We start from the raw sequence: 144,179 nt of genomic DNA on the forward strand, positions 1-144,179 counted from the left end.
AGCAACAGTGTACTGCCTTATTGTTTTATTATCCATTTCTGCCAGTGTTGGGAAGCTTAAAGGTTTAAAAAATCAGTGTAGTTGGAAGGAAGGCAGTTTTAATTTTAACATCTGTTTTAATAAATGGGTAAAATTATTTCTGATTGTGACCATGTGCTATGCACCAGGGAGTTGAGCAGGGTGCAGGATTCTTTCTGGACCTCAAAAAGAAAAGCTTGACAGCAAGCAGAAAATCAGTATTGGGTTAACAATAAGATGGAAATAGGAAGAAAAAGACAGCTAGTGAGTAAATCATGTGCCATTAAGTTGCTGAACCCTACAATTGCACAACATCAGACAGAATCTGAATGAATTTCCATGGCAAACTGAAAAAATCCCATCCATGAAGAAGTTTTCTATCCTGTGTTGTGAAGTCTTTAATCTTACATAACAAACCAAATAAGGCATCTTCTGACAGGTGGGAATGCTGTCACTTGCATGCTACCCACTACAGCATAGCACAGACCAGTATCAGGCATACTAGCATGTTCCTTTACAGTAATGCTCTCATGGAGTTAAACAGCAGTTACTAATGATATCATATGGGCTTCTAAAGGTGTCCAATAGAGCAGACATAACTTACCCAAAGTCACAAAGTTCTCAAATACAGTGTCTTCTGCAAGGTTCTCAATACACCATAGATCATAGAATAATCACATGCTTGTCTTTTATGAGTCTCAAAATTGGTTATATGAGGACTTCCTCCATAATTTTCCCATTTTCTGAAATGAGACTGACCCACCTGCAGTTCTGTGGATCCTCCTTCCTGTGGCTGACACATTTGTCACTTTCTAGACTTGGGAGTCCTCTGCCATTTACATAACCTTTCAGTGATGACATAAAGCCACCTTGCAATGACATTGGCCTTTTTCTTCACCAGTTTTGGATGTAACCCTTTCACCTGGTAGACTAGTGTATGTTCAATTTACATAAGTCATCAATCCTCTTTTCTCATGAATAGCTCTCTTGTCCCTCAAACTTTGTGACTAGGTAGAAGACTTGGGAGGTCTGCAAGCAGACTTTGCTAGTAAAGACCAGGGCAAAGCAGGCACTAATAACCTCCAACTTTTCGGCTTCCTTTGTCTTTAGATTACTTGCTCTATCCAGCAATAGGATATTTTCCTTGGTCTTCCTGCTGCTGCTGATATACTTGTTGAAGCTTTCGTTGTTATACGTAACATACCTTTCCAGTTTTGGCTTTGTTGTGGTTTAAGCCCAGGCTGTAAATTAGAACCACGCAGTCTACTTCCTCCCCCCCCCCCCCCCCTTTCTTCCCTCTGCTCCTGGAGGGACAGGGAGGAGAATCGAAAGAATGCAATTCCCACAAGTTGAGATAAGAACAGTTTAGTAACTAAGGTATAACACAAATCACTACTGCTACCACCAATAATAATAATGATAAAGGAAATAACAAGGGAAGAGAATGCAACACTTCACCGACCAATAACTCACCCCCACCCCACCGTGATCCAGCCCTTCTGGGAACTCTCCGTTCTACATCCTGGGCATGACGTGCTGTGGTATGGAATACCTCTTTGGCTAGTTTGGGTCAAGTGTCCTGTCCCTGCTTCCTCCCACCTTCTCCTCCTCCCTGGCAGAGCATGAGACTCACAAAGTCCTTGGTCACGGTAAACATTCTGACCAGCAACTGAAAACATCGGTTTTATCAGTATTATCCCCAGGCCGAAAGTCAAAACACAGCGCTGCACCAGCTACTAAGAAGTAAAAAAAAATGACTGCTGCTGCTAAACCAGGACAGGCTTCAGCTGAGTTTTGGTGGTAATTTCATCTTACATATTTGAGGTTACATTTTAGCTCATTCTTGATAATCTGTCACTGCTACACACCCATGTGCGTTAGTTTTGAGGTTTGGTACAGGGAGGACTTACCTGTTTAGCCAAGCCAACCTTCTACTATGCATCATAGACCAGGGTGAATTGTTCTTGCTCTTAGAATAACTTGTCTTCAAATACTAACCAATTCTCTTGGGGTTCTTTATTTTTTAGAACTGGCATGCATGGGATCTTGATTGCCAATTCTCTGAACAGGCAGAAATCCACCCTTATAAGCCCAGGGGTCTTTGTTTAGGGCTTTAGATTACTCGCTCTCTTTACTTGAAGATCTTAAACATTGTGGGATCTCAAACCATCTTGTCTCATGCTAATTGCAACCAAGGCTTCACCTCCTCTATTTGTCTATTATAAATTAATAAAGATGTTTAATGGGATTACACCAAGCATTGACTTCTGGGATACATCACTACTTACTGGCTTCCAACTGAACTTTATGTCACTGACTACGACTTTTTGGGCCTGGACTGGTCAATTTTATTGCTTATAGATGGTTCTGCTGACTTTTTTTTTGGTTTTGTGTCAACTGCGGAGGAAGAATCTTAGAAAAGTTAAATTTCACAATAGGTATAAAGTTGTCTATATTTTGGTTAGCATCTGTATGTATTTATTTTCTTATTCTTCACCAAAATCAATGTCAACTTTTTGTTTATTATTCATATTTAATTTGACTTACTGTGCTTCTAGCAGTGTGCAAATTATCTGTAAATTTTCCAAATATTTATTGTCAGAACTTAGCCATATATCTTTAACAAGCAACACTTTAGGTTGCTAGAACTTATTCAGAATCAATGTGTAAAATTTATTTTCTACTGGAAAAACAGCCTTAATGTTTCACTTCCTTTTTCCATTGAAACTGCATGTGTCAACTGCATATACTGTCAATTGTGTAGACACATGGGTAACTTCTTTAACTGAAAAAATATGCATTTATACATGGACTGTTTAAAGTAAAATCAAGTTTGTGCAATTTTAAATCAACACTAGCTTTAAACTGTATTTTAGGAAATTTCTTGGGTAAAGTATAAAAACTTTGTATTTATGTGTTTTTGCAAGTAGTAAATGGGCATTCATGCCCATTGGAATCCTTTCCTGCCACCAGGGGGGGTTTCTATATCTCTAAACATATAGTTTACCCTGACCTTAGACATTAAATGTTCCCTCTCAGTTCCTACATGAAAACTTACCAGCTTATAAAATTTGTTTACTTGCCCTTAAGGCCCCTCTTTAATATCCATACCTGCTAATATGGCTAGGAAAAAAACAAACCTCACAACAGGTATTTGGCTAAGGTTCTGTGGACTAAAGGAACAAAATCATAGCTGCACATAATGAATAAATCATATACATACCGCAAAATTTTTTTAAATTCCTAAGAATTCAAAGCTTTCAGCAATTTTTTAAAAATATTTGTACATTAGTATGGAGATACCATTTTATCAAGTGAGTAGACATTAATGTTGTCAACATGTATTTTCACAGTATCACAGTATCACAGTATGTTAGAGATTGGAAGGGACCTCAAAAGATCATCTAGTCCAATCCCCCTGGCAGAGCAGGAACACCTAGATAAGGTTACATAGGAATGTGTCCAGGCGGGTTTTGAATGTCTTCAGAGAAGGAGACTCCACAACCTCCCTGGGCAGCCTGTTCCAGTGTTCCGTCACCCTCACTGAGAAGAAGTTTCTTCTCAAGTTTAAGTGGAACCTCTTGTGTTCCAGTTTGTACCCATTACCCCTTGTCCTATCATTGTTTGCCACTGAGAAGAGCCTGGCTCCATCCTCATGACACTCCCCCTTTATATATTTATATACACTAATAAGGTCACCCCTCAATCTCCTCGTCTCCAAACTATAGAGACCCAGCTCCCTCAGCCTTTCCTCATAAGGGAGATGCTCCACTCCCTTAATCATCTTAGTTGCCCTGCGCTGGACTCGCTCCAGCAGGTCCCTGTCCTTCTTGAACTGAGGGGCCCAGAACTGGACACAATATTCCAGATGCGGTCTCACCAGGGCAGAGTAGAGGGGAAGGAGGACCTCTCTCGACCTACTACCCACCCCCCTTCTAATACACCCCAGGATGCCATTGGCCTTCTTGGCCACAAAGGCACAGTGTTGGCTCATGGTCATCCTGCCATCCACTAGGACTCCCAGGTCCCTCTCCCCTACACTACTCTCTAACAGGTTGCTCCCCAACCTATACTGGAACCTGGGGTTGTTCCTGCCCAGATGCAGGACTCTACACTTCCCCTTGTTATATTTCATCAAGTTTCTCCCTGCTCAACTCTCCAGCCTGTCCAGGTCACGCTGCATGGCAGCACAGCCTTCTGGCGTGTCAGCCACCCCTCCCAGCTTAGTGTCATCAGCAAACTTGCTGACAGTACACTCAATTCCCTCATCTAAATCATTGATGAATATATTAAATAATACTGGTCCCAATACTGACCCTTGAGGCACCCCACTAGATACAGGCCTCCAACTAGACTCCGCCCCATAGACTACAACTCTCTGGCTTCTCTCCTTCAGCCAGCTCGCGGTCCACCTCACCACCTGATCATCCAGACCACACTTCCTCAATTTAGCTATGAGGATGCTGTGGGAGACTGTGTCAAATGCTTTGCTGAAGTCAAGGTAGACCACATCCACCGCTCTGCCATTATCCATTCACCGTGTTATTTCCTCATAAAAGGCTATGAGGTTGGTCAAGCATGACTTCCCCTTAGTGAAGCCATGTTGACTGCCCCTCATAACCCTCTTATCCTTGACATGACTTAAGATGGCATCAAGGATAAGGTGTTCCATCACTTTCCCAGGGATGGAAGTGAGGCTGACCGGTCTATAGTTACCCGGGTCCTCCTTCTTGCCCTTTTTGAAGACTGGAGTGACATTTGCTTTCCTCCAGTCCTCAGGCACCTCTCCCGTTTCCCAAGACTTGGTAAAGATGATGGAGAGTGGTCTAGCAATGACTTCCGCCAGTTCCCTCAGCACCCGCGGGTACATCCCATCTGGACCCATGGATTTATGGATGTCCGAATTGCTCAGCTGGTCTCTAACCCATTCCTCATCGACTAAGGCAAACTGCTCTGTTGACCTGACTTCATCTGAGGTCTCAAGGATACAGGGCTCTTCAGGACTGCCTCCGGCAGAGTAGACAGAGGCAAAGAAGGCATTCAATAACTCTGCCATCTCTGTATCTTCTGTCACCAGGGCACCCATCCCGTTCACCAGTGGGCCTACCTTGCCTCTGGTGTTAGTTTTATCAGCCATGTATTTGAGAAAGCTCTTTCTGCTGTCCTTGACCCCTCTCGCCAGATTTAATTCTAAGGAGGCCTTAGCCATCCTAGCTGCCTTCCTACATCCTCTAGCAGCAGCCTTATATTCCTCCCAAGTGGCCAGCCCCTCCTTCCATGACCTGCAAACTCTCCTCTTCCACTTGAGCATACCCAGCAGTTCCTTATTTAGCCACGCAGGTCTCCTGGCCCTCTTCCTTGACTTCCTACGTGTCAGGATGCTCTGATCTTGAGCTCGGAATAAGCAATCCTTGAATGCCAACCAACTGTCTTGGGCCCCTTTACCTTCAAGCAGCCTTGCCCATGGGATTTCCCCTAGCAATTGCTTGAAAAGGCCAAAGTTTGCCCTGCTAAAGTCCAGGGTTGCAATTCTACTTGCTATTCTACTGGTCCTACCACACAAAATCCTGAATTCCACCATCTCGTGGTTGCTGCAACCAAGGCAGCCCTCAACCTTTACTGCTTCTACCAGACCCTCCTTGTTAGTGAGGATGAGATCCATCAGCGCTCCTCTCCTGGTTGGCTCATCCACCATTTGCATGAGGAAGTTATCATCCATACACTGGGGGAACCTCCTGGACTGTGGCTGGGTTGCTGGGTAGTTCTTCCAGCAAACATCAGGGAAGTTAAAATCCCCCACGACAACCACGGCCTGTGACTGTGAGGCCGCTCTCAGCTGCCTGTAGAAGGCCTCGTCAACTTCCTCACCCTGATCTGGTGGCCTGTAACAGACACCCACAACAGTATCGCCCCTGCCAGCCTGCCCCTTAATTCTCACCCACAGACTCTCAACTCTCTCGTCCTCTGTCCCTGGACAGAACTCAGTACATTGCAGCTGCTCTCGCACATAAAGAGCAACCCCACCACCCCGCCTGGCCTGTCTTTCCTGAAAAGGACATAGCCCTCCATGAGTATATTCCAGTCATGTGAGCTGTCCCACCACGTCTCTGTAATTGCCACCAGATCATAACCTCCTGACTTAACACAGGTCTCTAACTCCTCCTGCTTATTTCCCATGCTGCACGCATTGGTGTACAGGCATTTCAAGGAGGGAGCTGAGCTCACCGATTGCACCCTAGGATTATAGGAGGCCTCCCAATTTTCATCGATTCTAGAGTGCTGCCCCACTGAGGCAAGCCCAGTTACAACCCCATCCCCCTTCGAATCTAGTTTAAAGCTCTCCAAATGAGCCCTGCTAATTAATGCCCCAGCATCCTTTTGCCTCAGTGAGATAAACCTTTCCCACGTGCCATCATCCGGACTGGAGCCTTATAAAACCAGCCATTATCAAAGAATCCAAAGCCCTGCCTGCAGCACCAGTCTTGTAGCCAATTGTTTACGGACTGAATTTTCCCATTCAGTCCCACATCATCACCGGAAGATGGAAGAAGTGAGGAGAAGATCACTTGAGCCCCAGACTCTTTCACCATCCGCCCCAAGGCCCTGTAGTCTTTCTTCATCCCCCTCAGACTGCGGGAAGCAGCTTCCCCCCCACCTGTCTGGAAGACCAGCAGCGGGTAGTAGTCTGTCGGGTGCACCAGGTTGGGGAGCGCCCTGGTGATATCCCTGATCCAGGCTCCAGGCAGACTACACACTTCCCTATGATGAGGGTCAACTCTGCATATCGGGCCCTCTGTTCCTCTCAGAAGGGAATCGCCTACGACAATGACCTTTCTTTCTTTCTTATCAGAGGCAGTCTTGAGGTGCGAAGTCGACCGCCTTTTCCTATGTGACCTTGTAGTCTGGCCTTGCATCACATCCTGACTTACCTCTCCATCAAGATCCAGGGCCTCAAACCTATTACAGAGGGGCACCTGGGGAAGCAGGGCAGGAAGGGAGGAGGGTTGCTCACGACTCCAAACTGGAACTTGCTTCCAGCCCTCGTCATCTTTTTGGTCCCTTACCTCTGCGCGACAGCTACAGGGCAGGGGCTGTCTCGGGCCATCCCCCTCTGTCTGAGAGGGCAGGGGGTCCATCCCCTTTTGGGGGGTATCTCCCTGGAACCGTTCTGGCTGGCACGCCAGGGAGTTACTCCACCAGTCGATCTCCCTTTCACACTCCCTGATGGTCCTCAGCGTCTTGACCTCCTCCTTAAGTTCTGCCACCAAGCTAAGCAGATCTTCTACCTGCTCACACCTCACACAGGTGGAATGCTGGCCTCCCTCTCTCAGCAGCAGCAGGCTCTGGCACTCCCTGCAGCCAGAGACCTGAACAGCCACGGTTTGGGACAGGATCTCTGTCTGAGTTGCTGCAGTCTCCTTACTGCAAGCTCTCCTTCTGGAGGCAACCATATTGGTCAGCAGTCTGGGACACCAGCAACAGGGTTCGCAACACGACCTGCTTGTTCCTCCCTGTGCCTGGTGGCGAGGACACGCCTGGACACGTCGCTGCCCTCTCAGAGGCTCTTTCAAGGCAAGGGGCAGGGGTGCGGTCGCCATTACCGCGGGAATGCCCCCTGCCACGTCAGCAGCTCTCTCCCAAGGGCTGCTGGGGCTTCGGAGATCGGGAGATGTCAGTAATTGTGATGTCTCTGCGCTATCCCCTCTGATTTTCCTAATCTCTTCTGAACCTCGTGGCATCTGAAGCGTGTCGGCTCCGGCTCTAGCTGGGCTAGCTCCAATCAGCTGACTGACTCAGTTTTATTTTTTCAGTTTTATAATTTTAAGTTACATTTAAAAACAGAGTAAAAAATTTCAATATTAAATCCATTCAGGAACAAATTGAACATTACAATTAAGAAATGCTAATTCAAACTTGATAGTTATTAGATGTCCCTTTTTATAGGCAAAGGTTTTTTGAAAAAAAAAAAATCAAACTCAAAACCCAAACCCAAACAACAAACCACCAAACAACAAAAAACCCAGCTTAACTTATCACAGTTACTGCATTAGATTTCAAGTAGTATCACTGTTTCAAAATATTTAGTTACAAGACTGAAAAACATTACATAATTTTTCCTCAGACTAGACAAACTGAAAAGCTGGAAATAAGAAAAATATTTAAGAGCATTTAAGTAAAATCTAATGATTTAATGACATATAAAAGGGCAAGAATCACATTTAAAACATTAAAAATTAGAGGGGGAATTTTTTTAAATTAATTTACTTTTAAAAATAATATTCATTCAATACTAACAACTCTTGCAAAAATTGTCAATATTCATCAACTTAATCACACACTTTAAAATGATAGCTGAAAAAGCTAAGTGATGTGTCTTAACATACTTAATTTTTGCATACTTTTGAGATGCACTTAAATAAAAATATTGAATAACATTATTAAACATTACCTGAAAGTCTCTTATTTCTTTATCAAAGACAAAGTCTGTAATTTAAACCTTATACTGAAGAAAAGAACCTGACTTATTTATTCTTCAGAAAAAAATGTGACCTCATCTACTTAAAAAGAGACAGCATCTTCTGAAATATCCTTGGGAACACGTACAGCAGTTATTTCATCTTGCAAGAACATTGTTCTTAGGCTTTGGTCTTGCAAGCCAGTGGGGGGCTAGTGATATGAAGAAACCCTGGCAGGATCATCTTCAAACCACTTTTGTAATTCTGTTACAAACTTAACGTTAAAGAGTGATGTGATTTTACAGAGAACAGTGGAAAATTGAGTACCACACTTCTAAACAGCTGAAGGCTGACTGCCAGCAAAAACTGTGATGAGAAGTGTTTAACAGACTCAGTGGTTAGGCAACATTTGCTAAACTGTGCTTGCTTCCTCCAGTGTTGCATTTCAGTATTCATAAAGTGATGATGCAGAAGTGGCTGTGGGGGAGATTAAAAAAATACGGAAAAAAACACAGTGAAGTCTAACAACACAAAATGTAAGAGGTTTTCTGTACTTCCTTGTACAAGAAGCAGACATTTAAATTTATACATACCTATTCTTGTGCTGTAATCATTATTGTGCTGAAAAACTATTAGCAAATTAGCTAAATATTTCAGGTGTGAAACCTGGTAACATTATCTAATAATAAAATATTATATTTACAGATAAAACATTAAATCTTTTTCTTTTTTTTTTTAGTAATATTTATCTGTATATGGAATTAACACAAGAACCATAATGCAGTACTGACTGAACTAATTTAACCAGGGAAAGACAAAATAATCTACTAATGCATTTTCATGTTACACTAGGTGTGAAGGTATTATATTACTTTATTATATAGTACAGTCATACATTACTAATTAGGTACTTAAACAAAAATTGTAATACCTTGCTTTCAGTATTTTCCTATAGAGTTCACAAGCTTCTGAGTCTTTTAACCTCTTCCCAGTCATTGACTAATGATAGTCAAACAGCTATGATGTCCTTCAATTTATTCAAGTGGGTAGACAGTAAGTAATCATTGCCCCACAGGGTGTCATGAGTAATTTTGCTATTAGAGAACTCTGCAGTAGAGTTGAATAGTAAGAAGAAAGTAGAATGATAAGACAATAATGTCAGGTTTTAAAAACAGATCTACTTTGTAATGTTTTTAAACTACTGCACTTACTTATTTTCATAAAATACTTGATTTCTTTTGAGTTTCTTTTATTTTCATCCCCAGTCATATTGAGACAGCTCCACCATACTCCCTTCGTCCCTGGTCCCCCCTATTTTGAAGCAGTATCCTGTTCTATGAAGGAGTATGGTGTTCAACATGCCTGAACTGGAATCTAAAAGGATGGGAAGAGTGTCTAGATTGTTTGGACTAGATTTGCAGAGAGTTAAGCAACTCGTGATGGAAACACACAGCATCCAGCACACATGGTATCTGACTCTCTGTGCTTACACAGTAAGGAGGGTGAAGCGAAGCAAATCAAACTCCTGAAGACGGGATCTTCTATTTACGGTAGATCTATGTGTTATTTTGACAGTAGAGGAAAGTGGGGTCTAGACGTACAAAGCAAAGTGTGTCTGCATATAAAGTTGGCAGTAAGTCTGTGAAATTATATTCTGTCTCTCAGTAGGGCTTGTTATCGTAAGCTTAGAGTTGCACCAGCAGCAGTAATATTGTGCTGATGTACCCTGAAGCTCCAAGGTAGCAAACTCCTGTCCATTTAGAATTCATAGCATGGATGGCCTCCTGAGGATGTCTCCAAAGTAATTGTCAGAATATCTCAGGCTGTTTTGCTTGATTTCTCTTCAGATATTATTAAAAAGGAGAAAGCTGACTTGTGTTCTCATGTGAAAAATACACTGCTTTTTATAAAACTATATTATTGCTAAACAGATAGAGTTTTAGATATAGCAATCAGAGCTATTTCAAAGAGTAAAAGATAACAGAATAATAAGCAAAAACAATGAAATGAAAACAGGAAGGGAAAGGGAACAGCTCCTGTTAGATTTGCTTTGGTAACCTAAAATACATTTTGTTAACTCATTTTTCATATTAATTCAAAGTACTTGAGCTAGCTAGTTTTGTTTAAGGCAAATATTAGTATATCTGGAAAACATAAGATCTCAATTCTGGAGCAAAGCAAACAAAATGAGGAAGTTATTAAATGAAAGACAAAACCTTGTATATATTTTGTCAGCACAGTTTTTGTATGGTATGGATATCTTTGCAAAACATTCTTAAATATTGGCTCATTTAGCTACTGTATTGGATGGCAGGTGCTTTCCCTGGGATACTCTTGACATTAATTTTCTGTAAATTTTTTATGGCCCGGTTGGTTTATATGTTTATTCAAGGCTAAATGGTAACTATAATACTTTATGTAGAGAAGGAAAGCTGTATTCTTACCCTTTGTACGTTGACATAAAATACAGGGTTTATTTTATGTGTAAAGAATAACAGAATGCCTTTGGTTTTTTTCTTTCTTTCATCTGTACTTCTAAATGTTTTTCTGTTTGTGCTTTCTTCGTAGCATGACATCAGCGAGCATTTTTTTCTCTTTCGTTGTTTCATCTCACAAGATACAAACCAATCGATGAATTCTGTTGGAGTTCTTAGTAAAAATAAATGCAGGTGTTGCTTATAACTCCCTTTAATAACATGTTTTCTAAAATACCAGCATACTAATTCATCAACAGAATATTTATGCAGTTTTTAAAATTAAAATGATAGAATTCAAAAGACATACAGAACTTGTTAGAGAAATAAATTATTTTAGCAATGCCACAAGGTAATAATAGTTTATCTGTAGCAAAAATACAATGAATATAGTCATATATGCTCGAGCTGGTCCATGAAATATAACAAGGGGAAGTGTAGAGTCCTGCATCTGGGCAGGAACAACCCCAGGTTCCAGTATAGGTTGAGGAACGACCTGTTAGAGAGTAGTGTAGGGGAGAGGGACCAGGGGGTCCTAGTGGACGGCAGGATGACCATGAGCCAACACTGTGCCCTTGTGGCCAAGAAGGCCAATGGCATCCTGGGGTGTATTAGAAGGGGGGTGGGTAGTAGGTCGAGAGAGGTCCTCCTTCCCCTCTACTCTGCCCTGGTGAGACCGCATCTGGAATATTGTGTCCAGTTCTGGGCCCCTCAGTTCAAGAAGGACAGGGACCTGCTGGAGCGAGTCCAGCGCAGGGCAACTAAGATGATTAAGGGAGTGGAGCATCTCCCTTATGAGGAAAGGCTGAGGGAGCTGGGTCTCTATAGTTTGGAGACGAGGAGACTGAGGGGTGACCTTATTAGTGTATATAAATATATAAAGAGGGAGTGTCATGAGGATGGAGCCAGGCTCTTCTCAGTGGCAAACAATGATAGGACAAGGGGTAATGGGTACAAACTGGAACACAAGAGGTTCCACTTAAACTTGAGAAGAAACTTCTTCTCAGTGAGGGTGATGGAACACTGGAACAGGCTGCCCAGGGGAGTTGTGGAGTCTCCTTCTCTGGAGACATTCAAAACCCGCCTGGACACATTCCTGTGTAACCTTATCTAGGTGTTCCTGCTCTGGCAGGGGGATTGAAGTAGATGATCTTTTGAGGTCCCTTCCAATCTCTAGCATACTGTGATACTGTGTGATACTGTCAATATAGTAAGTTGTTCAGGTTTGCTTTTTGTTTTTCTTTTTTTTTTTTTTTTGAATATATTGGAAACATTGCAATCTATTTATATTATTTAAATATTTATATTCCTGTTAGGTTTCTTTGAAAGGTTTAAATATTGTAGTTGGTGTCCTAAAAATATCATAAACATCTCTCAGAGGTCAGCATGTCGTGCTTATTCTTTTTTGTATACCAAAGGCCTGTGTATGTGTTCACTTAGGGGACATATCTCTTTTTTTTTCCACCCATATACCAGTGGGTTTTTTGAAGCATGGATATTCTATTTATGATCAAAAGATCAACTAGGAATATCAAGTGAACATGTGAGAAGTTTCCACATTAGAAACTAGGGCAAAAAGTCAACAGTGTTAAAAATGTTTTAGGAAAGGTAAAAAATCTGCTATTAATTTATTTATTGGTTTATAACAAGAGTATTATCTCCCAAAGCCTTCTTAAGTGTGGAGAGTAGACTCAGTAGAACATACTCAGTAGTGCTCTTTTGCTATGGAATGCACATGATCTTTAGTTAATTTGCTAATTTATACAAATTCGTGTTCAGTTGGTTTTGGAGTTTTTTTTTAATGTTGCTCCATGCATTTTCCCAAAGAAGATGGGGATGTTGAATGTATGATAGGCTTGTTTTTCTAACATTCAGCAAGCATTATATTTCCATATTAGTTGATGCTAGGCTGTGAAGAATGCCATGCTAATCATATCATTGCATAACTGAAAATATTTCATTTTTAACGTTAAAAATATATTTCTAACTTCTATCATTCTTTTTAATCACATGAAGAAGGAAGACTTGTGTCTTACCAAGCATAACAAATGAGTCTTGTCATAAGATTGAGTACACTCAAAACAAGGCAAGACTGAACAGAGCTAGGTTAAGGCCTAGCCTGAAAGCAAGAGGATAAGGAAAATGAGATTAAATAAGCATGGATGATTGTTTTAAAGTGTCAGATTTCTGTTAAAAAAAAAATTGCTATAACCCAATCTATGTAGAAACTTAAAATATCTTAAAACCTTAGGTTAAAAAAAACCTTAACAATTCCCTTGTTGAAATTAAATTTGTATTGAAATTATTAAACCCAATCTATGTAGAAACTTAAAATATCTTAAAACCTTAAGTTAAAAAAAACCTTAACAATTCCCTTGTTGAAATTAAATTTGTATTGAAATTATTAAACCAGGTCAAATTAAATTTCTCCCATTCCCCAATACTCTCAGTTAAATGTAACACATTGATTTAATTCCTGTAGCAAAATGTTATGAAATGTAACTGCTTTGTTAAGTAATTCATGTCTCAGAGTGGGAAATCCTACTTTTGGTGTGGGTAATATACCACCTATTTATAAGAATTATAATACTGATAAAAACCTCATAAGATTAGAAGGACTGATAAACAGAATGTCATTTACTTAAAGTCCATATTAAAAATAACAGATCTTTGATTCCTAGATCCTGCTGCATTTGTATTCGTGCTACTATTATGTCTTTCTTTCAAAGAAAATTAAAAAATCTTGGAGGTATAGATTCAAGCTGAATGTCCTGAAACTCTGAAATCCATGCCTAAAATAACCAGAAATTTCTTTCAATTTATTATGTTTACACTCTTCTTTAAGATTTATCATCATGAAAAATCCCAGTGCTTGTTTCCAGCCATATTTATACATCAAGTCTGAATAACATCCTTTTGTCCGTATAAAGCTGTGATTGTAGACAGCATGTTCTGTGATATTCTTGAACTGTGTTTTATCCAACCATGAGCTTAGCCTTGGTTGAACACAATCATTCTTGCTGACATGGACCTGGGCCAGGGTGCCTCAGACGCTAATCAAATTTGTCCAATTTAGTCGAAGTGATTTGATTCAACTAGCAGTTGTTACCTTTCTGTTCTTTCCCTTGACAGGCAGATTTAGAGCCATATAAAATACACAGCCTGAAAGCCAAGGCATTGCTGACCTAGACTATGCTGGATTGCCCTGCGAAAGCCCTACCAAACCAAAAAAATTAACATTTCATTGTCAAATGGTCAGCTCCGGGAGAACTTGAAAGAACAAACTTTAAATTTGCATGGTCTTTTCAACACTTCATAATAATATATCCACCTTAAATGCATACAAATTTCTTCTTTGGAAATGCTGACCAAAAGCCAATCAACAGAACATGTGTCGGACATATTTTAAAAATGAATTTCAAAGCAGATACAGTTAAAATACAGCAATCAAAAATTAAAATGTACCATATCATAGAATAATGTAATCAAAGAATATCAGGTTGGAAGGGACCTCAAAGATCATCTGGTCCAACCTTTATTGCCAAAAGTGCAGTCTAAACAAGATGGTCCAGAACCCATTCCAGACAAATCTTAAAAGTGGAGGAATTCACCACTTCATTGGGGAGTGATTTTAATAGCTGATCTCATTGTGAAAAATTTTCCTCATGTGTCTAACCAGAATCTCTCAGGATTAACTTGTAGCCATTATCCCTGGTCTTTTCCATGTGACTCCTTGTAAAAAGAGTCTTTGTCTTCTTTGTAGTCACCCTTTAAATACTGGCACATGTTGATAAGGCCTTCTTTTCTCTAGGCTAAGCAAACCCAGTTCTCTCAGCGTTTTCTTATATGGCAGGCTTCCCACTCCTCGTGGCAATTCTCTGGACTCTATCCAGCCATCCACAACTTTCTTGTAGAGCAGGGACCAAAGCTGAATATAGTATTCCAGGTGTGGCCAGACAAGCACTGAGTATAGGCAGATGATGACTTCTTTCTAGTCCCAAAATAATAATAATTAATGAGCTGTTCTTTAACTATCTTATAGTTTTGTTGGCTGATGAAGACATCTATAAATCAACTGCCAAAAAAACTGGCAAATGGAGCTTTGATTCAACAATGGCTATGGGATATGTACCAGACTTGGTCTGGTGATCAGAAGGATGCTACTAACTAAACACTTTGGAAGCTCCTTGGACTTCAAACAAAAGCAAAAGCAAATGAGAAAGCATGAAAGATAAAAAAGGTCTCTGCAAACATTTAGATTACCTGTAGCTGAGTTTAAAAAAAAAAAAAGCTGCCTGAAATTAAACAAAATTTTCAGATTATCTGACAGGTTAAAAAAAAAAAAAAAAAGCTAGTGGAGTGGTATCTTAATGAATGAGTGCAAATGGATGTACTAATGAAAATTACTAAAGAGTAATTGTAGGAGATTAAACAGGTCTTAAAGAAAACAAAACTGTTTTAATACAAACAAAAACTCACACCTCTGCTGCCTCACCTCCTAAAAAAGTGTGTCCAGCCTCAGATGAGGAAGACTTTTTTAGTTGATTCACAGGATTTATCTATTTAAGAGAGAAGCAGCTGTTTAACATTGGGATGCACTGGCTTCCTCTGTCCTTACATGGAGCTCCTTTCTAATTTCTTCTTTCCATTCTCACTTAAAAAAATGTGCAGCAGGTTTAAAAAAAATGTATTCACATGTCAAATACTACTTAATGTGTGTTCTACTTCTGAAAAAAACCCCAAACCCAGCAAACTAAAAACCTATAAAGCTTGTCTATTCCTTCTCTCGAAAGGGGGAATAGACTCTTGAAAATATTATACATTTAATGCAAATGTAATACTGTCTTTGTCTTGCAGGAAGTGTAAGTTAACCTCACATGAAACAGGCTTAAGACTTATTAAAACATCCTTTCAATTAAAACATTATTATGATCCTTTTTAAAAGGGGTCACCCCTAATAAGTTATCAGTTATTTTAATGTAATGATGCTTACCATCTCTTCTTGTAGGCTAGCTGGAAGGAGACCTTCAAGAGCAATAAGCTGCATTTATTGTCATTGGTGCTAAACATAGGACTTTTGCAGCACTGTGAGTATGACAAGCTTTTGGTATAGCTTCTTATTTATTCAGGCCAATGTTATATGAAATCCAGAAGAAAAGATTCAGTGTGTGCTGCTAGTCTCATAGAGGCAAACTGTGTTAGTTTTGTTTTGTTTTATTCATTGCTCCAAATGTTAAAATGCATAGGAGATTCCACTGTGAGGAAAAATTAGAAGAATGTTAGCAACTGATAATAGAAAAGACATGTATAAACCTAAATATTCTGCTAATTTAAACTTACTTCCCAATAGCTTTAGCATACTATCAGAAAACTACTGAAGTCTGTAGATGTCTGTAGTACCGACACACAAAATACATGATGCAAAGAAAAGCCAAACAAAACAAACGTGAAGATGCCCTATTAATTTTTTATTTGCTGATTTTCAAGAAAATGAAAACTGCACAAAGAAGAGCAGCTTAAGGTTTTCAAACATATAGTTGTGTGAAACTTCACTGACACTGGTAAAATTGTCAGAATTGATAGAGCAAGACTTCTCTTAAAGCATTTCCCATGAGCGTTTTTTTTCTGTGAAAGGTTCAGTGAATACAGAGGCACAACTGTTTTCAAGGGCTATGGACAGTTCTTACAATCTCTCTGTAAAAGATCTTGACACATTCTATGCTACAATACCTGAAGTTCAGAACCAAAATTAGTGTAAAATAAGAAGAATAGGAAAGTTAGGATTATTAACATCTAACACTATGATCTAATTTGTTGTTGTATGTGAAAACCATTGTGTAATCAGATAATTTTACTGACTGGACTTGAAAATATAGTGAAAGACTTGGACTTTTTGAGTCTTCTGATACTGGTACTGGTGAAGATTTATGTCATTAATGCTTCTCTGTTGCTGTAAATTAGTACTTTCTTTGAAGTAAAAAACCCCAAAGCTGCAAAACCTTAGAATATTACATACTAGGAGAAAAGGATTCATTCTATACAATTAATAGTTCTAGAAATGTACTGTATCCAAACTATACTGCTTGATGAGTTTAAAATATTTCCAGCAATATATGATAAGGGATCTTAGGATAGAGACAATGTGACTTTTAAACTTTAACTTTTTGCGAAAATCACTGTAGTAAAGTGTTTGATCCTCAGTTATATAACATTAACTCTGATTCATTTGAATGACAAATGTCTAATTCTAGGATTATTCACAGGAAAAAAGAATCTAATTTTGATCTAAACTTATTGTTCATTAAATCCACGGAATTAGCTCTGTGGAGAGTGAAATAAGACTCAGTTAAGTGTCACAGACTCATTTTTATATTAAATAGTCTCAAATTAATCACAAATGCATCATAATCAAGATCACAATGTTATGGGAAAAAAGCAAGTATTGTCAGTGAAAGTAGTTTTCAGCTTTGTTTTAATTGTCTTTATTGGACTATTTAATTCTCTTTGTACTTGAAGAATTGGATGCTATCCTGTAAATTGTTACAAAACCACATTGATGTTAGTTAAATCACTCAAGGCGTTTTTAATTATATAGTTTTCACTTCCTTCTTTGTTTGTTAGTTAGGCTTTAATTTAGAATTTGATTTATGGAAGTGATGAGGAAACAAGCTCTAACCTTCCTCACAAATTCTGCATGTACTGCAAGTGGAAATTGGCAGAGCTGGTATCTGAAGTCCATTGATTACAGCTGTAACTTTTTAGCATTTGTTTAATTCAATGTTGTCAAATCTTCCATTTTTAAAAGATATCACTTTGTAATGTGTACTGGTTTTAATGATATGTTAGAAAAATTTCTAAGCATCCCCCCTGCAACAATCAGCACTCCCCCACTCTACCTCCTCACAAAAAACCTGAGCGCTCTTTATTTTGTTAGGTTTTGCTTGTTTTCTTCTTTCTCTACTGATCTACATTATATTGTATTCAGCCTAGAGCACAAAAGCACATTAAATCTGTATGCTTTCTTAATTATAATCTTGCCTGGAAACAGAAAAAAGTTCACTATCTACTTCTGAATAGTAAATGTAAGAAGCTTGCCAGAAAAAGATATTGAAAGTTTTTCATGGGATTTTTGTGGGTTTTAAGGGGTTTTTTTTAATTGTTTTTATTTGCTTAAAAGACATAAAAAGTCATGTCAAGATAATAATCCTGCATAATTTATGAGAAAAAGTGCAGGACACTTTTTTGTGTGTATGCATAAACAAATAGTTGGTTCAATCTACCAAAACAACTGTATTCCCATTCATCAGAGGTGGCACAATGGACATACATTCAGCCTTACTCTCTAGCATAGCTCTGGTGATCATGATTTTAAGTACGGACATCTCTCATTGATGTAGCTGTGCTGATAGAAACAGCTTATGTAAAGGTAGTTAATGTACAGAGGTTGTATGAAAAGTGATCTGGGGGGCATGAGACAAACTTTTTTGCTTATAAACCACAAAACCTCTTAATTGAACAAGTTACAGGATGGGCGAATTCTCAGAATCAACAGTCCTGTTCAAACAAAATAAACCAAAAGGATCACAAAGGAAAAAGTAGTTTAGATGAACAAAGGCTGCATGTTTATGTGTTTTTCTGTTTTGCTTTATGAAGGCAACACTACAGGAAAGGCTTCACATTTTGAATTCATCCTTTTTTCTCCTTGGCTGGTAAGCCCTTGCTGACACAAGAATAATTATGAAATCTGATTTAACACCTCAGGCTGTCCATACATAGGATTTCTTACATAGTCAGCATAGCAACAGCAGGATTTCTACTTAGCTAGTGGCAATTTTACAGAATTTCTCTTAATTATTTTTTTTAATATCAAAATTTGCTTTTGCAGTTTGCAGTCTCCAGTTTACCTACTAGATAACCATCTTTTTCTTGGTAAAGGAAGTGCCCATGTGGGAATTTTGCAAACCCAATAAACAAAATCAATCCTCAAGCCACCTAGGCTGTTATTTAGAATGCTCTGTGCTTTAACACACAGTCAGAGAACTTAGAGAAATGGACAGTTCTGAAGCATTTGATCCATCTTTGTTTTGTTTTTATAGTTGTGGCTGCTTCTTTCCCGCTCTTCTCTTTTCCTGATACTAGATATTGGGGAGGGGAGGGGGCAACTTTTGTTGATATGCTACAGCTTACATTACTCATATCATGCTTATGAAGAATCTAGAGTTTCATGATATATAAGCAATCTCAGGCAAAGCATCACGTAGGGCAATATGTATCTATCATAGTCCATGAAAAGGGGGCACATGTTAGTGTACATTCAGAGTGCTACAGCACATTGTCATCTCCCTCAACCTTTTTTGCAACAGAGAAATATTTGGCTTCCACTGTTATGGGATGACTGCAACCAATCATTCTCCTTTCCCCTGCACTGCTTGTGACAGGGGAAGGAGGCAGAACAGGGAATGAAGAAACAAGACCGAGCCTGGGATGAAGTTGTGGGTGGGGAAAAGGTGTTGGAGTTTTTGTCTTTTTTTCTCACCATTCTACTCTGGTTTTAATTGGCCATAAATTAAACTTTTTTTCCCCAACATGAGTCTGTCTTGCCTATGATGGTAATTGGGAAGTGATCTCCCTGTGTTTATCTTGACCCATTTGATTTTCCATCTTACTTTTTTTCTCTGTACTGTTGAGGTGGGGAGTGAGAGAGGAGATGGGTGGGTGTCTGGAAGCAGATTCAACCCACCACCAGTACTTTTATATACTGCAAAGCAGTTACCACCTCTAATGTTTACACTGTCCCAGTCCCTTAGTTGTCCTGTTGGGAAATACTTAATTCCCTGTCTACCTGCATATTTAATTGTCTTTCCAAAGTAAATGCAAATACATGAAGTGGATTATGTGTACCTATAACTCCCCCCAGAAGTGCAGATAAAAATGATAAATTGTAAACAGAGGTGGCAATCCTAAGGGCACCTGGCATGGCTATAATCTGCTAAATAGACATAGGCACTTAGATCCATATTTTTATTAATTTTTTATGTTTTTATTTACCTAAACTAGAAAGATCTGTTTCTCTTCACTATTGTGATGTTTAATCTCAAAAAGCAGAACAACATAGAACTACTCTTTCTCATTACAGAGGTGATGGAAGGAATAGCTGCAAGAATGAAACCTTTTTTTTTTATAGGAAGAAGCCTTTGTTCATGTCTTTTCTAGTACAGAATTTTCAAGCATAAAATGAAATTAGAAGAAGGCAGGTTCAGAAAAAAAAAACCCAACACTGAAAGGTGATCCATCACATAAAGAGTGAGGCTATGAAACAGGTTGCAGTATTATTGTTAGCTTACCAGCCTGTAATATACCATAGGGTACTGTGAATTTAAAAATTTGCATATATTCGGAAATCTACTGGTAAATTAACAAAAGAAAACTCTCTCAGGAAAGAGATGCAAGCTGTCCTGGGTTCAGTAGCAGTAGTCAGTTTTTCTCCTTCTTAGTAGCTTTTGCAGCACTGTGTTTTTGACTTTCGGCCTGAGAACAGAGCTGATAACACCGATGTTTAGACTGACCAAGGACTTTGTGAGTCTCATGCTCTGCCAGGGAGGAGGAGAAGGTGGGAGGAAGCAGGGACAGGACACCTGACCCAAACCAGCCAAAGAGGTATTCTATACCATAGCACGTCATGCCCAGGATGTAGAACTGAGAGTGCCCGGAAGGGCTAGAATGCTGCAGGGTGGGGGTGAGGTACCGGTTGGTGAGCGGTTGTATTCTCTTCCTTGTTATTTCCTTTATCATTATTACTATTAGTGGTAGCAGTAGTGATTTGTGTTATACCTTAGTTACTGGACTGTTCTTATATCAACCCGTGGGAGCTGCATTCTTTTGATTCTCCTCCCCGTCCCTCCAGGAGCGGAGGGAAGAAAGGTGGGGGGGGAAGTGGACTTCATGGTTCTGATTTATGGCCTGGGCTTAAACCACGACACAAGCATACAACCTCTGAATTGGAAAATATCTGAACTGCAACCTATTAGGGACTGGAAAGCATTCAGGGAAAAAATCCAGCATGATTTCTTTGTTATTCTCTAGTTGCCAAAGCATTTTTCAAAGGTAACTGCCAGGCAATGGATAAGCGTAGTCAACTAAGCAGATCTTTGTTCTGATGTAAGTTAGCTCCTCTTATGTTTCTCTCCTTATTATACCACAGAAAATAGAATCATACAGTAGTAAATATTGGAAAGGATCTTAAGATCACCTAGTTCCAACTTCCCTACCATGGGCAGGGACACCTCACATTAAACCATGTCATCCAAGGCTCTCTCCAACCTGCCCTTGAACACCGCCAGGGATGGACCGTTCACAACTTCCTTAGGCAACCCATTTTAGTACCTCACCACCCTTACAGTTAAAGGAACTTCTTCCTTATATCTAATCTAAACTTCCTTTGATTTAAGTTTGAACACATTACCCCTCGTCCTGTCACTACAGTCCCTGATGAATAGTCCCTCCCCAGCATTCTCATAGGCCCCCTTCAGATACTGGAAGACTGCTAGGAGGTCTCCACACAGCCTTCTCTTCTCCAGGCTGAACAGCCAACTTTCTCAGCCTGTCTTCATACGGGAAGTGCTCCAGTCCCCTGATTGTCCTCATGGTCCTCCTCTGGACTTGTTTCAATAATTCCATGTCCTTTTTATGTTGAGGACACCAGAACTGTACACAATACTCCAAGTGAGGTCTCACAAGAGTGGAGTAGAGGGGCAGGACAGAATCATAGAATAGTTAGGGTTGGAAAGGACCTTAAGATCATCTAGTTCCAACCCCTCTGCCATGGGCAGGGACACCTTCCACTAAACCATGTCACCCAATGCTCTGTCCAACCTGGCCTTGAACACCGCCAGGAGTGGAGCATTCACAGCTTCTCTTGGCAACTTCCCTGATCACAACTTCCCTGACTCTTCCGAAGGATCATCTCCTTCGACCTGCTGGTCATGTTTCTTTTGATGCAGCCCAGGATACGGTTGGCTTTCTAGGCTGCGAGCACACACTGAAGCTGGCTCATGTACATTTTCTCATCGACCAACACCCCCAAGTCCTTATCCACAGGGCTGCTCTGAATCTCTGCCCAACCTGTAGCTGTGCCTGGGATTGCCTCAACCAAGGTGCAGGATCTTGCACATGGCATGGTTAAACTTCATCAGGTTGGCATCAGCCCACCTCACAAGCATGTCAAGGTCCCTCTGGATGGCATCCTTTCCCTCCAACACACCAAACAAACCACAAAGTTTGGTGTCATCGGCAAACTTGCTGAGGGCACACTCAATCCCACTCTCCATGTCACCGACAAAGATGTTGAACAAGACCGGTCTCAACATCAATCCCTGAAGGACACCTTCATGAAATTTTTTTTCACATTGTCCTGGGTTCAGCAGTAGCAGTCTTTTTTTCTCTTTCTTAGTAGCTGGTGCAGCACTGTGGTTTTGACTTTCGGCCTGGGAACAGCGCTGATAACACAGATGTTTTTAGTTACTGCTCAAATGTTTAGTCTGACCAAGGACTTTCTGATCCTCATGCTCTGCCAGGAAGGAGGGGAAGCCAAGAGGAAGCAAAGACAGGACACCTGACCCAAACTAGCCAAAGAGGTATTCCATACCACAGCATGACATGCCCAGGATGCAACTGAGAGTTATCCGGAAGAGCTGGTTCACTGCTGGATGGGGGTGAGGTATCAGTCAACGGGTCGTGAGGTGTTGTATTCTCTTCCCTTGTTATTTCCTTTATCATTATTATTATTGGCGGTAGCAGTAGTGATTTGTGTTATACTTCAGTTACTAAACTGTTCTTATCTCAACTTGTGGGAGTTACATTCTTTCAGTTCTCCTCCCCATCCCTCCGGAAGCGGGGGGAAGAAGGGGGGGAGTGAGTGAACGAGCTGAGTGCCTGGGTTTAAACCATGACACACAGTAATAAAATAATAATATGGACATTGCTGCACAAATGAACATAAATAGATATGAGTTCAAAACCAGATGCTTTCATAACCACGTTAACATGATGTGCTGCACATTTCAGTGGGATCAAACTGAAAGTCACAAAGTACTCTACCGACAAATACTTTAGCCTCTAAGAGGAAAATGTGTTTGGTTTTGTTTTTCTGTCCTTCATCCTGTTTCTTAATGTAAAAAATTAAATATTCCATCTAAAGCTGATAATTTTTTGAAATGAAAAGAGATTCCTTCCAAGAACACGAACTATGTGGTGATTGGGAAATGATTCTTCAGTTATTTCACATGATCTGCTTGCTGCTCATGTGTGCTGTGTATGTAATGTGCATATGCATGTAAGTTTATGTGTATTTGTATATGTAGAAGAGGGAGTGTACCCTCAGCTTATATATTATTCTCTACTTTTTTCTTTAAGTAGTTCTCTTTTTCTGTCATCTTATTTAATGCTTTCACATCTACAAAAACAACTGATTATTCTTGATTATAACTGATCAAAAATCATATCTCAATGAGGCTGATTAAATATTACATTCAGATGTAGTTATATTGCTTTGTCTAATGCATGAACAGTTGTAATTGACAACTTATGTTGTAATTATGCTCTTTCTAGTGCTTTTTTCAGATAGTTGAGAGAGTGTTAATGACTATTGTTGAAGACGGGTTGGGGAGGATATGATTTATTTCCTCCTTCCTAATGATTTGATATTCTTTTACACATAAGGAATTGTGTAATAGATAATAAGAATGTCCATCTCATATTGTTTACTAATTTTTATTGTGTTGGGGGCTTTTTTGTATGTGTTTTTTTTTGTGTTGTTTTTTTTTTTCTTCCTATAGTTGCAGGAAAACATTGTGATTGCTTGCTTAAATGTATTCTGAATAATTACTTTTCATTTGTATGCTCTTGCAATTTTGTATTTGTATCTTAATCTCAAATAATTTCCATTTATCTATGGTTGCAAAAAATTTCTTTTAAATACTCCTTTCATTAACCATCAAAGCCTACATTTTAAACCATCCATCTTTCAATCCTGTCATCACAAAAATCAATATAAATTTAGCCTTAACTCTTGTTTCTTATATAGTTAAACTGTAGACAGCAACTTTGTGCCATTAGCACATTGAATTGGAATAAGTCTTCATAATAATGAAAAAAGGAAAGGTGAGATTTAGCCGTACTATATGCACACATAAGGTTGAGTAAACTTGTGACTTTGAAATTGCTCATAAAGACTGAAAGAGGAGTTGAATTTTCAACAAATATGAGTGTGATATTAAAAGAAACCTGAAAAATGTGAAGAAAGGTTAGATTAAAATAGGTAATTATGTCAGTAAAATTATTTATATTGTTATTGTCAGGAAACAGAGACAGTTAAAAAATGCACAGCAAGCATATTTCAAAATGAAAGCCATGTCTCAGGTTTCTAATTGTCATATTGATGCACAGTGACATAATTTCCTCTAATGAAAGATACAGCTTTCATTATAGTATGGTTGTGTTTTTTTTTTTAATTTTGTTCCTGACTATATCGAACCAGCAATTTAAAAAATAAAACCCAAACATCTTTATAGCTTTTCCAATGCTGTGCAGTATTGTTGTGTTCTGGTACTATTCAATTAATAATAATGGATGAAGATAGTTCTTCAGAATTTTGAAATAATTTCTTTTTTCTTAGAACATATCCAGATAATTTTTTAATCTTATGCTTTACAAAATGGACATCATAGCAGTATACATCTTAGGAAGTAAGTTTTGGGATCTTGCTTTGTTTAATCAGCTCCAACTTTTAACATTAGCAGTAAAATATTGTAGTTCATGTCATGGTTCAGAACTTGCTGGAGTGGGTACCTTACTAAAAGGAGTAGCTTACATCAAGCTTGCAGTCAGAGAAGTATGGATTCAGAGACATAGAAAAATACAATGCAACAATAAAACAACCTACCTCACCACGATGTACCAAAGTACAGGCAGCCTAAGTTTTTCCAAACTGTAGTTATCACACCCATAACAATTTGAAGAAAAAAGAAAATTAAGGTGATTGTATGGAAGCCTTGTGGATACATGAGCAGAGCTTTGAGAAATAATGGTGAATGTGGCAGTTATCTTCAGAGAGGGGGAAGGGAAATGCAAAAAAGAAAGGTTCTGAAGAGCTGTCATGGCTTCAGCCGTGACAGTTATTTTTCTTCTGCCTAGTAGCTGGAGCATGAAATATTGGTATTTTTGCTTCCTAAGAGAAACAAGTAAAACAAAATAGTAAAAAGAGGAAGAAGGCTTAGGAGCTACTTTAGATGCTTCCAACTTTAACTTTCTTTCAGGTCACATGGTATCTGTAGCCTTCTGTGACACCTGATTTTTTAAAACTGGGGTTGCTCTGTGCAAACTATCTGTGAAAACCTTTGTCTTCACTTTGTCTTTAGCTCTGAGTGTAAGACCATGAACAATGACCTGACAATTTCTGAAGACACAGTGTTTGCACAGACTCAATCTATATGCTGAGGATCTTTTCTAACATCACCAGAAATGATCTGTCACTTAGAACCAGGACTTCCTCTCATTACACTCAACTTCAGTGGGAGCAAAACTCTTCAGATTCTGAGGTCAGAATCACCCTTCAGGGTCTGGAGTTCATCTTCTTTAACTTTAGAATTAAAATATTCCTATAAATACCTAGTTAATATTCTACAAGACAAATTTTAATATGACTGATTAATGCCATTGTTCTAATATGTGGGAATTATAAAAGCTGTTCCCTGAATTATTAAAAAAGCTTTGCTCTGAATTGAAATTTAATCTGGCAGTATACCTCGCCTGCTTGAGTAGTGATCCATTTGACATCGTCTCTTTCAGTTTGTGTACACTTATGCAAATGAGATGATTATATAAAATGATTCACCTCTCTAGAAAGATGTCATGGTTTAAGCCCAGCTGGTAACTCAGAGCCACACAGCTGTCATCGTTCATTATCCCCTTCCCCCACCCCCTCTGGGTGGGACGGAGAAGAGGATCAAAAGAATGTAAAACCCACAGGTTGAGATAAGAACAGTCCGGTAACTAAACTATAATATAATAATTATTATTATTAATAATAATAATGAAAATAACAAAGGGAGAGAATATAAAACTAAAAAGGGAAGGGGAAAAAAGACAGCAATAAACACAAGTGATACACAATCCAATTGCTCACCACTAGACTGATACCCAGCTGGACCTGAGCAGCGATCTGGCCCATCTGGGTAATTTCCCCCAGTTTACATGAAGGGCTGTGGTAAGGAATACCACTTTGGCTACTTTGAGTCAGGTGTCCTGTCTCTGCTTCCTCCTGGCTTCTTGTGCCCCTCTTCACTGGCAGAACATGAGAGGCTGAAAAGTCTTTGATCAGGGTAATCGCTACTTAGCAACAGCTAAAACGTTGGTGTGTTACCAGCCTTGTTCTCAGACTAGGCTACTAGGTACTAGGAAGTAGGAAAATAACTGTTACAGCTGAACCCAGGACAAAAGATAATGCTGAGTTTCAACTCAAAATTATATTTACTCTCTGCATTTTCTTTCAAGACTTTTAAATAGTAGTAAATAATTTACTGTTACTCTGAAAAACAGAACGATCTGTAAGAGTTTAAAGTTTTACTGTCTATACTCTGTTTTATATTCTGTATATAAGAAACAATCTGAAAATCTTAAACAAAATCTGCTTTAGTGCTTGGCTTTAGGTGGTATACACAGAAACATTAGTGTCTCCTAAATTTCAGATTTGGCTCTGAAGAATAAGTGATTCTGACCTTTTAAAGTTACTTTGCAGGCTGCCAAAAATATCAGTGTGCTGTGTCACATTGTATTGATCACATCTTGTTCTGAGTTATATACTTCCTGGTACCTAAGAAAGAGAAAAAAAAAAAAAAAATCCTACAAGGTGTTTCAAGACAGCTCAAGGTGTTTTGGTCCTAAAAGAGAGTAGGTATGATCTATTATTTTTGTTTGGGTTTTTTTGTTTTTGTTTTTTTTTTTTGATTTTTTTTTACTTACACCCTTACAGTTAAAGGAACTTCTTCCTTATATCTAATCTAAATTTCCTTTGTTTAAGTTTGAACCCGTTACTCCTTGTCCTGTCACTACAGTCCCTGATGAAGAATCCCTCCCCAGCATTCTCATAGGCCCCCTTCAGATACTGGAAGGCTGCTAGGAGGTCTCCATGCAGCCTTCTCTTCTCCAGGATGAACAGCCCCAACTTTCTCAGCCTATCTTCATGTGGGAGGTGCTCCATTCCCCTGATCATCCTCGTGGCCCTCCTCTGGACTTGTTCCAACAGTTCCATGTCCTTTTTATGTTGAGGATACCAGAACTGCACACAATACTCCAAGTGAGATCACACAAGAGCAGAGTAGAGGGGCAGGATCACCTCCTTTGACCTGCTGGTCGCGCTCCTTTTGATGCAGCACAGGATACGGTTGGCTTTCTGGGCTGCGAGCGCACCCTGCCAGCTCATGTTCATTTTCTCATTGACCAACACCCCCAAGTCCTTCTCCGCAGGGCTGCTCTGAATCTCTTCTCTGCCCAACCTGTAGCTCTGCCTGGGATTGCTCCGACCCAGGTGCAGGACCTTGCACTTGGCATGGTTAAAACATGAATTCTTATAACATCTGGGTGTCCTGGTTTAGCAGTAGTAGTCATTTTTTCTCCGTCTTAGTAGCTGGTGCAGCACTGCGTTTTTGACTGTTGGCCTGGGAATAATGCTGATAAAACCGATGTTTTCAGTTGCTGGTCGGAATGTTTACTCTGACCAAGGACTTTGTGAGCCTCATGCTCTGCCAGGGAGGAGGGGAAGCCGGAAGGAAACAGGGACAGGACACCTGACCCAAACTAGCCAAAGAGGTATTCCATACCACAGCACATCATGCCCAGAACTGAGAGTCCCTGGAAGGGCTAGTTCACTGCTGGGTGGAGATGAGTTATCAGTTAGTGATGTGTTGTATTCTCTTCCCTTGTTATTTCTCTTATCATTATTATTATTGGTGGTAGCAGCAATGATTTGTGTTATACCTTAGTTACTAAACTGTTCTTATCTCAACCCGTGGGAATTGCATTCTTTCGATACTCCTCCCCGTCCCTCCAGGAGCGGGGAGAAAAAAGGGTGTGGGGGGAAGTAGACTGTGTGGTTCTAATTTACGGCCTGGGCTTAAACCACGACACTGGGTTTAGCTCATTTGCAAAAGTACAAGTAATAGGGATGTCTTAGAATACCAAAAGGAATATAAAATATTAATTACTGCAATCAAGAATGTCTTACACACTGCACTGACAAAAATGCAATGTTCAGTAAATTTTATGCAGGTTATATATATAAACTTTGGAAAGGCATTCATAAATTATACATTACATGAGATGGTCTTCCTCTTGAATCAGATATGTTGCTCTTGAATCAGTTATATTTCTTATTGAAATATATGTTCTATCAGACCATATATGACATGCACCATCTGCTGAAACCTGCAAATAAGATTTCATATTGAGATAGATATTGTGTATCAAGTAGCAAACCAAATAATTTCTTATCTTATTAGAAATATCACCTGTTGAAACAGATTTTTCAGGTTTTTTGATATAGACATATTGGCTATTCTATATATGTTTTCTATGAAATTAGATGCATTGCTTATTGAAAAAGATGGATTTGTTTTTTCAATAAATATATTGTCTTTTTAAAACAGAAAAAAAATGCACTATATTTCTATCCAAATATGTTGTCTAGTTTTAACAACTTGCCTCCTGCAAAAGAATGTCTCTATGAACGCGCTTTTAGACCACCTACTGAATGTATCATAAAACAGCAGAGAGATCAGCAGGACATTCATTGTATAACATAGTTTTCTGCCCAGCACCTACAGTTACAGTCTCAAAAAATCACTTACTAGGGATAAATAGAGCTCACATTCTATCCATTTCAAAGCACATGACTTCACTTACCTCAATAACGTTGATATATGTGGTTTTGGTACTGATAGAAATGAAATTAAAAAAAAAAATAAGGGTCAAATTTTCACATAACAATAAACTGGGAGTAGTTTCTTCGGAGTTAGTGCGTTTGCTCTATATGAAAACAAATAAATGGTCAAATTCTGTCCTTAAGCATCAAAATGAATTAAAAAAATGTCACCCTAAATGCTGACTACTTTATGTGGTAGCAAAACCTTATTAGCTCCATGAAACATAGTTAAAAAAAAAGGTTTTTACTAGGCATGCTGGACAAGTATGGTCCTAAGTTGTCCTTCAGAGGTCTGTGATAAACGTTTCTGGATGTGTAGTATTGAAACCATAGATGAACAGCTGGAGTAGTTATGATTAGCATTTCTTCATTTAAAGACTACCACTTCTCCTTATTTAATGACTTTTCCTGTTAGCGTTTTCACTTACTAGTGTTGCTGTGAATTTCATAGCTTTCCAAAGTATACTCTCTGCACTAACCCTGTTGTTCACTTATTCCTCACACCTCAGCTGGAAAAGAGAATAGGAGCAACAGGAATGAGCAAGCTTGTGGATAAAGACGGGGACATTGCTTACCAGTTACTGTAGTGGACAAATATAATTTTTCCAGAATTAAAATAGTACCTTTATACTGCCTGTGCTGAGAAACTAGTCTTAAGATGAGATTTGTTAATAATCTGTACTTTTCCATACTGAATACAGAAAATGACTGGCTATTTTGGCTAACATCTATTAGGATAGTGTCTCAGAATTAGAGTACGTTCATAAATACAGTTCAAAATATTAGGCACTGTAAACTACTAATAACTTCTTAAAGTTTAGTTCAGAAGAATATCCTTAAATATATTTTGAATACAAGAAAAATATTTCTGTATGCCTACACTTATTCATGCAGGAAAGTAGTTTAGTCTGCTTCCCTAGAAAGAAGTGACCCATACAGGTCACAAGGGAAAAACCTTTTTCCTTTTCCCCTGTCTGTCCTTTTGAGATTCTATTACTCTTTTTCTATACATATAGAACTACGTAGTTTTATATATATTTATATATATATATATATATAAAATAATATATATATATTTCTGGTATCTCCTAATTGTGTTTTAAAAATGAATATATGTGGTACTACTTTAAATTACTAAACTATTATTCTAGTGACATTTTATCTGGTTTCTTTTTATTTTTATGCAGCTGTCCTATATTTGTTTGATTCTTCATCCTGTCTTTCTCATGTATTTCCTGGCATGTATCTGCTCTATCCTTCTTTCATTTACAGAATCATAATTGGAGCTTAAGTATGTTATGGAGACCTCATAGCAGCCTTCCAGTGTCTGAAGGGGGCCTACAAGGATGCTGGGCATGGACTATTCATCAGGGACTGTAGTGACAGGACAAGGGGTAACGGGTTCAAACTTAAACAGGGGAAGTTCAGATTGGATCTAAGGAAGAAATTCTTTACTGAGAGAGTGGTGAGGCACTGGAATGGGTTGCCCAGGGAGGTTGTGAATGCTCCATCCTTGGCGGTGTTCAAGGCCAGGTTGGATGAGGCCTTGGGTGGCATGATTTAGTGTGAGGTGTCCCTGCCCATGGCAGGGGGGTTGGAACTAGATGATCTTAAGGTCCTTTCCAACCCTAATTATTCTGTGATTCTATGATTCTATATCTTTCTAGTCTTGGTCTATTTTTAAACCAGTCTATACAAAAACTTATGCTCAAATGTCTGGATATAAATACCGTACCAGGGACTTCAGCTTCTGTGTATTTTTGTTTTAACTCTATTGAGCTTTTGAAGAAAAACAACAGCTTATTTAGCATGTATTCCAGTTATGAGTCTAAACACTTCTGGTGTATTATCTGACTCCAGCCTGTAGTACAAATTTCACCGACATCAAATACAACTGTATGTGTGGATTGAAATAGATAAAAGTCTTCTTTAGGATAAATTATCAATCTGAACTTTATGTTGAAGTTAATTCCTTTTCTAACACCAACTATATTGGATTTAAGAAATTTTGTTCAAGTTTTGCAAGAAGTGATGATAACAAGGCCTAGTCATTTAGGTAAGATGAGTGCATCCATTAACTTACCAGAAGCTGAGCTATGTGGGTTCCCTTAGAGAATTACCAGCAAGTTGCAGAATTATGAATAAGAGAATGTATTTGAAATTGGTTTTGGTCTAGAATGTATATAAAATAATAACTAAAATACAGCATACCTACACATAATCTAAAATGGCAACTACTTTATTGCCTGTTTGTGGTTGAGCATCCTTAAGAGATTTACACCTTTAATACTCTCCAATAGCATACAGCAGTCATCTACAACAATAAGAAATGTCAAGAGCTACTCTATCTACATAGAATACCGAGGAAATCAAATGAAAAAAGAAAAATGCATAAAATATTTTTTAATATTCTGTATGAACAGGCACTTGACTTCTGGAGGAATAAAAAAAAATAAAATAAGCATAAAAGAAGTACATAGATTTTTCAAGCTACATTCTGCTACTCACATTTTTTATTATTTGTGTTACACTGATAAGTCAGACTATTGAGTCCCTGATGGGAAGGTGTCAGCAAGATGGAGCTAAACTCTCTCTTCTCAGTGATGTTCAGTGGCATGACAAGAGGCAATGGGCCCAAACTGAAACATAGAAAATTCCACTTAAACATAAAATTACTTTTTCGCTGTAGGGGTGGTCAAACACTGGAACGGGTTTCCCACTGAGGGTGTAGAGTCTACATCTATGGAGATATTCAAAACCCAAATAGACTTGGCCCTCAACAGCCTGTTCTAGCTGACCCTTCTTTTAGCAGGGGATTTGAACTACATGAGTTCCTTCTATTCTGTGAATCTACCTCATAGAAAAAAAAAAAAAAAAAAAAAGAAAAGATGAAAAAGAAGAAAAAAAGAAAGGAAAATAAAGCATAGAACCATTACCTCACTTCAAAGTTTAACTCTATCCTAACTTCAAGGCAATGAATTAATCCGTTGCTATATCCATGACTGAAATTTAGGTACATGGTTTTGACAGAGATTTAGTTCTGAGATCTTCAAATAGGTATTTGAAATTAAGTAGGTATTATACACCATATCTCATCTTTGTTCAGGACATTCAGACTGTTGTCTTTTGAAATATAAATTACATATTTCATATATAATTTCCTTGAGAGCCTAATGTGTTTCGCTCATGTTTTCTGTAAGCCTTTACAGAAGATATTAACTAAAAAAATTGTTGAAAATTGTTTGTTTTCTGATAAATTGTTTTAACATAATAAGCATAACAAGCTACTCCTTCGACTACATGAGCTAGATTAACAATTGCATTCTTCATCAGTATGTCCTTAAGTATTTTTATCAATAGTGCAGACTAAACATTACTCAATAACTAGCAAAACATTTCAACCTTCAGTAAATTATATTTTTCTGAATAAAAAATGTTGAAATAGGAGATACACTAAATGGTTCTGAAATAACTGTGTCTATGGTGAAGATTCAGAAAATTTGTGTTGCTAAGCATTCAGTCATTCATATACTTTTTCAATGTTTTTTTCTGGAAAGAATAAGGACACTGCTTCTATTTGCTGGAAAGCAGCTTGACATTATTTTCTCTTTATGTTTAGTGTATAATTGTTGTTGAATTTTCCCTACATTCTGTAAGTGTTAATCCTTTTTTATATTTAAGAATAAGTTTACCACTTTAAAGTCCAGGAGATTAGTTTTAGGATACTCAGATTACGAGAGATACAAACATGTAGAATTTTTTTGGGGAAAAAAAAAATAAAGAACCTATAGTTAAATATGAAAGAAAACCCATAATCAATATATATGATTTTATTTCTGGTTTTGTTTCTTGTTGTTTTCTTATTGGTAGCAAATAGAAAATGATATAAAAATAAAACAATCCTACTAAAATTAGGATGGTAAATATAACTCAACAAGATATGAGTTAAAATTTATAACATATTTTTTTTAATCTAATTCAGCTGTAAGTTTTCAATGATCTCTGAATATGTGATGATTCAGTCTGTTATGTCTGGTCTGTGACACAAATCTTCACAAAAAATACACCCTTCCATTAGCAGTTTTCTTGCTGGGAAGAAGCATTTTGGAGCACCATTCCGGTCAGTCTACAATTATGCCTCTCATGCTTTTCAGATCTCTCACTCAAACTTTGCAGTAAACTGAATAAGTGAAGTAAAAAATCTGCACACTGAAACACCTTTGCTCCCACCCCACCTCTAAAGACAAAAGAGATGAACAGACTGGCCCATCATCTGTTTCAGTAAGAACAACAAAATTAGGCAACAAATCTCATTTGCGGATAATTTTCTGACATTGGAGCAACAGAATTCTTCCTTTCATTGATACAGATACATTAATTTTGACATAAATAAGTCATGTAAGACTACTTCTATAAAAACAAATAAACTAATGTGCTATTCATACTACTAAAACACCTTTCAAATCAGAACAGTATAAAAAAAAAGAGTAAGAGAGTGTACAAGAGACTGAATCAGTGGTTAATTTTTCTGTCATTTAACAAAAATTTATTAATTATTTATTTTAACAAATAAAGTATGATATAAAGCATGTTTTTAAGAAGAAAGAAAAATTAAAAAAATCATACGTTTCACTGATAATCTACACAAATTATGGAACATTAATATGGTTTTATTCTCAGTTTTGCATAAGAGTATCAACTTCTTAGAACTAAGGATATTTAGAAAAAAGGAAAAAAACCAGTTTTACCACTAACTGTCTGTTTATAAAGACCCATTGGATACTGGGGAATTGATGCTCAGTTGGTCAGTAGCTAAGTACCAATTCATATAGTGGATAATTTGGTAATGCTGTATTACAAAAGCAAGGTTAGTCTGGTTTTATCTTTCTAATTAAATCAGAAGTGAGCAGCTTTCTTTTTTCCTTCCCTGGGCTTTCTTCTACCAAGCTGAAATATTCACATGTAAAAGAGGAGACAATAAACTGCAGTAAACTGAGAAGGCAAAAGTGATGATAACTGTGCAACTTTTCTTGAATATAATGTTTCCACTTCTTTTTTTTCTCCAGTACTCTGGCTAGAGGGAAACAACACATAAAGAATATGAAAGCATAACCCTTTGCTGAACTGAGCCTCCAGAGTTCAAAAGAAAAATGCATTTGATATAAAATAGTCATGCTGATGACACTAGAATTTTCTATATTCATTTAGGTTAGAGTGCTTTCCTCCTAAGGCAACAGACCGTTTGTACTACCACTTTTCAAACATCCGGAATCATTTGTACATTCTCGATTAGTGATACATATTAGGGTTTCTTTTATTCTTTGTACTTAAATTGCATTTTGCCTAGGGCGGTCATTTAAGATAAGAGTTCATTAAACTATGCTGTTCTATTTCATTTTTTAAGAAGAGAACACAAAAAAGTTCTATGCTGAAAGTGAAAGACTTTGATACGTAATTTATTTTGACAACTATGCTGTTACAGCAGCAAGGTAAAGAAAACCAAAACAGGAGATACACAGAAATTTTTTCCTTTTGTAATACAACAGAAAGGAAAAATATGAACATATTTTCTTCTATAATTCATCAAAACAATTAGTATAATGCTAGGCTATATAATTTTCTATATTTATTTAATTCCACTGAATCATCTTTCAATTCCAACTATTTTAAAATAATAAGTCAAAATATATGTCTTAAAAGCTTAAGAGGGTGAAAGTAACTTATAAAATTTCAAATTATAAAATTTCTTAAATTTTAGCAGAACTGATGTGCAGTGCAAGCAACCTATTCACAGAAAAGAAACATATGAAATGGTTCTGAAAGACAGAAATATTTTGTTTGTGAAGCAAGCTGGCTTTTATTTTTAAAATGTTAAATCTCTTAGAGCTCATATAATTTGATTCCTCATGATCTGAACAACCATTGTGAGCTTATACCACACTGGAATATAGAATTAATTGCCAGCATTCAAAAGCCTCAGTGCTAAATTCTTTTTGAGAATTCAGGAATAGGAATTCATGTGGTCTGAAATCAATTTTGACTCTTTAATATTATGAGGATTTAAAATATTTTTTTTTTTAGTTGCTTTGCTTAAAATCTCTAACCTGGTACACTGGTAGACAATTTGATGGACAGGGAACAATCCTATTTCAGGTAGGACATTGGATCAGACGACTTCCAGAGATTTTTTCCAAACAACATTGCTGGGATTCTATGAAGTGAAGAAAACCAAAACTAAAACAAATATAAAAGAAGTGCCATGGATGGACAACTTCAGCGTAAACAAAAACAAAGGAGGCCCTTCCTACATAGCCCTCTTTCACCCCCCAGCTCTTGGCCCAAAATTAATTCCAGGAATAAATTCTAAAAGTCATTCACAATGATAAGAATGTAGCCGTCTAGATATTATTTTGGCCATTACTGGTAAAAGTCCACAGGCCTTGTACTGACCTGACAGTGCAGGAAGTCTGGGCTTGTTTGGGCTTTTCTTATTCTGAGATGGGTTTACATTATTTGAACAGCTGGCCATGGCGAAGTGACCTGTGAGGTCAGCTTTTTAAGCATCTGATCTTTAAATCTCTAATATTTCTTTTGAATCCACAAAACATGATGGAGAAAATTAAGTTGCAGCAATATCTACTGTGTATCTGTGCTGAGCTTTAGGCATTGATATTTCAGACACTGTTTGTCTCTTCTGTACTGGCAGTTACAGAATGCACAGAGGAGTAGCACTGTCATTAAAATTATTAACTTCTGTAAAACCCAAAAAGATCAGCTTTTGACTTTAATAAGTTTCACTTCTTCCTGGCTATTTGACACCACTCACTGCATCCCTTAGCACTGCTTTTGCTTACTAGGTTAATCATTACAAAGGTAAGAAAAAGATTGTTATAATTACAATTGCTACTCCTTTTCCTATTTACTAAGGATCTTGTTTTCTCTTTGTTCACCTATGGGTCAATGACTTTAGACAGGAAACATGAGGTTTCAGTTCAAACTCATGTGACAAAACTGTTAATTTGAAAGAGCAGAGAGTCTCAAAATAAGCTCAGCACAAGCAGGTGGCAAAAAGTGACTACGTAGTCTGTCCATCTGGCTGTAAATAAAAAGTGAACTTTGTAACAGCATTTATAACTGATTTAGATCCAAGTGGGGTACCCTTGTACTGCATTAGGTAATAACTAACAATTTTAAATATATACATAAACAAGAGTTGTAACTAGTGAATTTAAAAACACGCAGCTTGTGTTTCTTCCTCCAAGCATAGCACCATAATTTCAAAGATAAAATTATAGAGTACTTCAAGCATGAAACAAGTGAACTAACATCAAGAAATAAAATTTTCCATTCAGCTACCACTGTGAATAAAGTGATTGAATATGTTTTGATGTGAGACACAAAATTACAAGACTGAAAACTCTTGCACAGTCTACAGGTAGTTTCTATCTATAGCAAAAGGGAGGATTGTCAGAAATACTGAGTAAAATGCAGCTGAGAAAGTTCATTGAACACATTACTCAAATACAGTTATGGTGCACTAAAATCAAAGAATGGTTAGACACCTAAACAAGCTTACAGATCTAATAGGAGCTTCCATCACATTTATCTGCTGTTGGAAGATGCTTTTCTTACCAAAACATTTATCATAATTTAGGAATTCAAACATAGAAAAGATACTCTGCCCATTTTAGGATTTTCAGTAAGTAAAGGATAAAAACTTGAGAAAGTGTATTGAGGTACATTCAGGTAGTACATATTTAGTGGCAAGAAACTTTATACATGCTTCTACAATAACTATCAACATACAGCTTGAGCTGTAGTCATTAGTAAGTGCTGGCAGCTAAGAAAGTGCCAATGAACATGAGATGTTGGACCTCTCTGTAAACTCATTGTCTCTTTCAAAGCTCTATTAATGACTTGTCTGATTAGTTCAGCAAAGTTTGATTCCAACCCCATCATCTTTCATATCTCTTTGAAAGACTGTCACCCTGAAATTGCAACATGTCTTTGCTTCACTCTTACTTAAATAATTTATCATTACATCAAAACCACAATTTAAAACTCTAAAGAAACAGAAGATAATGGTCAATATACTTGGGGGGGTAATGGCGAAAGGGTGGAAGGGAAAGCCTCTATTGAGAAGCTTTAACTGCAGATCTGTTTCATAAAAAGAAACACTTTTTACTAAAATTGAATTGGCGTGTAATGGAGACATAAAAAGGAAAATTGGCACTTTTTAATTCTCTCCTTATTCATTCCAAAAAGATGAGCATTGAAGCACTACGTTCAAATCTCAGTGCCAGAAGATAACTTTGCTTTGAACAGTGAAGAAAGAGGAGTTTTCTAAATTATCCAGCAATGACTGGCTGAAATATGAATTCTAGACTATCTTGTTTCATCCTGTTAAGAGGATAGAAAGCATAGCATGAATTAGAAAAGACCTCCACAGTCTGAATAGCTGTAAATTATGTGCTTATAATTATGAACTTATGCTGTAATTGTGAACTTATATGAATATTGGTCTTCAAGGAAATCTTTCTTATTAGTGCAATTAATGTAATTATATAAAGGAAATTTTAAAGAAAATTTTTTTATGTTTTGTCAAAAAAAAAATCAGTGAAACCCATCTAATCAGAAGCAAAAACAAAATTGTAATAAGCAAAACATAAAAATAAACCTTTTTCTTATCAGTTAGAATTCACTGACATTTCTGTGTCACTTTAAAAACTGATTCTGTACTACAAAAGCTTAGGCCTTGATAAATTTAAACACATTAAAAACAGTTCTTCTAAGGATTACTCAATTGGTAATGTCTGAAACGCATTAGAAATTTTATCAGAACTTATAAGAAAAATGTTCCTACAGTCTTCTTAATCAGGCGACTGTGAAGCACCTAACACCAAAGACCACAGTGGAGCACCCGCACTTGTTGCTATTCCACAGCCTCCAATCTTTGCCCTTAGGCACACCACCATTTCCCCAGTCTGCTAGTACATGCAATTAAACTGTTGATTTGTTTGGCTAGTTTGTACAAGTTCAGTGTCTCTAAGAAGCTTTATTTCCTCAGGAACATAAAAATCAAATGTTTGAAGTGTGTCAGTCAGAAGTCCAACTGACTGTGTCAGTCTATGGGGCACTTTGAGATTCATTGACAGCGTTCACTGTGGTAGCTTTAGCCATAGGAATAAAGAGGAATTATTGCCCTGCTTTTCTGCAGGCCTTTCCTTTGTTTCTTACTATGGATCCCTCATAGGCTAAGACGAGTTGACTTCAAAAGCACTTTATGTTAAATTTATGGAGATAAGTGTGATATCAAATACTTAATGAAATTAAACATACTGTTAATAGCTTGTTTTTAAAAACAAAAGATTTATGCATACAGCATCTCTGTATGCTCTGCTAAATGCTCTGTCAAGCACCAGCAAACCCTTTGTTTAAAGAAGGAACTCCTTGACAGAAGTACCACCAAGAGGTGAACGAGCTGACTGGCAGCAAAACTAAGCACTACCTGGGGGAAAGATAATTCCAGCACGGGAAGATCGTGACCACTGACTCATTGACCACTGACTCAAGAAACACCCTGACCCAAAGAGGGAGTTGATGGACTCGAGACGCGCAGACTAATTAACATAAGAAGAGATTGTTGCTTAACAAATAGGAAACTAAGTAATGAAAGAGTTATGTAACTTGTAACCAATAAAAGTCGGTGCCTTTGTCTCAGAAAATGTAGAAACAGTGTCAGTTTTGACAGTCACAGAATTAGGCAATTGTGGGTTACGCCTTAGATTCCTACTTTGTGCAAACTAGAATAAAAGAATAGAAATACCTGATATGTAAATTGGCACAGCACACCAGGTAACAAGCCTGCATAAAGGGCAACAGGGTTTTTTTGACAATCTTTTAACTTTTTTAAATACATGTCTTGATATACTCTGATAAAAAAAAAAATGTGATTTTATTATTTAATAAAAATTCATTCTTTATTCCACACATACAGAGACAAAAATGACAAATTCTCAGAAATGGAGAAAAAAAAATAATAGAGTGTTTTTTCCAGAAAAGAAAAGAACCCCACAACTGTCCAATATTTTCTTTGCCACTCCCACCTTACTTAAATACTTATATCTAGGCACCATAATGAAGACAGTTTAACCCTAAAAGGCAATTAAACCTAAGTTTTAAACCTAAAATGTTTAGTGGTGAACCTCACAGTGTTAGTTTAACAGCTTGATTCGATGATCATAAGGGTCTTTTCCAACCTAAATGATACTATGAGCCTGTAATGCTGAACGTCACCTCCTTTCTCCTTCTTCTCCCAGGTTTATTGCTGAGCACAATTCCACACGGTATGGAATATCCCTTTTGTCAGTTTGGGTCAGCTGTCCTGCCTATGTTCCCTCCCAGCTTCTTCTGCACCCCCAGCCTACTCACTGGCAGGGCAGTGTGGGAAGCAGAAAAGACCTTGAGACTCTGTAAGCACTGCTCAGCAACAGCTGAAACAATCTTCTGTTACCAAGAGTATTTTCAGCACAAATAAAAAAAAATAACCCCATACAAGCTACTATGAAGAATTTTAGCTCTATAACAGCCAGATTTATTAAGATGACAAAAAGCGCAAATATTTCATGTGTGTACCATATATCTCAGGTTTTTTTACTAAATACATTTCAGTCAGCTAACATTCCATGTAAGTAAATTCCAATATTTTTTTGAAAATGATCTGAGAAGCAATGGCTTTCAGTTGTTCTATTAATAATAAGAAAAGCTGAATATAGGCTAGTGGAAAACCTTATTACAAACATCAGGCATGGCATCTCACAGTAAATTGCATAAAATATTATTTATTAATATCAATATTGTAATATTAATCTCTCTTTTCATTTGTGTGGAAGTAATAATTAAAAATTTTGTACACCCCTCTCCCCTTCCCAAAATTAAAGAAAATATTTTCTATACAAAGATAAAATCCCTCAGATTGGCAGTGTTTGCAACATTTTGAAAAATAGCAAATCAAAACTGACAGAGCTAATGCAAAGAAAGGAGGTCAGTGTGGGCTATGAAATTTCTTTTTTGCTGATTTGTGCAGATGCAAACATCAGTCTGTAATGATGCATTATGACACAAAATAACAGGCAATGCGAAAGATGTAGGGGGCAAATGTTGGGCTAGAAATCATCCTGCAGCATTACCAAATGATTCAAAGCCATTTACTGACTTTCTTTTTTTTTTGCTAGGGTAAGCATGAATCATCTTAAAAGCTCAATTGCCAGTGTCATTGAACATGGAAATTATAAAATAATATTTATTAGCACTGGTAATAATCCTGAGGTAAATAAGAAACTAATAGGTAAAAGTGCTGCAAAAAGAAGCAGAATTACTTTCATGAGTATGCTAGATTGTTGAGTAAGAATTTAAAATAACTAGTCTCCAAAGCCAAAAACAACTTTGTTTTAATAGATTTTTAGTCATTGTAGTCAGGAATTAAAATTTTTAAAAGAATTTTCAATAGAAATTTGGCCACAGTTAGAATTATGAATTAGGTGTATATGTTCCTGAAAGCCCTCCCTTGTGTGCTTTATAATGATGTATTACAAGACTGTGAAAGAGACTTATATGAAAGGATTTTCCTAGTAGAATAGTTTTTTTTTTTTTTTCTCAAGACTTGGAAATGATAGTGAAGGACATTTGTTTGCAGTTTTTCAGAGTAGCAGAAAATACTGGGCTACATCATTGCTGAACAACAGATAGCAGTGACATTGTTGCACTATGTAGATATAGGAACTATGTAGATCGGCTGCTGTGATAGTATGAGAATCAGGTTAGTTCCCTACATATATACAGTGCACAAAAACTTTCCTCTTTAGTCCTCTATGGAAGTGAGTCCAAACTCCCCAAATACGTTTTTTCTCTGGTATTCACTTAGACAGATGGAATTATCTTGGAGGAAAGTATACATGAAAATGACATTAGAAAGATTTTAAAGGTAGAAAGAGGGGCTGTTGATGGCATTTCACTGAGTTACAGAGTTATCCTGTGGGCTCCTAAGGTGATGAAAAAGCCCTATCTTAAATTCAAAGTTGCTGAGGAAAAACAAAAAAAAAACAAACAAAAAATGAATGCCTGTTAAGGAAATTAAAATCAAAGGCTCAATCCAAATTTTACATCAGTTCTAGAATGTATATTAATGTACATCAGTTCTGGAAAGCATGACATCCGGACGTATTACTGTTGAAAATCATAATTAGTTATTAAAAATATTTTTGTACTTTGACACATTTTCCCAAGAAAGAAGCCTTAACAGAAGCTTTAGTACTTCATAAGTTTAGCAGAATTTATAAAGTAAATATTCTTAAATCATTGAACATCCCCCCCCAGTTTTTTATCACTTCAAATTAGTATCATAGCCATCAAGAACAAAAATTATATTTTATTTTCAATTAAATTTTATAGAAAATTACTTGGAACTACCAAGAAATTAATTATTATCAAGTTAGATAATTTTGCAGGATCATGGAATGATGATTATCAGAAAATGGTTGAGGTAGGAAGGGACCTCTGAAGATTATATAGTACAAACCTCAGCTCAAAGGAGTGTCAGCTAGCAGCATAAGCTTATGAGGACCAAGTCGCTTTGCTTTTTTAATGTTTCTACAGATGAAGACTCCACAGCTCCAGGAAACCTCTGTCACTGTTTGAGCACACTTACACTGCAAAGTTCTTTTTTTTTACATTTAATTTACTCCTTACTCTCAGGTATCTGTACACATTGATATGATTCCACCTTTTCCTTCTCTAGGCTAAACAGGATAATCACAGAATCACAGAATCACTGACTCATAGGATGGTTTGGTTTGGAAGGGACCTTAAAGATCATCTAGTTCCAAGCCTCCTGCTAGAGGCAGGGACACTTTCCACTAGTCCAGGTTGCTCAAAGCCCAGTCCAGCCTGGCCTTAAACACTACCAAGGGTAGAGCACCCACAACTTCTCTGGGCAACATATTCCAGTGTCTCACCATTCTCATAGCAAAGACATTTTTCCCATTAATCCCATTTCTTCATATGGTATTATTCCTCTTGAGATCCTTCTACTGAATTTCTCCAATCTAATTACTAATTACTAAAAGGCATTTTAAAGTGGTGAAGTCTCAAATGAAAGCAGCTAAATTAGTACATACTGCAGTAACTTGCAATCAATTATATTCCCAAAGGTTATAATTATTGTTATATTTTTTTGTGAATTCATGATCCTTACAGATCCTCATCAATGTCTGCATTATAGTTGATATAAATGCTCTGATTCCACACCCCTTCTTTTATTTGTTTTGATTTGGGTTGTGATAAGGGAGCAAGACTGAAGTGAAAGCTCTCTGGAAGTCAAACTTCTTTCAGAATAGAGTAACCTTGAGGAATTTCTTCAGGTACAGATTTCTTATTAATCTGTCATCAGTTTAGGGTGGGTTTTTTTTTTTTAGGTAGTAAAAAAAAAATAAAAAAAGCCTAAAGCCTTATTTATTTAATGAGTCCTAAGACTGTATTAACATAATGCAAACACCTTAGAAAGTATTGTCTTTTTTCTAAGAGATTGACATTTATTAAATTGCTTATCATTCAACTGATTATAGTATTTTGTGGCAGAAGTAAAAAAGAAATTAAAGAAATATGCTGTGTAAAGTTAGAAAGAAATAAGAGTGATAGAGAAGTCTTTGTTTAGGTGACAGTAGGAATTAATCACAATGAAGAATATATTAGAACAAGCACCACATAAAATATATAATACATAATTATCAGTTCCAGAGATACAGTAATAAAGGCAACCTATATAGTCAGATCCTCGTCTACTTTAAATGAGATAAATGTAGAAATTTTACTGATTTGGAACAGATGCAAAAAATCGATTTCCCTGATATTCCCTGATATAGTAACTGATATTCATCAGTTAGAATTTTATTCTAATTTTTATTTCAAGAGCCCACTTTTAATGAAGGCAAGAGATCAATTTAGTAATCCTGAATTTGAAGAATAGAGAGACAAGAGACAATAACTTATGCCTGGAATTTTCGTGCTTCTCCAGGTACAGGTTACAGCAATAAAGGATACCTTTAGTGTAAATAAACCAAAGTAATTGTGATATCACTAGCAATTTAACAGAGAAAAAAGGCAATAATTAAAAGCCTGTCATCTAACCTTTATATCTGCATTGATTATCTACTGAAAACACTACAAAGTACTTGGGAAAAGCAGGGAGTAAGCCTGTTTTCTTCCTGGTTTCCCTGTTTTTTTATTCATGAAAGAGGTTCACTGAGAGTCAAGATTTCAGATACTATATTCAGCAACAGACATGACTCCATCACTACTACTGTTCACACTTCGAACTTATATGTAACATGCACTTTCAGTTTTTTTAGTAATGGTTTTGCACAGACAAAAACATATTTTGCATGTAAAAAAAGCCCAATAAATTAATTAATAAAAATGTAAAAAATTAATTAATATTTTATAATTAAATTCTAATACATCACTCATTTGTGAAAATATACATATATAAGATTATTAAATTCCTACACTTATTTGCCTACAGAGCATCAAGGTTCTAATTTCGCCATTCCTGAGCTGCATATAATGAATGGACTATAGAAACAGTCAGTGTAACGATAAATGGATTCTAAGCAGGCCCATGGAGAGAATACAATTCATAAAGCAAATGCATTTGTAAGCTTCAATTCTGATGCTTACAAGCACTTGGGGTATGCTAACATATTAAAGAACCCATTTGCCTGTAGCCATTTAAATTCTAACATATAGTAATCTACATGTTGATTATAAAATTCAAATATAACAATTTTTTTTTGCAAGATATTATAATAAAGTTACAATATCAAATATCTTAAAATTTATGGAATATTATTATGCAGTGTTATAACCCTATAAAAAATAAGTAGGCAGCATCTCTTTTATAGATATAATAGTGAATCTTTATTGCAGTATCGTTAGCCCAAAATACCTAAATTCAGTTTTACTACCAAAGTTTGGAAATAGTCTAAAACAATTATACTTTTTGGATACATGGTATTGAAATTGTCTCTGACTTCCTGTAGCTATTCTCTTCTAATTTACAATTAAAATGCAAAATGCTGAAAACACGACTAATAAATACTGTATTTGATAGTTTTCCAGCTGTTGATGTTTAGTTAAGCTGTTATTGTTTCCATTGTTTTTTTGTGGTTGAAATTTTGACTCACCTACTGGTACTATGAAGTGACCCATCCAAATGGTTGGAGTATTTAAACTCTGTATCTTAAAAATATGGGTCTAGAATCTTCTTACTCTGTCTTTGTTTGAATTATCTTTTTTAATGAAAGTCTCCCTCTTTAAGAATACAAAGGCACAAATCTGCCATCTCAACAGGATTTTTCTCCTTTTTAGAACTGTCCATCATATAAATATATAGATAGGTAGATATGTACATATATATACACACATATATAGAAGATTTTAAAGATATGCAGAAGGAGATGATTTTTTTTTTTGAATGGTAACTGTATCATAACAAAATGTGTATTATGCAAGAAGATGGAGATACAGTCATGACAACAGCTATATTTAAAAAACTAGAGGCTATATGAAATAGTACGAGGACTATATTAAATATTACAGACAAGGAATAAATATTAGTAGGGATTAGTTAGATATGGTACAAGTTGTACAGAATGAATTGTTTCAAATTTTCCTATGAAAAAAGATAGATGAAATTATTTGTTCATTTGTCAGAGATAGCTTTTTTTTTCTAAAAAACTTCTTTAAAATTAATGTCTTAAAATCTTGGATTTGTAAAAATAGATATTTCCTGCAGTAATGAGTGAAGCATGATATCCTGAATCTCATTTGCAGTGAGATTCTTTGGGTCTATGGACTCAGGGAAGATTCTATTTTAGATTTTATCACAGCTTCATATTTGCAAAGTGAAGGTTAAGAAACTCTCAGGTTCATGAATTGCAGTTTTCAGTGTTGGAGATAATAGCTTCATATATTCTTAAATGTTCTTAGGACTTTTATAAATATGCAAATGGAACATAATTTCTTCAAATAAAAAAAAAAGAAAATCTTGCTTGCAGTTAGTACTAACAACAGAAAATAAAGATACTGTCTCAACACAGATGTTGTAGAGCAGAACTCCTACTTGATGTTGTATAACTTGCTTTTTATTTGCATACTTTTTTTCATCATTTTTGTAAAAACCGTATTACTAAAACGTTTAATTTTACAAGATCAAATAAAATGCTAAATAACATCATCTCAAAATTAATTTTATTCAAATGTTCTTAGAAGTATTCAGAACCATGAGACCAATAAATACATTTACCTACAAAAAATAACCAAAATTTTTATCATAGTTGTGCATCTGTAATCCATATTTTTAGGATATGGTTGTATTTCATCTTGTCTCTCTCACTACAGCAGTGATGTTAATGCATCCTTATTGCCTAAATTCCATGGTAATTTTGAGGATTTGTAATATCCATTAAAAATCCATAAAACTAAGATTATAAAGACTAAAAATTAAAGATTAAAATTTTCAGGGTGCTGGTGTTTGTATAAGTTTCTTATCACTTTGTCTTTCCATGTTCGGAGTATTGGCTTTTATTCTGATAATATGTTGTATTGGGTTTGCACGGCAAGGTTTTGGCAGTCGAGGGCTACAGAGGTGACTTCTGTGAGAAGCTGCTAGAAGCTCCCTCAAATGTCCAATACAGGCAATGCCAGCAGGCTCCAAGACAGACGCACATCTGGCAAAGGCTAAGCCCATCAGCAAGAGTGGTAGCACCTCTGAGATAACATATTTAAGGGGGAAAACTGCCACACAACAGCAGCTGGAAGAGAGGAGTGAGAGAAACAACTCTGCAGACATCAAGATCAGTGAAGGAGGGCTAGGAGGCTCCCCAGCTGTTGGAGTGGAGATTCCCCTTCAGCCCATGGTGAAGACCATGGTGAGGCAGGGGTCCTATTGGAGCCCGTGGAGGTCCATGGTGGAGGCAGAAACCCACCTGCAGACCATGGAGGATCTCACACCAGAGTAGAGGGTTGCTGTGATCCTGTAGGAAGCCCATGTTTGAGGGAGTATTCTGGCAGGATCTGTGGATCTCTGGAGAGACAGGAGCTCACACTGAAAAAGTTTTGTTGGCAGGACTTGTGACCACATAGGTGTCTGTCTGTTCCTGAAAGACTGAACCCCATGGAAAGGACTCACACTGGAGCAGTTCATGAAGAACTGAGGCTATGGATAGGAGCCACAATGGAGAAGTTTGTAGGTGACTGTATCTCATGGGACTGACCCCACACTAGAGCAAAGGAAGAGCGCGAAGAGTAAGGAGTGTCAGAGACAGCTTGATGAACTGACTACAACCACCACTCCCAATCCCCCTGAGCATCTTGGGAGGACGCTGGAGAGAAATCAGCAGTGAAGTTGAGGCTGGGAAAAAGGAGTGGATAGGTGGAGATGTTTTAATATTTGGGTTTATTTCGGAGATGTTTTAATATTTGGGTTTATTTCTCATTGCACTACTCTGGTTTGACTGGTAATAAATGAAATTCATTTCCATAAGTCGAGTCTGTTTTGACCATGACGGTAATTGGCGAGTGTCATGGTTTAAGCCCAGCCGGCAACCCAGAACCACTCAGCCACTCACTTCCCCCCTTCCTTCCCCCTCTTCCAGAGGGATGGGGAGGAGAACTGAAAGAATGTAACTCCCACGGGCTGAGATAAGAGCAGCCCAGTAACTAAGATATAACACAAACCACTACTGCTACCACCAATAATAATAATGATAAGGGAAATAACAAGGGAAAAGAACATAACCGCTCAACACCCACCGAGAAATACCCAGCCCTACCCAAGCAGTGATCAAGCCCTTCCGGGTAACTACCCCTGGTTTATATAGTGGGCATGATGTGCTGTGGTATGGAATATCTCTTTGGCTAGTTTGGGTCAGGTGTCCTGTCTCTGCTTCCTCCCGGCTTCTCCTCCTCCCTGGCAGAGCATAACACTCACAAAGTCCTTGGTCAGAGTAAACATGACTTAGCAACAACTGAAAACATTGGTGTTATCAGCATTGTTCCCAGGCTGAAAGTGAAAACCACCGCATTGTAGCAGCTACTAAGAAGGAGAAAAATGACTGCTACTGCTGAACCCAGGACAGTGAGGCATCTCTCCCTGTCCTTATCTCATCCCAAAAGCCTTATATTTGGGTGATATGGTTTAATGGCAGGTGTCCCTGCCCATGGCAGGGGTGTTGGAACTAGATGATCTTAAGGTACTTTCCAACCCTAACTATTCTATGATTCTATGATTCTATATTTTCTCTCCCCTGTCCAGCTGAGGAGGAGGGCTGATGGAGAAGCTTGGTTGGACATCTAATGTCCAGCCAAGGTCAACCTAACACATATGCATGTGCACATGCATAATTAGAAGATAAATGGTCCATCCGAAGTTTGCTTATTGGTTTGCATTATGATTTCTTTGGGGTTTTTGTCCGGGTTTTTTGTTTTCCTTTTCCCTTCATAGCACATCTGTATTCACTGTATACGTTACCATCTGTAAGAAAGCATTACATGACACTGGTCAAAGACTGCTTCAGTTTCCAAATTTACCTGTGCCTAGAAGCAACTTTCTGTTAGAAACAATTAGCTGTTTCTCAGTTAGGTTCTTTCTTTCCTTACAAACCTAGTAGCTATGCAAATGGAGGAAATAAAGACTGTAGTGACAAAACTGACATATCATCTTATTATTACAGATCTCAATCATTCAAACCAGAAAATAATAGTTAGTGGCAGATAGCCTCACTAAGCAAATAGATTTTAAGGTCTAAACCAGTATATGCTGTTGGTTTTCTATAAAGACTATGAGTAAAATCTGTTAATTTCAATTTGCAAGACATATTAGTGCTGCACAATGTTTGTTGTTTTCAGAAATAGCAGAACTATAGAAAACCTGTATTTTTTAGGTCTTCTACTTGCAAAAAAACAAAGCCCCACAAGAAAAAAAAATAAAACCACTTCTTGAACTTTATACCATATTTATGTTCTAAAACTGTTTGCTGAGTTATTTTGCAATTTGCTTTTGGAATCAATTACATTTTATATTTGTTCCTTTGGGATAGAAAAGCAGGCACAAATGTTCCCACTGGACAGCTGAAATACTTCAGTTTTGCATAGTTCAATAACTGAGGTCAACAGTGAAGAGACCTAGTCTTGGACTGGGTTTGACAACTTAATACCAGCTTGAAGATTCCTGAACACTTTAGGTCCACTGGATTTGAATTGCTGCATGTGGCATTCTGATTAATGGGAAAAGAAAATAATTTTCTGTTCTGTGTTCTGTATAAAAAAGATTCTGAAGTACATGCTGCTGTAGGGAAATTCTGTCTCAGATTAACTTTTAAGTCGTTCACTGCTCAAAAACTGTCAATGACTGCTTAGTGCCTTTTTTTTACAAAGCAAAGTCATAGCTAAATTTTTGTAATTCTCTGTCACAGACAATGTTGGTAGGTCTTCCGAAGCAAAAAATACATAGTATCTTGCTGCAAAAAGGTAGTAAAGATGATAAAAGTTAGTAGAAAAATCAGTAGGTATATACAGGTAGAGAAAAATACAGGTAGAAAATCATTCAGGTAGAGAAAACTCAGTAGCTAGCAACAAGAAAGCACTTTCTAAAAATTGGTACATTTTAACTGGTACTATAAATAATAAATTCAATATGTTGGGATGGAATAGAAAGATTTTGCTAAATGTGTATTTTTTTCTTTATTCAGCCTTCCAAACTCATTTTACCATTTTGCTCTTTACATGCTATCCCATAACTGTATTTGAGCTCTATGTGAGTATGTGGTAAGCCAAATAATTGTAATAATTGCAATTTTTTTAATCAAATAAAACCTGTTTTCTATAGCTGTGTTCATTTCCAGGAATAGCTTGTTATTTTCAAGTGGCACTAATGATTATGTTGATACACTTTTCTCCTGCCATTATTGCTATGCTGAAAGTTAACAACAGAATCATCTTGCAGAAAGGTACTGCCCATAATTAAAGCTTTTCATCAAGAACAAATGAATGAAAAGGAATTTTTAAAAGATGTTATTTTGCTGGGTGGAGTGGATGTTGCTGTTGGTTTGAGTTGTTTGGGCTTTTGTTTTGGGATAACTGTAAAATGAAAAAGTTCTGCTCAAATATGTACTCAGATGTCAGTCTTCAGATTCAAAATCTCACCTAATGTGCAGACTGTTATGTGGAGGAATGCTTTGATTGTACTTTTGTGGCTAAGAATGGAAATTAGAAGTGGTGATTCCAAAGGAAAAAAAAAAAAAATTAAGATGGATAAAAATACCAAGCCATGCCCACAACAAACATAACGAAAGAGAGCTGTAGTTAAAAGCAGTAAGGAGGGAAGTTTCTTATGCTACTTGATTTTTGGTGCATTGAAATGGTAGAAACTCCAGAGTTTCAGAATTTCTGTATGGCAATCAAAATTTCTAATAGAAAAATATTCAGTATTATTTCCTTCCTCTGAGAACTTAGATCTACAAATTGTCAGACTACCTTTTAGTCATAGAACAGTTTCTCAGACCTTGTGGATTTACACTCAAAGCTTTAGACAGATATGCCTGTGTTCCAATAGTGCATTGTGGTTTTGTCTTTCAGTCTACAATCTAGATTGATCTCAAATTTATAAACCGTTCTTGTGCTTGCCTCGTTCTAAGCGTGTTTCTGTAGAACACATCATTAATTCATTCACTAGCTCCTGATGAAAAACAAATGATCAGAAATTATTGGTACTGAGCTGCTTTCTCCTTTGCTGTTGACTCAGTGTTACTTAGTATTTACAGTGCACACTGGACCACATCCATGAAACCTTATGTTTCCTCAGTCCATTCGTGGAAATTTCTCTTGAATGCTGTTAGTATTACAGACCTGTTATTGAAAGAGTTGAGCCAACATTTAAATTATTTAAATTTTATTATGCTGTCATACATGAGCATGTGAAAAAGCACAAATAAGAGAGTAAAATTTGTTTAAAGGTGACTGGATAGTCTAAGGATTCTTCTCAAATCAAAAAACAGCATAATTGGAAGTGTGTAAATGAAAATAAGTTTCAAAAAGTATGACTCAATATGGAATTAACAAGTGAAAAATCAATATTAAATGTACCAGTTTGCTCACTAATGGTTTAAAATTGACTTCTTAATTTCTATTTAATCAGCTAATATTTTATACAGTACAGTACAGTGACCTTTGTTGCTCCTGTGTGTTATCAACATTTTTCTGTTTTCTGCATTGTTAGAGTTGTTGCTTGTTTCCTTGAAGATGACTTAGGCAAAAAAAGAAGGAAAATGGATTTGTAAAAATACATTAAAAAAAAAAAAAAAGAAATATAATTTCTATGGTCTTTGACATTGGTGGTCTTCTTTGATCATAATAAAGTCTTGCTGCTTAACCTTTCAGAGATTTATGAGATTTATGGATCTCTAGGACCAGTGCAGATATTACATGACATGTGACATATTGGAAAAATATTTGGTGACGTACTAGAAAACCAAAACGCACTAGAAGACATATGCAATTAACTTAAATGTGTTAGGAAGTACTACTAAACCCCATGTAACTATTTACATGTGTAAATCCATTACATACTGTTAACATTTTCATGCTGTAATTTGTATAACATTGTTATTCTAAAATGTTTAGTTGGTTTTTGCTGGTTTTTTTCAATAATAAAAAGAACAAAGAAGCCATAAAACAACTCCAAAGAGGTGTTTGTCTTAGTCCAATTCTTTTGTTTAAATTGAAAAGCACACATGCATGATACTTGTTATCAAAACTTAATAGCTTACAAAAGAACCTACCTCAACATGACTATTAAAACACTGTTTATAAAATAAAATGTTTCTGTTTGGTTATGTGATTAAAGACTTGTTTACAGAAATAAAATTAAAAAAAAAAAAAAAAAGTCACAGTCCTCCAAATGCACAAAAGAACACTAGCAGGTGATAGAAACCAAAAAACCTAATAAGTGCAATTGGAGCGTCATCTTGGAGCCATGAGATCCATGAGATAGAATTGAGTTCTACAGGGTGAATCAAGGGGACCAGCTCTCACTATCTCTTTTCAGACTGAGGGGGTTCACTGCCTGGCAATGTGGGACTTCTTATGAGATGCAAGAGAAGAGTTTCTTTGGATTTCACAAGAGTTATTATGGGATGCTGTCCTGGGTTCAGCAACAGCAGTCAGTTTTTCTCCTTCTTAGTAGCTGGTGCAGCGCTGTGTTTTGACTTTTGGCCTGAGGACAGTACTGATAAAAACCAATCTTTTCAGTTGCTGGTCAGAATGTTTACCGTGACCAAGGACTTTGTGAGTCTCATGCTCTGCCAGGGAGGAGGGGAAGTCAGGAGGAAGCAGAGACAGGACACCTGACCCAAACTAGCCAGAGGTATTCCATACCACAGCACGTCATGCCCAGGATGTAGAACGGAGAGTTCCCAGAAGGGCTGGATCACAGTGGGGTGGGGGTGAGTTATTGGTCGGTGAGGTGTTGCATTCTCTTCCCTTGTTTTTCCTTTATCATTATTATTATTGGTGGTAGCAGTAGTGGTTTGTGTTATACCTTAGTTACTAAACTGTTCTTATCTCAACCCGTGGGAGTTGCATTCTTTCGATTCTCCTCCCCATCCCTTCAGGAGTGGGGGGAAGAAAGGGTGTAGGGGGGAAGTAGACTGTGTGGTTCTAATTTACAGCCTGAACTTAAACCATGACAGATGCTTAGAGGATGAATCAGAGGTGGGGAAAAGAAGGGATCAAAGTGGTTTGAGGAGGAACACACATGGTGAAACAGATGGATAAGAAGACAAAAGGGACTGGGTTGTATGCAAATGTTGCTGTTCAGAATGGTTCCCTGGCCATGCCTGTACCTTTCATGACAGCCTGTGCTCCATTATTAACTGTTTTCTTCGATGAGAGGATCTCATTTCTGTATGCGCATGGATGTATAGAGGTCTGAGTGCCAGCGAAAGGAGTCAGACCATAGATGAGAGGACCTGCATGTCTGTGGTGCCAGAGACCAGAGTACATGCATAATGTATAGGCAGGATAGTGTATAATCAATAGCAAAAATCAAGCTGTGTAGCTGGCAAGTAAGATAAGAGGCTTAGGAGCCATTGTATTGAAGTGGCTATAAATCTGAGCTGGATACTAGAGACAACAGTCTAGGAATTTCCTATCAGAATAGCCAAGAGGTCCAAATCAGACCACTGATCTGCTTGCATATGTATGTCTTTGTACTTGATGCATCTGCAGATGATAAGGTGCATCTATGGAAAACATCTTTTTATACCTGAAAGTTTATGCATGCTATACAGAGAAATTGAAAGAATATGATTCTGCATTTGCTGTCAGTCTCCAGCTGTGAAATAGAAGTTTTTCTAGTATTAGAAATGGAAAGCTGAATTCTATGTGTATGTATGGCCAAAAAGTACAGTTTTTTAAATAATTTATAATATTCGAAGGTATATAACTCAGGAAGCTAAGGTGGCTCTTTGAGAGAATATTCTTTCTTCACTCCTTTTTTAACCAAATAAAGGCAAAAGCCAGACCTCAGGCTGGCCATAGCTGGTCACCCACAGCCTTGGCTAAACTGGATGTCTAACTGTTAGACTGCTGAAGTGGATCATAAAATAATAGAATCATCGAATAGTTAGGATTGGAAAGGGCCTTAAGTCTCTGACCACACCACCCAAGTCTTGGAAGGCGAATGCAAGGACTGTGAGAATGAGGACCCTAGGCCCACTGTAGGAGAGGATCTGGTTAGAGACCATCTTAAAAACCTAAATGTACACAAGTCCATGGGACCTGGTGAAATCCATCCGCGGGTCCTGAAGGAGCTGGCAAATGAAGTTGCTAAGCCACTGGCCATCGTATTTGAAAAATCATGGCAGTCAGGTGAAGTTCCCGACGACTGGAAAAAGGGAAATATAACCCCCATTTTCAAGAAGGGGAAAATGGATGACCCGGGGAATTACAGACCAATCAGTCTCACCTCTGTGCCTGGCAAACTCTTCGAGCAGATTCTCCTGGAAGGCACGCTAAGGCACATGAAAAACAAGGAGGTGGTTGGTAACAGCCAGCATGGCTTCACTAAGGGGAAATCCTGCCTGACCAATTTGGTGGCCTTCTATGCTGGAGCTACAGAACTGGTGGACAGGGGCAGAGCAGTTGACGTCACCTACCTGGACCTGTGCATAGAGTTCGACACTGTCCCACATGACATCCTTGTCTCTAAATTGGAGAGACGTCAATTTGATGGGTGGACAGCTTGGTGGATAAAGAACTGGCTGGATGGCCGCACGCAAAGAGTTGTGGTCAATGGCTCAATGTCTGGCTGGAGACCGGTAACGAGTGGTGTCCCTCAGGGATCGGTGTTGGGACCGGTCTTGTTCACCATCTTTGTCGGTGACATGGAGAGTGGGATTGAGTGCGCCCTCAGCAAGTTTGCCAATGACACCTGTCCTGGGTTCAGCAATAGCAGCCAGTTTTTCTCCTTCTTAGTAGCTGTTGCAGCACTGTGTTTTGACTTTTGGCTTGGGAACAAAGCTGATAACACCGATGTTTAGACTGACCAAGGACTTTGTGAGTCTCATGCTCTGCCAGGGAAGAGGAGAAGCCGGGAGGAAGCAGGGACAGGACACCTGACCCAAACTAGCCAAAGAGGTATCCCATACCACAGCACGTCATGCTGGGGGATGTAACTGGGAGTTACCCGGAAGGGCACGTCCTTTTTTCTGTCGGGCTCTCTTTTCCGGCGGGCGGTATCGTATTCTCTTCCCTTGTTATTTCTCTTATCATTATTATTATTGGTGGCAGCAGTAGTGATTTGTGTTATACCTTAGTTACTGGACTGTTTTTATCTCAACTCGTGGGAGTTACATTCTTTCGATTCTCCTCCCCATCCCTCTGGGGGGGTGGGGGGGGAAGTAGACTGCGTGGTTCTGATTTACAGCCTGGGCTTAAACCATGACAGTTCTTTTTGGTGCCCAACATGGGGCACGAAGGGTTGAGATAACGACGGATCTGACCGGAGCATGTCTAATCGTATTTGTGATAAGCATTCAGTGTTTTGGATTAATAGTCACTTGTCACAATGCTGATTTATTGGCTCTCAAAGTTGTTGGTTTTGATCACACAGTCTCAATATGCCGTAGCTTACTTAGAGCCAGTATTTGCTGTGTTAGTGTTTTTCAAGTGTGGGGCTTGGGCTAAGGTTATTGTCTCATTGTATTTTATGGTAATGACTTGTAATACGATAGAAAAATTGATCATGAAACTGATCTGGCTTATGTTCCCAGTGTGGTCACCACCTTTATACTTTGGGAAGTATATAATACAAGTGCTTAGCAATTACACATCTTTTTTCTCCTTCCTGGGTGGTCAACCTATGAAGGAGACATTCTCCTACCCTCCCAGTGCCCCTCCCAGACCGTTTACAGCATCTTTTGAGAGTTTTGAAGTTTTTGAATGGCCTTTTAATATTGTTGAGACCTGTTTGCTGATTGTGATGGGGATCACCCTGCTGGCACGCATACAGAGTGTGTTTTGTCCACAACCATTACGTCTGATCTCAAGAGTTAAGCAGAGTCGGGTTTGGGTCTTGTCTGGGGTTAGATGACAATATAGGGGGACCCAGAGATTTCCCCCGAGGCTGGACAGCCATGAGTGGCAGGGTGTGTGGGATGGTATGGGCAAGTATCTAGGTCAGTGAGCCCCCTCCAGTGCTTTGGAATTTCACCACCGAACAAGTGCAAAATCCAGAAGAATTAGTAAAACACTTAAATGAGGTGTGTTGTCATCCTGGTCATACCAGAGAGGGACAAATCATGTCAACGTGCTGGGGCTTGGCCTATGGTTACAGGGCCTTGTTCAACACTATCCAGCACCTTCAAAAGGAAAAAAATGTCCCTGGATCTGAGGGCGAAGCAACAGACAGCGCAGCTACTCAAGTTCCAAGCACAGCAGCTACACCACCCAAGCGACAAGTACTGTTGCTACTCAAACCACAGTGATAATGACTGCAGCTAAACCAGAGGACCAATTCGTACCAATATCGATTGCCCCTGTACGCAAGAGAAAAAGCAAAAAAGAGGCAAGAAGGGTGAAGCAAGATGAAGAAACAATGTATTCATCACCCGGGCCACCATCTGATCAGGAGTCATCATCACATGACGAAGAAGAAGAAGAGGTGACTTCTCGACCTCGGACCTCAACTGGGCTACGGAATATGCGAAAAGATTTTACCCCTCAACCAGGGGAGCACATCATCACCTGGTTGCTCCGATGCTGGGACAATGGGGCCGATGGTCACGAATTAGGAGGTGCGGAAGCCAATCAGCTGGGATCACTTGCTAGAGAAGGGAGAATTGACAAAGCAATTGAAAGAGAGAAAAAGTCTCTCAGTCTTTGGAGGCGGCTCTTGGCAGCTGTGAAAGAAAGGTTTCCATACAAGGACGATGTTATGAGTCATTCGGCCAAGTGGACTACTTTAGACAAAGGCATCCAGTCTCTGAGGGAATCAGCCATCTTAGAGATGATCTATCACATCAAACCGAATAACGGAGATATACCCATAGACCCAGATGAAGTCGAATGTACACGACCCATGTGGCAAAAACTTACACAGAATGCACCCTCATCATATGCCCATTCATTGGCAACAGTAACCTAGAATGACATAGTACCACCAACAGTGGATGAAATGTTTCATAAACTCCGAGAGTTCGAAGACAATTTCACCGCTTCCATCATCTCAGCTGTGGAAAAACTGTCCCAGGATGTCAAACTACTGAGGGACAATCTATCTGATTTATCCAGCTCCTCACATGTACCAACACACGTCTCAGCTGTTAACAAAAGACATCCTATTGTTCGAGACAGAAGATATAGAAGGCAAACACCACGGGCCACCCTATGGTTTTACCTGTGGGATCACAGAGAAGACATGATGAAGTGGGATGGAAAACCTACTTCAGCTTTGGAGGAACGGGTGCGTGAATTGAAAATAGGAACAAGGGTCAAGACTAATCATCCCATGAGAGCTGCGGCTTCAGTCTCTGGTGAGCAGGTTCCCAGATGGAGCCGAAGAGCTGATTTTACTCCTGTGATAACGAAGAATAATCCCTTTCAACATGACTTAGGTGTCCAACGTTGTGATGACTGTTAGAGGGGCCCTGCCTCCAGCCAGGTGGAGGTAGAGGACAATCGGATTTACTGGACTGAGTGGGTCAGATGGCCTGGCACATCAGTCCCACAGAAGTATAAAGCTCTAGTAGATACCGGTGCACAGTGTACCCTGATGCCATCAAGCTTTCAAGGGGTGGAACCCATCTATATCTCTGGAGTGACAGGAGGATGCCAAGAGTTGACTGTACTGGAGGCTGAGATCAGCCTGACTGGGAGGAAATGGCAAAAGCACCCCATTGTGACTGGTCCAGAGGCTCCATGCATCCTCGGCATAGATTACCTCAGGAGAGGGTACTTCAAAGACCCAAAAGGGTACCGATGGGCTTTTGGTATTGCTGCTTTGGAGACTGAGGAAATTGAGCAGCTGTCCACCTTGCCTGGTCTCTCAGAGGATCCTTCTGTTGTGGGGTTGCTGAAGGTCGAAGAACAACAAGTGCCAATCGCAACCACAACAGTGCACCGGCGGCAGTATCGCACCAACCGAGACTCCCTGATTCCCATCCATAAGCTGATCTGTAGACTGGAGAGTCAGGGAGTCATCAGCAGGACCCGCTCACCCTTTAATAGCCCCATATGGCCAGTGCAAAAGTCTAACGGAGAGTGGAGACTAACAGTAGACTACCGTGGCCTGAATGAAGTCACAGCACCATTGAGTGCTGCCGTACCGGACATGCTAAAACTTCAGTATGAACTGGAGTCAAAGGCAGCCAAGTGGTATGCCACGATTGATATTGCCAATGCATTCTTCTCAATTCCTTTGGCAGCAGAATGCAGGCCACTGTTTGCTTTTACTTGGAGGGGCGTCCAGTACACTTGGAACCGACTGCCCCAGGGGTGGAAACACAGCCCTACCATCTGCCATGGACTGATCCAGACTGCACTGGAACAGGGGCAAGCTCCCGAACACCTGCAATACATTGATGACATTATTGTGTGGGGTGATACAGCGGAAGAAGTCTTTGAGAAAGAGAGGGAAATAATCCCAATCCTGCTGAAAGCCGATTTTGCCATAAAACGGAGTAAGGTCAAGGGACCTGAACAGGAGACTCAATTTTTTGGGAATAAAATGGCAAGATGGACATCGCCAGATCCCTACAGATGTGATCAACAAAATAACAGCAATGTCTCCACCAACTAATAAGAAAGAAACACAAGCTTTCTTGGGTGCTGTGGGGTTCTGGAGAATGCACATCCCAAATTACAGTTCGATTGTAAGCCCTCTCTATCATGTGACCTGGAAGAAGAATGATTTTAAATGGGGCCCTGAGCAACAACAAGCCTTTGAGCAAATTAAACGTGAGATAGTTCATGCAGTAGCCCTTGGACCAGTCCGGACTGGGCCAGATGTAAAAAATGTACTGTACGCCGCAGCCGGGGAGAATGGTCCTACCTGGAGCCTCTGGCAGAAAGCCCCAGGGGAGACTTGAGGTCGACCCCTTGGCTTTTGGAGTCGGGGATACAAAGATTCTGAGGGCAGCTATACCCCAACTGAGAAAGAGATACTGGCAGCCTATGAAGGGGTTCGAGCTGCTTCGGAGATGATTGGCACTGAAGCACAGCTCCTCCTGGCACCCTGGTTGCCCGTGCTGGGCGGGATGTTCAAAGGCAGGGCCTCCTCTACACATCATGCAACCGATGCGACATGGAGTAAATGGGCTGCACTAATTACACAACGAGCTCGAATAGGAAATCCCAGTCGTCCAGGCATTCTAGAAGTCATCATGGACTGGCCAGAGGGCAAAGATTTTGGAATGTCACCAGAGGAGGAGGTGATGCATGCTGAAGAGGCTCCACCATATAATAAACTGTCAGAAAGTGAAAAGCAATACGCCTTGTTTACTGATGGGTCCTGCCATATTGTGGGAAAGCATCGGAGGTGGAAGGCAGCCGTATGGAGTCCTCAATGACAAGTTGCAGAAACTGCTGCAGGAGAGGGTGAATCGAGTCAGTTTGCTGAGGTGAAAGCCATCCAGCTGGCCCTGGACATTGCTGAACGAGAAAAGTGGCCAGTGCTTTATCTCTATACTGACTCATGGATGGTGACAAATGCCCTGTGGGGGTGGTTGCAGCAATGGAAGCAGAGCAAGTGGCAACGCAGAGGTAAACCCATCTGGGCTGCTGCACTGTGGCAAGATATTGCTGCCCGGGTGCAGAACCTGGTGGTGAAGGTATGCCATGTAGACGCCCATGTACCCACGAGTCGGGCCACTGAGGAATACCAGAACAACCAACAAGTGGATAAAGCTGCTAAGATTGAAGTGTCTCAGATGGACTTAGTTTGGCAACATAAAGGTGAATTATTTTTGGCCCGATGGGCCCATGACACTTCAGGTCATCAGGGCAGAGATGCAACATATAGATGGGCCCGTGATCGAGGGGTGGACTTAACAATGGACACTATTGCCCAGGTTATTCCTGAGTGTGAAACATGTGCTGCAATTAAGCAAGCCAAACGGTTAAAGCCTCTTTGGTATGGCAGACGATGGCTGAAGTATAAATATGGGGAGGCCTGGCAGATTGATTATATCACACTCCCACCAACACGCCAAGGGAAGCGCCATGTGCTTACCATGGTGGAAGCAACCACCAGATGGCTGGAAACATACGCTGTGCCCCACGCCACTGCCCGGAACACTATCCTGGGCCTTGAGAACCAGATTTTGTGGCGACACACCACCCCAGAGAGAATTGAATCAGACAATGGGACTCATTTTCGGAATAACCTTATAGACACTTGGGCCAAAGAGCATGGCATTGGGTGGGTATATCACATCCCCTACCATGGACCAGCCTCTGTGAAAATTGAACGGTACAATGGGCTGTTAAAAACTACACTGAGAGCAATGGGTGGGGGAACTTTCAAGCATTGGGATACACACTTACCAAAGGCCACCTGGTTGGTCAACACCAGAGGATCTGCCAACAAGGCTGGCCCAGCCCAGTCAAAACTTTTACGTATTGTAGAGGGGGATAAAGTTCCTGTGGTGCACATGAAGAATCTGCTGGTGAAGACAGTCTGGGTTATTCCTGCTTCAGGTAAAGGCAAACCCACTCGTGGGATTGCTTTTGCTCAGAGACCAAGATATACTTGGTGGGTAATGTGGGAAGATGGGGAAGTCCGATGCGTACCTCAAGGGGATTTGATTTTAGGGGAAAGCAGACAATGAACTCAATTGTATGCTGTTGCCTGCTAAGCCCATCAACTAGAAGTCTGCAGGGCACCAGCGACTGGCCCTGACTTCCCTCTGACCATCATCCCAACAGAGAATGAACTTTGATAGAACCGGACAAGTTCTACAGTAAAGGAATGATCAGCATCAGCAGGCAACGATCCAACACTGCACACAGCCTCTCCTGCCCTGAAAGACTGTTACAAGAGATGGAGCCCAACAGGGGACACCTCACACTAAACCATGCCACCCAAGGCTCTGTCTAACCTGGCCTTAAGCGCAGCCAGGGATGAAGCATTCGTAACTTCCCTGGGCAACCCATTCCAGTGCTTCATCACCCTAACTGTAAAGAATTTCTTCTTTATATCCAATCTAAACTTCCCCTGTTTAAGTTTTAGCCTGTTACCCCTTGTCCTGTCACTACAGTCTCTAATGAATAGTCCATCCCCAGCATCCTTGTCAGCCCCCTTCAGATACTGGTAGGCTGCTATGAGGTCTCCACACAACCTTCTCTTCTACAGGCTGAACAGCCCCATCATACCTTGGTGTAATGTAGATTATACCTTTGTGTATGCTTTTCTTTATTTTTGTTCACATATTTCTTATTATCAATTCAAGGTTTATGGACTCGTGAATAGTAAAGAATATTTTAAGAATTAAAAAATTTGTACATGCTTTCTATAATTATAATGACATGAACATAAATGTATGCAATAGTTAATACTGATGGTCTGAAATTGCTGTATTGATAAAAATATTTGAATTGTTTTGTTTTCTTATTCTCAGATTTGGTTTCTGAAGTCCCTTCCAAGAGATCGAAAGCATTTGCTTAATTTTGGGATTGTCTTCCTTCAGAATCAGGTATCTTATCTGTACCCTACTTCTGTTTAAAGATCCATAAATCCTAAGAATATTTCCTTAAGATCTGAGTCTTAGAATAACATCAGTCCTCTGGAGTCATAATTACCTGGTACAGTGCTGGGCAAAAGATTCATAAAAAGGAAAGAGATGAAGAATACCCTACAGATTTTCAGGATAAGAACTACCAAAGTCAAACAATGTGCTTATTTTCTTTGTGTTTTCAGGAAAGGGCTGAAAAGGGTGGGGTGTTTGTCTTTTTTTCTTTTATGGTATCTTTCTACTGTAAATTCACATAAAGCTTTGATGTGGTTTTAGTGAACTGTGATGATGTGTATTTGCATTACAGGGATTACATTTTCAATATCAAAATTATTGAAAGACTTTCTATAAAAAATTAAGATTTTTATTATGTATATGCCACAACATTATTTAAAGCATAAACATTTCAATCTACTATGTGTACGGGTAGATGCAACACTAATCTGAAGAACACATAGCTAGCAAATACGTCATTTAATATAAGGATATTCACTACATTTATTGGCACAAAAGAAGACTTGCATTTTTTTGTGTGTCTTTTTTTCTGATATCAGGAATATGATCGCTGGGTTCTAACTATGATATCAGACAGGAAATGAAAAGGTAAACATGTGCAAGGAGAGGATAAGGGGAGAGATACTGCAGTTCTTTGTTTCTTTGTTTACATGTTCTTCCAAAATCATTTAACAAAGAATTTGGCAATTATCTTATTGTGAGTTTATTCAGAATTTTTGAGATATGTTGCATGCAAGTTGAGGAAATGTAATTTTCAAAAATGAGAAAAAAAATATACTTTGCCATATAGCTCTAAAAAACTAAAGCTTAAAAACATTATAGGCTTTTTTCTTAACAAGACCACAAATAATAATTTTATAATATAATACTCATTTTAATGAGATGCAATTCTACAAAGCATGTAACCTTATATATTTTAGTTATGTACATACACATATGCATGCATAGCAATGCTTGCTTATAACTCTGTGTGTATGTGTATACATGTTTAGAAACAGTTTTAGAGAAACATAGTTTAGGGTAGGACATTTGACCATGTTATCACTCTGGATCCATATCTCTTTAAACATGCAAAAAATTGATCAGTTCTTGAATCATAAGATAATTCTGTTTGGAAGGGACTGTGGGAGTTATTGTAGTCTAAACTGCTGCCCAAAGCAGGATATTCAGTCGTGCATCAACCATTACCCCAGGACTGCCAAGACCACCACTAAACCATATCACTGAGGGCCTCATCTACATGGTTTTTGAATACTTTCAGGAACGGTGATTCCACCACTTCCCTCGGCAGCTTGTTCCAATGCCTTATCTCTGTCTCTGTGAAGAAATTTTTCCTAATATCCAATCCAAATCTCCCCTGGCGCAGCTTGAGGCCACTACCTCTTGTCCTATCTCTTATTTCTTGGGAGAAGAGACCGACCCCCACCTCATTACAACCTCCTTTCAGATAGCTGCAGAGAGCAATAAGGTCCTCCCTGAGCCTTCTCTTCTCCAGACTAAACAACCCCAGTTCCTTCAACTGTTCCTCATAAGACTTGTGCTCCAGACCCTTCACCAGCATTGTTGCTGTTTTCTGGACCTGATCCAGCATCAGTGAGGGATCACTCATGCAGTGAGGGACGCAGAACTGAACTCAGGATTCGAAGTGCAGCCTCACCAGTGCTCATTACAGGGGGATGATCACTGCCCTGGCCCTGCTGGCTACACTATTTCTGACACAGGCCAGAAAGCCGTTGGCCTTCTTGGCTGCTTGGGCACAAGCTGGCTCATGTTCAGCTCTGTTAATCAGCACCCTGAGGTCCTTTTCTACTGAGCAGATTTCCAGGAACTATTCCCCAAGCCTGTAGCATTGCATGGGGTTGTTGTGTCCCAAATGCAGGATGCGGCACTTTGTCTTGTTGAACCTCTTTACCATTGGCCACAGCCCATCGATCCAGCCTGTCTAGATCCCTCTGCAGAGCCTTCTTATCCTTCAGCAGATCAACACTCCTAGACAATTTGGTGAAGTCTGCAGATTTACTGAGGGTGCAATCGATCCCCTCATCCAGATCATCAATGAAGATATTAAACAATACTGGTCCTAACAACAAGCTCTGATGAATACTACTAGTGACCAGTCGCCAACTAGATGTAATACCATTTACCACCACTCTTTGGGCTCTTCTATTCATCCAGTTTCCAACCCAGTGAAGAATCCACCTATTCAGGCCATGAGAAGCCAATTTCTTCAGAACACAGTGTAATATGCTTTACTAAAGTCCAAATAGAAAATGCCCACAGCCTTTCCTTCATCAATCAGGCAGGTCACCTTATTGTAGATGGAGATTAGGTTGGTCGAACAGGACCTATATGATTGTAGATTATGCTGCATAATTTTAATACTTTTTAAAATATATTTTATATAGAGATTTTTTTTTTTTATTTTTTTTTTTATTTTACAACCAGGAACTTTACCAATGTAAATCAATAAGTTCATCACATACTAATTGCCTCACTTGTGATATTGATTTTTCTATTCAGAATTTTCTGTACATTTTTTCTATATCTTGAAGTATTTTTTAGGATCTATTTGCAATGCTGGATTTTTAGATTATAGTTATCTGTAGCGCAAAAAAACCAACTCTGATGGACATGTCTGTTGGATAATACTTCTATTCGGTGAAGATTTCCATCTTATTCAGTAATAGTACTGTCACAATTCTCTGCTTTTTCTTACAGTATTTTGTAAATGCTTGTACTTTTATAATTTCTCATTTACAGTAATGGACTGTAAATTATTACATTTAATAGAATTTTCTATTCACTTCGCACCTGACTGTTTTTAATGATTTTGCTGCATTAGGGATCTCTGCCTCATAGGAGAGCTCCTTATATAAATTGTTGTTCCACATTGAAAGTTCCACATTCAGTTCCGTAGAGCTCTGACATTGATGTCCACTTATGGTTTTTGCATTTTTACAAGGCTAGTTTCACACTATTGCTTAATAATACAGAAAATTATGTGTGTCTTAACCAGCTACTATGAAATTGCACTATAATCATAAATATTACAGCAAAACATAGACTATTTCATGCAAACAGGAAGGAAGAATACAACTGAGATACCTGCAGCCTGAAGAAAATAATTTTTAACCCTTTGTTTATTTTTGGTGCATTGTATGATTTGAAAATGATGCTAGCCTACTGGTATATTGTGGGGTTCTTAAAGGACCAAGGCCACATGGTGAGCGACCCCAATGCCCTAAACCTTGTCATCATAATGTAGGAAGACCTCTGATCTTTTGTATTTTTGGCAGGCATAAGCAAGGCCAATTATCTTGTTATATCTCCGTAATCTTCCGCTGAGGAAGTGCAGAGGTTGATTTCTGCCAAGGTTGTAGTTTTCCACTGTATTTTAGAACAAGATGTTTAACCACAATTATAACAGGTTGTAAACATTAGTTTAGCTTTGTAAACCTAAGTAACCTTTAGATTAGTCAATCGAAGCTCAGTACCTAAGGCTATGACATGTATAAAAGGAGCTTTGTATCTGAATAGAGTTTGGCAACCGCTTGATCACATTGATCGTCTCTGCGTTGTCCGTGACTCCCGCATCAACAGTATGTGGAACTATTATTCTTTGTTCTTGTTCTTTTTATTGTTGTTGGTGTAGTTCATTTATTCAAATGCTCTGTTACAAGCTAGTTGTAAAGGTAATGTAATGGACTGTCACTTAATATATCCCATTTTTCTCATGGACCAACACCACTCGCTTTAAAAATATACTACCAGTTCACAAGCTCTGTATCTCAGAAAAATGAAGGAGAGAAGCAGGACAGGAACATCATCTGTATTCGAATTTACAAACATTCCTTCAGAATGAGACATAATTCCTGAAGAAGATAGTCTTATTTATAAATTGTAGCTTTGAAAAAATTACACTTAACTACTGCAAATAATATTTTGTCTAAACTGATTTAATGTGTATTTTAATGAATATTCTTAATGACTCAGACTTTAAGTGGCAAAAGAATAAGTTTATTTTACCTTTTTTGTTAATTGAAAGTCCCTTTTAAATTACTTTCCATTAATTTTTATTAGCATAATTTTTTCAATAACAAATGAAAATGAGAAAAGGAATATTTTGTGTAGTGAAAATAGTGGACAGATCTAACTTGATTCAAAATTTTCATATAACTTCACAAACAATGTTAAACAGAATTATTTCACAGAATCACAGGATGGTTTAGACTTGAAGGGACCTTTGGAATTCATCTGATTCAAAGTCCCTGCTCAACCAAAGTCAGTTAGAGTAGGTTGTGCAGGACCATGTCCAGACAGCTCCAGCACCTCCAGTGATGGAAACTCCACAGCCTTCCTCAGAAACCTATGCCAGTGCACAGTCACTCAATAAAAAAGCATTTCTTGCTATGCAGACAGAAAACCCAGTCTTTCAGCTGGTGCCTATTGCCTCTTGCTCTGTCACTGGACACCACTGAAATGAGCTTGGCTCATCTGTTTTACATCCTTCCTTCAGATATTTGCATACACTGAAGAGATCCACTCTGAGCCTTCTCTTCTCCAAGCCAAACCATCCTATCTCTCTCAGACTTTCCTCATATGTGAGGTGCTCCTGTCCGTTCATCATCTTTACAGCATTGTGCTTGACTTGTTCCAGGAAGTCTATATTTTTCTTGTACTGGAAGCCCAGAACAAGACACAGTATGCTAGATGTGACACCACCAGTTCTGAATTAAGGGTAAGGATCACCTCTCCTGAGTTGTTGGCACTGCTTTTCCTATGCAAGAAAGGCCCTAAATCTGGTCAACCTTCTTTCCTGCAAGGGTACATTCCTGGCTCATGATGAATTTGGTGTCCATCAGGATCCACAGGTCTTACTGAGCAAAGTTACTTTCTAATTAGTTTTCCTCCAGTGCGTACTGGTGCCTGAGGCTATTCCTCCCTAGGTCTAGGACTTTAAATTTGCTTTCCTTGAGCTTGTAAGAAACTCCCCCTGAGAATCTTTCAAGCAGATCTCTGAAGTAGTTAAAATCTGCTCTCCTGAAATCCAGCATTCTTGTCCTGCTTTTTTTAACCTGTTCACTACTTGCAAGATCCTGCATTCCATGATGAGTGCATCCAAAATTGTCCCTGGCTTTCACATCAATGTCCAGAACTTCCGTATTAGTGTCCAGTCCAACAAAACACCTTCTATTGTTGGCTCCTCAATCACCTCTGTCAGGAAGTTGCTGTCAAAGTACTCCATAAATTTCCTAGATTTTTTACTTCCTGCTATGCTGTCCTTCCAGCAGACATCAGGATGTTTAAAGCCCTCATGAGGACCAGAGCACGTGAACATGAGGATTTTCCTCCATTGTTTGAAGAAAGCCTCATCTACTTTTTCTTCCTGATGAAAGATGGCAGCCCATGGGTGACCCATGCCAAAACAGAGCACCAGTAAGAACCGAGTAGCAGTCAAGGAAAACAAGAACTGGGGAGCAGCAGAAAGAAAACCACTAGAGTTTAATATCAACCTTCTGCACTTCCAATTGTTTACCAAAGTAGCCGGGAAGAACTGAGCAAAAGATGTGAAGAAAACAAAGGGAGTTCACAATAGGAAGGGTCTAGGAGATGTGTTGCACTAACCTGAGCCTGGGGGAAGGGGAAGAAAGGCATCTCCTTTAATTGTTTAAATTACTTCTTTTTACCTTCAATACAGTGTTTCATAAATTTAAAGTTTCTAAATGGAAATAAATGAAATTAACTGAAACTCCATGAATTGAGGCTGGTTTTCACACTGGATTTCATGGCCTGGAGTGGGGGAGAAAGTATAAAGACAGCATGTTGAATAAACAAGCTGTCAGTAATCATTGAGAAAAAGTTCATTTTACTTTTGTTATTAATCTTGAACCTGATCCATGAGTTTTATTGCCTTCCTTATATTTTCTTCTCAGCCTGCAGGACAGAGGAGTGAGTTAGAAGCTAGATGGGTGTTTGACTGTTGGTTAGACTCAATCCACCGTAGCAAGTGTACACACACTACGCATTTTCAAACCTTTAGCTAGCCATAACAACAGCTAAGTAGCTATTGAAGGAGAGGTTGTATTACATTTTCACTTGTATAAGTGACACATTGTTTATATTTTCCCTGTGTGGGCTAATTTCATTTTTATGTAGCTGTGCTTATACTGGAGCATTTTATGTGAGTGGTATCTAGATCTAGTCCATATTATATCTTTACCTGAATAATTATAGTTACACTTCTTAGGGTAGCTACTTAGAGGAGCTCATATACATCCTAAAATTAGAATTTGTTTTGAGTTCTACTGCAGAAAACCCTTCAGAAGTAGGGAAAAAATCCTGTTTTGCTGAGAAACGTAAAAGCGTTTCAGATTTTTAAATAATTCTGTTCTTTAAAGTTTAAGAAAATAATAATAAAGTGATAAAGCCATAAGACAGAAATTTCAGCAATATAATTACAAAATACTTTTTGGTTCACCTGCTGTGATTGACTAAAAGCCCCCTGTACTGTATGTATCAGTATTCCAAAATACCTCAGTATTAACAGATGAATTCTACATACTGCGAACTTCATGAGCTCCATGGTGTGATAAAGATTTGATTTCCTTTAATTTAATGGTTCTATTTACTAAATATTTGCATATTTCTTATGCATTTTGGATGATGAAGAAATAGACAATTTGCAAGCTGAAAATAACATCTGCATCCAACATTTGCCTTTTTCCTTATGTTATTAAAACAGCATGCTAAAAAAGCAATAAACTAGTATAGCTTGACATTCAGAAGACATAAAATGGCAAAAATAAGGTTACACATACAAACTTTAAGTAACTGTTCCAAAACTCTATGTATATGCACAGCATCCTATCCCTGAGAGCAGTCTCATACTCAACCAAATTCCAGTATTAACATGGTGATCAAATAATTTGAACTAAGGCTGGGAAACCTTAGAATGTTCAGATTTAGTAGGGTTATATAAATATTCAGTGCTTAGATCGTCCCAGTGCTGAAGTATGATGACATAAATTTATGGCAATGGAGTCTAAACTGATGTTTGATTGATAAATGTTAACAGTGCAATAATAATGCCAAGATGCTTAGTTAGAAAGGATTAATTCTAACTGATATGTACCATAAATTTCAGGTCACCCATACTGGAGGGCAATGGTAGCAGAAACTAAATATTAATAAAAATAGAAAAGATAAACCTTTATCTGAAATACAGATTTTGGTATTTTTTTGTTTGCTTGTTTATTTATTTTCAGGTAAACTGTACTTGAAAATGGGAAAGATTTTATGGGTACTGATTTAGTCTATGAAAGTTAGACCAAGGTAATGTTCTTTCGCAACGTTCATGGTTTAAGGAAATTTGATATCAATGAAAAAATTGTTGCTTAAAATGTCCGTTAATAGTCTATTGCCAATGGCTTTATTTGTTTTAAAGAGATTTTTGTGCTGGTATTTTTTACCTGTGGTATTGGAGAGTTTAATACTACACAGGCATATTTTATTTAATGAATTTTAATTAATTACCTATGCTGAATCAAAACCTAATTGCAATTAATGCTTTCTGTATCAATGCTAGAGATGAAGACAAAAGCATCAGAGTTTTTATAACCCTGAACAAGGGGAAAAATCTCATGCAAACTCCAAAATAACATTGAAGATTACGATCTCTCAACCATTTTTGTTTATATTTTTTATTATTGTAGTTTCTAATTTGTCTTTAAAGCTAGAGCTCTTTGTCAAACATGCAAAGTATCTTTTCCTGCAGTTTAGGAGAGATACAATCTTTTATCTGAAATACCAAAACCTCGACATATGAAGACATAATATTTTGTTTGGGGATTTTTACGTACTCATTATAAGAATATAATCTATATCTAAAAAATAGGGAATGTTATCTGATTTGTAAACTCTGTCAGAAAATTTGCCTTTTTTTTAAAGGAAAAATACTATACTTTAAAAATACAAAATATTATTTCTTAGATGTACTTCCACAAACACTTTCTAACATTCATACTTGAGAAAAATACTAGAGAAACACTGGAGACTGGAATATTTTCTACAACTAAATCATCTTTCAAAAAAATTCTGTCTAATTCATGTTTCTTCTCATTAAGCCAGGACACATTTATACAGTGTTTGAAATGACTCTTTGTTGGGTATACTTTTGCAAGTATTGAAGTAAGATGATAAAGTTATTTTCAAACTGAGTTAAGTAGTGAATTTTGCAAACTTCTCAGATGTTGTGTTGCTATATCTTATCATTTCCTTGTACTGTTAGAAGCAAAGGCTTCTGAGATTCCATACTGTGTATTCTAGAAAGCTGGAGACAAATGACTGTCATGGTTTAACCTCAGCTGTCAACTAAGTACCACACAGCTGCTCACTCCCCCCTTGTCTCCCAGTATGACAGGGAGGAGAACTGTGGAACTAAAGTAAGACCCATGGGTTGGGATAAGAAGATCAGCCCTTTTCTGGGTAACTCCCCCCAATTTATATAGCAGGCATGATGTGCTGTGGTATGGAATACCCCTTTGGCTAGTTTGGGTCAGGTGTTCTGTCTCTGCTCCTTCCAGGCTTCTTGTGCCCCCTCATTATTGGCAGAGCTTAAGAGACTGAGAAGTCCTTGATCAGGGTAAGTGCTACTTAGTAACAACTGTAACATCAGAGAGTTATCAGCGCTATTCTCAGACTAAATCCAAAACACAGTACTGCACCAGCTACTAGGAAGAAAATTAAATAAATCCCACCCAAAACAAGGACAGTGATAGATAAGAATTAAGTATAAAGAGGTGATATTCCCAAGTCTTTATCACAGTGCTGAGGACAGAGCAGTATGGTGGGGGAAAAAGACACATCCGTGAGATTTGTAAAGCGATTTTATTTAGCATTCTTATTTTTAGACCAACATGCTGTCTTTTATATCAGTACCCAACTTCAAAAAGTTCAAAACACTCTCCAATTCCAATCATATTGCACTGATCAAGTACACATGGCAAATGACTCTCTGCTATCCATCACTGTAGAATGTTGATTGTAGGCAACACAGGCAACATGGAGAGCTTTATTTCAGGCTGGAGAAGACAGTTACCTTTACAGCACCTTCTCTTATTGATTTCACAGTTATTACAAGGCAAATTTAAAGCCAAAGAAAAATACTATTTCAAATATATTATAATTCTAAATAGATTAATATTAGAGTTTTAGGTGTTTTTCAAAATAACTTCATGCTCACATATATGAATTCAGATAAACTAAAAATTCAGATTTTCAAATGTGGGTAAATCCTGGAGGTAGCTCTTCTGCTACATTTTATTTTAAAAGAATAGATTGCAGAAGCAGTGTTTCTCTATGTAATGTTCAGTCATTTTTACATGTGAATACATCTTAAATATTGGAATTTTGCTCATATTTGGGGCAAAGCATTAAAATACAATACAATATTTTGGTAAAACATACATGCATATAAGAGTTAAGGGAAGCTGATCATTTACTTAGCATGAAAGTAACCAAAAGAGGCTGGAAAATTTCATCCTAATCTCAAGTGGTCAGAGATGAATTACCCATTTGTTCTTATCTCTTGATGCTTCTGGTGCCATTTTAACATAACTGCAGTTTCAGAAGTAGTTCGAAAAGACTGAAGTGTTTCATTTAATTTCTTTTTAACTATATGCAGTTCATACATTTTGAAACTGAATGAATTACATTTCATTTCTCGGCTGGACCTGACAATCTATGGGAGTTACGCATAATTATGTTTAATCCTTTCCACAGCTGACTCAGTACCTTGTTAGTGTGGAGAGAGAACTGCTTCTCCTGAGTTTGTTCTCCAGTTTTCACTTCTTTAAAAAGTCCAGGTGAATAATCTATATTTCAAAGAAAGATGACCTTTGCTTGATTTAAATGGAATCTTTCTTTCAATATCTGAAATGAGAAAGTGATTAAAGTTTTGGTTGATAGGCAAGATGTATTTTAGGAGCAGATAAGCTTAAAGGTCAGACACTGTCAAATGAAGGATTTTGACTTTTTAATATTTAAATACTTCATAAGAATCATGGTTTATGGATGCCTGGCACTCTTTTTAAGTTCTAAAATAAAATTTATCTGCATTTTCAGAAGATTCACCTTTCAATGTTAGGTGCATTTTGATAGTATTGTGTGAACAACTACTTTGCAGTATTTGGTCCTCCTGCTTCATCCAATAGGAGATTTTACTGGCCTTTCCGTCAAATAATTTTAAAATAACAACTCAAAATAACATGAAGGAACACCAGAATTTAAACACCAGCTCTTCTTTCTTAGATCAATTTCTTTTATATCTACTGATGACTTAAACTCAGGATTGCTTCATGTAACTGATAGATTACTGTCTAACATAAAGTACAACTTTTGATTCACAAAGAGTTCTGCTGGTTTGAGAGCTGTGTATTGTGTGCTTTTTCAACAGATTACATTTTTTGAATGTGCAACATGAGATTAACAGAGGCCTTCTGTGTTATGAAACTGAATTTTGTGGAATCAGAAGAGAATAACTGCTAGTTTTCAATCTGCATAACATAAAAGTTTACAAAATATTCAGAACTACAAGCCACTTTAAAAAGGAGACTCTTTAAAGATAAAATATTTAAAAAAAAATCCCAAACAAACAACCCACACAACTTGTGATGTTTTCCTTATTTTCATATTATTATAAATTTATAGAGATTGCCCTAAAATTATATCTGGAGGATGCTAGAAAACAAGAAATTGGCTTTTATCACTGTTTTTTAATCCACACTTTTTCTTTAATTTGAAACAATTTTATATAATCTAAGGTAGGGCAATATCATAATTTTTTTCTTGTGTTTCTAACTGATGAAAACTAAAGGAAGATTTATCACCAGACTCCTGAAAAACGTTTTTAGTGATACAAAGAAACAATTTCTTCTGCTTCTTTAGGCTGAAATACTATCACACCTGTCAGAGACAGTAGGTATGCATTTTGAAATTACTAAGGGAGAAAAAAAGAATTGAAAAAAATTGGCAGTAAAAGAAGTATGATTAATGCATAATATACCAAAACCTCAAAGACCAGATCTTCTTTAATTTGAGAGAAACAATTTCTGAAGATTAATTTACTCTGTTCTACTCCTTCCAAAAGGGATCATATTAATCAGTCCCCAATCCTATCAGCCTCACTACGTGTTTCCTCAAGTAATCTAAGTTTTCCTTTCTACAAAATTACTGATGAAAAAAATGAATTATAGATTTATTTTGGACTAAAATGAGAAGGGGAGGGGAGGGATGTGTGTGATGGGATAAGTAGGCCTGTTTTGATTTGGCCATACCCTCCTATATCCTGAGGACAGGGAAAATCTGAGTATTTCTCCAGGTTGTGTAAATCTTATCTTTAATATATGTCAAAAAAAAAAAAAAAAAAAAAAAAAAAAATCTGAACTTATACTCTGAATGGAAAGTTGTTTTCTTTCTGCTACCAAGTTTCTTTTCAGCCACAGGAGAGTAACATAAATAGCAAGTCCCAAAAGACAAGTAGCAGTAATTTTGCCCAGTGCAATATGTTGAAGACTTGATGTCAAAACAAAGTCATAACTTTGAACAATTTGCTTCTTTACAATTAACAATTTTAATGAATCTCTAATAATTCATTCATTTCCTATATGGTCTAGTCAATTAGTCCTTAACGAAAGAGACCAGCACTTCAGAGTCTCAAATAAAGAGAGGAGATGATATCTGCGTAAACTGTTTTCAAAGATGTTAGAAAAGGCCTATGTATCTATTTCAAACTTAGCTGGTGAACTTTGTTTTCAATTCTGAACCTACATTCAAAGAGTAATTATTGAAGCAGCTGTCTTTCAGGTAGCAGGCTGAGAATGGCACTGTGGTCTAAGAGAACAGTATGCTTTAGGGAGGGAAAATGCACTAACGTATGATGTCTGAATTCTATGTATACTTGTGAAAAAAACATAGATAACACACTTTATCTATTTTTTTTCCCCTGACTGCAGGTAACAGTTTCTAGTTTCCTAATAAAAATTGGATCTGCTAAATTAGTAGCATTGCTAATATTCTGATTTCAGGCCTTTAGAGCCCTCCAGAACTGCAGCATTAAATAAAGAGAAGACGGGGAAAATGTTTCAAGTGGTACACTTTCAAAATGTTCCTGAAACTGTGCTAAAGCATGAAAAGGAATGAATAGCAGCTAGTACAAATACTGCCTCTTCCCTATAAAATGCATTATTTTTTTGTAGTCTTTCTTGTCTTTCTTTTCACCCTTTACCATACACTATCCTCTCCAAGCCTTCTGAGTATTTTTTTCACATTTTGTTTGTTTGTTTGTTTTAATCTTCCCTCTTTGTTCTGCCCCTCTGTTTTACCTAGGAGGTGGAATCCTGTTCTTTGAACACTATCATCACTTGCTTCACCTTTTCTCTTTGTTTACCTGTTGCTTTGTAACATAAAAGAACACACAAAAAGGCTGCTGTCCTTGGAAACATGCTGAATCTGTAAAAGCCTAAGCAGAATTTAAAGAAACTCACACTCACTTTAACAGGGTCAAAACTTCATGCGTACATAGTCAATGTAGAAGCAGCAATTAGCAGAGAAAAATGAGGGGAAAATATTGCTAATAGGGCAATTAATACTCTGATCTGAATAGAATGGATAGTAAAATCATAATATGACTCTGCTGTGGTTTTGAACAATTATGATGAAGTGCAGCATACCTGTACCTAGACCTCATGGCAGAATAGTTTGGTGTATTTTCCCCGTGATTCAGCTTGTGTCTACAGCTTTATGTGCCTAAAGGAAAGGTAGGAGAAAGACAGCATGCGAAGATGAATGTATTCTGACATTTAATGAAAGCTCCCTAATATACAGTACAACATGAGATGAAGAAGGATTGAGCTGTATGGCTTTTGTCTTCTGCAGGAATCAAACAAGTTTGGCTTGCAGTAATTAGTTGCATAGATGAACTCATTCAAAAGAATACAAAAATTATTTTCTTTTTTAAAAATTAGTTTGTTTTTTAAGTTAATTTTCGTGCTATTCTAGCAAATAGTAATGAAGTCATTTAGAAGGGGGTTTTATTGTGGTATTTTGTGATTTTTTTAATATACTTCTTTCTTGCCTCTAAAAGTAGTAATGGAGTAATTCATCCACCTGTGAAGTATGACTATATAGTATAAAGCTGATTATTTAGTTTATAAATAGGAAACTTGGCTCTATTAATCTGAGTAATTTTGCAATGCCTAGCACTGAATCATCTGGGGTTTTTTCTTCCTTTTTTTTTTTTTTTTTTTTTTTGAATCCAAACATTATCATTTCAAGAAATAGATGAGAAAATTTTAAGGGGCAAAAAAAAAAAAAAAAAAAAAAAAGCAAGCTAGGTTTCAAACACACATGCTTTAAGGAGCCCAAAAAAGAAAAGAAAAGCTGCTATCAATTATACAGCATTGAACAATTATCCCATACACTTAAAAAAAAAAAAAAAAAAAATTATATATTAGCAAAACTATTACTACATCAAGAAGAAAGGGGGAAAAATCCTCTCTGTTCCTCTAGAGATTAAAATCCAGAACTGCTTTGTTTTTTTTTTTTTCTGTATCACTTTAGGTAACACTAGACTTTAAGGACTCCAGACAGCTGTAGATTGACTTGAATAGCCCATATAAAGAAATAAGTACAGTGCAAGAAAGCTAAGGGACCAAAGCTGGAAGATCGGTGTTCAGGCTGAATGGAATTGTTATTTACTTGCAAATCATGTTTTGTAGGATGTGTAAGGAATAACATACCCTTTGTTAAAAACATAAATATAGAACCAAAGAACCATTGAATGATTTGGATTAGAAAGGATTTTCAAAGATCATTGTTCCAACCCCATTTTCAACTGGAACAGGTTTCTCAAAGCCGTGTTCAATTTAACCTTATACATATCCACAAGTTCTCTGGGCAACCTCTTCCAGTGTCTCATAAACCTCATAATTTTTTTTCCTTATTTTCAATCTAAATCTACCCTCTTTTAGTTTAAAACTGTTGCCTTTTGTCTTGCCACAACAAGGCCTGGTAAAAAGCGTTTGTCTTTCTTATAATCCTTCTTTATATATAGAAATGTCACAATATGGTCTTCATGGAACCTTCTCTTCCCCAGACTGAACAAACCCAACTCTCTCAGCCTTCCTTCTCAGGAGAGGTGTTCCAGCCCTGTCATCAATTTTTGTGGTCGTCCTCTGGACGTGATCCAACACGTTCATATCTTTCTTGTTCTGGGGACTCCAAAGCTGAATGCAGTACTCCAGGTGGGATCTCATGAGAGCACAGAAGAGGGACAAAATTATCTCCCTCAACCTGCTAGCTATACTTCTTTTTCTGTAGCCCCAGGTATGGTTGGCTTTCTTGACTGCGAATGCATGTTGTCTGGTCCTCCCCTGGGAAGGAGGAAAAATCCCATTTTTCCATATAGGATTCAAGATACGTGTGTGTGTGTGTGTGTGTGTGTGTGTATACACACACATAAAAAAGCTACGGCTTCAAAACACAGCATGACCTGGTCCATGAGAAGGGAGTTTCTTGACTACTTTTGAAAACAAGAAGGAATTAAAGTAATATTTTCAAAATTCTTTGGAAAAGAATCCATAACAATCTGAAAAACTTTCTTTTTTACTCAAATGATACTGCAGCTACTTATGGAGATAAACATATGTCATGGTTTAAGCCCAGCTAGAACTCAGAACCAGGACAAGGTATGATATTAATACTTCCTTTTATGTTTGCATTTGAGTCAATTTGAGTCAATTTAAGTCAATCAAGTCAAAATGTCTTTGGATTAATCCCAAATAGATTTAACCTAAATCAACCAAAACAAGGACACTGTAACTTTGTGAAGACTTGATTTTGATTTTTAGTGTTGACACTTTATCAATGTTTCTAAATATTCTTGTTTGGCATTTTTTCCAGTTTATTTTCCTTCTTCATTGATTTTTTTTTCCATGAGTTTCTACTCTTCCCAAGTATACATTTATAAACAAATAAAATAGTAGACACTTTCACAACCCAGACCTGCAAACCATTTCCAGTCATTAAGAGTCATGTAGGGATTGGTACATGGACAGGAAGCTGCTAGGAGGGACAGGAACCAGCTGACCCTGGGGAGGTGCTTAGGCAGCAAATATAAGAAATTCTAACTGCGCAATAAATCGTTGATGACCTGCATTCCGTGAATGCTCTATGTCTCAGCCCTAGTTCGGAGGGAACTAGTGCTTCTGTCCCTCACCACACAAGTAGCAAGAAACTACAAGTCATATGTAGCCACTATTGTTTATGAAAACCAACTTATTTTCTTTTTTTTTTTTTCGTTTTTAGGTGTGTTTGGATTAATAACTAGATATGCTCATGCATATCTAAAAAAAAATACAAACAAATTTAGTCAGTCACAAATGCAATTAGACACATTCTGGTCAGATGTGTCATTATCTCAACCCTTTGAGCCCTACGTTGGGCACCAAAAAGAACTGTTGTGGTTTAAACCCTGCCGGCAACTCAGAACCATGCAGTCGCTCGCTCAGTTCCCTCCCACCCCCCATTCCCCCTTTCTCCCCCTGCTTGTAACACTTGTAACATCTCCGACACTTCCAAAGCACTTCAAGGCCCCAGTGGACTAGATACGTGCCCATGCTATCCCACATACCCTGCCAATCATGGCTGTCCAGCCTTGGGAAAAATCTCTTGGTCCACCTATACTGTCATCTAATCCTAGACAAGACCCAAACCTGACTCTGCTTAACTTTCGAGATCAGATGAAATGGTTATGGGTAAAACACACTCTGTATGTGTGCCAGCATGATGATCCCCATCACAATCAGCAGGCAGGTCTCAAGGGTACCCAAAAGCCGTTCAAAACCTTCAGAACTCTCAAATGATGCTGTAAATGGTCTGGTGGGGGGCTGGGAAGGTAAGGGAATGTCTCCTTCACAGGTTGACAACCTGAGGAGGGGAAAAAAGATATGTAGTTGCTAAACACTTCTATTATATACCTCACAAAGCATAGAGGTGGTGAACACTGGGAACACAAGCCAGATCAGTTTCATGACCAATGAGTCTATTGTATTACAAGCCATTACCATAAAGTACAGTGAAACAAGAACCTTAGCCCAAGCCCGCCAGCTGATAAACACTAAAATAGCAAATACCGGCTGTAAGTAAGCTATGACAGGCTGAAATTCCAAGATCAAGAGCAACAACTTTGAGAGCCAATAACTCAGCATCGTGATGAGTGCCTATTAATCCAAAACAATAAATGCTTATCACAAATGCGATTAGACACACTCTGATCAGATCTGTCATTATCTCAACCCTTCGAGCCCTATGTTGGGTGCCAAAAAGAACTGTCATGGTTTAAGCCCAGCCGGCAACCCAGAACTACGCAGCCACTCGCTCACTTCCCCCCCCCCCCCCCCCCCCGCCTTCCTCCCCCAGAGAGATGGGGAGGAGAACTGAAAGAATGTAACTCCAATGGTTGAGATAAGAACAGTCCAGTAACTAAGGTGTAACACAAAACCACCACTGCTACCACCAATAATAATAATGATAAGGGAAATAACAAGGGAAGAGAATACAACTGCTCACCACCCACTGACCGATACCCACCTTGACCCAAGCAGTGATCTCACCTTTCCGGGTAACTGCCCCCAGTTTATATAGTGGGCATGACGTGCTGTGGTATGGAATATCTCTTTGGCTAGTTTGGGTCAGGTGTCCTGTCTCTGCGTCCTCCCGGCTTCCCCTCCTCCCTGGCAGAGCATGAGACTCACAAAGTCCTTGGTCAGAGTAAATATTACTGAGCATCAACTATAAACATCATTGTTATCAGTGCTGTTCCGAAGCTGAAAGTCAAAACCACAGCACTGCAGCAGCTACTAAGAAGGAGAAAAATGACTGCTACTGCTGAACCCAGGACAAATAATCTTTCTGATGCCAAGTAACTAACAAGGATAAATGAGTTATTAATAGGACATGAATTTCTGAACATAGATTAAAAAAAAAAAAAAAAAAAAAACCAGAAAGAAAAATTAAAAATGAACACTGAGGAACCTGCAGAGCTTTCTAAAGATACCCACTTTAAAGGTTCAGACTGTCCACTGGAAATTTTGCTTTGCAAAGCAAAGCAGGATGAAGACAGGCACATTAAGTTGTGCCACAAGAAACCTTGCTTCTTTTATTTATCCTGGTATGTTCTTCATGGACCTTGAATACTGAACTTGATTTCTCATGCTCCTGTTTTTATTTTCTCTTTTTTTTAATGTTGTAAGGACAATCAACTCCTGCAATTAATTTATGCAAGACCTAACACAGAAAGTCTTGCAAATCATCTGCAGTATCTGAGGTGTAGCTTAATGAAATAATGAAGTGAAAAAGTAATGAAGAATTTTGAATATTGTATCATGAAATAGTTATTCCACTCAGATGATGTGATAGAAAAAGTTGAAACACCAAAAGAATAAACAAAATGAAGAATTTTGCAAAAAGTTTGCTGAGCAGATAACGGTGAAAATTTCTAAATGTGAACAGTATACTGCTGCTTTACTTCCCCTGAAAATGAAGCATTTGCTATTTTTGATGAAACATTTTAAGATTCACATCTTACATACTTCTAACTTCCAAGAAAGCATATTTTTATTGCTTCTAAAACACGGCTAATGCCTCTTTTAAATGCATTTCTTCTGTGAAAACCTTTAAGTATGAATGTTCACTCCAAGCTTTTTATTATTCCAAGATATCTGTAAAGAACATATAATTACAAAAATTTTGAGTTAAAGTAATAGGCTGAAAAAGCATCACATGCAAATGCAATAAGTTACCTTTTAAATAGATGATGTCTAAACTCACAGTCCAAGCAGCGTAGGTCAGCTGTCCTGCTAACAGCCTTATTAAACAAAGTCAACAAATTCACTTACATTTTGTTTTGCTGACAACTCTGGGATAATAATATTGGCTGAAAAGTACTTGGGTTTGTTTATTTATTTTTTTTTTAATATTTTTAAGATGCTGAAATAAGAAATAGAACACAGAATACTTTGCATGTAATATTGCAATTTCTCCCATTAATTTTGTTTTTAGTAGACACAATCTTACAGTAATTTCAAAAATCACAATTCTTCACAATATTTGATGAAAAGTGATACACGTCTTTTCATTCTAAGCATTATCTATTCTTAATTAATCAACAGAAGATAAATTGCACCACAGGAGTGACCACGGCCTCACTGTTGTGGTTTAACCCCAGCTGGCCATACAGCTGCTCATCCACTTTCCCCTCTTCAGCAGTGTTGTGGGGAGGATAACTGGAAAAAAAGGTAAAACCCATGGAATGAGATAAGAACAGACTAATAATTAAAATAAGGTAATAATTAAAATAACATAACACTAATTCTAATAATAATAATTAAAAGGGAAATAACAAAAAGAGATAGAAGTAAAGCAAACAAACAAAAATCTAACAGTGATGCACAACACAATTGCTCACCACACACTGACTGATACCCAGATCCTCCCAAAGCAGTGAACAGCCCTTTCAGGGTAACTCGACCTGCAGCTTATATCCTGAGCATGTGGTATGTAACACCCCTTTGGCTAGTTTGGGTCAGTCAGCTGTCCTGTCCCTCCTGGTTTCTTATGCCCCTCCTCGCTGGCAGAGCATGAGAGACTGAAAAGTCCTTGATCAGGCTAAGTGCTACTTAGCAACAACTAAAAAATTGGTGTGTTATCAGTATTATTCTCAGACTAAAGTCAAAGCACAGCACTGCATCAGCTGCTAAGAAGAAAATTAATTCTATCACAGATGAAAACAGGACACTCACCTCTTTTAGCCAAGCTCTGCGAATGCCACCAGTGGAAAACTGAGATGGTAACAAACAGTCCTTTATGTCAACTGAAGTTGGAGTTGGGTCTTGTGTTACTTTCTAACTTAAGTTGGAAACTGTGAGAAGGTAACAGAATACGAAAAGAAAACATTGGTCCCAAGCCTATGCAAGACCTTGAAGGAAAGACCCCCTCCACCACTGTCACCATGAACATCATTCTTCTTCTAAGAAAGATCTCAGGACTCTGATGGCAAATTAGAAACTTGCCCTTACCCTATTTTTCATAAATGCTTGGGTGTCGCCCAGAGGAACATTAAAAGAGTATATAAACCCAGGATACTAGGAAGATTTTGAATGACGATTTTAACTTCATTATTAATGATGCTACTCTGTATTAATGACATTAATTTTCTATATTAATAGTTTGGACTATTGGACTACTAAAACATTATTTGGACTAAAAGCATATATTTTGCTCAAATACTTTTTCAACTCAGAATATGGTAGACCTGATTACAGTTGTAAAAATTGGATTGCATTTAATCTTTTCTTCTATTCTTACTTCTTTCTATTCATGAAAAAACACATGAATAAAGCAAACTGTTTTATAACATATTGGTTTGATACTTTTTTTTGAAATCTAATTTTTTGTCTGCTATACCTTTTTACCAAGTTTATCTGTTTCACTGAATTAACTGCGTCTCAATAAATGCATACAACTTAGTAAAACTGACAAGAATATAAAAGACTTCTTTAAAGTTATAATTACAACATCTGGTTATTTTTGTTTGGAGTACAGGATAAAAAGCATTATATAGAGAGCTACTAATAACTAAGGCATTGGAAGTTTAGGTGAATAAGCTCTGAGTACATATGAAAAGCTCTCTTCATATCTGTGGAAACCACACAGCTATATTATCTTTTACTGCAAAGAGCAGTAGTCCTAGGAGAAACCACTATGATTAACAGCAGCAAAACCTTGTATTAAAATGAATATGTTAGAAATCTCAACTAATTTTTCATCTTAAAACTAAATTCTCAAACATTTCTGTATGCAGAACTCTCCTTGAAGCCAATATGTTTTCATGTGTGAAATGCCCTGGATGATCAGGTCTTTGGTATTATCTCCAAAGCCTATTGACATCAACTGAAAACTCTCCACTGACTATTGAAGTACTGTGGCAAAGAAAATACCAAGTTTTGATTTTTTCACACAGTAGAAATAATTTCAGGCAAGTAATAAATCTGTTTTAAATAATTTAAGGAAATCAAACATCATTAACGAATTTCTGCCCTACTGAGAGGCTTTCTACTTACTTCAGTGTACTAGATTTTATCCTGGTAAAAGCAACACTTGGGTGAAGTATGGAATAAAATGATGAAGAGAGTGAATAATACCTTTTGAAGGTATCTGCTTTGTACATATTTGGGCCCTTTGCCCACATCTAGGCAGAAAAATATAACTTCTGCCTTTTGCAGCTTCTTTGACATTCATTCATGCCCCTCATTTTTAGCTTTATGGGGTTTTGATAGCTAATCTAGAATTCTGAACTAAACTGGTTTAGGTTAAAATTGTCCTGATGATTAGAAGGAAGATTAGCCTGAATATATCACTTTCTAGAAACAGCTATGGCTAAGTTAGGAAATATGAATTTCAGCCTTGGTTTGGAGTAATGAATGAGCATGAATTCACAAGCTTTCTTCTGATCCCATGAGGAACACTTTAAACAATATACCTGCCCCACAAAACCCCCAGGAAAAGATCAGTTTATATTTTATAGACTCTTTGATTATCTGAATTTTAGCTTTACTGAGTTTGTGTTACAAGCATTTACTATTCCCAGCCTTTTAACAGGATAAGGCAGAAAAAAAGATGTTATTTTTCATTATATATAGTCTCAAACATCTCATTCTGTTTTCTTCAGCTCTCTCCTTTTCAGGCATGAATAATCTTTGTTCCTGACTCTTTCATCATATGTAAATCTCACATTGCCCCAGAATTTTTAGTTCTGACTATGTATTTCATACATCATGAAACATAATTGAATACAACTGTGTTTTAGTTGAAGAATCATCATTGTTTTGTCTGTTGTTGCACTATTTCACCCACAATTTTATATCACTTTAAACTATGCTTAAAAAAATAAAAATGCTGGAAATTTTAATCAAGACTGGGAATATAATTATATGTCTTATGTCACATTTCTTAGCTTCATAGGAGCTATATTTTCCTTAAAGCAATGATCTTTGTATTTTTGTGAGTTTTTTAATACTATAACTCATTACATCATTTTACTGTGATCTGGTAAAAATAATTTGCAGGCGGTTTTGCCCAAGATTTAAAGTATTGTGGTATTTTAAATTGCTTCAGCAAATGTTTCCTTATGAATTTGATACTTTTGATTATAACAATGAAAATATAATGCCTCAATAGTCTATTTGGCACAATCTCTTTTAATTATAGATGTGTAAATGTAGTCGGGATATAAAATTAAAGTTTTCCAAATCAGAAATCTTTTCATCTATGAATAGAAAAATTTAAAACAACTTTTATTGTAAACACAATGCAACTGAAAATGTGAGATTTACTGGATAAATATGCTTAATTTTGTGTATTTTGCCTTGTTCAGGCTCAATCATTTCTAACTGTGCCCTTTTATAGAAGTAATCTGCTGTTCAGTTTTAGCTTATTCAAATGTTTTCAGTGTTTATTTAAAACAGCTATCACAATTGTCATAGTCATCTAAGTATACTCATAGTATTTAGAATTTTGCAGGGTGATCACAAGTAAATTGTGGATTTGAGGACAGTATTAACCAATGCAAATACAAATGCAGCTTCTCCCTTTAAACTGTGATGTTCAGTGGCAACTACAGTAGACAAAGCCATAGCAACAACTGAAGAATACATCTGAATAGCAGATAGGCAGTGTTGACGCAGAGGTCACGAACAATGCTGAGATGATCAATGTGATCAAGCAATTGCGAAAGTTTATTGTGCAGGCACCCGGTTATATACCAATCTTATTCTTCCAGCTTACATCATATCCTTGGATACAGCAATTCCGTTGGCTAACATACAAAAGTTAACTTGCGTCATATACATAGATACAGCAATTCCATTGGCTAACATTCAAACGTTAACAAATGCCAGCTTAGTAAACATTACTTGCCGACCACAACTTTTTAACATCTTAATTCAACAGTTTCACATCCTACTTCTAACCGTATAACTTTATAACACCATCAATCTTACTTCCTCCGACGCTCTAATTATATGAAGGCCCAGGTTCTCTTTATTTTAATTACAGGAGTATGAGTTCTGTCCAAGACCCCTTGCCTCTGCTCACAGCTATGATGAACCTGCCCACAAGGCAGCAGGGCTTTGTTGCAATCCTTGCAGTACAAGGGAGTTCAACTTACAGGTCCAACTCCTAACTATGCTAGACCTAGCACAAAAACCTGTCCACATATGAGCAAAATGATGACATCTTGCTATTATGGGAGAACAGAGTATCACTTTCACCCATCTACTACTGTGCATCATAGCACCACACAATGAAGTTTTTATACTTTTGGAAGCAACAAGGAATTGGAACAGACGTTCCAGAAACCTATCACACCATCTACATGGCTCTGAAATACACTTTTGAGCAAATGTCAAAGCAACCTTCTAAGCAGTAAATATTTTGTTCCATTTCCATGGAGATAGCTTTGCTTTAATCCTCTCATTCACAGACAGCCAATCTTTGTTTAAGGAAGTCTGTGCATATTTCACATGCTGAGGATCATGGATAGTGATGAGGTATTTTGGAGTAAGGTGGGTATTATTCAGTTCCTCAGTAACAAAATCTCAGAATTAAGAGAAGGGGACAAAGAGATCTGGCTATGAGACAGAGCGATGTGGAAGATACATTGAATTGATATCCATCAGTGTTTCCCAAGGTGCTGACCTTGGAATTGATAAAAAAGGGGAGAGCAAAGAGAATCATGGAATGGGTTAGACTGGCAGGGACCTTCAAAGATTATCTAGTACCAGCCTCATGTTCCACTAGAAGAGGTTGCACAAATTCCCATCCAACCTGGCCTTCAGCACTTCCAGTGGTAAGATGTCAATAATTTATTTGAGCAACCTGGTCCCATATCTCACCACATTCATTGTAAGAAGTTTCTTCATTACAGACAATCTAAATCTACCCTCTTTCAGTTTAAACCACTGTCGCTTCTCCTTTCACTACATGCCTTGATAAAAAACCTTCCTCAATCTTTTTTATAAGCCTCCCTTTAATTATTGAAAAGTCACAATAAGGTTGTCCCAGAGCCTTCTCTTATCCAGGCTGAACAGCTCCAGCCTTCCTTCACAGGAGAGGTGTTACGGTCCTCTGATTATTTTTATTGCTCTCCTTTTTATGGCTCTGACAGGTCCATGTCCTTCTTATGCTGGGGACCCCAAAGCTGGATGCAGTACACCAGGTGGGGTCTCATGAGAGCAGGGTAGAGGATCCAGGGGGCTGCTGCATAGGCTCACTAAGCATCTCTCTGGGAGAGTGGAAGTCTTTGTAGGTTCTTTTTCACATGAGAGATAAGAATAGGTGCTTCTACAACAGTTGCTTATACTTTCCCATATTTGATCACCTCCATTGCCTGGGCAATAGGTTTAGTACACTCAAACAACAGGATGCTGTGTCATGGTCTTCAGTTTCTCAATAGTGATCATCCTACTGGTTCTACAGACTTACAGATCAGATATTTTCTCCCTTTTGTTAACTAGAAAGCACTTACAGTCCTTAATTATGATTCTGTCCTGGGTTCAGCAACAGCAGTCAGTTTTTCTCCTTCTTAGTAGTTGGTGCAGTCCTGTGGTTTTGACTTTCAGCCTGGGAATAATACTGATAAAGCCAATGTTTTCAGTTGCTGGTCAGAATGTTTACCCTGACCAAGGACTTTGTGAGTCTCATGCTCTGCCAGGGAAGAGGAGAAGATGGGAGGAAGCAGGGACAGGACACCTGACCCAAACTAGCCAAAGAGGTATTCCATACCACAGCACGTCATGCTGGGGGATGAAACTGAAGGGCATGTCCTTTTTTTTTCCCTGTCGGGCTCACTTCCGGTGAGTGGTATCGTATTCCATTGTTATTTCTCTTATCTTTATTATTATTGGTGGTAGCAGTAGCGATTTGTGTTATACCTTAGTTACTGGACTGTTTTTATCTCAACCTGTGGGAGTTACATTCTTTTGATTCTCCTCCCCATCCCTCTGGGGGTGGCGGGGAGTAGACTGCGTGGTTCTGATTTACGGCCTGGGCTTAAACCATGACAGTTCTTTTTGGTGCCCAACATGGGGCACGAAGGGTTGAGATAACGACGGATCTGACCGGAGTGTGTCTAATCGTATTTGTGATAAGCATTCAGTATTTTGGATTAATAGTCACTTGTCACAATGCTGATTTATTGGCTCTCAAAGTTGTTGGTTTTGATCACACAGTCTCAATATACCGTAGCTTACTTAGAGCCAGTATTTGCTGTGTTAGTGTTTTTCAAGTGTGGGGCTTGGGCTAAGGTTATTGTCTCATTGTATTTTATGGTAATGACTTGTAATACAATAGAAAAATTGATCATGAAACTGATCTGGCTTATGTTCCCAGTGTGGTCACCACCTTTATACTTTGGGAAGTATATAATACAAGTGCTTAGCAATTACACATCTTTTTTCTCCTTCCTGGGTGGTCAACCTATGAAGGAGACATTCTCCTACCCTCCCAGTGCAACTCCCAGACCATTTACAGCATCGTTTGAGAGTTTTGAAGTTTTTGAATGACCTTTTAATGTTGTTGAGACCTGTTTGCTGATTGTGATGGGGATCACCCTGTTGGCACGCATACAGAGTGTGTTTTGTCCACAACCATTACGTCTGATCTCAAGAGTTAAGCAGAGTCGGGTTTGGGTCTTGTCTGGGGTTAGACGACAATATAGGGGGACCCAGAGATTTCCCCCGAGGCTGGACAGCCATGAGTGGCAGGGTGTGTGGGATGGTATGGGCAAGTATCTAGGTCAGTGAGCCCCCTCTAGTGCTTTGGAATTTCACCACCGAACAAGTGCAAAATCCAGAAGAATTAGTAAAACACTTAAATGAGGTGTGTTGTCATCCTGGTCATACCAGAGAGGGACAAATCATGTCAACGTGCTGGGGCTTGGCCTATGGTTACAGGGCCTTGTTCAACACTATCCAGCACCTTCAAAAGGAAAAAAATGTCCCTGGATCTGAGGGCGAAGCAACATACAGCGCAGCTACTCCAGCTCCGAGCACAGCAGCTACACCACCCCCAGCGACAAGAACAGCCACTACTCAAACTTCGACTGCAACAGACAGTGCAGCTACCCCAGCGACAAGTACAGCCGCTACTCAAACTTCGACTGCAACAGACAGCGAAGCTACCCCAGCTCCAAGCACAGCAGCTACACCACCCAAGCGACAAGTACCGTTGCTATTCAAACCACAGTGATAATGACTGCAGCTAAACCAGAGGACCAATTCGTACCAATATCGATTGCCCCTGTACGCAAGAGAAAAAGCAAAAACGAGGCAAGAAGTGTGAAGCAAGATGAAGAAACAATGTATTCATCACCCGGGCCACCATCTGATCAGGAGTCATCATCACATGACGAAGAAGAAGAAGAGGTGACTTCTCGACCTCGGACCTCAACTGAGCTACGGAATATGCAAAAAGATTTTACCCATCAACCAGGGGAGCACATCATCACCTGGTTGCTCCGATGCTGGGACAATGGGGCGGATGATCACGAACTAGGAGGTACGGAAGCCAAGCAGCTGGGATCACTTGCTAGAGAAGGGGGAATTGACAAAGCAATTGAAAGAGAGAAAAAGTCTCTCAGTCTTTGGAGGCGGCTCTTGGCAGCTGTGAAAGAAAGGTTTCCATACAAGGACGATGTTATGAGTCATTCGGCCAAGTGGACTACTTTAGACAAAGGCATCCAGTCTCTGAGGGAATCAGCCATCTTAGAGATGATCTATCACATCAAACCGAATAACGGAGATATACCCATAGACCCAGATGAAGTCGAATGTACACGACCCATGTGGCAAAAACTTACACGGAATGCACCCTCATCATATGCCCATTCATTGGCAACAGTAACCTGGAATGACATAGTACCACTAACAGTGGATGAAATGATTCATAAACTCCGAGAGTTCGAAGACAATTTCACCGCTTCCATCATCTCAGCTGTGGAAAAACTGTCCCAGGATGTCAAACTACTGAGGGACAATCTATCTGATTTATCCAGCTCCTCACATGTACCAACACACGTCTCAGCTGTTAACAAAAGACATCCTATTGTTCGAGACAGAAGATATAGAAGGCAAACACCACGGGCCACCCTATGGTTTTACCTGTGGGATCACAGAGAAGACATGATGAAGTTGGATGGAAAACCTACTTCAGCTTTGGAGGAACGGGTGCGTGAATTGAAAATAGGAACAAGGGTCAAGACTAATCATCCCATGAGAGCTGCGGCTTCAGTCTCTGGTGAGCAGGTTCCCAGATGGAGCCGAAGAGCTGATTTTACTCCTGTGATAATGAAGAATAATCCCTTTCAACATGACTTAGGTGTCCAACGTTGTGATGACTGTTAGAGGGGCCCTGCCTCCAGCCAGGTGGAGGTAGAGGACAATCGGATTTACTGGACTGAGTGGGTCAGATGGCCTGGCACATCAGTCCCACAGAAGTATAAAGCTCTAGTAGATACCGGTGCACAGTGTACCCTGATGCCATCAAGCTTTCAAGGGGTGGAACCCATCTATATCTCTGGAGTGACAGGAGGATGCCAAGAGTTGACTGTACTGGAGGCTGAGATCAGCCTGACTGGGAGGAAATGGCAAAAGCACCCCATTATGACTGGTCCAGAGGCTCCATGCATCCTCGGCATAGATTACCTCAGGAGAGGGTACTTCAAAGACCCAAAAGGGTACCGATGGGCTTTTGGTATTGCTGCTTTGGAGACTGAGGAAATTGAGCAGCTGTCCACCTTGCCTGGTCTCTCAGAGGATCCTTCTGTTGTGGGGTAGCTGAAGGTCGAAGAACAACAAGTGCCAATCGCGACCACAACAGTGCACCGGCGGCAGTATCGCACCAACCGAGACTCCCTGATTCCCATCCATAAGCTGATCTGTAGACTGGAGAGTCAGGGAATCATCAGCAGGACCCGCTCACCCTTTAATAGCCCCATATGGCCAGTGCAAAAGTCTAACGGAGAGTGGAGACTAACAGTAGACTACCGTGGCCTGAATGAAGTCACACCACCATTGAGTACTGCCGTACCGGACATGCTAAAACTTCAGTATGAACTGGAGTCAAAGGCAGCCAAGCGGTATGCCACGATTGATATTGCCAATACATTCTTCTCAATTCCTTTGGCAGCAGAATGCAGGCCACTGTTTGCTTTTACTTGGAGGGGCGCCCAGTACACTTGGAACCGACTGCCCCAGGGGTGGAAACACAGCCCTACCATCTGCCATGGACTGATCCAGACTGCATTGGAACAGGGGCAAGCTCCCGAACACCTGCAATACATTGATGACATTATTGTGTGGGGTGATACAGAGGAAGAAGTCTTTGAGAAAGAGAGGGAAATAATCCAAATCCTGCTGAAAGCCGGTTTTGCCATAAAACGGAGTAAGGTCAAGGGACCTGAACAGGAGACTCAATTTTTTGGGAATAAAATGGCAAGATGGACGTCGCCAGATCCCTACAGATGTGATCAACAAAATAACAGCAATGTCTCCACCAACTAATAAGAAAGAAACACAAGCTTTCTTGGGTGCTGTGGGGTTCTGGAGAATGCACATCCCAAATTACAGTTCGATTGTAAGCCCTCTCTATCATGTGACCTGGAAGAAGAATGATTTTAAATGGGGCCCTGAGCAACAACAAGCCTTTGAGCAAATTAAACGTGAGATAGTTCATGCAGTAGCCCTTGGACCAGTCCGGACTGGGCCAGATGTAAAAAATGTACTGTACGCCGCAGCCGGGGAGAATGGTCCTACCTGGAGCCTCTGGCAGAAAGCCCCAGGGGAGACTTGAGGTCGACCCCTTGGCTTTTGGAGTCGGGGATACAAAGATTCTGAGGGCAGCTATACCCCAACTGAGAAAGAGATACTGGCAGCCTATGAAGGGGTTCGAGCTGCTTCGGAGATGATTGGCACTGAAGCACAGCTCCTCCTGGCACCCTGGTTGCCCGTGCTGGGCGGGATGTTCAAAGGCAGGGCCTCCTCTACACATCATGCAACCGATGCGACATGGAGTAAATGGGCTGCACTAATTACACAACGAGCTCGAATAGGAAATCCCAGTCGTCCAGGCATTCTAGAAGTCATCGTGGACTGGCCAGAGGGCAAAGATTTTGGAATGTCACCAGAGAAGGAGGTGATGCGTGCTGAAGAGGCCCCACCATATAATAAACTGTCAGAAAGTGAAAAGCAGTATGCCTTGTTTACTGATGGGTCCTGCCATATTGTGGGAAAGCATCGGAGGTGGAAGGCAGCCGTATGGAGTCCTCAATGACAAGTTGCAGAAACTGCTGCAGGAGAGGGTGAATCGAGTCAGTTTGCTGAGGTGAAAGCCATCCAGCTGGCCCTGGACATTGCTGAACGAGAAAAGTGGCCAGTGCTTTATCTCTATATTGACTCATGGATGGTGACAAATGCCCTGTGGGGGTGGTTGCAGCAATGGAAGCAGAGCAAGTGGCAACGCAGAGGTAAACCCATCTGGGCTGCTGCACTGTGGCAAGATATCGCTGCCCGGGTGCAGAAGCTGGTGGTGAAGGTATGCCATGTAGACGCCCATGTACCCAAGAGTCGGGCCACTGAGGAATACCAGAACAACCAACAAGTGGATAAAGCTGCTAAGATTGAAGTGGCTCAGATGGACTTAAATTGGCAACATAAGGGTGAATTATTTTTGGCCCGATGGGCCCATGACACTTCAGGTCATCAGGGCAGAGATGCAACATATAGATGGGCCCGTGATCAAGGGGTGGACTTAACAACGGACACTATTGCCCAGGTTATTCCTGAGTGTGAAACATGTGCTGCAATTAAGCAGGCCAAACGATTAAAGCCTCTTTGGTATGGCGGACGATGGCTGAAGTATAAATATGGGGAGGCCTGGCAGATTGATTATATCACACTCCCACCAACCCGCCAAGGGAAGCGCCATGTGCTTACCATGGTGGAAGCAACCACCGGATGGCTGGAAACATACGCTGTGCCCCACGCCACTGCCCGGAACACTATCCTGGGCCTTGAGAACCAGATTTTGTGGCCACACGCCACCCCAGAGAGAATTGAATCAGACAATGGGACTCATTTTCGGAGTAACCTTATAGACACTTGGGCCAAAGAGCATGGCATTGAGTGAGTATATCACATCCCCTACCATGGACCAGCCTCTGCGAAAATCGAGCGGTACAATGGGCTGTTAAAAACTACACTGAGAGCAATGGGTGGGGGAACTTTCAAGCATTGGGATACACACTTACCAAAGGCCACCTGGTTGGTCAACACCAGAGGATCTGCCAACAAGGCTGGCCCAGCCCAGTCAGAACTTTTACATATTGTAGAGGGGGACAAAGTTCCTGTGGTGCACATGAAGAATTTGCTGGGGAAGACAGTCTGGGTTATTCCTGCTTCAGGTAAAGGCAAACCCACTCGTGGGATTGCTTTTGCTCAGAGACCAAGATATACTTGGTGGGTAATGCGGGAAGATGGGGAAGTCCAATGTGTACCTCCAGGGGACTTGATTTTAAGGGAAAACAGACAATGAACTCAATTGTACGCTGTTGCCTGCTATAGCCCATCAACTAGAAGTCTGCAGGGCACCAGCGACTGGCCCTGACTTCCCTCCAACCATCATCCCAACAGATATCATCCCAACTTTGATAGAACCAGACGAGTTCTGCAGTAAAGGAACGATCAGCATCAGCAGGGAACGATCCAACACTGCACACAGCCTCTCCTGCCCTGAAAGACTGTTACAAGAGATGTAGCCCAACATCATGGACTGAATGGACTCAGTAGCTTTATAGGAATTGGTCCATGCACTAAGATAACAGTGCACTGAGATGAGAGTGAGGGTATATGGAAAATGTGTGATCTGAGCATGACGTGAATGGTATGGAATAAGGGGTGGATACTGTCCTGGGTTCAGCAGCAGCAGTCAGCTTTTCTCCTTCTTAGTAGCTGGTGCAGTCCTGTGGTTTTGACTTTCGGCCTGGGAATAAGACTGATAAAGCCAATGTTTTCAGTTGCTGGTCAGAATGTTTACCCTGACCAAGGACTTTGTGAGTCTCATGCTCTGCCAGGGAGAAGAAGAAGCAGGGAGGAAGCAGGGACAGGACACCTGACCCAAACTAGCCAAAGAGGTATTCCATATCACAGCACGTCATGCTGGGGGATGTAACTGGGAGTTACCCGGAAGGGCATGTTCTTTTTTTTTCTCTGGCAGGCTCACTTCCGGTGAGTGGTATCGTATTCTCTTCTGTTGTTATTTTCATTATTATCTTTTCATTATTATTATTATTGGTGGTAGCAGTAGTGATTTGTGTTATACCTTAGTTACTGGACTGTTTTTATCTCAACCCGTGGGAGTTACATTCTTTCGATTCTCCTCCCCATCCTTCTGGAGAGGGGGAGGGGAGTAAACTGCGTGGTTCTGATTTACAGCCTGGGCTTAAACCACAACAGATTCCAACATTTTCTTTCACAACTGCATCGCACTTACTAATCTACTCTGTTCTGAAGTCCAGAATTCTGTTCTGTTCAACTTCCCAGGCTTCCTCTAAATGCTGAAATCAGTTATCTCGTGGCTTTCTGTCTGGACCAAGTTGCCATCAGTAAGGACTTTTGCCACCAGTTCTTGACTGTTAATGAGCTAGAAGTCAAGTAGAGTACTGTCTTTGTTTGCCAGTCTAGCTTCTGAGTTAGAAAATTATCTCAAATATAGTCAAAAATATTGTATAATGCTGTGTTGCCCTCCCAGCAGTTATTTAGATGGCTGAAATGCCTTATGAAGAACAGAACCTGTCATATGGAGGGTATTGTTGCAAAGCTTTATGCACTTCCATTTGCTTGATGAAGCAGTCTGTAATTTGGTAAGACTCCCATGACAGCATCCCCAAAGTTAAGTTCCCTTTGGTCTTGACCCACAGATTTTAACAGTGTTCTGGTTTCATATTGAAAGCCTGTCCTTAGCATACATGACAGGATCATAAAGGACATAGATGAATGTTTCAATCATGTGCAATATCTCAACAAGTCTTCCTTTTTCTGACAATATCATAGCACTATACTTTCAGTTCTTGTTTGTCATCCAAGTTTTGTGCATTAAGGTAAGTCTTTAAACACCTAAGTGTATAAGCTATCACGTCTAAATCCCCTTGCAACCCTCATTTCTGCATTTTCTTCTTCAGCACTATTTCTTCACTTACTTCTGGCCTTTCTCATCCCTTAATGAGCCTACGTTAAATTCCTTCTGCAGCTAGAAATTCTATTTGCTGACCCATCATCTTGGACAATAAGCCAATTTTGAAAATTATTTTTATACTTGCAGATTTCTTGGGGTATTTTCTGCCAAAAAAATCATCCATCATTGAAGTAATAACTTGACGGCACTACATAATTTCCATACAGGTAAACCTTGAGTATGTTTGTATTTTTCATCTTTGCCAGAAAAATTAATTAATCCAAAGACACCTGAAGGCATCTGCAGCTTTGAAAGTTAATGGAGTCCTCTGAATACTTGAAAAGGCAGATTTTTTTTTTTTTTTTTTTTTTTTTTGCAACATGGTGCGTGTTCTGAGTCAAGGTTTATTACTACTGCAACATGCTCTACTCTTCACAATATTAAGCATGTTTCAAACTTCTGGATGTACCTCTTTATTCAGTACATTACAAAAATTGCATGTTTTCTGGTTTATGTCATTTTAATGCAAGTTAACATCTAGTAAACTTTAATTAAACAATCCATTTTCCAAATATTTTTAATAAATATATATTATTGTTCACCTCAAAATCCCTCTTACTTATAATTCATTTATTCCTTAGGTAAATTCAGATTTTTCTTTGTCATAAAATATGTTATTCTTAAAAACATATATTAGAACCTAATTAAAAAAAAAAAAAGGAAAAATCATAAATGTAGCAGACACCCAATTATAACTTCTTTATTCCTTCCTTTCATAGTGTTTCAGACTCCTTGTTACATTTTAGGGTTCATCTTTATAATTTTTTAAAGCAGACATTTAAACAAAACCAATCTTCCCTCCTTATTGCAATAGAGTCTAAAATAATACAATTGCAAGCAGTTATTTCCATGAAATTCAGTAAGGCTCATGGAATTAATTTGCTAAAATACTACTGAAACTATAAACTGTTCAAATTTATATCTTTTTTTCAACTCTATTAAAATTATCTCCAGAATTGAAGAAAAAAGAGATGGTAACTAAAATATTTGTATTTATTAACAGAATCCCTGGCATGTACAAAAAAAGGAGTACTCAATTTTCTTCTGTATTCCCTGAAATATACATATGGGTTTACATATTTACATTTTGCATTTCAATTACTTTCAGTAATTGCATCCTCAGTAAATCTGCAGATAACAGCAAGTTGGGCATAAGTGTTGATCTGCAGGAGGATAGGAAGGCTCTGCAGAGGGACCCGGACAGGCTTGAACAATGGGCTGTGGCCAGTGGTATGAGATTGAACAAGGCAAAGTGCCATATCCTACACCTGGGCCTTTTTTTTGGATGCTTAATGCTCTTCTGGTTTTTAAATCATCACGTCATTGCTTCACTTCTCCTCTTCCACACAAGATAAGAAGTGTTAATTTTTTTAATGCCATTTAGATTGCCCTCCTATAGCTTGTTTATCTGGCATTTGGCACATATCAAAGTAATACATATTTATAACTAAACTACAGATTCTAAATTTCTATCTCATATTTATTTGTTATCTGTTTATTGTCCTTACAAAAATGTAAGAAAATCATTGATTTGTTGCTTTCAATTCTTTAATAGATATTACTTTTGCAAAATTAATAGAGTGAAATCTGTTTTATCTGGAGTCTGCGCTTCTTTCAGAACATGACTGACAAGATCTGACTGATTAACATTACCATGTATAGAGAAAAAATTATTAATACAGTAGGTTAAGGAACATAGAATGAACTTAATTATTCTGATGAACAGAGAAATCCATGGTGAAGGAAGCGCTTGCTATGTAGATCTGCTATCTACATTTATTACATTTTCTAATAACGCTATTTTAGAATTGTGGTGGATTACCCTGGACAACCAAAAAACTACCCTGACTTTTGTTCATTCCCCTCTCCAGAGGTATGGGGATTAAAAATAGAAGGAAGGTGAAAAGGCTTGTGTATCAAGACAAAGACAATTTAATAAGAAAGGAAAAGCTGAATGTGCAAGAAAAGCAAAACTAGGAATTTATTCTCATTGACAGGAAGTTATCTCACATCCCAGGAAGCAGGGCATAGCAGTTATCTGGAAAGACAACTACCATAACAACAGCAGTCTCCTCTTCTGCCTTCTTTCACTGAGCTATTATCACTGAGCATGACATCATATGGCATATGTTCAGACACATCCCTTTGGTCATTTCAGGTCAACTGTCCCATCTGTGTCCCTCTGAGTCTCTTGCCCAGCATACTCACTTTGTGGGAGGTGGAGGATAAAGAAAAAGCTCTGGGGCTCTGCAAGCCCTGTTGAATGGTAGTCAAAACTCTGGTGTGTTACCAACACTGTTTTAGTGCTAAATACAAACTTCAGAACTATATAGACTGCTGTGAAGAAATGTAACTTCATCTCTGCCAGTAAAGGCATTCTTTCAAATTCTTTCTCATTAGTCCTATTCCTGATTGCAGCTAATAATAACGTGTGATGGTGTGTCGTGGTTTAAGCCCAGGCCGTAAATTAGAACTACAGTTTACTTCCCCCCCCCACCTTTCTTCCCTCCGCTTCTGGAGGGACAGGGAGGAGAATCAAAAGAATGCAACTCCCACGGGTTGAGATAAGAACAGTTTAATAACTAAGGTATAACACAAATCACTACTGCTACCACCAATAATAATAATGATAAGAGAAATAACAACGGAATACGATATCACTCACTGACCGGTACCTTGCCCCCACCCCGCCGTGATACAGCCTTTCCAGGTAACTCTCTGTTGCATCCTGGGCATGACGTGCTGTGGTATGGAATACCTCTTTGGCAAGTTTGGGTCAGGTGTCCTGCCTCTGCTTCCTCCCAGCTTCCCCTCCTCCCTGGCAGAGCATGAGACTCACAAAGTCCTTGGTCAGGGTAAACATTCTGACCAGCAACCAAAAACATTAGCTTTATCAATATTATCCCCAGGCCGAAAGTCAAAACCACAGGACTGCACCAGCTACTAAGAAGGAGAAAAAAATGACTGCTACTGCTAAACCAGGACATGGTGTTGAGTGGATTATAGGAGAAAGTGACTTTTTTTTTTTTCACCAGATTGATTTAGAAAGGTGTTATTGTCAGTTATAAGAATTTACTGAGTACTCATCTACTCTTTTGAAGGTGTAATTTCACCACTCTACAATTATATGTGAAGTGATATGTCAGTCCATCACAAAACTGATCTTACCAAGGCAGAATTGTATGTGCAACTAAAAAACTATGGCAACTTCAATTTTATCCAGATAGCCAATCTAAACCCACTTATGTCCAGCACCAGTGAATTAGTGAAAAGACTGACTTGCATGTAGGCATAATGCCATATGAACAGATGGACATAAGTACAAATATCTGAGGCCATCTATAATCACAAAATGTGTTTGTGAAGGTCATAAGTTTAGCCAGGAAGTACCAGATGGTTGTCTGTCCTGAGGTTATAGGAATACAGCTATGGGAATGTACCATTTTTAATCCTACTTTTGGCTAGATAAAATCCCTAAAATGAATATAATGTCTTCATGACTTATGAAGAAAAATATTGTTTTAATTATTCTTATAAGAAATATCTTAATATTTCTTATTACTAATAATCTTTAAAAAATAAAATCATTTATATAAGTAAAACATTAATTTGTTGGTAATGGAATAGGATACATAAAGATACCCTTAATTAAATCTATCAGAGATTTTTGTTACAACAAGTGAACTCCTATTGTAAATGGAACTGATGAAAATGATGGTGGCCTTTAGTAGATGGATAAGAAATTCTGCTCTTTCATGTTCCAACTACAAACAAATCTTGAAAAAGAAATTAAAAGTACCCAGCATATCTGTCTGAAGGAGCTTGGTTCTGATGCTGGGTTCCATTATATTTTAAAGTATATGTGTAAGTCAATGACAAGGAATGTGGTCAATTAGAATGAAAGAAGAAATATTTTTTTCTTCTTCTTTTATATATCTTTTATTCTTTTCACATTATTGGACATGAAACAGCACAATATTGTCTGTATCTATGCTTTCTTCAGACCTACACCTGAATATGATAAGCATATTCTAAACATTTTGTTGCTTCCTTTAGACTTCTAATACATGCTTCTTTGAAACCATGATTTTTAAGTAACTTGAGGCATAATTTGTCTTTATAAAATTCTATGCAGCCTTCTAGAATGAAGGATCAGGAATCCTGTCCCAATTTTCATGATAATGGCAATGATAATGACAATAATTAATAATATTTAATATTAATGACAATTAACAATACTATGTTAATATTGATGTATATTAATATAATAAATAATATTTAATAATACTATGTGTCATTAGTTGTTATTTGCTATTATTGGATGCTGTCACTTTTGTTTTCCTTCAAGCAAATTATTTCAGTTTTATTATCGATAATTGCAACTTTACCCTTCATAAAATATTCTTGCAAAAATTCAAAACAAAAGGAGATGCATATTTTTCATCTTTCTTCTTTTGTAAGGAATCAAGATTTAAGATTTAACTCTTATACATGCAGATCTTTTTGTGTGCAACTGATTTTTTCTGCTATCCTTTGTTGCAGGATCTCTCCAATAAGCAAAATAAATTACTAATACTGAATAAGATCTGTGAGTGGATTTCTTTCTCTGAAAAATTTCTGAATCAGCATTTACATAAAGTGGGAAGTAAAATCATGAGCATCTACCGAAGTATGTTGTCATAATGTTATTGAATTCAGAGTTTAATTTACAGAAACTGGTATGTCTTTAGAACATGAGTAATTTAGTAATATTTCTTTGGGCTTTTATAAATGTGTCCAGAAATTCTACCTTTCTGCTGTGGTCTTCTGTATAATGCTTCCTATTAAAATTTGGATACATGTTTAATTTTAATGTTTTTCTTGCAAAAACAATCCCCTCACCACTCTCCTCCCCACCCCTCACCCCACCCCACGCACAGGCTTGAAATACATTTTATGTACTTTTACTAATGCACTTCCAAAAATCTCTCATCTCAGTACTTGTAAATTTATACACATCCTTAGGCTTTACAGAGCACAGCTGACAAATTCTATGCTCATGAGTATAAAAATACATCTCATAAGCTTTATTAACTAAAAAGCATAGAATAAAGCATATGAAAGCTGCTGATCTAAAACATGCTCTGAGATATTCTTTAAGCTTTTGTATGTATGGGAATGAACATATACTGTCAATGCACATAATACTGCAAAGTCATCAAGCCTTAACCTTGGAAAAAAACATTGTGGAATGTGTGATCCAACAGTTTGGCAAGTACTTTTCATGCTACTTTATGTCTCTGAAAATGATTTAAAATTCTTGCTGGCTTTATAAATATCCTGCTACTCTATCAAAATGTTCTTGAAAGATTTTCAGAGTCTGCTTCATTTAAGGTCTGATACAGCTGACAAGACAATGTCAGAGGCAATTTTAAGATGTTAAAGACCTTGCTTTATTAGATCCTGGTCAGTGCTGACTGTAGCAGAAGCAGAGAAAAGATGTTCATTATGTCAGGGAAAAAATGTTAAACAGAAAACAGAATGTCAGTTTTTTAACCTTCACCAATATAACCTTCTCTAAAATGACAGAAACATGTCAAATTATGAGAAAAAAAAAGGTAATAAAACTTCATGTCAGTAGATCGCAAACTAGACAAGCCAAAGTAAAAATCTCTACTTCTTTGAAGAAAGACTGAAAAATCATAAATTAGATTTTTCACTTCATTCTATTAAATCACTTCTTTCTATTTCTCTGTGAAGTTATTAAAAAACTCTATATTTTATGAAAAAAAAACAACCCAACAACCAAATGCAAAGATTATGCGCTAGCTTTTGCTTTACAAATGAGTTACTTTTAAATTTCTGTGACCTGAAAAAGAAAATGTGAAATCAAGCATATGTAATTGCATATTTGTCACTCAGATCAGCACAATTTAAATTTAATTTTTTAATTTTAAATTAAAACAAAAGTGATAACTTAGAACAAGTACTTATATGAAATAATCTAAGATAATAATTACAAATTGTGCCTGCAGAAATATCAATAGTGTTAGTTTTGCTTAAATCAACACCAGGTACCCAGATCTTACTACTGCTACAAAAAATTATATGCTTACTCAAAATCATATGAAGTTGTCCAAATTTCAAAACTTTCTATTATTTTAGCAAATATTCAAAGGCCAAAAAAAACCACCTTCATGAATCAATATCACAGTATCACAGTATCACAGTATGTTAGAGATTGGAAGGGACCTCAAAAGATCATCTAGTCCAATCCCCCTGCCAGAGCAGGAACACTTAAATAAGGTTACATAGGAATGTGTCCAGGCGGGTTTTGAATGCCTCCAGAGAAGGAGACTCCACAACCTCCCTGGGCAGCCTGTTCCAGTGTTCCATCACCCTCACTGAGAAGAAGTTTCTTCTCAAGTTTAAGTGGAACCTCTTGTGTTCCAGTTTATACCCTTTACCCCTTGTCCTATCATTGTTTGCCACTGAGAAGAGCCTGGCTCCATCCTCATGACACTCCCCCTTTATATATTTACATACATTAATAAGGTCTCCCTGCAGTCTCCTCTTCTCACAATATTCCAGATGCGGTCTCACCAGGGCAGAGTAGAGGGGAAGGAGGACCTCTCTCGACCTACTGACCACCCCCCTTCTAATACACCCTAGGATGCCATTGGCCTTCTTGGCCACAAGGGCACAGTGTTGGCTCATGGTCATCCTGCCATCCACTAGGACTCCCAGGTCCCTCTCCCGTGCCCAGATGCAGGACTCTACACTTCCCCTTGTTATATTTCATCAAGTTTCTCCCTGCCCAACTCTCCAGCCTGTCCAGGTCACGCTGCATGGCAGCACAGCCTTCTGGCGTGTCAGCCACCCCTCCCAGCTTAGTGTCATCAGCAAACTTGCTGACAGTACACTCAATTCCCTCATCTAAATCATTGATGAATATATTAAATAATACTGGTCCCAATACTGACCCTTGAGGCACCCCACTAGATACAGGCCTCCAACTAGACTCCGCCCCATAGACTACAACTCTCTGGCTTCTCTCCTTCAGCCAGTTTGCAGTCCACCTCACTACCTGATCATCCAGACCACACTTCCTTAATTTAGCTATGAGGATGCTGTGGGAGACTGTGTCAAATGCTTTGCTGAAGTCAAGGTAGACCACGTCCACCGCTCTGCCATCATCCATCCACCATGTTATTTCCTCATAAAAGGCTATGAGGTTGGTCAAGCATGACTTCCCCTTGGTAAAGCCATGTTGACTGCCCCTCATAACCCTCTTATCCTTGACATGCCTTAAGATGGCATCAAGGATAAGGTGTTCCATCACTTTCCCAGGGATGGAAGTGAGGCTGACCGGTCTATAGTTACTCGGGTCCTCCTTCTTGCCTTTTTTGAAGACTGGAGTGACATTTGCTTTCCTCCAGTCCTCAGGCACCTCTCCCATTTCCCAAGACTTGGTAAAGATGATGGAGAGTGGTCTAGCAATGACTTCCGCCAGTTCCCTCAGCACCCGCGGGTGCATCCCATCTGGACCCATGGATTTATGGATGTCCAGATTGCTCAACTGGTCCCTAACCCATTCCTCGTCGACTAAGGCAAACTGCTTCAGTGACCTGACTTCATCTGAGGTCTCAGGAGTACAGGGCTCTTCAGGACTGCCTCCGGCAGAGTAGACTGAGACAAAGAAGGCATTCAATAACTCTGCCATCTCTGTATCTTCTGTCACCAGGGCACCCATCCCGTTCACCAGTGGGCCAACCTTGCCTCTGGTGTTAGTTTTATCAGCTATGTATTTGAAAAAGCTCTTTCTGTTGTCCTTGACCCCTCTCGCCAGATTTAATTCTAAGGAGGCCTTAGCCATCCTAGCTGCCTTCCTACATCCACTAGCAGCAGCCTTATATTCCTCCCAAGTGGCCAGCCCCTCCTTCCATGACCTGCAAACTCTCCTCTTCCACTTGAGCATACCCAGCAGTTCCTTATTTAGCCATGCAGGTCTCTTGGCCCTCTTCCTTGACTTCCTACGTGTCGGGATGCTCTGATCTTGAGCTCGGAATAAGCAATTCTTGAATGTCAACCAACTGTCTTGGGCCCCTTTACCTTCAAGCAGCCTTGCCCATGGGATTTCCCCTAGCAATTGCTTGAAAAGGCCAAAGTTTGCCCTGCTAAAGTCCAGGGTTGCAATTCTACTTGCTATTCTACTGGTCCTACCACACAAGATCCTGAGTTCCACCATCTCGTGGTTGCTGCAACCAAGGCAGCCCTCAACCTTTACTGCTTCGACCAGACCCTCCTTGTTAGTGAGGATGAGATCCATCAGCGCTCCTCTCCTGGTTGGCTCATCCACCGTTTGCATGAGGAAGTTATCATCCATGCACTGGAGGAACCTCCTGGACTGTGGCTGGGTTGCTGGGTAGTCCTTCCAGCAAACATCAGGGAAGTTAAAATCCCCCACGACAACCATGGCCTGTGACTGTGAGGCTGCTCTCAGCTGCCTGTAGAAGGCCTCGTCAACTTCCTCACCCTGATCTGGTGGCCTGTAACAGACACCCACAACAGTATCACCCCTGCCAGCCTGCCCCTTAATTCTCACCCACAGACTCTCAACTCGCTCGTCCCCTGCCCCTGGACAGAACTCAGTACATTGCAGCTGCTCTCGCACATAAAGAGCAACCCCACCACTCCGCCTGGCTGGCCTGTCTTTCCTGAAAAGGACATAGCCCTCCATGAGTATATTCCAGTCATGTGAGCTGTCCCACCACGTCTCTGTAATTGCCACCAGATCATAATCTCCTGACTTAACACAGGTCTCCAACTCCTCCTGCTTATTTCCAATGCTGCGCGCATTGGTGTACAGGCATTTCAAGGAGGGAGCTGAGCTCACCAATTTCACCCTAGGATTATAGGAGGCCTCCCAGTCTTCATCAATCCTAGAGTGCTGCTCCACTGGGGCAAGCCCAGTTACAACCCCATTCCCCTTCGAATCTAGTTTAAAGCTCTCCAAATGAGCCCTGTTAATTCCTACCCCAGCATCCTTTTGCCTCTGTGAGTTAAACCTTTCCCACGTGCCATCATTCGGACTGGAGCCTTATAAAACCAGCTGTTATCAAATATGATTCAATAGTCACTGGCATTGACATACATCTCCTCATTGATTTAAGTGAGATTAGCAAATATTTATGTACCTAATCCCATTTTCTTAGTGAATTTATCCTTCTTTGGTTTGACTGAATACAGCACTATACGCCAGAATGCTGTTAATCTATATGTACAAAGTACTCCACTCAGTAAAATCTTAAGAGGCGGAATATTTTTGAAGCCTGTTGTAATTAGCTTTTTAGTAATTTTACGAAACATATTTTATTAGAACTTTGGAATTATAGACTGAAACATCATTAAACAAATAATGTTGATTTAAATTTTTTTTTTATATCTTGTCTCCTACTTATTCATTAATGTGCCTTATTTAAATTGCTGTTATGTTATGATATAATCATAGAATTATAGAATCATAGAATGGTTTGGTTTGAAGGAACCTTAAAGATCATTTAGTTATAAGGCCCCATCCAACCTGGCCTTTAATCGGAATGGGATGGGGCAGCCACAACTTCTCTGGGCAACCTGTTCCAGGGTTTCACTATCCTCATAGTAAAGAATTTCTTTCCTAATATCTAATCTAAATCTACCCTTTTTCAGTTTAAAGCTATTACCCGTTGTCCCTTTACTATATGCACTTGTCAAAAGTCTCTCTCCTGATTTTAACACAAATATCTGACTGTATTAGGCTTGCTATCTTCTGAGAGAAAAATACAGTGGACAGACTGAGTTACTGTCTCATGATTTTTTCACATTAACCAATGAAAACTACATTTTTCTTTTTATATTACATTTTTCTGTCCTTCATCAGTAACAGTAATGCTGAATTATTACTGGTTTTTTTTCGCACAGCATGTCAGGCAATAATAGAATTATCCCTATCTTTTTAATTGCTTCTGGATTAGAAATAAAAATGAGTCCTGGGACTGGAACAGCCCATAATAGCAACAGAGATTGGAGATAATGCTGCTTTCCTTCTACAGCTCAGTGAAGTCTTCAGTGAGTGATATGACTTCCTAGGTGACTCAGTTAACTCCTCATTGTCAGCCCAACCCTTCAGATTGTGGCTCCTGGGTAGCAATAAAATGATTACCTTGTAGTAATCATTTCCCACCCATCCTCCACAGCAGAATGACACAAGGACACTCTTAGCATTACCAGGCCAGATAATGAGTATTCAAAGATAGTACTAGCAGACCACAACAAAAGCAAAATGCTGGAATGGCTTGACCTTGTCCATACAGTATTTACAGGACACCTTTCCCATACAGGAAATAATCCCTGGACTGTGGCTTGTCTCTTCCTTCTCCCAAACCTAGTCTAAAAAATTTAACACTGTTGGTACTCATATTAACATTCTTGTGGTAATAATCAGGAGATGATATAGAAAGTGTGGTGATATTTTACTGTGTGTACTAGGGAAATAAAGAAAGAAGTAAGGAAATCTTAACAAGATATGAAACTAATAGTTATTCTGCTGGCTTTGTATGCGAACAGTATCAAAAGCACAAATACAAACCTTAGAAGACTTTTGCTTCTTAATGGAAATGGATTAAAGTTGTGAGTGCTTCTTCTCTGCACTTAGAGCTTCTCAAGACTTCTAGTCAGAAAAGCACTTCAGTTCTTATCAGGAGATCTGAGCATTTGATTGCTAGTTCAACTGGAAATGCCCATGCTTTTTAAAGTTCTGTGTATTTATAAGTGATGGAATGAAACAAATGAAGAAACAAATACCAGTGTTTCTTCCCATCTTCCTCATAATGGGTGATTTATTTTCTCTTGATAGACTGTATGGCTTATTTAGAACAGTTAAAACTTTAGTATCCCCAAACCGATACTCTTAAATCTTAGTGGCCATTCCATTGCTATGGAGGATGCAGCTATGTGCTCAAAATAATACTGAACCATTCTTAAGTAAAAGGTTAAAAATCTTTTCAGATCAGTCAAAAGTCCATGCAATACCAAATACAGGATACCTTAAGGCTCAAAACCTGATTCTTGAGCCTCTTAAAATTATTGTGCAACTAACACCAAAACCTATTTAAAGACCATTCATATTTCTGTGTAGATGAGCAGCAAACACAAACATACCAGCTCCTCTACAGAAAATAGTATCACTCATTTTCATATGTGCATATTCACACACACACAAAAAAATAGGGCATATAAAAATGCTTTGTTACATATACTTTTATCCACTTTCTTTATTCTGCATAATTGCCAAGAGAAAATATATTGTTTGAATTTGTTTCAGGTTGAATACCAAAAAAAAACGTGGCTGCCATGAGGTTTAAGATTTTCAAAAGTGTAAGGTGAAGCATAGCTCATGATCCTAGGAGATTATAATACTAAAAGATAAAGTAAAATAAGTAATAATTTAAAAATAATGTACAACAACTTTAATGGCATATTTATAAAAATGTTTGGTAACTAACCTCCAATAACCTTAAGACTATCTAATTTAAGTATTAGTAATTCTAATTCTAGAGTAGGATTAGGATAGATTTGGTAGAGGACAGGAAATGCAGATATTTTTAGAGTAATTAAGTTCAACACTATTAACTATTTAATGTTTTATTCCTTGATAGAGTACATTTAAATATACATCTCTTCTTTGTTTAAAAAATTTTTTCAACACACTTAAGAGATAAGCAGACCATTCGAGCAGTGTCTTAGAACATTTGTGGGACCTGAAACACATTAAGCTAAACCAGGACGTTAGAGAAAAGAGGTTCTAGAGCTGACTATAGCATATTTTCCTCCCATCCCCCTAGAAATATACACCCAGATGCTATATCTCTGAGGGTTTTATTAAGACACTGAAACTTTTGCTAAAATAGATGAAGTTTCCATTGTAGGTCCATATGATTATTTAACTTTCCTTGTCTTGATATATGCTAAATGGTTACAGAAAATAACATTCTGACTTTGGAATCATTTACAGTTGTGAAAGTACACAAAATTGGTGCTTTGATCAGTTTACTAAGTTTACTATTTGCTTTACAAAGGAAAAGGCATCCGATAAGATGACCAAAACCTCTGCACAGTGGTTTTGCTTGACTAAAATCATGATGAAATTATTCAGGCATCCTGAGAAAAAAATCAGCTGTTTCATCAATTGGAAGCTGCTTTTTCTTCTTGAGCTGGAAGTCAGCTTCACTCTGTTTCTGTTGCTGATGAACTTTCATTGCATTTACTTGCAGCTTTCCTTGGAAAGCATTATTTTCATCTTACTCCACCTTTTTTGTAATGGGTATACTTTGAGAATAAAAAAGGGCAGGTTTGTTCTTTAGACAGGCGAAAACAAACAACCAACCAACCCACCAAAAAAACTCAAACAAACGAAAAAACAAACAATAAAACAACATTTTCCTTTTGGGGAAAAAAATCTAATCTGAATGAAAGCATCACATATATGAATCACCAGTAACTACGAACATAGGAAGAAAGTAAAGAAGGGGGAAAAAAATGGAAAAGTAAATCTTGAAAATATTTCAGTATGTCATGACCCTAATGTAGCCATATAAATTAAAATGCATAGTCTTTAATGATTTCTTGCTGTATGGAAAACATCCTTAAACTCACAACTGGATGCAGTCTGACTCACAAGTCTAAATAATCAACTGCTTCCTGAGGATCTATTGCATGCATGATTCTTCAAATGGTAAAAGCACAACTGAAATTCTACAGGACACTTGTTCTGTTTCTTGATAATCTTTTTCAGTTTTCGTAAATCCTGCATAGTGCTTGCGGTGACCGTCAAGAGCACAGAACAACTAAATGCAAATAAGAAATTACATACTATAGAATTGCACATACTTGGAATTGTATACTTGGAAGTGCACATATCTAAAAAGTATTCCCAATTATTCCTACTCAACATCAAGCCATGACAAAATGTGATTGCAATACAATAGAAGTGATTTTGATACCTGAAATAATAAATTTTCAAAATTTGTCTCTTTGCGTGTGATGGCTTATTTTCTAGAAACTAAGCATCTTTTCTATTTCATCTTCTAAGATTAGAAAAAAAAAAAAACAACACCTTTTTACAGTAACTCGGCAAGTGGAGAGAACAGAACTTGAAATCACAATACAGTAATTGATTAGGATTGCGATGATGTTAGTTCCAATTACAAGAACACTGAAAAGACAAATGTTCATTTGAAATCAATATCATGGTAATGAGGGGTCTATATCTTGCCATCACTGCTGATTTATTTCAACAAGCAGTGACTTTTCAGACTGAGATTACCTGCCAAGAGAACCACTCAAAATAAATGACCATGCAGATAGACAGATAATTAAAAGAATGTTGGACAAGAATTATAGTCAATCACAGGAATAGTATCACTGAAGACAAAAAATACCTGTTTCCGTAGTTGTGACTTAACGGCTATGCAAAATACATTGTCTCAATTTCAAAATTGTCATGAAAATGAAAAATAAAATTGAACGGTTCCTTTCCCAAAGTGAGGTAATCTTCTGCATATTAGGTACTCAGTGATTACAGGATTAAATTGATTAAAACGTTTGAAAATTTAGTAGTATATTTATTTTGCTTTCCTAAAGGAGATATATATATATATATATATATATATATATATATATATATATATATATATATAAAAGCAGCCCTCATAATGCTGTGTTTTGTAGCTAGGACAGTGTTGATAGCACACTGATATTTTGACTGCTTCTGAGTGTTGGCTACACAGAATCAAGACTGACTTACCAATGTCGTGACATCCTCTTCCAAAGGCCGGTAGTCTGGCTGTGGGCAAGAGGTTAGGAGAGGACATAAGCAGGACACCTGACCCAAACTGACCAAAGGGATGTTCCATATCCTATGACACATGACTGGGAAAAAAAGCTAAAAGAAAGGAATTGCCAGAGAAGGGGTGGGAACTGTGCATTTGTCTCCTGAAGTAACCACTTTGTGTACTGAGGCCCTGCTTCCCAGGACGTGGCTGGACGTCACCTGCTGATGGGAAGTAGGAATAAATCTTTCTGATTTCCTCTGTGTCCATGCATGGCCTTTGCTTTTCTTTATTAAACTGCCTTTATCTCAACCCACAAGTTTTTCATCTTATTTTCTCCCCCCGTCATGCTGATGAGGGAAGTGGGACACCATGGGACATCATGTTAGTGGGCACATGGGAGGCCAGCAAATGTCAACCCACTACAGTCCTATTTTGTTACTTTTAAATACATAACTGAAAAATTATTTGAGTCTAGAATGAAAAAAATAATGGACATAGACATCAGCAACATCAGGTGCTATGTCAGGATAAGAATAAATATAGAATTGTAAAACCTAAGTATCCTATGCAACTAACCTGCACTATGTGTGCTCTAAACTACTTTGCACTATGAAGTTAATCTCCTACATTTCAGTCATTTCTCATGCAAAGTATTTCTCGGTTTCTTGTGCAATAATTCTTTATTATTGTTGACAACTGGTGCATTAAATACAACCACATATTTTCTGGACTTTAAGGTCAATTTCTGTCGCTAAATATATAGAGTAGCAGTTTATAGCACATCTACAGTCTGTAGCTTGTAAGTTTCAAGTTCTCAAAAGTGTACGATTTGAGAGCTAGAACGTGCATAATAAATAAATATACTTCCCATGCTCTCTTGAATTCACTTTTCTTGCAAAATAAACAAATGCCCATCCACAACTAAATTTTATTTGAAGTGATTGTGTTAAAATGCCAGTACAGCCTAATTAGCAGAAAGATGTCAAGTTGCATGTCAGGAAAAGTGGCAGTGGTCTGGAATTTTTTATTCAGATCTTGTGGCACACTGCCAACAAACATAGTGAAGTAGTCTTACTGATATTAGATGTCGTCCAAGATTAAATGTAGGACAGAATTTCACATCATGACTAGTTGCTAATCTGAAAAAAAATCTTCCAGACACAAGATTCTTAAATTTAGTGTTTATGACAATAATAAATTACTTCTCAGGCCAATGTATTTGTCTGCATAGTTCTCTCCAGAATCAATCTACAGTGAATTTCACATGCAAAGTCTGTATTACATACTATTGTGGGTCTTTTCCTGTCATTCTAACACTATGTCAAAGCAGATAAATATTGGAAAGTATGAAAGACAGACATTTAAAACAATCCTTTTCCTCATTCATCTGGGACAGAGACACAAATCCAATACCAAGAATTTTTCATGCTTTAAGTAGCACAAATCTACAGTTTGCTCATGCTTCAGGAATAGTCTAGTTACTTTCATAGATGTTTTATGATATGCAAGAGCACAGCAGCTGAAGAAGCATGATTTTAATATTACACCTCTTAATATTTTTTCCTTATATATTTGTAAATTACAGGTCCAGGAAGCATCACTGTGATGATCTAGCTTGACCTCCTGCAAAAGCCACAATTTTCATAGAAGTTAATGAATTTATCATTCTCAATTCCTATTACATCAATGAGATTTTGCAGAGGAAAAAAAAATCCCCAAACATTCCAGCTTTTATATTAAAATTACTTATTTTGGGTAATTTCTTTCACTCATTAACTGACTTAAATGTTATAAAAGTATATGATAGAATCATAGGATATCTCAGGTTTGAAGTGTCCCATAAGGATTATCAAGTCTAATTCCTCTGCTCTTCAAAGGAAAAATATCTTTGTACAAAATCAGCATTTCTCCGACACCAAGCACTACCAAGACAGGTTTGCCTGTCAGATAATGCCTTGTGCACTGTTGAATTCCTGTTTATCTTCACTGATACATAGTGGATATCTACATTCTGTGTAACAGTTTCTTAAACAAAAAATAGAGCTCACTATGCTTCTCAATGAAAGATAACACCTTAATTCCTGCAGTTTGGTATAGTTCTCAACCCACTGCTCTTCAGCTGTTGACTGAATAACAGGAGAAAGTGCTAACTGACCAGTTTAAATAATGCAATTCCTCTATTGCAACTTTATTTGTATTAGTTTCTCTTAATTCATACTAATATAAATGTAGTTTCACATTCAGTAACTTATTCACTGTATATGAGAGAATATTCTGGTTTACCAAAATACAAAATTATCTTCCAAGTATGGCTTGTATTATTACTCACTAGTATCTGAAGAATGTAAAATAGAAATTTGCAGTGTGTTCATCTGGTGAGTGATAATTTTACATGGGATTCTATTGACACCTAGCTATATATGCCAGGAATGGAAAATTTATTTAAGGTGTCAAAGTTTACTGATTCGCTGTTTACAGAAGTAAACATGGAATAAGCTTAGGGTGACTATTACCATTCCATTCCTACAGCAGCAATAATCCAGTGCCAGTTATAGAAGCGATCAGCTCTTGGGGCTCAAGAAAGCACTTTAAAAAATAATAATTTATCATGGTTTGTAGTTTGCTTTTGCTTTGAAGTACCCAGAAAATAATACGTATTAAAAAGTAGTACTGCCAAGCTTGCATTGGGTAGTGCAGAGAATGATTAAGTTTTCTTTCCATCTACAGTTTGGGGGTTCATCACTGTAGCATACTTTCTTACACAGTTCAAAAGACATTTTATCAATAAAATACATTAAAGCCATTGTCTTACGCTGTCACAGTGCTTATTGAAATATCAAGTCTTTTTGCTAAGGAAAGTGATATAAGCTGATTAAATATATTGGAAAGCTTTTGATATCAAGTAGCCCATTTGATTTCCATCTCTGACTTACTCATAGTAGTCTACATGTTTCCCCAGTGGATGGTGTCACTTCTGAGTTCCTGTACTACACTGATCATTCAGTTACAGCTTAGGAAAAGTTGAAGGCCAGAGGACTATAAAGAAAGGAAAGAAAAAAAGAAAGGGAAAAGGAAAGTGAAAAGGAAAAGGAAAGGGAAAAGGTTTTGAGATTTTTTTTTTTACTATTTAATAGTAGTCTTTTTCTCTTTTCCCTTTTTTTTTTCTTTTCTTTTCTCCCTAGCTTTCTTTTTTTTTTTTTTTTTTTTAGACAGTTAAGATTTTCATCAAATTAAAATAAAATCTTGGCTTGGCAAAGTGCTTCCTTTTTTGTCTATAACCAGATTTCGTGTGTAATATAAAAACACAAAATAAGAATTCTTATGTTGTGCAAGATGTGGATTTTGATATCCTTGATGCAATGAATCTGAGCAGATTCCCTGATCTTTCTCTTATAAAGATAGTACAGTCTTTTTTAAAAACCTAAAAAGTCTAAATTATTGCCTTCATGCTTTGAATCCTAAGTGATCAATGTGCTTCTCTACAGTCCATAGTATAGAATTATTATAGAATTTAGGCAAGACCTGTGTTACTGACAGGAAATGGTCAGTGGTTCAAAGTCCAAGCAAAATTACCTGGTTCATAGTCATAACTAAGCCGTCTTTTACTCCAAGATAGGCTGCTGTTCTCAAAGTACCCATTGGAAGTGGTACATGCCATGTATACGCCTCGAACTGTGCCCAGGATTTTCTGGAAAAATGCAAGTTGACATAAGTGAAAACATTAAAAAGATATGCCAATTAAGTTAATTACACAGTATAAATACTCACAGAAGAATGCTTGAGCACTTTAACCCTGCTTTATTTATAGTGTAGAAACAGCCTAATACTCTCTTTCAACATTTATTCTTGCTCAGCTCTTAAGTAGCTGCATGAATTAGGTAATAGGAGGTTGAGTTTGCATTCTGAGACAACCAGCTCTCTGAGTAACTTTGTCACTGCTTTTGCCTAAAGGCTAGTGTCGCTGCTTTTGCCTAAAGGCTAGTAGTGTGATCTTAAACTGTTTTTGAGGATCATAATACTTCTATTGTTATATATAGTTATATATGCTCTTTCTGATTTTAAAGTAAAAATAATGTCTGGGTTATTTTACAAAATCACACGTCACTTACAACAAATTCAAGATCATAAAGAAGCTTTATATTGATTAAGGTTAACATAGACTTAAAATTTAACCTTATTCAAAAGAACAAGATTATTCAGTATTTTGCAATTAGAACATCATTACAAAGGCAAAGCATCACAGTCTTCTAGTATTCAAAGATGTGTTCTGAACTTAAAAATCCTTCTTCATCAAATTGTCCCCTTAGTGATTCTGAAGTATCTGGGTAATTTAATGTTCACTTATTTCTGAATTTATAAATACTTCATGTGAAACTCACTTTCTCAATTTCTTTTTGTATATGTAAAATACTGTTTTAGTAAGAAAACTGAATTCATATAACTTTATTATGATTCTAGTTCTGCTATCTCTACTTTTTTATTGATAATCCTGATTTATATTTCCATCATTTTTTGTGCACACAGAACAATGATTGTACAATCATAAACATGATGAGTAATTGAATATTATATGGAACAAATGTTAAGAATTTTTTGATTGTTTTCACAACAATAAATGTATTATATATTTAATTATAAAATAGATTTCAATAGTTCTTGGCTATAAATAGAAGTTGATGGAAGGTGAGAAATTCTGATTAAAGCAACTGACGTTCTAATAATGCTTTGGACCTGATGGAGTCACTACTTATACAATGGCTATTCCTACTTTTTTCTCACTGGGTTGCTATAAACCTGGTTTTGTGGGCTACATGAAAAGTGGCTCTTCAGTACTGCATAATTAGTGTTTTTTCTGTTTTATCTTCACATCTGGCTCTTCAAATGGAAATTTCTGTTAATCCAAAATGAGTATCTGTAAGCAGTTATGATAGCATATTTTTTCCACCTCTTTCCTGCAAGATATAATTTTTAGCTTGAGAAGTTTTTTTGGTTTTTTTTTTTCCCACATCTTTCATTGAAAATCCTCTAGAGATTTGATCCCAAAGACAGCTGAAACAGTCACTGGTAGCTCAAGAGCATAAGTCATCTCATCAAGATACTATTGAGAATTCCCACATATTTATGCAAAAAAGACGGAACTGAAACAGATATACACTTGTAAGAATGTCAATAGACAATATTCTATACTAAAAGTTACACAAAATGCTAAAGAATGAACTATGAACTTCCTTACTACACAAATGGTAACTTTTATAATGTCAGTTTTAGATAGTTTCTTAGTATTCCAGAGGTGTTTTCCAGAAAGTTTTACTTATTTTTACCACAGCACTATTTCACTACTCTTGTAGTTGTTACTACTTTTTATTAACAATTCAATCAGTATGCATTTGCTTTTATAATTAACAGGCTTTACAAGACATCTGACAATGAAGATCTCTAACGAAGAGCGTTAAAAATGGTAATGCAAAAAAAACATAAGGAAAACTTCTGGAAGGAGTTCCATTGATGCTTTTATCCTCAACTTTGAATGAGGTTTTTCAACTACATAATCCAGAACTGCTATTACATTTTTAAAAATAAATTAAATATTCAGCAATGGATTTTTCATAAAATAAACACTAACCCCTCCCTCCCCCCCAAAAAAAAACCCAAACAAAAAACCCCAAACCCTAAACCCCCTAATAGTATTTTCTCCTTTTTTTGGCATTTGATTTTTTTGTTAGTTTATTTTACCCAGTTTGAAGAAAAGTGCAATTTTTTGCTTCATTGTGCTATTTGAGGAAGACTGTTTTCTTCCATAGAATGAGATGGAAATACCTATGAAAAAGCTAGTCATCTCATGATGTTTTATATAAGAGAAATGCAGACATGCAGTGAATATCATAAACTGCTTCAATGCTTTATAATTTTGAAATAACTTGAGCTGCACTAAAGCAAGGCATAGACCTTAATAAAGAATAAGTCTTTAAGACTGTTTCAATTGATTGTTTTTGAGTAACCAAAATAGGGAAAAATCATTATGTGCACTAGTAAAAGTTTTCCTCTAAGTGGCAGTTCAGTTTAATTCATGTCACCTTAGTCATGACAGCAGTAACAAATAAAGAAACTGAGGACAGATTCCTGGGGATAATTAAATAGTGTTGATCTCAGGAAAGTTGTCTTTTCAATGAAACACTGATTGCATTGTTCATAACAAAACCACCTCAGCATGACAGAACTAATTAGTGACCATCTGAACTTACTTAGCCAAATGAAAAAAGCAATTAAAACCGCCATCATCACTGAATCTACCACTGAACAGCTGGCTATATTGATAAGCAATACAGCAAGTTAAAGCTACTTTGGAACACAATGAAACTTAATCTGCTTACTAAGTAGTAATTAGAAAGCAATGAGAGAATATGAGATTACTGTTAAGAAACTGTTATTATGATGCAAACAATTTTCAAAATGCAGTTTAATTCCCCACATCCAAAAATTCCCTATTCTTTAAATAAGGTAAGTGGGTGAAAATCAAAATTTCTCAAGAGTGGAACTCAAAGGCTCTAGAAGGTTTTCACTGATTATTTGTTCTGTGACTGAAGAGGTTTATGGAATGCAAAATGCATGACAGGGTGCATCTTGTTTACCCGTTGCAGTCAGGATGCCCACTGAAATAGATGAGCAAGGAGTTCAGCAGTTCTTCCGGTGGATTAGTCAGTTGCATAGTTGCCTTTCGTATGCATTGCTTTAAGAACATAAATTGGGAAAAAAACCTCAAACAAACAACCAAAACCAATAGCAAATTGCCTGTTAAATATTTTGAAAGTGATTGAAAAAACTTAAAATGAGGAAATAAATTATTTATTATGTTATGCTTACAGATAATATTTGTATGTTTGGTTCCAATTCATATTGTTAAAACATGCAAAATGGAATTATTACAAACATTATGTATTTTATAGGAGAAGAGGGTTTATAGGTATTCACTGTATGTGTGCTATAAGTTTTCACTGACTATGGAAGAAGTGTATGCTGTATACAAAAAATGATGTAATGATTGTCAGAAATTTCAAAAAGCAAACAACATAAAAGATTGTCAACCATTGATTTTAAGGTGACATATAATACAGATGCGTATTTTTTCCTAGATTTTCTTAAAGGTGGCATGTACTTCGACATACAGCTATGATTATTCTTCTCTCCAGCCGATCAGTCCTTCACTCCATTTTTTCTTGTAAATGTGAAGTGTTTGTACCTTAATCACAGAGGCACTGATTTATATCCAGAGCCGTATTCAAAAGATGTTCTTCTGAAAACATGCTGAAAATGTTATTCAGTATTTAAACATATTTTAAAATCCTGGATTTCCTAATATATCCTGCACAGTTTTGTTTGCAGATCTAGGGACACAAATCAAGAAAACACTAAGCATTCGTTTAAGTCAAACCTTAATCAAGCAAAAATTTAGTGTTAAATACATATACTACAGAGAATGATTCTTTCCAGTACACTTGATGACTAATTCAATACTAATTGCAGGGGGTTGTATTGAGACTTAGTATATTATGGTTCAGATACCTATGTGGTTTTTTTGTTATACTTCACAAAATCTTTTTTTTTTTGTTTCATGTCTACATTTAACTACTTTTTTTTTTATGATGTCCCTCATTAGCCCAAGGGTGGCAAACCATTACCTGATTCTGACTGATTTCTAGCTTTAGGTAACATAGAATCATGGAATTATAGAATAGTTAGGGTTGGAAAGGACCTTAAGATCATCTAGTTCCAACCCCCCTGCCATGAGCAGGGACACCTCACACTAAACCATGGCTTTTACTTATGACAGTAATAGAAGAAAACCACCAGGAGATGAGCAAATCCTGTACCATAGCTAGCTGAGTGATAACAGTATTAATATTACCTTAGGCTTTTTCAAGGAGAGTGTAAATCTCAAAAAAAAAAAAAAAAAAAGACAGGAAAGAAGGATGTGTGAACAACTGTTTAGATACAAGTTTTGTTATATTCAGAGAAGGCTATCACAACTTTTGGAAAAATAAGTTTCTTTCAGTGTACCATAAAGATAAGCCATAAATTTGAACAGATCTGCTCTCCTCAAAAATTATTAATTCTTACTTTCTGAATTGCACATGATTGTTAAGAATATCTATAGTTAGTTCTTCTCTTGGCTAGTTCCTTTGAAGATAAGTAAGCCTGCTCTCTAGATAAACAAGAAATACTTACAGGCCAACAGCTCTATAGTTGTTAAATTTCCCATGTTATTTAACCACTTTTATACCAGATAAATCGTATTTTGGCCTTATCTGTTCAATCTTACCTTCCTATGAGTCCTTTCTTCTGCTTATTCTTCTCTGTGCAGTTCTTTCTTCTCAGCCTCTTCTGTATCTCCATTATTAATTTATCTACCTCAAATCAATTTTGCAAAAAGGATAAAGGCATATAGCCACTCTCTGAAGTTCTATCAACCCTCACAAGACAGAATCATAGAATTATAGAAACATAGAATATTTTGGACTGGAAAGGACCTTAAGATCATCTAGTTCCAATCTCCCTACCATGGACAGGGACACCTCACACTAAACCATGTCACCCAAGGCTGTGTCCAGCCTGGCCTTGAACACTGCCAGGGATGGAGCATTCACAATTTCCTTGGGCAACCAATTCCAGTGCCTCACCACCCTAACAGTAAAGAACTTCTTCCTTATATCCAATCTAAACTTCCCCTGTTTAAGTTTGAACCCATTACCCCTTGTCCTATCACCGATGAGAGTCCCTCCCCAGCATCTTTATAGCCCCCCTTCAGATACCGGAAGGCTGCTATGAGGTCTCCATGCAACCTTCTCTTCTCCAGGCTGAACAGCCCCAACTTTCTTTGCCTGTCTTCATACAGGAGGTGATCAAGACCCTTATCATCCTTGTGGCCTTCCTCTGTACTTGCTCCAAATGTCCTTCTTATATTGAGCATACCAGCAGTGCAGACAGTACTCCAAGTAGGGTCTCGAAAGAGCAGAGTAGAGGGGCAGGGGAATGGGAAGATGCAGAAAGACTGTAAGGAAGCTAGGATATAAGGGTTTTCTCTTAGATTATCAGTTTAAAGCTGTGATGCCAGGTATCAGAGGTGACAGGGCACTCATTACAGTTTAGTACACGACAACAGGGCAATTATCTCAATACGGTACAAAGCAATGACCCTCTCAGTGACATTAGCCAGACACAGCTAGAGCATTTGGATAAATTCCCTGGTAAGTGATAGAGAGAGGATCAAATAAGAAAGAAAACAATCAAATAGGAAAGAAAATGTGAAAGCAACAATCTGGATCTCAAGAATAAAAGGCATTCATAATTCTTATCTCTCTCTCAGGAATCCACTTTTTGCAGAATAAAATCAACAAAAGGAATCCTTTCAGGAGTGGATAAATGAATGTATCAGATTAGAAGCCTGCATGTATTAAAAAAATAAATAGTTAAATTAATGACCTTTTCAAGTCATGGTGTCTAAATACTGTATAAGATAAACTGTTTAGATGTGGAAGTCTATCGTATAGCTTTGGTAAAATTGCTTTTTTTTCCTGGATGGTCCCTGTAAATATTTAATTTTAATGTTGACTTTTTCTCTGGCCTTGAAGAGTGTATATTTTCAAGGATGCTTCTACTGCTGAACTTGATTTTGTTTCTGTTGACATTTTTCTGCCTTCATTTGTGTTATGAAGACATAGGAAGATTAGCAATCAGGTTCCTTTTCCCTATATGAAAGCAAAAAGTGTAACAGTAATAATTTAGTTTCATTTTTCAGCTACAGTTGTCAGGTGAGTTCGTTCTTTATAAATTTTTCACTAAACTGTAATCTGAAAGTAATTTGTAATTTGAAGGAAACACCTTGTGTTTATTTTACTGTAATTGGGTTAAGCTTATTTTAGTATGAATTAAATGATAATGATTTATATGTAGAACTGTATGGTGTTTTGTCTCATTGAGAAAAATAAAACGGCTCACATTTGTCATATGGTTTTAAATGTGTTGTATTGATACTCTTTTGTCTATTTTAAATATCTTAAATGGAAAAGACAGCTTTTTTTCCCCTGTATGGCAAAATCTTTCTGCTTCACAGGCAGAATGCATTTATTTAAACGTGCAAACAATCAGCTACATAAAAACAAATATGTGCATTTTCACAGGTTTTAATCGCTGTAGAAATACTGTTCAGTGTTCATTATTTTTGAAAAATGAGAACTTTGAACTAGAAAATTTATACAAACTCACACAAATAATTAGGGCCAAACAAATATTTCACACAAATATAGTCAAAAGTAGTATATTTACTACTTTTGTGTTGTTTTCGCTGATGCTAATTAATATTAATTACTGTTAATATCAGTAATAATAGGACATGACTGTTAATGGCACTTTATTAGAATGCTCATTCTTTTTTGTAGCTTCTATTTAATTTACTTTCCATTGTGTTCAAAATTTACCAAAGGTTAACAACAACGGCAAATTATAAATACAAATTATAAATACAAAAATAACAAACAATAACAACAATAATAATAATAATAATTATAGTGAGCTGATATTAGCATTGAAATTACTCTTAATTTTACGGTTGCCCAGGAAGTTCAGCAGTGGATGAAGTCTCTATTATTTTGCATATGAAACTAACTGTCCTGGTTTAGCAGTAACAGTCATTTTTTTCTCCTTCTTAGTAGCTGGTGCAGTCCTGTGTTTTTGACTTTCGGCCTGGGAACAGAGCTGATAACACCGATGTTTACCCTGACCAAGGACTTTGTGAGTCTCATGTTCTGCCAGGGAGGAGGAGAAGCCGGGAGGAAGCAAAGACAGGACACATGACCCAAACTAGCCAGAGGTATTCCATACCACAGCACGTCATGCCCAGGATGTAGAACTGAGAGTTCCCAGAAGGGCTGGAACTCTGCTGGATGGGGGGCGAGGTATTGGTATCGGTCGGCGGGTGGTGAGGTGTTGTATTCTCTTCCCTTGTTATTTCCTTTATCATTATTATTATTGGTGGTAGCAGTAGTGGTTTGTGTTATACCTTAGTTATCTCAACCTGTGGGAGTTGCATTCTTTCGATTATCCTCCTTATCCCTCCAGGAGCGGAGGGAAGAAAGGTGGGGGGGGAGTAGACTGCGTGGTTCTGATTTACGGCCTGGGCTTAAACCATGACACTGACATGTGGAAAGAGTGATCTCAGTTATAAAAAGCTGCAAGGGTAATATCGAAGAAAGTAGGCAAGAGAATAAAGACATAAGTACTGATACAAATATACGATATGTTTATTTCCAGGTTTTGACTTCATAATTTTAGAAATAATATTACTTACACATAATCCAATATTTTCATATAATCTTATATGTATAATAAAGATTTAACAGGAAATAAAGAATAAATAATAAGAAAAGTACATCCTATATGATCATCCTACATCTAATCTCTTAGGATAAATATATTTCATATCCAGCCCTGTGAGAAAATCATGCCACGTTGTCAAAGAATCCAGCACCTAAAAAAAAAAAAGATTATTTATTTGCAAGGTGACTTTTTTATTTAAAAAGTTATATTTAAAATATGTGTTTTACTGTTGGAGTTACTGTTTTCTATTGGTATCTTTCTGAGTTATTTCTAAGCAGTATTGCTAAAAATTTGCAAGAATTTCCAGTCTTTGCAATGGATAATATTTCCTTTAGTAAGTACTTTCATCATCTGCATGCTTATCAATATTGTTAAAACAAACACATGCTATTTTAGACAATTGTATTTTTTTGCAATAAATATATTATTTTATTATTAGCAATTATTGTTACATATGAAATGCTAAGACATTAATAATATTTTATTGTTAAGAGTATATGGAAAATATAATATAATATTGCTTATTGAAATTTTTATTAATGAATTATAATAAGTTAATATATGTTTATAAAGATATAAGATAAACTTATTTTTCTGTTAAAATATGAGATTTTATGGTCATTAACATTTTAACATCTCTGAACTCCTTGTTTCATATCTTCTAATGTAGATGTTAGTTCTGTAAGAATCCTGCAATGATTTTTGTAATTTTCAGGTTGGTATCATGATAAATGAGTTCTCTCTATAACAGTATATGTTGGAAGAAATACATTTAAGACTAAGAATGCATAGATTTAAAAAATAAGGACATATATTAAATTACTCCTTTTCAACGAATGAAGTAAAATGTAAATCTGAAAATGGATCTTAGCTGGTGACGTGTAGCACAGTTATTCATTCCAGAATTGAGTGTGCATGGTGTCCTTAATTTCAACCCCTTCATTCCTTTACATAACTTTTTTTCAGACTTTTATCCTTTTATTTTTTCCACACACCCTTAAATTATTTTTATCTAGCCAGTCCCCTTCCTTTCAAACATCAAATAGTTTATCTTTCCTCACTTAGTTCTGTTAAGTTTCTTCTCGTAGCAAGCCTCTGCAAAATGAAGTTCATTATATTTTCTGTCTGTGGAATCTTTAGTATACTGCAAAAAGTGAAATTCTATGTAGTTTGCTGCTTTTTTGCACTTTAATGTTTAGAGTTGTTTGAAAGCTATTTGCTATAGGCATCTGAAGTATACATGTATTCATCATGTAATTATTTGTCAATTATGTTACCTAATAAACTAATAAACTGACAAGGTTTAATTTGTAGTCTGAAGTAATTATGAAAGAGTTCATCTACCAGACAATATCAAACATTCAAACACAAGAAAACCAGTAGAAATAGCAATAGAAAAGCAAGGTTGAGGTTATTGTAGCATTATCTTCTCATATGTGCTCTTCATAAAATAAAGTCAGAAAGGGACCTCTGGATTGGACAGAGTAACCAAATGCACAAACTACTTTGTTATAAAGTAGCTGCGGGGTTATTTTAGGTTTGTATTTCCATATTTAGCTTTAAAGAACATCAGTAATCCAGCCTGTAAATCAAGATTATATTTAAAAGTGGTTAAACCTGAATCTCACAAGAGAAATACTGTCTTGTCAATAACTGGTTAAAAAGAGCAGTGAAGTCATAGGCTATAATTGATATTTTTTTCCCTTATCTCTTTAATACTGAAAAAGCTAGAGAATAATGTGATTTGAACTTTGAAATGTAAAGCTTTGTGTGTAATGCACAGGTTCCATTGAAGACAATTATTTATAACAGAAAGCTATTAATACTTGCTGAAGACACTATAGATGATAAATGTTGTTAAAACCCCAATATATAAATAGAATAAGAGGCATGATAGCATATTTATCAATAAAACAAAGACTACAAAGAGGGTTATTTTATTCAATTACTGTTTTAAGGGGTTTAGAAAGCTAAAGATGAACATGATCAATACGACTTAAATGGAGACTTTTAGTGGAAACAACCATATTTGGTGTTTATTCAGGTAGTCCATCTCACCCTATTTTTTTTTTTTAATTTCCATATCTCGTCAGAACAATATAACTAGCTTATGAACAGGCAAGGTGCCATTTTAACAGATGGTTGAGAATGTAGAAATCAAAGACCATGAATGAACATCATATGTGTTTGCTGAGAGCAGGAGTCTCAATAGGAAACACCCAAACATCTGCCTGTCCTAAGGTTATCAACCTATGGTTGATGGGATGTGCCATCACTAATCTAATTATTCAACAGAGATGCTTACACGAAAACTCAGCAGTCAATCGCTATAAAAAAAAATAAAAAAAAAATAAAAAAAAGCTATATTAGGGAGAAAATAAATTATAAATTGAACTTTTGCCTTATAAAATTTCTCTAACTAGGTAAAATGAAGGAAGCAAATGGTTCTAGCAGATTAGTGACTTAGAGTTTTCACAGTAGTTTAGAGGCACTTTGCCACAAACAACTGTAAGCTCAAAATATTCCTGTATTCTTCCCCTAGGAGTTCTGACCAACATATTTTCTGTCCATTCAAAAATGCCTTCAGCTATAATATACAAGAAGCTTTTCTCAATGGTCAGATGGCACAGCATATAGAAATCGGGAGAGATTCTTGCCTCAGGAAATTATTCTTTTTAAAGCTAAGGATATTTGTAATGCACTACAATAATTATTTCTCTATTTTCTTTAACAAAACCATTTCTAACATCATTACTTCCACCAAGATTTTTTCTATTTAATATAATTACATAATTTCAGAAGAGAATGCTTTTCTTAATCAATATACATAATTATCTCCATGCTAAGTTGTTTTGGTTTGTTTTTTGGTTTGTTTTATTTTTTTATTAGAAAGTAAATTTCAGCAGAATTTATATAGTATCTTAATATTTTGTTGATTCATACATTTCCCAGGTTATCTGGTAACTAAGTCTTTATACTTCAAAGCAATAAAACCATCTGCAAGTATTTTATTTAATATTTATATAATTATCTGCTTATTTTGTATTATCTTCAATATACACAAGATATATTATTCTATTTGGATTATGATTTTTATACACTCTGTGCAGACCATGTATTAAAAGATAATGATACTTACAAATGCAGTAATGGTAAATGACATTATCAGTCAGTTGACAGGGTCAAACAAAAGCTACTCAATCTAGATCTAACCATTGTTGAAGCTACATATTATGATATAGCATTTTTTGAGTAAGTAATGATGGGGAAATTAGCTAAAGGTGCATGCATATTACTTTACAGTACAAGCCTACAACAGTAGGCTGACTATTTGCCATCCTGTTTTTTGCTTATCTTCAGTCTATCACATTGCTTATTGAGAATGTCAGCTTTAAATTAGACTGCCAAAGGATTGTAAAAATCTAACGAATATTTGGTTTTCACATGAAATTTATTCACACTGTATACACAATCATTTGTTACGTTATGCTTGTTTTGCAAAGTGTTTCAAACATGTCAAAGTCTAAAAGCAGCGTTTTCAAAATTAATGAATATGCAAAATTATTATGTTTGTTGAAATGCAGTCTAAAAGGCTTTTGATTATACCTGTTATTTTATAGTCTTACAGAATAAAAATATGGAGAGGGGATCTGAAGAAGATAGATACTTTTTTTAAATAACCAAGATCTAAAACCAAAAAGAGTTTTACAAAGCCAAAGATAGTATTTTTAGTAATATCTTTGAATGAACGACAGCACAAGCATAAAAGCCTTAATCCAGGTGGGAAGGATTCCAGTGTAATCAGCATTCTATTTTTATCAGAATTACAGATATTCAACCTAACAATGAGAGGAGGTAGAGAACTTTGCCTACTTGTAAACACACATGCATATCACTATGTAGCTAGCAAATAAAATTTATTTATATAATTTGAAGAACTTGCATAAAATAAGAAATTATTTTCCATGTTATTAAAATTCTTTGTTTTCTTAATTTCATCTGTAGATTTCATAGACTATGTGTCACATGTATTACATGGAAATAATGCTTTTGCGAGTTTCTTTTGGAAGCATAGGTCAGCTATCTTGAAGGTTATGTTTGATTTTTTTTTTTTACTTTACTATTCAAAGTGAAGGAAATTGCAGTTTACAAGATAGGTAAAAAAAAAATCATAATTGTTAATTACCAATAGAAATAGTCATGAATAACTAATAGACAAAAATATATTTGTAAAATAGATTTATTTGCAAATAAATTTATTTACATATTTATATTTATATAATTATATATAATATATAAATTACATATATAAATATAAATTTTATATATTTATATGTCCATTTCTAAATAAATACAAAAACTTATGAAAAGAAATTAAAATAAATTTTAAATTAATCATCTTATGTAAGCTGAAATCACAGTGGAGTCCAAAAAAAAAGTTTGCTGTTTACAACAAGTATGTTGTGTCTTTTTATATGACTCATAACAAAGCTTTATAATTTATAATAATTTATTTTACAATTAATAGAATTCTAATTCATTTTCTTTCCACAAATTATTTCATTCTGGAAGATAATAAAACGTCTATTTTAAAGGGATCTTGATTTCAAGATCCCTTTAAAATATATCCCTTTGAATCATCTCTTGATTTCAACAGAAGTAATCATGGATGTAAAGATATGGATGTAATTGCTGAGGTGAGTAGCTCGAGAGAGGATGCCTTCAACACCGGAGCAGGGAGGAGATCAGCATCCAGGAGCCTCAACTCAGAGTGGCCAGAGCCACAAAGGGAGCCTCAGGTCCTCGGTAGGACTTGCCCAGGAGCCAGCAGCTCAGCTGACGCGAGCAGCTGACTCACAGGGGGCAGAGCCACGAAGAGCAGCATCAGCTCTCACTGGTTAAAAACCTGCCTCTGGAAGCGCGAGCGACCAGGAGCGTGGCGACCAGGGCGGGTCGAGGCAGTTTGTGCGGGCAAGCGAGCGGGATGGTGAGTACTCGCCGTATGACCAGGGCCCGGTCTGGAAGCTCTGCTCTGGCTGCCCCGACGGTGGCCAGCTTAGGCACCAAGACAGAGCCGATGAGAGGAGAGGCTGCAGTGCAATGCTCAGAGTGTAGTGAGTGTCTGCACCGGTCTCCTGAGGGAAGGGTGCCAAATGGGCAGGGCTGTATTCAGTGCTCCCTGGTGGAGGTCCTCCTGCAGCAGGTGGCTGAGCTGCGGGATGCTGTTAACAGGCTGTAAGATATCAGGGAAGCTGAGAGGAAGCAGGACTGCCTCCTCCAGGCCCAAACTGTGCAGGTGCCTCAAGTGTCCCCTGCAGCTCATGGGGGAGTGGAGGAGGCTCTCAACCCAGGAAGCTGGGAAATAGTAACAACAAAAAACAACAAAAAAAAGAGGAAGAGGACAATTAAAAGCAAGGGGCTTCCTCCTAAAGCTGTTGTCCCCACCCAGAACCGCTTTGCTGTCCTGCAGGGGGCTAAGAAGGAAGGTCACTTGCACCAGAAACAACCGGCTGGTGTGTCGGTGTCGTGGTTTAAGCCCAGGCCGTAAATCAGAACCACGAAGTCCACTTCCCCCCCCCACCTTTCTTCCCTCCGCTCCTGGAGGGACGGGGAGGAGAATCAAAAGAATGCAACTCCCATGGGTTGAGATAAGAACAGTTTAATAACTAAGGTATAACACAAATCACTACTGCTACCACCAATAGTAATAATGATAAAGGAAATAACAAGGAAGAGAATACAACCTCTCACCAACCGGCACCTCGCCCCCACCCCACAGTCATCTAGCCCTTCCGGGCACTCTCAGTTCTACATCCCTGGGCATGACGTGCTGTGGTATGGAATACCTCTTTGGCTAGTTTGGGTCAGGTGTCCTGTCCCTGCTTCCTCCCTGCTTCTCCTCCTCCCTGGCAGAGCATGAGACTCTCAAAGTCCTTGGTCAGTCTAAACATCTGTGTTATCAGCTCTGTTCCCAGGCGGAAAGTCAAAACACAGCACTGCACCAGTAGAAAAAATGACTGCTACTGCTAAACCAGGACAGTATCCACCCCTTATTCCATACCATTCACGTCATGCTCAGATCACACATTTCCAATATACCCTCACTCTCATCTCAGTGCACTGTTATCTTAGTGCACAGACCAATCCCTATAAAGCTGCTGAGTCCATTTGGTCCATGATGTTGGGCTCCATCTCTTGTAACAGTCTTTCAGAGCAGGAGAGGCCCATTGCAAAGTCCACCCCTCGATCATGAGTCCATCTCTATGTTGCATCTCTGCCCTGATGGCCTGAAGTGTCATGGGCCCATCAGGCTCAAAATAATTCACCCTCCCCTGCAGCAGTCTCTGCAACTTGTCGTCGGGGACTCCACACAGCTGCCTTCCATCTCCGATGCTTCCAAAGCACTGGAGGGGCCCAGTGGATTAGATACTCGCCCATACTGTCCCACACACCGTGATACTCATGACTGTCCAGCCTTGGGAAAAACCTCTCGGTCCCCCTGTATTGTCTAAACCCAGACAAGACCCAAACCTGACTCTGCTTAACTCTTGGGATCAGACAAAATGGCCGTGGGTAAAACACACTCTGTGTGTGAGTCAACATGGTGATCCCCATCACAATCAGCAGGCAGGTCCCAAGGGTACCCAAAGGCCATTCAAAACCTTCAGAACTCTCAAATGATGCTGCTGTGCTTGCTGGCTCTCTCACCACCAGCTTCTCTTCTTCTGAGTCCAGATCTTCCTCCTCTGCCTTGCTGGAAAGTGCTGCGTGGTCTCCTGCATCCTCCTGCGGCTCAGGCTCGCAGGGCTCGGCGGACGGCTGCTGGGGGATGCTCTCGGCCGCCGCGGGGCTGGGCTCGGCTGTGGTGCTCGGCTCCTCCGCCGCCTCCTCCCGCTGCTCGGCAGCTGCCTCTTTCCCCTCCTCGGCAGCCGCCTCCTTCCCGGCCTCCGGCCCCGCTCCCGCCACCGCTTGCTCCCCGGGGCCGCTCTCCCGGGCCGCTTCGGCCGCCGCCGGCTCCCGGGGCTGCTCCCCCTCATCTCCCCGCAGCCTCACAAAGACGGACGCGAGGATGAGTGTCAGGATGGTGAAGAGCAACGGGACGGCCAGGTACAAGTCCACGGCCACGTCCATCCCGCCCTGCTGCCGGAGCCCGCCCGCGTTACAAGCCATTACCATAAAATACAATGAAACAAGAACCTTAGCCCAAGGCCCACACTTGATAAACAGTAACACATCAAATACCGGCTCTAAGTAAGCTACAGCACACTGAAACTGTGACATCAAGAGAAACAACTTTGAGAGCCAATAAATCAGCATTGTGCCTTGGTCAGATCTGTTGTTATCTCAACCCTTCAAGCCCCATGTTGGGTGCCAAAAAGAACTGTCGTGGTTTAAGCCCAGGCCGTAAATCAGAACCACGAAGTCCACTTCCCCCTCACCTTTCTTCCCTCCACTCCTGTAGGGACGGGGAGGAGAATCAAAAGAATGCAACTCCCATGGGTTGAGATAAGAACAGTTTAATAACTAAGGTATAACACAAATCACTACTGCTACCACCAATAGTAATAATGATAAAGGAAATAACAAGGAAGAGAATACAACCTCTCACCAACTGGCACCTCGCCCCCACCCCGCAGTCATCTAGCCCTTCCGGGCACTCTCAGTTCTACATCCCTGGGCATGACGTGCTGTGGTATGGAATACCTCTTCGGCTAGTTTGGGTCAAGTGTCCTGTCCCTGCTTCCTCCCAGCTTCTCCTCCTCCCTGGCAGAGCATGAGACTCTCAAAGTCCTTGGTCAGGGTAAACATCGGTGTTATCAGCTCTGTTCCCAGGCGGAAAGTCAAAACACAGCACTGCACCAGTAGAAAAAATGACTGCTACTGCTAAACCAGGACAGCCGGTAAAGAAGATCACTACTGGTGCTGCCAGGAAAAAGAGGCGGGTCATAGTGGTAGGGGACTCTACTTTGAAAGGGACAGAGGCACTCATCTGTCGGCCCGACCCGGTCTTGAGGGAGCTGTGTTGCCTACCTGGGGCACGGATCAGGGATGTTGCAGAGAGGCTGCCTGCTCTAGTAAGTCTCACGGACTATTACCCACTTCTAGTGATCCATGTGGATGCTAGTGATGTTGATAGGAGTAGCCTGGAGAACATAAAGAAGGACTACAGAGCCCTGGGAGAGGTGGTTAGGGGCTCTGGAGCTCAGACTGTCTTTTCATCAATTCTCCAGGATACAGGGGGAGACCTTCAAAAAGCTAGGAGGATTGGCCAAGTTAATAAATGGTTAAAAGGATGGTGCCATAGTCAGGGGTTTGGGTGTCTTGAATATGGGGCCCAAGTTAGTAGGCCAGGTCTACTGGGGGCTGGTGGAGCTGATCTGGCAAAGAAGAGGAAGAGTGGTTTTGGTAGGAGGCTTGCCAGGCTAGTCAAGGTTTCTTTAAACTAGATGTATTGGGGGAGGGAGGCATCGTTTCAGCCCATCAAACCCAGTCAGTTGCCAGCACCTACAATAAATGCTCAGAGCGATGCAGAGATATTCCAGCCGCTCCAGCCAATGAGCCGGCTTCATTTGGAGCTCAGCTCAGATGCTTCTATACAAACGCCCGTAGCATGGGAAACAAACAAGTCGTGCACGACTACAGGAGTATGATATAGTAGGCATCACAGAAACATGGTGGGATGGCTCCTACGACTGGAGTATTGGAATGGAAGGTTACAGGCTCTATAGAAAAGACAGGTCTGGCAGGCGGGGAGGGGGAGTTGCTATTTATGTTAGGGATAGGCTGGAGAGTATGGAACTCTGTCTGGGGACGGGTGAGCAGTCGACAGAGAGTTTGTGGGTCAAGGTTAAAGGGAGAGCAGCGATGGGGGACATTACTGTGGGGATCTGTTACAGACTGCCTGATCAAGAGGAATCTGTGGATGAAGTGCTCTATAGGCAGATAGGAACAGCCTCACGTGCGCAGGCCCTTGTTCTCATGGGAGACTTCAACCACCCTGACATCTGTTGGAGTGAAGGTACGGCCCGGCACAAGCAATCCGGGAGGTTCCTCGATTGTGTGGAAGACAACTTGCTTCTGCAAGTAATAGAGGAGCCGACAAGGAGATGTGCCATGCTTGACCTCGTGCTCACCAACAGGGAAGGGCTGGTTGGAAATGTGATGCTCCAGGGCAGCCTTGGTTGCAGTGACCATGAGATGGTCGAATTCGAGATCCTCAGGACAGTGAGAAGAGCGTGCAGCAAGCTCACTGCCCTGGACTTCAAGAGAGCAGATTTCGGCCTCTTCAGGAACCTGCCTAGTAAGTTTCCATAGGATACAGCCCTAGAGGACAGGGGGGCCCAAGACTCTTGGTTGTTATTCAAGGATCACCTGCTCCAAGCTCAGGAGTGTTGCATCCCAACTAGAAGGAAGTGCAGCAGGAGGGACAGGAGACCTCCTTGGATGGATAAGGAGCTGCTCAGGAAAATTCAAAGGAAAAAAAGAGGCTTATAGAAGGTGAAAGCAGGGACAGGTGGCCTGGGAAGAATACAGGGATGCTGTCCGGGAAGCTAGGAACCAGGTGAGGAAGGGTAAGGCGCAGTTAGAATTGAACTTGGCTAGGGATGTTAAGGATAATAGGAAGGGATTCTATAGGTACGTAGCGAGTAAAAGACAGACTAGGGACAATGTAGGCCCCCTTCGGAAGACATGGGGAGAACTGGCTACCCTGGATTTGGAGAAGGCTGAGGTTCTTAATGACTTGTTTGCCTCAGTCTTCACTGGCAAAATCTCTGACCACACTAGCCAAGTCTTGGAAGGTGGACGCAGGGACTGTGAGAATGAGGACCCCAGGCCCACTGTAGGAGAGGATCTGGTTTGAGACCATCTTGAAAACCTAAACGTACACAAGTCCATGGGACCTGACGAAATCCATCCGTGGGTCCTGAAGGAGCTGGCGAATGAAGTTGCTACGCCACTGGCCATCATATTTGAAAAATCATGGCAGTCAGGTGAAGTTCCCGACGACTGGAAAAAGGGAAATATAAACCCCATTTTCAAGAAGGGGAAAATGGATGACCCGGGGAATTACAGACCAGTCAGTCTCATCTCTGTGCCTGGCAAACTCTTCGAGCAGATTCTCCTGGAAGACATGCTAAGGCACGTGAAAGACAAAGAGGTGGTTGGTGACAGCCAGCATGGCTTCACTAAGGGGAAATCCTGCCTGACCAATCTGGTGGCCTTCTATGATGGGGCTACGAAACTGATGGACAGGGGCAGAGCAGTTGACGTCACCTACCTGGATTTGTGCAAAGCGTTTGACACTGTCCCACATGACATCCTTGTCTCTAAGTTGGAGAGACATCAATTTGATGGGTGGATCACTCGGTGGATAAAGAACTGGCTGGATGGCCGCACGCAAAGAGTTGTGGTCAATGGCTCAATGTCCGGCTGGAGACCAGTAATGAGTGGTATCCCTCAGGGATCGGAGTTGGGACCGGTCTTGTTCAACATCTTTGTCGGTGACATGGACAGTGGGATTGAGTACGCCCTCAGCAAGTTTGCTGATGACACCAAGCTGTGTGGTTCGGTTGATACGCTGGAGGGAAGGGATGCCATCCAGAGGGACCTTGACACGCTTGTGAGGTGGGCTGATGCCAACCTGATGAAGTTTAACCATGACAAGTGCAAGGTCCTCCACCTGGGCTGGAGCAATCCCAGGCACAGCTACAGGTTGGGCAGAGAAGAGATTCAGAGCAGCCCTGTGGAGAAGGACTTGGGGGTGTTGGTCGATGCGAAAATGAACATGAGCCGGCTTCAGTGCACGCTTGCAGCCCAGAAAGCCAACCGTATCCTGGGCTGCATCAAAAGGAGCGTGACCAGCAGGTCAAAGGAGGTGATCCTGCCCCTCTACTCTGCTCTCGTGAGACCTCCCTTGGAGTATTGTGTGCAGTTCTGGTGTTCTCAACATAAAAACGACATGGAACTGTTGGAACAAGTCCAGAGGAGGGCCACGAGGATGATCAGGGGACTGGAGCACCTCCCGTGTGAAGACAGGCTGAGAGAGTTGGGGCTGTTCAGCCTGTAGGAGAGAAGGCTGCATGGAGACCTCCTAGCAGCCTTCCAGTATCTGAAGGGGCCTATAAAGATGCTGGGGAGGCGCTATTCATCAGGGACTTTAGTGACAGGACAAGGGGTAACGGGTTCAAACTTAAACAGGGGAAGTTTAGATTGGATTTAAGGAAGAAATTCTTTACTGAGAAGGTGGTGAGGCACTGGAATGGGTTGCCAGGGAAGTTGTGAATGCTCCATCCTTGTCGGTGTTCAAGGCCAGGTTGGATGAGGCCTTGGGTGATATGGGTTAGTGTGGGGTGTCCCTGCCCATGGCAGGGGGGTTGGAACTAGATGATCTCAAGGTCCTTTCCAACCCTAACTATTCTATGATTCTATGATTCTATGATTCTATGTTCCTTCCTCTGTCAGCCAGACATTCCTGACTCCCTATGTCTTAGCAAGTTAGAACAGTTTACTGTATTCTACTAATAAGTTTAAAGCCATACACACTATTGTTACTTTAAACCTATAATTTAAGCCTACATGCTACCTTCAAAACTTTGAATAACTAAATATATGTTATCTTAGTGCTCTTTTTAATGTTCATGTATTAAAAAATATGGTTTTAAGATATAGCAATGCATGAAATTAGAATTAATTTTGCAGCTTTTTTAGTTTATCAGTTAATATTTGGCAGTCAAAAGAAAGTACACAGAAGCTGAGCTCTGATGAGAGGCTACATAGTAGAGTAGTGTGTATGTGCATACATTGAGCTATGTCTGAAATGTTATGCAGCAAAAAACAGTCTTTCAAAAATCCCAGAGGCTTTTTTTGATGTACTACTAGTGTTGCTAAATCTACTACATCCCTAGCTGAAAAAAATGGATAAGCTTAGGGCTTAAATTTGTCCTTCAGTATCTTCATCAGAGATCATATATGTTATAAATAAGGATCTCTATTTAACACAGTGTCAGATTGGATCTGTGAATTTGTAGCTTGAAGTTGGATTTCATTAATTATATAGTCACAGCAGAATTTTAATAAAGAAATTTTAATAAAGAAAGCATACAGCTGAAGAGTGACCAGCAAATTTGACAACAGTGACCTGAGGAATGTATGCTGGATGTTTATCTTTCTTCTAATGCATCATACTTATCTTAACTTCCTTACAAAATAATGATGAAAATGGTCTCATAATGAGATTTACCCAATTTTCTTGGAACTTTTTGATTTATTTTTTTACACAATAGGACTCTGGTTGTCTAATCTAAATCTAAAGGAAGAGAATATTTACAATCAGCCTATTCCAACAAGAACTTTACATTACAAACAAAGTTCATCAGTATCACAATGTTATAACAGTGTTTAAACAACTCAGAAGTGTCTCATTCCTTTTGAAAAAACAATTTTATGTTCTTCTGAAACAGAGGACCATAAAGTTTCAAGGGATTTTGTCATTTTATTCACTTCTACATTGCTCTCCAAGGTAGAAAATGTAAACATGGAATTTCACTTTATGCATACAGCATTTAGAATATTTCTACTTTCGTCATCCAACTATACATGCCTTTAAGAAGCTACTTTATTTAGATACCTCTCTGCTTCTAAAATACCCCAGTATGAAGCTCACATATTGTTGTGTATGACAGTTCTCAGCAGCTTCTCATGATGCATTTTGTTATTTTAATGGCTGTCATTTTGTCTCAATTAACTGTGTTAAACACTACAGTGATTCTCGCACTAAGAATGACAGTGAAGCTATTAACTTTTCCCCCTCATCCTAACAATCTAAAGGCTAAAGCTTTAAGAAATATTTATTAAATATTTATTCTTAGTCAAGTTAAAGCATAATCATTTTTGAACACTTAACACTAACAATATTTCTCATCATAATCCTTTTTCTAGAAAATCAAGCTGGCAATCTCTGTTGGTGACTTCAAAGGTCTTTGAATCAGATCCTTGTAAGAAGAAAGATAGGTACTTTTGCTAGTGGTAGGCCACCAGGGACAAACATGTTCATTCAGTATTCTGACTCAGACAAGCTCCCAAAAAATTGTGCCTCTGTAATGCAATGAGGTAGTTCCTTTTGTTTTTTTTCATAACATTATATAATAACTTGGTTCTGTTCTTTAACTAGCTATGTAATTTATAATTTGAAAGATATGTGATATATATGGATGTTTATTGATATATGATTGTGAGTTTTATGGATGTTTATGAGCCACATGTACAACGCACCCTGAGCCACAAATTGACATGACGACATTTGACCGAGCAATGACAAGGCATTGTTTGTTCATCAGTGTTGGGACTATTTACTGTTTTGAAACAGGTCTTTGAAGTTCAAGTTCTTTTGCTGAAAATGCTTTTTTTAAACTTGAAGCTACGTTATCTATTCTAAAGTGTGTATGCTGCTCAGTTCTGTGAGACTGATACTTGCCCTGGATGAGTTTGCACTATTGAACTTAATTCCACAAAGAGCTGACCAAGGCTAATTGCCTTAGATATTTCCTTAGCTACATAAAACTCAGAATATAGTATTCCTGCTGAAAGTGTTGTCTTTATTTTTTTCTTTCCATGTCGATCCACTGTGAAAACTACTAGAAACTAACAAGTAGTGTTTATCTTAGCTTACAGTGTTACTTCTAAGAACTAGGTTTATTGATAAATGGAAAAAAAAAAATTACCAGAACTTTGAAAATCATGTACTTTTCTGTCTCTGTGATATTTTCTTCTAACACAGTAATGATTTAGGTAAATTAAAGCCCTTCTGAAAGACAATTGAAACCAACAGAGTTCTTTTGCTGTGCTTCTGAGATAGTGTTATGCCTTGGAGTGTATTATACTTTAATTTCTAGATATTATGGTTTCTACGTATAAGCATTCCATATGTTTGGTACAGAGTCTTGCATTAAAACCTATTCTAATAGATGAATGTTGAGCTGTGAAATCTGAGAAAATAAATTCAATTAACTTTGAAAATCTCCATTTCAAAAAATAATATATGGCTTCTTTGTACTCTTTTTGAGACAGAAGGTAAAATATGTGAGATGGAAAGGTGAATATTCTGAGATTAGTTTAGGGTGCTGTGAAAGAGGCTGATGTGGAAAAAAAGAAAAAAGGGAAAAAAAAAAGAAAATGGGCTATATATATTTAATAGCATTTCTAAATAACTGAAATGCTGAAATGATTAATACACAGTATTTCTATATACCTGAGTTCAGCAAAATGGGCTAATGAAATATCCATGGAGCATATGAGTATTCTTTGAAGTACTGTTTAGTGATCCACCCCCTCTGTTAATGTTCTGCTGTCAGGAATATACTGGAAAATTTTCTTTTGCTTAAACCAACAGACATATATTATGACAAATGTCATGACTTCAGACTGGGGGAATAACAGTGAATAAATGTATATTTAATAGTGGGAAATATTGTATATTACCAGCCTACTTATACAAAACTCTTTTTTTTTTTTTTTAACTCATAAATTCAACAAAATAAATCAATATATGTACTTTATATACTTGACAGTGTCTATATGCAATTCTTATTTGTATAATACACACAGAGACACATAAATGTATTTATATATATATTTGTATATAGCCATTTTTCCCTGGTATGTTGATTATTCTAATCTCCGTCAACTTTATGTCAGACTAATTTCACTGATGTCAGTAATCACTTCTTATTTATATACTGCCACTAACAGAAAAACCCATATTTATACAATAAGACAAGATTTAAGTGTATGAAGACTCAGGACTTCACAGTCCTGGTTTTAGGTTTATAATAATAACAGTTTAATTTTCAAAATGCATCTATTGAATGTTAAGTATTTTTTTATTCTTTGGACTGAAAAACCTTGCTTATCCTCCAGCTTCTCAGGATTGTTCACCTTGTTGTACAGCTCAGTCTTTATGTTATTACCTGTGCAGTGATGATTTATAACAGTTGAGAACTTGTTCAATATTTTTCTTCTCTTTTCTCTGAAGTGATGGCAACCAACACTTCAAAATAAAAATGCTGTAATTGTGTCAAGAATCCACTGGCCAAAATAAACGTCTATAACTTCAAATATTTTTGCTTCTCTAAAAAATTTCCTTTTTCTTTTTTTTGTGGCTAAATTTTATTTTGATGTTAAACTTCAGATTTGAAATTTTTAGCAAAATGTAATTAATACTTAAATTGGCAATATTCAGGGGTTTTCATTGTTACTTCTAGCTAAGTGTTCAGCAATCATGTTGTATTATAAATGTAAACCTTTTGTCTCCCAAACCAGGATATCAACAAGCTCTTTATTTAATTCTAATCACTTTCCTACACTTAATATTAGTGTGACATAATATTAGTTCTACCTTCAGGCTATCAGAAAAAACTACTTTCATGCATCTTTTCTTGCAAACATTAGACTGCCTAAAGCAAAGCATTACTGGCAAAGCAATAACAAGGAGGTACTTATAGGTGTTTACTGCAACAATCTAAGGAAGATGAAAATGTGCAGTAGTAATATTAACAAAAGCAAGTAAAGGAAAAAAATCCACAGTGATTTCATAAGTATGAATTTTATGCTTATTACACATTTACTAAATGCAAAATTATCTGCTGCTGTTCATAAACCATCTGACCTTAGAAATACTTTTCCTGCTCACAGCACCATAGCACTGGAACAGACAACCTCTATATTTTAAACAGCATCCACACTGTTCTGGAGAGATCTCTTCAGAAGGCAACAGTCTTAGTGTGGATGTTATAGCAGCAATCATGTCAGGAGAGCATATTTCCTAGTTAGCCAGTGTTTTGTGGATTGGAAGCCTGAATGTGGGTGTTAATGTTAACTATTTTTTTTTCTCTCTTCTGAAAGACACTCCCATCTATTTATCTATTTTAAGTATCCACTGACTTCCTTTCCTCAGCCTCATTAGACAGAAAATAGCTATATGCGATTTGAAATTAAATTGTCTGAACAAGCTCGGACATTTTATTAAGCTCTTAGAAGTGCTTTTCTATTAATTTATTTTATTTAAAAAGAAAACACAAAACATTTCTTCATTTAACATGGAAAGAGGAATTTATTTTACTTAATTTTCTTGTTTAGTTTACCTAGTAAGTGTATAAGAATGTGATGCCTGGAAATGCACTAACCATGTAGAGATGCTTAAGTCACGTAGCAGATGTTAAAAAAAAGGAAAAAACATGAAATTTCATCCTCAGCCTGACAGAGACAGTGAAACTGATGTTAAGATCATCAAATCTTTTTCTTATGGGGTGAGGGAAGAGAGAGTTCAGTGTTCCTTCTGATGCTGATGACTAGTAATTAAAGAAAGCTATGTGAACACTCCTCTACCGATGGGGATGCAAGTAAATAACTGAACGTTAGTTTAGGCAGAGTTTTGAGTATGTCATTTATTTATGAATGCTTTAATTCAAGAGAATGTGGAGGTTGTATGGGAATTAGAGCTTTTTACTATGTTATTTTCTTGGAAAATATTTAGTTTAGTAATCTTAGCCAGCTGGTGATTTTGGTTTATGTTTTTTTTTTGCTTACATGTACCTCTGAGCCAAAAGTGAGGTACTGACATCAGTCTGTCATAATACACCTGTTTGTGATGATTTCGAAAACTTGTTGAAAACATTCTAGACTAGAATTTACCTCAAGTAAACCTCAAAAAAGGTAAGTCAGTTATCTAAAATTTGTTTGAATAAAAATTGAAAGTGTAAACTAGTGAAAAGTCCAGAATCTGTGAAAGTGTAACTATATGAAAAACAGCAAAAAAAAAGAACTATAAATTAAAAAACAAAACAACAAAACGCTAACAAAAAGAATGTTGGGGATTTTTAGATTTTTTTTTTTTTAATATAAGATTAATGTACAATATATTTTTGGTTACTTGGCTTTGATCTTTAAATAAATAACAAGCCAGAGGCTGCAGTTCTGTAAAGGTAGGGTAGAAAGTGTAAAGTACCATTCATGCTGCTTCCAAGTTTATACTGTCGTTTTTGATATTTAAAAGTAAAGAAATATGTTATTACTTTTAGACATGTATGGAAGACACTGAGTCCTGTCTCTTTTTCTTTTTGGTATTTTTTTGTTTTGGTTTGTTTGTTTGGTTTTTTGTTTGTGTATGACTGTCAGATCAAATAGTTGGCAACTCGTTCTGGATTGACTCCAAAACTGGAGTTAACTGAAAGAAAACAGTTGCTGAAAATAATTCTTTAGTAAAGAAAAAACAAGAAGCAAACAGTCCTAAAAATGGAATTTAAATTCAGTAACTGCTTTACTCAGCTTGGTGTCATCTGCAAATGGCTGAGGGTGCACTCAATCCCACAAATACCTTAAGTAATACTTGTCCAGAGACACCACTCATCACTGATCTCCACACAGACATGGAGCCATTAACCACAACTCTTTAGGTGCAATCATCCAGCCAATTCCTTATCCACCAAGTAGTCCATCCATCAAATCCACAAATGTCACAAGTTGAGCAACAGCCCTGCCCCACCTACAGACTTTACAAAGGAGAGATAATCTTGCTTCCAACCGTGGTGTGACTTACTCAGCCACCTCACCAGACAAAGGAGAATGGACCCTCATCTCTTTTTGGGACAGGAGCAGAAGAAGTGCCTGAGGAGTGCCCCTGCATAACAGGTACAGTGCCTTGTGGCTGAAGAATGAAGACAAAGAGAGTAACAGGCTATAGCCAGGGAAGGCTGGCACTCACCCACATTAAAACCAGGGCAACAAGAACAGTACGTAGGGTGTTAATAGCTGGAGACTCCTTGCTGAGAAGCATCAAAGTGCCTATTTGTTTGCAGCTGCCTGCTAGGAGCTCGCATACATCTCACAGAGAAGCTGCTGAGTCTAGTAAAACCTGCACGCTATCACCCATTCCTATTATTTCAGGCAGGGTCAAATGATGCTGCAATGAGGGCAACTCAAAAACATCAAAATAGATTTTATGTCCCTCAGAATGTCTTGCTTATCTAAAGAAGGCAAGCACGGGATTTACAGCATCAGTCACATGATAATTAGTGGGCATCCTACATTCAACAGGTGTTTAACTGTCGTAGCTCAGAGTGTGCCAGATGTCACTCTCTGGAGTAAGACATCAAGAAGCACACCTTCTAGCCTGCATAAAGTTCTGTATTGACTTTTCTGACTGAACTGTCTACACTTTCAGACAATTTGTCATGGAGCATATCTTAGCTGCTTTAAGTAATGATGGTGTATAGATAGTTGGCACAAATAGCTCTGCCTGTTGATTTCAGGTGATATATAGAGTCTACTCACACATAAATTGTATGATTTTGTTGCATTTCTTACCTATTACACTAGCCCCTTTTTTATGTCACTATCAAACCCATTGAAATCAACAGTCTCTTTGTGACACAGTAACAGGAGGAAGCAAATTATTTTTATAAGAAGAGCCCCAGATTATTACTGAAGCTGGAAGAAAATAATTTGCAAGACTTCAAATATTGATGTTTGCACTTGGATAAAACTAAGATATTTCAAAGTTTTTCTGAATATTAAAGGAAGCGGTACCACAGCATGGTGGATAACCTGACAGCAAATGTGGCATCTTTATAGGATTCAGATGGAAATGCCTAAACTAGACTACAGCTTTGAACTCTAATCTTCTCAACTGTCATGACTGACCTGACCAGTTACCTGTTGTTATGTGGTTACTACATTATAATAAGATTCCTAGGCTGAAAAATATTTTTTCCCAGTTGTGGTTTAATTAAAAAGAAATAGTTTTCACAGAGTCCATATTTGACAAGATAAAAAAAAAATGGAGAGAAGATTCCTAATCACCAGTTAATAGACAATGTTACACCTTTTTAACACGCACTGTTTGAGAGGTAGGCTTTGCATGTGAAACCTATTTTAGTGTTACTGAAATATCTGGTTTTCATACATCATTTCCTTTTGAAAAGTAATGATCTAAGATGCAGAGAATCCACAGAATGTGAAGAATTTAGAGAAAATTTCTCAATGATAAACCTATGTACTGTTAAAGTCCATGATGTCCCAGGTCAGTTATTCCAGCATTTTTCCCAATTATAAGTATTAGAATATTAGCTTTTATATTTTTCCCTCTGCAATCTGTTTTCTCAAATACTACCCATTACAGATTATGTTCAGGACACTTCTCAAGTACTTCAGCCTGGAATCATCATTACACATATATCCTAGTGTTGATGTCTAGCAATAGGGATATTGTCATTGACACGTGTTGCAAGAATTTAATTATAATTAAATAGGCACCCGACCAAGCTACACTCAGCTACATTATAATGTGATTAAAAGCTTGCTCTAAAAAAATAGTCAGGATCTGTTCTGCTAGTTTTACTTTCTAATCCTCTAAAAAGGATTAACATTAACAAATAGTCTTATTATTTCACTGCTTCTTCATTTCAAGGCTCAAATAACATTTGAAGATTAGAAAGCTTACTTTGACTTCTGCCATTGATGTTGCACAAACTAACATAGCCTTTTCACATAATAATTTTATGATTATGTAGTATTTTATATTTAGACATATTTACTCCTGCTATTTATACTTATCTTGTGAATTCTTTTGGGTTTGTTTTTGGTTTGTTGTTTGGTTTTGGGTTTTTTTTTCCCCATTAGATGCAGGTCTGTCTACCTGTCTGATCCATACAATAAAATTGATTGAAACCTCCATTGGTGTTCCTTTCTTTAGCCTAATTTATTTTCATTATCTTAAACAGAACACTTAAAATCCTTTCCATGAACATTTATATGCACTCTACAGATTTTTTCATTGTCTTTAATAAAAATGTTAACTAATTTACCTCTAAAAAAAGAAAGATACTATCAGAAATATTTATTTAGAATAAGAAAAAAGTCACACAGAGATTATTTTAATCTAAGTATATTTAACATTTTGCTACTAATTAGTATTTTATTCAAATAAACTATGAGAGGTTTATATATTGAGTATCTTAACTGCTTTGCCAGTTGGGCAATTTAGTTAATTAATTTATTTTTGCCATTATTTGCTAAAAAAATTGTGAAATAACTAATCTAAACTTAGTTTTTAATTTAATAGGGAGACTTTAGGTGTAAATTCTGGAGTAAAAATTATTCAGTTAGGCATCTGTATTGCCAAGCAGAAGTTTAAAGTCACTACTTAAAATTCATAGGATAGAATGGTAGCTTCCAGGAGACATTTATTCAAAGAATGTCCCTTGTTCTAATAGAAACAAGAAATAAAACTTTAGGCTTATTCCTGAGAATTTTAATTTGTACTATCCCTTCAGATAATGTTTACAAATTCTTAGATGTTATTCTGTAGGCACTTAACCTAAATTAAAATAGTAAGATGAGAGCTTACCTTGGATAAGGAAAATGTGTTCAGTCATGTTCGATGCAGAGCTGGGCTCAGTCCCCAACATTCTTGAGAAAGGTAGAAAGGGTTTTGTATCCAAAAGTTTTGTTGAGAAAAATGTTATGTTCCTGTTTTTACCCTTTAATATAATTTTAAAATTATTGGCCTTATATTTGCAAAGTCTTTATATATGTGTTCTTTTCAAATAGCATTTAGTATACCCTTGAGTAACAGAATATTCATATTTAGTGCAAATTCTAAGTACTTTTGGAGAATCCTATGGGAAACAGACTGATTTAAAATGTACTTTAATTTGAAACTATGATTTCTATACAGGGCTATTCTGGAAACACTATGTGAAGTAAAGATTCAGAACAGAACTGGCATTCTGCATATGATTAGAAAGACCAAAATTATCTTTTCCCTGGCACATCTGCAAAAGACAGCACTTAAAAAATAAACTCTCTCTGCAGGCTATTGAAATTAAGCACAGTGATCTCATACAAAGCATGGTGCAGATGGTACCATGGGATGAAGACAGTTGAATCTTTTGACAGAAAAGATTAAGTCAGACCAAGCTTGCCTTCTTTCACAAAATATAATTACGTAAACTACAAAGCTCCATTATAGACAATGTTTATAATTTGCAACTGTTTTCCCCTTAATTTTAAATAAAGCCTGTTAATGGTTGATGTCAAGCCAATGTATTTCCTACAGATGCCGCAAACAATGAACAATCAAAAATCTGTTTCTGTTGTTTCTTTCGTAATTATTCAAATTGTGGGATCCTGTAATAAAAATCAACGTAATGACCGAACACTATCGCATGTTGATAAATATCATAGTCTTTCAATTTCACAAAGAAAACTATGGCATACTAACTAGTAGAGAAATTAATTTCTTTGTCTACAACAACACATAGAATTTGATTTTACGAATTTTCAACTTTAGATCATTTTACAGTATAGAGTGTTTCCCAGTTTTGTTGATTTATCTAATATGTGTAAGGAGTTTGTGAATCTCTGGTTTATGTTCAGACAATATTATATATCATTAGAATACAAACATTGTTGCAGTCATTCAAACAATGAATTGCTGTATTCCGCAGAACGATGGGAAAATGCTTCTTTCTATTATTCTGTTGTTTTTAAAATTTGCATACATGTAGAAAGTGATTCTGTGTGGAGCTCTACTAAGGCAGTTTCTTGCACAAATTTAGCTTTTTTCAATCTCCTTGTATTACTGCATGAGCCTGGAGGTCTTTACTACTGTGTTTGATAGTAAAGCTAAAGCTAATTTATTAAAACCAGAAGGAACAAAAAGACTTCCTAAAAGTCAGGGAGAAACTCTAAATTTCCTGTTCTAAGGGAATTTCCTCTCATTTAGGTAGGCTGAAACAGATGACTCATATGGAGTCTGCTTTTGGTTTCCTCATACATCTTTGTCAAAGGAAAAAAAGAACTTTAAGATGACATAAGGATTTGAATGATACATTTAGTCTGCTAGATGTTACTTTGGCAGAAGAAGTCTCCAACTGTTACTGATCTTGGGTTGGAGCAGACAGAATTTTATTTATTTTTCCATTGAAGAGCATCTTGTGTTAGAAAAAAAAAAATCCCACAAAACAAAGCAAGAAAGTCTGGCAAACTACTCTTGATGTAAAGTACTAAATCTCCTTCCATGTCTACAGGGCCCATGAAATTTGCTGTCAGTTATAGTATTATAGTACTGATCATGAAGCACCATTAGGAATGCAAATATAACCCTGGAAAGAGGGGGGAAAGAGGTATCTTTTCAGTGACATGAGACTGTGTAAGTCACAGTGGGTTTTGGTTTGGAGGCATTTTGGGTTGACCCAGTAGGTAGCTATGCACCACTCAGCTGCTCTTTGACACACACCTCAGCAGGATGAGGAAGACAATTTGAATGTTAAAAGTGACAAAACTCACAGCTTGAGATAAAGACAATTTAATAAGTAAAGCACAACCTGTGCATGTAATAAAGCAAAATAAGTAATTCATTATTTCCCATTAGCAGGCAGATATTTGGCTATCTTCAGGAATGCAAGGCTCCATCACATGAAGTGTTTATTTGAGCAGACAAATGCCACCACTCTGAATGTCACCCTCTTCCACCTTCTTTTCTCCAGTTTTATTGCTGAGCATGATGTCATATAGTACAGGTTATCCTTTTGGTCAACTGGGATTAACTTTTCTGGCTGCATACCCTCCCAACTTCTTGTGCACCCTTAGCCTACTTGATGGCAGGGCATTGTGAGAAACTGAGAAGAGCTTGCCAGTGTGTAAGCACTGTTCAGCAACAGTTAAAACATTCCTGGGTTATCAACACTGTTTATTACAAACTAAATCATAGCATTATACAAGCTGCTATGATGAAAATAACTCCATCCCAGCCAAAAGCAATACAAGCATTTGGGGTATTTTTGTTGTTGGGGTTTGAAGAAGGAGGGTTGTTGGCTTTTTCCCACTGATGCTCTGTGCCCTTTAGAATTATCACAGTATCTGAAAGCTATAACTTCTGGCAGATATTCAGCATCTGATAGGCCCCATCCCCTTGAAAAACTCCAGTGGCTGGCTCAGACACCCAATCTGTTTTTGGATACCAGGCTCCCCAGCTGGTGGCGCTTGTATGCACAAGCTCCCAAGGCTGCAGCTCCACTCCAGTTGCTGGTATCAATTCGCTAACTCACTTAAACCCTCAGACACACACACAGAGGTGACTGGCAGCTGGCCAGGTCCCCCTTTGTCCCTAGTAGCCAGCCCCCCTTCTTGATACACACTTATATACAGGTTTCATGCTTAGAGACCCCTGACTCAATGGTGTCTCCACCAGTATTCTGGAACTCCCCATGTCCTTCCAAAGTCAGTTTCTTCCCTGCTTAGAAACACCACCATACCATCCAACTCCCAGGACACTTAGTTTACTAAGCAGCTAATTATTCTTGACCTTCACTAGCAAACACACACTCACACACTGCACTCACTCCAGTTGCTGGCACCACAGGTACATGGGCTTCAGTGGCCAAGGCCACGGTTGTTGGCACTCTGATTTCACTCACTCCACTCTCCCCCACCAGCTGCTGGCATGAAGGCACACAGGTCCTACAGCCCTCAGTCCCAATCCAGCTGCTGGAACTCAGACCTATGTACACATAAAAGCACACAGAATAGTGAGTTCCTCAAGCACTAAAACACCTAGAAATGGAATTTAGTGAGAAGTTATGCAGCTGACTAAAAATTTTTTTTAATTTTAAAATTTGACAGTTCAACGATACCATTAGATTTTCAGAAAATAATAATAAAAAAATTTTGGTGTGTTCTCGATAACAGCAAAGTGAGGACTTGATCTTATAAAAGATATGTAGTATAAGAGATTTATAATTCTAGGTTTCAAACACGAATTTATTATTTAGTTTCAACTCATTTGAAACCTCAGCTTGGAGATACTAAAAATGTCACATGGCTTTGCCTTTAAAGTTGTTGTGGGGTTTTTTGTTTGTTGGTTGTTTTGGGTTTTCTCTTTTTTTCTTTTAGCTTCTGGAGAAGAGAAGGCTGCGTGGAGACCCCATAGCAGCTTTCTAATATCTGAAGGGGGCTTACAAGGATACCATCATGGACACTTCATCAGGAGATAGGTAGTAGATAGGAGATTGTAGTGGTTTCAGGAGACATCAGAAAACTCTTCATCAGGAGATTGTAGTGGTAGGACAAGGGGTAATGTGTCCAAACTTATAAAGGATAGGTTTAGGTTAGATAGAAGACAGATATTTTTCCTGTGAGAGTAGTGAGGCACTGTTACAGGCTATGCAAGGAAGTGGTAAATGCTCCATCCCTGGCAGTGTTCAAGGCCAGGTTGAATAGTGCCTTGGGCTACACGGTGTAGGGTGAGACGCCCCTACCCATAGCAGGGGTTTGGAATGAGGTGATCTTAAGGTCCTTTCCAACCCAAAACATTCTATGATTCTGTGATTCCTAGAATTACTTTTCTGTGCTTTATCAGCACCGACAGTACAGAAAAATATTTACTCTTCTGAACTCTTTCTATATGAATGAGTGTATGATCATGTTCTTGTCAAACACATTCACTGGGGAAGAACATATTTTATGCAATAATGAATTGATTAGGTATCTTTCTTTGGAACCAATAGATAAGCATGAAGCCAATATATTTTCATAACAGATTTCCAAGAAATCCCTCTCACTGTAAAACCATAGCTTATAGAGAAGTGACAAAAATCCATACTTCATGATTTCGTACAAAAAACAATACAAGAATGTAATGAGAGTGACCTTAGTGTTACATATTTTCTGACAAAAAATGTCCTAGTCCCTGTGGGAACTATTTCATTACATTAAAAAACAATGGCAGATGTTTGTCTGGCATGTTTTTAAAAATATCTCAAATGGGGAATTCCCCAGCCTCCCTAGATAGCATTCCTTATAGTTGGAATCAGTGACAGGACAAGGGGTAATGGGTTAAAACTTAAACAGGGGAAGTTTAGACTGGATCTAAGGAAGAAATTCTTTACTGTTAGGGTGGTGAGGCACTGGAATGGGTTGCCCAGGGAGGTTGTGAATGCTCCATCCTTGGTGGTGTTCAAAGCCAGGTTGGATGAGGCCTTGGGTGGCATGGTTTAGTGTGAGGTGTTCTTGCCCATGGCAGGGGGGTTGGAACTAGATGATCTCAAGGTCCTTTCCAACCCTAACTATTCTGTGATTCTATGACAAACAAGCGAGCACCACCTCCTTTATTATAACTGTTTACGTTTTCAAAATCTGTCACCCTGCTCTTCCTTTCCCCAAGTCAAACTCACCTTCTTTGCCTTTTCATAATGCATCACATTTTCTAACTTTTTTCAGTCATTTCACTCTCTATTTTTTTCATTTTTTGAAAAAGTTTTATATTGGAGAAGAACCTCAACAGTACAGAACGTGAAAGTTTGTTTACTTCCTATACCTAATGCTTCTATTGACACATCATAAAATGTGACAGCATTTTTACAAAAATACCTGTTAATGATCCCATGTATTTCATATGTGTTGTTCTGCTTTTTCATTTATGTCTTTATTTATGCTTATTTCTCTACTTAAATAAATTTTATAAAATACCTTAATTCAACTGTTTTCAGGCTATTGTTCTTGCCTGAAGTAAAATAAGTTATATGATTGGTTCTAATACATGATGATACATCTGATACATGATGTTCTCCATTGATTACTCTCATTATATTAGAGTAGATATGAGGAAAAGAAAAAAAAAAGTAGAGAGATGGTCACAAAGAAATTAGTAAAGTAATTAGAAATGTAATCACAGATTTCTTCAAGATCATTGGTTTTTGTCAATAAACTTCAACATTAGACTGATGTTAGACATGTAGATGGAAGCTGGCTAATTTATTAAGAAAGTGTGTAATGGATATGAGCAAGCAGAAGTATATTGTCACATGCATATATATTCATCTAAAAGTGCTTGGCGTTCTACTGGAAAATCTGCATCTTTTTCTACCACGTTCCTAAGTTGGTAGACAATTTAACAGAATTCAGTACCACGTAGGTTAGAAATCCCTCTGTTTTCTAGGTCTTCTTCATTCTCTGAATAATCATCAAATCTATGACTCCTACCAAAGGTATATTCAGGCATTCTATTTTCTTCCTTAATTCTTGTATGGCACTCACCTTAGCCAGATGCCTGGACAGCTACACGTTTTTGAGGAAAGTCTGTCTGGGTCACCACATGCTTTCTAGGCAGCAGAGAAGGCTTTGTTTTCTTTGTCATCTGCTAAGACAATACAATCCTTGAGCACTGGATGACCACTGGCTTGCCTCTGTGCTTGCCTGTTAAGCTCACTGGGCTTCAGTACCCACTCTGCTCACCCTGCCTGCATGAACTGCAGTTTGAATAGTTCACATTTTTGCTAATCTACAGACTATAGATAGAGTATAAAAAATCCATGCTAGCTAATGCTGAAGAAGCGTGTCACACTTCATTTGCATTTTAGGCTTCTGTAGATATCTCAGTATATTGAAACTATACTGCATAACCTTGCCTGGTTTTGATTATTTTTATTCAAGGCACAATTTTCAAAATGTGGGAGGGTAATTAATTATCATCTGTCCCACTAAGAAGTTTTTTTAATTTGCATTTGAATTAGGGAAAGGGATGTGTTTTGGGGTTGGTTTTTTTTTTTTTTTTTTCCTCAACTATAGGTTTAAATGGATGATATTAATGTTTCTATGTAAAGATTAAAGCTAAAATAAAATGCTCACTTTACCAGCAAGCTCACATGAATAGCCACTTGAAAACTAAGCTGGTTTTGATATTACTTTTTGTGTTTATTATATAATGAAAAAATGGCTGAAAAATATCTTCTGTCTGGAGACTAGAAGACAGTATGAAAAATAACATTTTAAATGCCTTGAAGTGATACTGAAATTGAGTTCTTAGGAAAGTGAATATGACCAGAAAACATTTCTTTGAGGAGTAAGAGATTTTCCCACAACTGCCAAACCAAGAGTTATGTTATATGTCTCACTCACCCTCAATTATCAGGAGAGTAAGAATGATGAACTGTTCACTATCAAAGTTCTTTAAATCACATATGATAAGATACATGAATCAAAAACATAAATGGCAGTATTAAGGCTATATATATTTTCATACTGTATGCGTAATTGTACAATACAATGGATTAACCACATTTTCTCATCTATTTTGCTGCACAGAAATATGTTATCATTAAATTAATTCTCTATGATTATTGCAATGCACTGTGGCTAGTCTTTGCTATGATCCCAGTAAAAATGACATCCAGATTCAGAAAGACGGGTTGGGCAGAGAAGAGATTCAGAGCAGCCCTGCGGGG

This window comes from Psittacula echo (genome assembly GCF_963264785.1).
Source record: "Psittacula echo genome assembly, chromosome: 1".
NCBI classification, from domain to species: Eukaryota; Metazoa; Chordata; class Aves; order Psittaciformes; family Psittacidae; genus Psittacula; species Psittacula echo.